A 144179-nucleotide genomic window follows, 5' to 3' on the forward strand; every position below is an offset into this window, starting at 1 on the left:
GTTTCCGAACTATTTGTTATTCACTGTTAATTTATACTGGAAATCTGCTACCCTTTGGACTGTGCACAGTCATTGGTCCCTAGTGAAATGCTCACATCCCCCAAGGGAGTATATCAGTGCTGGGAATTGGGGCTCTGAATTTCTGTGGGGGCTTTTGCCGATCTTCTGCCGTAACTTCGGCTGGAGATTGTCAGGAAGATCATTAGAAACGACGTATGTGGCCGTCTTTAACCGTTTGCAACATTTCTCTGGGGATTCTGCTGATTACCTGTTGGAAAACTCCTGCAGATGTTCCAGGTGTGGAACCCTTTTCACCTTTGAACCTAGTATTGTTTTACCCAGATAGCAACAGTGACTGTGCAAAAGTGATCGACTGACTGTAAAGAGTTTTAGGGTATCCTGGGGATGTGGTAAGGTGTGATTTAAATGGATGTTCTTTCTTTCTCCTTTAAGGACTCTTGGTAGACTCAATGACAAACATGTCCAACCAATGAAGACACCAATCAACGAAACCAATAGGATATTGAACAACAGAACCAAAGTACTAAGAAATAGGAACATAGGAACAGGAGTAGGCCATTCAGCCCCTCGTGCCTGCTCCGCCATTTGATAAGATCATGGCTGATCTGTGATCTAACTCCATATACCCGCCTTTGGCCCATATAAATCAGTGGCGATAATGATCAGACTGGTCAGACTGCACCTTGAATATTGCATCCTGTTCTGGTCACCACGAAACAAGAGATGTTTCTTAGAAATCTCCTAAAGGTAGCTGGTACCTGTTATTTGCTGAAAATAACAGTCTACTGTCTGCATGGAATCTGAACAGAGATCAGACATCGCACATGTAAAACACAGATGCAGGTCTCATCCCTATGTTTACACATTGATGAGTTATGTTAAAACATTGAAATAAAAGTTGCGCACTACTAAATCCCACATCTGCATGCCAGACCTCACCAATCTGCCGCTCTGAGTTGGTACCAGGCCTGCTCCAAGGATCTCTGCTGATGCACTAGAGCCCTTGGTGCAAGAGGTGGACAGAAGGAGGGACATCCTATATCCACAGTGGGGGGGCAAGAGGCCCTCCAGACATATACCCAAAAGGCAGTGGGAGGCAGTGGGGGTTGAAGTCAATGCCAGGCCCACAGCATCCTGAACATGGATGCAGTGCAGGAAGAAGCTCAATGCTTTGACATGAGTGGTCAAGGTGAGTGAGGTCAACTGTCAAGTGGCGTCTCCTACCAACTGCACCACACACTACACCCCCATCACCCACATACCAACAAACTCTTTCCATCAGTACTCAACTCTTCCAATCAGATGCTTCCTCTCACCCTTACACATTACCACTGTTTCAAGCCGCCTACCCACAATTCACAGGCCACACACACTGGCAGCTATTCAACCATGACAGGCACATCACCCAGGCACACGTCCCGCTTTCTTACAGGAGAAGGTGGCACATATCAAGAGGCAGCAAGTGGCCGTGGCATTTAGCCCCTCGAGCCTGTTCCGCCATTCAATGAGATCATGGTGGACCTGTGACCTAACTCCATATACCCGCCTTAGCCCCATATCCCTTAATACCCTTGGTTCACAGAAATCTCAGATTTAACATTCGCAAGTGAGCTAGCATCAACTGCCGTTTGCAGAAGAGCGTTCCAAACATCTCCCACCCTTTGCGTGTAGAAGCATTTCCTAACTTCACTCCTGCACGTCCTGGCTCTAAATGTTAGGCCATGTCCCCGTGTCCTAGTATTGAAGTCTAGGAGACCTCCAAAAACAGTTATAAATGTCTCGGCAGCCAGAAGCAATAATCCAGCCACTAACCTGTAAATCCTGCATGGTCCCTTTAAATAGCGCTGGTGGGGGGTCCTCCAGGCACTCTGAGACACGTTCAGATGGTCAGGGTTAAGACTGTGCGTTGAGTTGAACGTTAATCCCAAAATGGTGTCTATCACTTTAAATCAGCGTTGTACACTGATTAAAGCCATTTTCTCCCTACTTTACATGATCCCTGCGTTCGTTATCTGCGCCTGCGCAAACTCCTATACCAAGATGGCGCCTGGCGCACGTCACGCTGGAAACGTGCTTGCTCATCCAAAACGCCATCTTGGATGTCGGAGAGGCCGTGTAGCGCCGAAACAACGGGTGCTACACGGCCCAATTTAGTGCGCGGGCTTTTCAGCCTGGAAAGCAGGTGTCTGAGAAGTGATCTTATAGGGAGATATAAGATTGTAAAGGGAATAGACAAAGTTAACCGGGACTATTACAGTAAATTAAAACCGTGGGAGTAGAATTAGGGGGCTCAGGTTCAAACTAGAAGAAGGCAATTTTAGGACTGATGTCAAGAAATTCTTCTTCACAGAAACAGTGATCAACATGTGGAATAAACTCCCAGATAGAGGATTGGAGGCAAAGAACCTGGAATCATTTACAAAACAGCTGGATGCCACAATGAGAGCTGTTAAGATCCCTCTCTCTCTCTCTCGGGATGGATTAAGATGGGACAAATGGCCTTCTTCATCTGTAATGATTCTGTGATCTCAGCATCTCAGCATCAAGCATTCCCAGGCTGGATACGCCACAGGTTAGACGCAGAGTGAAGTTTCCTGTCTATCGACTCAACAATGTGCTGTACCATGGCACCAACCTCGGCACAATCTCACCTGCTGCTGTGAGACATCCCATTCCCCATGGCTGCTCTCCTTTGGCCTTCTGACCATAACTGTCAGTTAAGGCCAATTATAGACAGATTTGTGCTCCCAGCCTGAGTCTCCTCAAATGTCCCATAAAACGTTCACCCTATCAATAGAAGCTAGACTCACGCCCAAATTCAAACAAAAAATGGACAGGAAGAGATCCACTGGTCCGTCCAGCCTGGCCCACACAGTGTGATACTCTATGCATCACGACACAGACACTCCCCACTCCCCTCTGGAAACCATGTGATCTCCTGGGAGAGGTGAAAAAACAGGTAAAAACCCAGGCCAATTCGGGAATGAAAATCTGGAAAATTCCTCTCCCCTTTAGGCGATCGATCTAGTCCAGGAGATCACTCTGGCCCTGATTAATGTTATACATTACCTACCTTCTGTAAGAGGTGAACTCATTTATTTTTGGGGTCTTTTCTCCCACTTTCTCAAGTTGCTTTCCCTAATTCAAAACATTTACGTGCACCTCAGAACTTACCTATAGTCTCATTTTTACACCTTATTAGATTTAGACATATTTAGGTGAACAGATGAATCACTTTCACCGTGGTAAAAGGAAAAATTTGCAGGGCTATGGGGAAAGAGCAGGGGAATGGGACTAATTGGACAGCTCTTTGAAAGGGCCAGTACAGGCATGATGGGCCGAATGACCTCCTTCTGTGCTGTAAGATTCTGTGATTCTAAGGTAATCGAGACAGATTTTGTAGTGTTATTTTAACTCAATGCCGTTAAGTGTTTGCAGGCAGGTAAATTGTATTGCATCAGCTTAGTTTTCAATGTAATAACCACACGCGAGTTCAGTATGATTGCGTCCCTTTTGTGGATTGGCACAAGGGTATCCTGGTTTTCCCCTTGTACCTCCATAGTCAATCTTGTCTGACCCTGTGTCTCATTCCATGTATCTTCAAATACTCCTTCAGTAACAAGAAGAAACAAAAAAATATTGGCAAAGAGGTAACAAGAGAAAGAGAGAACAGAAAAACAAAGAAATCACAAAGAAAGATGGCGACAAAATGAGAGTAAAATTGGGAATAATTAAGAAAATACTAACAAAGAGGAGAAAACAAAAGTAAAGGAAAATAGAGCACGGTAAAGAAAAATTAAAGGGAACAGCAAACAAGTTAGAGTGTGTGAGAAGAAAGGAAATACATAATGATATAAAATAAAGAACAACAATTGAAGACAAATACACTGGGGTAGATTTTGACTTTGTGCGATTGTGTAAAGGAGGTGATAGTGAGTCAGCAGACCGACTTACATCTCTCCCCATTTTTATTTCCCTCAGGAGAAATGTAAAACAGGCCGTTGATTCGCTATTACCCGTTTTACACTATCGCACACAGTTAAGATCTACCCCATTGAGTGAAAGAAGAAAGAACTTGCATTTCTATAGCGCCTTTCACATCCTCAGAGTGTCCCAAAGTGCTTTACAGCCAATGAGGTACTTTTGAAGCGTAGTCACAGTTGTAATGTAGGAAACACAGCAGCCAATTTGCGCACAGCAAGATCCCACAAACACCAATGAGGTAAATGACCAGATAATCTGCTTTAGTGATGTTGTTTGAGGGATGAATATTGACCAGGACACCGGGGAGAACTCCCCTGCTCTTTAAATAGTGCCATGGGGTCTTTTATGTCCACTTGAGAGGGTAGACAGGGCCTCAATTTAATGTTGCATCCAAAAGACAGCACCTCCATGATTTGGACACTTAATCTAGGCTAACACAGCACTCCCTCAGTACTGCACTGAAGTGTCTACATAGCTTATTTACTCAAGTTTCTGGAGCAGGGCTTGAACCTTATGATCTTTTAACTCAGAGACAAGAGTGCTACCAACTGAGCCAAAGTCGGCACACAGCTGTAGTAGAAGATAAAGAGTGGAAAATGAAATGACAACAAACAGGATGTGGTGAGCTAAGTGAAATGATGTACAATACTTAAATGGTTTTTAATTAAAAAGAACCTGGACCATGCCAGCTCTACACTAAGTGTCAAGAGGTTGAGTCATGGACTTTGTTTTTGTGAACTGCCCCCCAGTTAGCTCATCAGATGCCGGTCGTTCACTTTATCGGCTATGACTAGTGGATCTCCTGCATGTAGTCAGCCCGAGGATATGCTGTGTTGTCAGGACAGGAGCGTTAGACCAAGTGTGAACATGCACCAAAAAAAAGGGACAGGGAAAAAGACCATCCATCCCATCGAGCCCACTCCAACCAGATGTGGTGAGGCCTCTCACACCAGGTACCCACCCCCTAGTCATGTAATCGCCTGGGAGAGGCACAAAAACCCACAGTGTGCCGCACAATGTATTATTCTGCTGCTAAGCTGATTGGCTTATGCCTTTAGGCCCCAAGAAAGAAAAATAGAAAGGCTTGCATTCATCAGGCACCTGTCATGTCCTCGGGATGTCCCAAAGCACTTTACAGCCAATGAAGTATTTTTGAAGTGTGGTCACTGTTGTAATGTAGGAAACATGGCAGTCAATTTGCGCACAGCAAGATCCCATAAACAGCAATGTGATAATGACCAGATCATGTTTTAATGATGTTGGTTGAGGGATAAATATTGGCTAGGACACCGGGGAGAACTCCTCTGCTCTTCTTCGAATAGTGTATGTGGGATCTTTTACATCCACCTGAGGGGGCAGACGAGGCCTTGGTTTAATGTCTCATCCAAACGACAAGTTCTAATTCCTGTAAAAAGGGACATTCTGAGGGAAATTAGAGGCTACTTTTTGTTGGGCAATTCCTTTTTGTTTAGTCTGACACAGAGGTTTCACGCGGGACAAAGATTGATATCTGAAATATCAGCAGAAGCAGCTCCAAGCTTACATTTAAGTGATAAAAATGAGATTGTTTATTTTCAAATCAGTATTTAAAATGTGCCACTTACTGACTTGAATGAACAGTTATTCCCGCACCATTTAACAGTCTCTGTAAGATGCACATACAGGAGACTTTCAGTCACTGGGTACGATATGATGGTAGTTATTATGAGCTACCCACTGAGCCAAGGCTGACTCCCATATGCAGTAGAAATATATAGAGTAGAAAATGAACTGTCAACATACAGGGTGTGGCGAAATCAAGTAAAAGATATAAAATACCAAGTAATAAAAATCAGAGAATAAAAAGGAATTCAGAAAAAGAATAGTGGTGAACATAGGAACATTAGAAACAGGAGGCCATTCAGCCCCTCAAGCCTGCTGCTCCATTCAATTAGATCATCACTGATTTGTAACTGAACTCCATTTTCCCGCCTTTGCTTGATATGCCTTGAAACCCTTACCCAACAAAAATCTATCCATCTTAGTCTTGCAAGCTCCAGTTATCCCAGCATTCGCATCCTTCTGGGAGAAAGAGTTTTAAATTTCTGCTACCCTTTGAACAAGTAAATTAAGATAAAGCAAAGTACATAAATGGGGTTTGACTAAAAACAACCGAGACCTTGCCAACTGTTCACTGAGTGGCAGTATATTACAAGGCTGACTTTTTAGTGTTGTTACAATGCATGAAGGCACGGCCGCCAATGGTGGTGTAATTAAAATCAGGGATGCGCACGACCCCAGTATTGGAGGAGCTCAGAGATCTCGGAGGGTTGTAGGGCTGGAGGAGGTTACAGAGATAGGGACATCTCTCAGCTGACATTCAGTCCCTTGGGTGTGATGCTTGATAGATTGGATTGAACTGCGACAATGAAGGAATTGAGTGCTGTGATTTTATTTTTGTCATTCTTAGAAATTTCAGTCAAATGTGTTTGAATGAAAATCCAGCCTCTGAAGATCCTGTTCAAAATGCTTGCGTTAAAAAGCACGACAGATTCTGCTGCTGCTGGTCAGAGTTAGCTGATTGGGAGAAGCTGTGGGTAATTTATAGGGTTCACTCACCTTACTGTACATATTACAAAGAGAATCCTGTTAACCTTCAGTGACCCACGGTGATTTTGTTTATTCGGGATGTGGGCGTCACTGGCAAGGCCAGCATTTATTGCCCATCCCTCGCTGTCCTTGAGAAAGTGGTGGTGCAGAGGTCTGAAAACTCATCTCAGCCTTTTAAAAGAGTGTAAAAGCCTTGAAACCTGTGAAATAAATCAGGGATTGTTCTTAATTTTTTTTTAAACTGCGGATGCTGGAAATCTGAAACAAAAAAAACAGGAAATGCTGGAAACACTCAACAGGTCAGTCAGTATCTGTGGAGAGAACGGGCAAGTTAACGTTTCGGGATTAGACTCTTCCTCAGATCTGCTGTGCACATTCAATATTTCCTATTTTGGTTATTTTTTATTTACTGTACATTGTATTTCAGTGCAGGCAAGGGATGTGAGTGGTTGAGGTGTATTTGGTGCTTGTGACTGTACAACACGGATAGTATATAAACGAGAGATGATGAGAGATGCTTTTTGTAGTGTTTAAGAAGGATACTCTCTATGTAACTTATATTATTCACTTATTTGTTTTCCTTGATGCTTTTTTGAGGTTAGAACGTTTCACATAAACTAAGTAAAGAAAGAATTTGCATTTGTATAGCACCGTTCACAACCTCAAGATGTCCCAAAGGGCTTTACAGCCAATTAAGTATTTTTGAAGTGTAGTCACTGTTGTAACATAGGAAACACAGCAGCCAATTTGCACACAGCAAGATCCCACAAACAGAAATGTGATGACGGCCAGATCATCTGTTTTAGTGATATTGGTTGAGGGACACTGGGGAAAATTCCCCTGCTCTTTTTCAATTAGTGCCATGGGATCTTTCATCTCTATTTAACATCTCATCCGAAAGACGGCACCTCCGACAATACAGCACTCCCTCAGTACTGCACAGAAGCGTCAGCCCAGATTATATGCTCAAGTCTATGGTATGGGATTATGAACCCTTTGACCTTCTAACTCAGAGGCGAGAGAGCTACCACTGAGCCACGGCTGACACGTAAGTAGTGAGTATCACAAAGCCACTCAGTGTTTGAGTGCACTAAAATGTTTCCCCCTCTTTAGACCGTTAGTACTGGGGTTAGTGGTGTCAATGATGACATTTTAGGGAGAAAGCGATAACATTTCTATACTGTCAGTTATCCAAGGTCCACACCCAGTAACAGCTGTCAGAGTTGTGGGGAAGGGTGTGGGCCATTTGAAAAAGAGATGCATGGGGTGCTAAGATCCAGACATCACAGAATTTATCCCTTGTCTTATTGATGATACGTGTTGGACACTCCCCATATAATTATCATATCCAATAAGTGCTCAACATATTTTCAATTAAACCACAACAGTAAAGAGAAGATCTTATGTGTTAATCAAGATAAAAGGGCCTGACCAATTTATTACAGAATGTGAAGTGATCTCTTTAAATTGCAAAGGAGGTTACAATTATTTTTGGCTGTGAGGTTGCCATGGGAACATTTGTGCACACATAATATTTCTGTAACTTGCTAAGTGTGTGGCAAATAATACCAATAATTTATATTTAGATCCAAGGCCCACACATAGACAGAATATTTTCATAAATGGTATCTCATTGAGGTGAGTTGCTTAACCGTAACTCAGTAAAGTTGGCTCAGTTCGGAGGGTAAAGGCTGACACAGGCTGGTCAGGCCAAGTGGCCTGTTTCTATGTTGTAACTTCTGTGTAACTTAGAGCCAGTCATGTTTATGACTACATCGAATTACATAAAAGTTACAACATGAGAACGGGCCATTCAGCCCAACCAGTCCATGCCAGCATTTACCCTCCACGCGAACAAATAGTCCCAATCACATTTACCGCCCTGTTCCCATATCCTTCCAGCCCCTTTTCCTTCATTCACCTATCCAATCTAATCCCACTGCCCCACTCTCTTCCCATAGCCTTGTATCTTCCTCTGCTTCAAATATTTTCCCATTTTTTCCTTAAGAGATTCACCATACCCTGAGGCAAAGCATCCCATGCTCCAACAACTCTCCGTGTAAAGAAATGTCTCCAAACCTCCCTCCTAGTCTCTCTTAGTGATTATTTTAAATGGTTAACCCTCATCACTACTCCCCAACCAGAGAAAATAGTCTTTCCCCATTTACCCTATCAAAAGTCTTCATGATTTTAAAAGCTTCCATTAAATCTCCACTTAGCCTTCTCTGCTCTGGCAGAAATAGCTCCAATGTTTGAGGTCTCCCTTTATAACTATAGTTTCCTATCCCTGGCACCATTCTCGTGGATCTATGTTGTACGCTCTCTGTGGCTTTACGATCATACATAAATGATAGGCATGAAAAGCCCAGCTGGTCTATGGGACCTCCCCCACATGGTCGCGATGCCTGAAACATCGTGATTCACAACACTCCTCACCCCCCACCCGCCGTGTAATCTCCTGGGAGTGACAAAAACGGATCGAAAAACCCACGGACAATTTAGGGGGATGATTCCTCTCCGACCCCCTTAGGTGATCATTACTAATCCAGGAGACTACATTGACCATGATTTACTTCATATTTCACTTATCGTGATCTCCACCCCAGCCAGTAACTCTTTTAAAGGTACACAATGAATCAGCACACACCGCATGAGTATCCTTTCTATAATGGGGCGTCCAATGCTGCACATCATACTCGCACTGTGTGTCCGCCGTGGCTCAGTGGTAGCACTCTCGCCTCTGAGTTAGAAGGTTGTGGGTTTGAGATGAGACTTGAGCCTATAATCCAGTGCGGTAATGAGGGAGTGCCGCACTGTTGGAGGTGCCGTCTTTTGGATGAGACATTAAACCGAAGCCCTGTCTGCTCTCTCAAATGGATGTAAAAGATCCCATGGCATTATTTTGAAGAAGAGCAGGGGAGTTCTCCCCAGTGTCTTGGCCAATATTTATCCCTCAACCAACATCACTAAAACAGATTATCTGATCATTATCACATTGCTGTTTGTGGGATCTTGCTGTCCGCAAATTGGCTGCTGTGTTTCCTACATTACAACAGTGACTACACTTCAAAAAAGTATTTCATTGGCTGTAAAGCGCTTTGGATCGCAGGAATGAGACCCTACTGTTTAAATTGTTCCCTTTCTGGGCCGGAGAGGTTGAGTGGCATTGCAGGAACAGAAATCTCCTCATTAAACAGGTACTTATGCTGTTAATTACCAGCTCTAACTGGCGATTTGCAATTCACGGGGTATCTCCTCCTCGCCACTAGTTGCTGGACAATTTACGCATTCATTATGGCAAGCAACGTTAAACTCGCCGCTATTTTGGCAGCAAAATCTGGGCCATTATCTCAGATATTCACTGACAACAGCTCCCTCTCTGACATTTCCGCCAGCAATTTCCTTGGGCCGTCTGCCAATCTGCCGGCGTAAAGATACACAAAGCCAACACACCCGGACGTCCCATCGTATCAGGCAACGGAACCCTGTGTGAGAACCTCTCTGGATACATCGAGGGCATCCTGAAACCCATCGTACAGGGAACCCCCAGCTTCTGTCGCGACACTACAGACTTCCTACAAAAACTCAGCACCCACGGACCAGTTGAACCAGGAACACTTCTCACCACGATGGACGTCTCGGCACTCTACACCAGTATCCCCTACGATGACGGCATCGCTGCGACAGCATCAATACTCAACACCAACAACAGCCAATCTCCAGACGCCATCCTACAACTCATCCGCTTCATCCTGGATCACAATATCTTCACCTTCGATAACCAGTTCTTTACCCAAACACACGGAACAGCCATGGGGACCAAATTCGCACCCCAATACGCCAACGTTTTCATGCACAAGTTCGAACAGGACTTCTTCACTGCACAGGACCTCCAACCAACGCTATACACCAGATACATCAACGACATTTTCTTCCTATGGACCCACGGCGAAGAATCACTAAAGAGACTACACGATAACATCAACAAGTTCCATCCCACCATCAAATTCACCATGGACTACTCCTCAGAATCAGTTTCTTTCTTGGACACACAAATCTCCATCAAAGACGGGCACCTCAGCACCTCACTCTACCGCAAGCCCACGGACAACCTCACGATGCTCCACTTTTCCAGCTTCCACCCTAACCACGTCAAAGAGGCCATCCCCTATGGACAGGCCCTGCGAATACACAGGATCTGCTCAGACGAGGAGGAACGCGATGGACACCCACAGACGCTGAAAGACGCCTTAGTAAGAACGGGATATGATGCTCGACTCATCGATCGACAGTTCCGACGGGCCACAGCAAAAAATCGCATAGACCTCCTCAGGAGACTAACACGGGACGCAACCAACAGAGTACCCTTTGTCGTCCAGTACTTCCCCGGAGCAGAGAAACTACGCCATGTTCTCCGCAGCCTTCAACATGTCATCGATGACGACGAACACCTCGCTAAGGCCATCCCCATGCCTTCACTACTCGCCTTCAAACAGCCACCCAACCTCAAACAGACCATCGTTCACAGCAAATTACCCAGCTTTCAGGAGAACAGCGTCCACGACACCACACAACCCTGCCACGGTAACCGCTGCAAGACATGCCAGATCATCGACACAGATACCACCATCACACGAGAGGACACCACCCACCAGGTACATGGTTCATACTCCTGTGACTCGGCCAACGTTGTCTACCTCATACGTTGCAGGAAAGGATGCCCCGGAGCATGGTACATTGGCGAGACCATGCAGACACTGCGACAACGGATGAACGGACACCGCGCAACAATCGCCAGACAGGAGGGTTCCCTCCCAGTCGAGGAACACTTCAGCAGTCAAGGACATTCAGCCACCGATCTTCGGGTAAGCGTTCTCCAAGGCGGCCTTCGAGACACACGACAACGCAAAATCGTCAAGCAGAAATTGATAGCCAAGTTCCGCACCCATGAGGACGGCCTCAACCGGGATCTTGGGTTCATGTCATGCTACACGTAACCCCACCAGCAGGAAAAAAAAGTTATCTGTTTTTAATACAACGGGTCATTCTCTCTCTTTCTCTTCCTTTCGGATGTTTCTCTCTCTCTCTGTCTTTGGTTCTGGCCGTTTGTATATTCAGTAGTCTTGTATCTAATGTCTCTCTGTCTGAACACTATTCAATTCCTTTGATTGCCTTGATAAGGGGCAGTTGGAAAGATTATCTGTAATCACCAGGCATTGTTCTCTGTCTATATATGCGATATATTTCAAGGAATCCCACACACACCTGACGAAGGAGATAATCTCTGAAAGCTTGTGATTTTCAAATAAAACTGTTGGACTATAACCTGGTGTTGTAAGATTCCTTACATTTGTCCACCCCAGTCCATCACCGGCATCTCCACATCATGGCGTAAAGTCAGCAAGAGATCAGCATAATCCCTGGATATACCGTGTAAACAGAGTCTCCGCTGATCTTCTGCTGATTTGGAGAGCGCGAGGAAATTCCCAGCGTTTGCCTCTGTTGGAAATCATTTTCAATCCTGTTAACTAAATTAGGATTCGCAGGATCTGGATCTAATCGCTTAATGTGCATATTTTGAAAAAAAGGAATGTAAAAACCCTGATCTTTGTGTTAAATACAATAAAAGCTTGGAAACCCATTCAGAGCCTAACTGAGAGGGAGAAGGACTATCTGAGCAATACTGCACGGGCACATTCTGTAGGACAGTGTGTGCAGGCTTGTCCCAGACACGATTTTTAAAGGGAGCCTCGGGCCATTGGGTTAGTTCGAGTCACACACGCCAGGATGGATGACACCTCGTGAATAGGAGCTCCACTCGGCTCAAAGTACAAGGCAATGGCACTGGCTGCCTCTCGGAGCTCCTACTCTGGTGAACAAGTCCATCATCTATCACAGACCCATCATCCAGCACAGCCCCTGCCTCCTCTCTGCAGACTCAAACTCTCTGCTCTATCAGCTCTTCCTCCATTAATTGTATGGTGCCTCTTTCCCTTTCTCTGTTGCTTTCCTCCTCAAGTTGTACAACATTTCATTTTCTTCTCCATGTCCCTTAATTTTTCCCTCTCCATCTGTAATCTCTGTCCCTCTGTGTCTGTCTCATTCCTCTCTCCCCTCTCTCTATCTCTCTCTCCTCTCTCTCTCTCTCACACTGAGTCTCACTCTCTCTCTCTCTCTCTGTCTCACTCTCCTCTCTGCCTCTCTTCTCTCTCCCCTTTGTCTCTTTCCCTCTCTCTCTGTCTTTCTCACCCTCTATCTTTTGCTTGCCTCCTGTTTTCATTCTTTTTGTCTGTCGCTCACTCTCCTCTCTCTCTCTCATCCTCTCTGTCTCTCCCCCTCTCTCCTCTTCTCTTCTCTTTCTTCTGACTTGGTCTCCTCATCTCTATCCTTTCCCCCCTCTGTCGTCCCACTGTCTTTCTCACGCTCTCTCTGTTTCTACACTGCTTGTCCTGCATCCAGTACTGGATGAGCAGAAATTTCCTCCAATTAAATATTAGGAAGACTGAAGCCATTGTCTTCAGTCCTAACCCACAAACTCCATTCCCTAGCCACCATCTCCATCCCTCTCCCTGGCCACTATCTGAGGCTGAACCAGACTTTTGCAACCTTGGTGTCTTATTTGACCCTGAGCTGAGCATCCAATCCCATATCCTCTCCATCATCAAGACCGCCTACTTCCACCTCTGTAACATTGCCCGTCTCTGCCCCTGCCTCAGCTCATCTGCTGCTGAAACCCTCATCCATGTCTTTGTTACCTCCAGACTCGACTATTCCAATGCTCTCCTGGTCGGCCTCCCACCTTCCACCCTCCATAAACTTGAGCTCGTCCAAAATTCTGCTGCCTGTATCCTAACTCACACCAAGTCCCGTTCACCCATCACCCCCGAGCTCATTGACCTACATTGGCTCCCGGTCTGGCAACACCTCGATTTTAAAATTCTCATCCTTGTTTTCAAATCCCTCCATGGCCTCGCCCCTCCCTATCTCTGTAACCTCCTACAACCCTCTGAGATCTCTGTGCACTGTTGGCGGCCGTGCCTTCAGCTGCCTAGACCCTAAGCACTGGAATTCCCTCCATAAACTTCTCTGCCTCTCTGTCTCTCTCTCTCCTCCTTTAAGACGCTCCTTAAAACCTACCTCTTTGACCAAGCTTTTGGTCACCTGTCCTAATATCTCCTTATGTGGCTCGATGTCAAATTTGGTCTGATAATCACTCCTATGAAGCAGTGCCGCACTAATAACTGAGTGTATCACCTTTAATAACGGGGAGGGGGTTTAAGGAGGCTCAGTTTGATCAGTTTCAGTCCTTTCATCTATTCCCAGCCCTTTGGGAAATGTCTCGGGAGGTGGGAACTCCCCCGGGACATTTTACTACATTAAAGGCACTATAGAAATGCAAGTTGTTGTTATTGTTGTTGTCTCTACCACCCCTCTCTCTCCCTGTCTGTCTCACTCTGTCTCTTTCTCTCTGTCTCTGTCTTACTCTCTGTCTCTGTCTCACTCTCTGCCTCTGTCTCTTTCTCCCTGTCTCTCTTTCTTTCTCTCTGTCTCTGTCTCTTTCTCCCTGTCTCTCTCTCTTTCTCTCTGTCTCTGTCTCTTTCTCCCTGTCTCTCTCTCTTTCTCTCTGTCTCTGTCTCTTTCTCCCTGTCTCTCTCTCTTTCTCTCTGTCTCTGTCTCTTTCTCCCTGTCTTTCTCTCCCTGTCTCTCTCTGTCTCTCCTCTCTCCCCAGTCCCACTATCTCCCCTCTCTCCCTGTCTCTCTCTGTCTCTCCTCTCTCCCCACTCCCACTATCTCCCCTCTCTGTCTGTCTCTCTCTGTCTCTCTCTCTCCACTCTCTCACTTTCTCTCTCCCTCTCCCCTCTTTGTTTCTCTCTCTCCTTCAATGTCTCTCTCTCCCCTCTCTGACTTTTTCTCTCTTCCTCTTGTATTCTCTCTTTTTGACTGTCTCTCACTCTCCCCTCTCATCTTCTCTGTCCCTCTTTCTTCTGACTTTCTCTCCTCATCGCTCTCCTTTCCCCTCTCTGATCTCCCTCTGTCTTTCTCACTCTCTCTGTCTCTACCTCCCCCTCGCTCTCTGTCTGTCTCACTCTCTCTACCTCTCTGTCTGTGTGTCTCTCTGTCTCTGTCTGTGTCTCTCTGCCTCTCTGTCTGTGTGTCTCTCTGTCTGTGCCTCTCTGCCTCTCTGTCTGTGTGTCTCTGTCTGTGTCTCTCTGTCTGTGTGTCTCTCTGTCTGTGTGTCTCTCTGCCTCTCTGTCTGTGTGTCTCTCTATCTGTGTCTCTCTGTCTGTGTGTCTCTCTGCCTCTCTGTCTGTGTGTCTCTCTGTCTGTGTGTCTCTCTGTCTGTGTGTGTGTCTCCGTCTGTGTGTCTCTCTGCCTCTCTGACTGTGTGTCTCTGTCTGTGTCTCTCTGTCTCTCTGTCTGTGTGTCTCTCTGTCTGTGTCTCTCTGTCTGTGTGTCTCTCTGTCTGTGTGTGTGTCTCTGTCTGTGTGTCTCTCTGCCTCTCTGTCTGTGTGTCTCTCTGTCTGTGTCTCTCTGCCTCTCTGACTGTGTGTCTCTGTCTGTGTCTCTCTGTCTCTCTGTCTGTGTGTCTCTCTGTCTGTGTGTCTCTGTCTGTGTGTCTCTCTGTCTGTGTGTGTGTCTCTGTCTGTGTGTCTCTCTGCCTCTCTGTCTGTGTGTCTCTCTGACTGTGTGTCTCTGTCTGTGTGTCTCTGCCTCTCTGTCTGTGTGTCTCTCTGCCTCTCTGTCTGTGTGTCTCTCTGTCTGTGTGTGTGTGTCTGTCTGTGTGTCTCTCTGCCTCTCTGTCTGTGAGTCTCTCTGTCTGTGTCTCTCTGCCTCTCTGTCTGTGTCTCTCTGTCTGTGTCTCTCTGACTCTGCCTCTCTGACTGTGTGTCTCTGTCTGTGTCTCTCTGTCTCTCTGTCTGTGTGTCTCTCTGTCTGTGTGTCTCTGTCTGTGTGTCTCTCTGTCTGTGTGTGTGTCTCTGTCTGTGTGTCTCTCTGCCTCTCTGTCTGTGTGTCTCTCTGACTGTGTGTCTCTGTCTGTGTGTCTCTGCCTCTCTGTCTGTGTGTCTCTCTGCCTCTCTGTCTGTGTGTCTCTCTGTCTGTGTGTGTGTGTCTGTCTGTGTGTCTCTCTGCCTCTCTGTCTGTGAGTCTCTCTGTCTGTGTCTCTCTGCCTCTCTGTCTGTGTCTCTCTGTCTGTGTGTCTCTGTCTCTGTCTCTCTGTCTGTGTGTCTCTGTCTCTCCTCCACAGTCCAGATTGTTTCGGTCAGCCTGGGTTATATTTCATTGTTTGACCGTACAGCTCTCACTAAGAAAAGTAACAGCCCGGAGCGGCGGGCTGGGGACCATCGGTCTCCTGGGATGCGGTTTGCGGCTCCCCGGCTGCGGGAAACAGATGAGATCAGGTCGGTAACTGACAGCCTGGGGTCGGGACTCCGCGAACCGGACCGGTGGGAAACACACTGAGGGGAGAGGGTGTGAAGGGGACAAGAAATAGAAGCGGGGGGAGGTGGGGGTTATTCGAGATTCCTGGGGAGTTCCCACCTCCTGAGACATTTCCCCAGGGGCTGGGAATAGATGAAAGGACTGGAGCTGATCAGACTGAGCTCCTTGAACCCCCTCCCCGTTATTAAAGGTGATGTCCCCAGTTATTAGGGTGTCGGTTAAAAAGAGCGGTCGGTGTCTCCGTCCCCACCGCGGAATCACCGACTGAAGCTCCCGGAGCCCGAGCTCAGCGCCGGCCGCTCCCGCACGGCCACGGGAACCGGAGTTAACGGAGTCTGGGCTCGGCCTGAGAGAGGGGGAGAGGGAAAAATATACATAGAAAGATGTACAGAGAGAGAGAGATAGAGAGAGGGGGACAGAGAGATACAGAGAGAGAGGTACAGGGAGGGGGAAAGATATACAGAGAGATACATAGAGAGATATAGAGAGAGAGATACAGAGAGGGAGATACAGGGAGAGAGGGAGAAAGATATAGAGAGAGGGGGAGAAAGAGATACAGAGAGAGATACATAGAGAGAGAGATACAGAGAGGGAGATACAGGGAGAGAGGGAGAAAGATATAGAGAGAGGGGGAGAAAGAGATACAGAGAGAGATACATAGAGAGAGAGAGATACAGAGAGGGAGATACAGGGAGAGAGGGGCAGAAAGATATACAGAGAGATACATGGAGAGAGATACAGGGAGGGGGGGAATATATACATAGAGAGAGATATAGGGAGAGAGATACAGGGAGAGAGATACAGAGGGGGGGAGATATACATAGAGAGAGATACAGAGAGGGAGATACAGGGAGAGAGGGAGAAAGATATACATTGAGAGAGATACAGAGAGAGGGGAGAAAGATATACATAGTGAGAGATACGGGTGGGGGGGGGGGAGATATACAGAGAGATACAGGCAGAGAGATACAGGGAAAGAGATACAGAGAGGGAGAAAGATACACATAGAGAGATAGAGGGAGGAGAGTGAGAAAGATATACATAGAGGGGAGAGATACAGAGAGGGAGAGAGAAAGGGAAATACAGAGAGAGAAAGTGAAAGATATACATGGAGGGAATGAAATAGAAGGGCAGAGAAAGAAATATAGAGAGGGAGGAAAATAAATATATAGAAAGATATATATAGAGAGGGAGGGAAAAAATACACAGAGAGGGAGAGAGAAAGAGACAAAAGGATGTATATACATATAGAGAGAAAGAGAGAGGGAGAGGGCAAGAAATGCAATTGGAAGAGAGAAATACATATATAAAGAGAGAAAAAGAGAGATAGGAGACATATGTTAGTCTCATAATTAGAGGGAGGGAACGATATATAAAGAGAGATTGAGAGGGGAGAGAGGGGGAGATATATAGAGAGAGAGAAAGGGAGGGGAGAGAGGGGGAGATATAGAGAGAGAGAGAAAGGGAGGGGAGAGAGGGGGAGATATATATATAGAGAGAGAAAGGGAGGGGAGAGAGGGGGAGATATAGAGAGAGAGAGAAAGGGAGGGGAGAGAGGGGGAGATATATATATAGAGAGAGAAAGGGAGGGGAGAGAGGGGGAGATATAGAGAGAAAGGGAGGGGAGAGAGGGGGAGATATATAGAGAAGGAGGAAGAGTGAGAGTCAGATATAGGAGACATAGACTAACAATTAGAGGGAGGGAAAGGTGTATATATAGAAAGAGAGAGAGAGAGATAAATATATGGAGAGATAGAGAAGGGCGAGTTATGTAGCGGGAGGAGGAGAGAAAGGGAGCGACAGAGAGGGAGGGGAAGCGACAGAGAGGGAGGGGAAGCGCTCCCTTACACCGCAGGAATGAGCAGTCGGTTCGGGGCACTGGGGACAGCGGCAGCTGCTTGCGGAGGACGGGCAGCCGACAGCCAGCACCGTGCGGGGTGATGCCGTTCGCCAGGAGATCGCGGGACGGAGCAGCCTGAGCCCCCCGCACCCCCCCGGGGTGTTGGGACATGCTGAGGGACCCTGCCCGGAGACCCTGACCCACCGATAGCCTCTGACTGCAGCACGGCTCGGGGGTTCTGCTGAAGACCGAAGATGAGCCGGTTGTGGGTGGCCGCCTGCGTCCTTCTGTCCCTGGGGTGCGAGCCCCGGCCTGTCGGTAGGTACCGGGACACCGGGACTTGTTGATTGAGTCAGAAGGGCAGCTCGGTCCGGGGGGGTGCCCGGGGAGGGTGGTGTGTAGACCGGCCAGGTCGGCATTGTGGTCACTCCTGCTCATGGCATGTTTGTGGTTATTTCTAGGTTGTTTCCCCCGCCCCCCCTAGTTTGTGCAAACAATGAATTAATAGTCAACAAACCGGGCACGTTAAATCCATCGGAGCGGCCGGTGATGGATCTCCCCACATGGCTGGGAACTTTGAAGCTGAGGATCCCCTTCTCTGAGCAACTCGGACTGAACACCAGCGACCATCACTAGTTCTGGTTCACCATGGAAACCAGGAAGCTGACCAATCTCAGGGAGACAGTAACTGGACCATAGTGTCATAGTATCATAGCAGGTACAGCACAGAAAGAGGCCATTCGGCCCATCGTGCCTGTGCCCGCTCTTTGAAAGAGCTATCCAATTAGCTCCATTCCCCTGCTCTTTCTCCACAGCCCTGTAAATTTTTTTCCCTTCAGGTATTTATCTGATTCTGTTTTGAAAGTTATTATTGAATCTGCTTTCAGGCAGCACATTCCAGATCATAACAACCCGCTGCATGAAAAAATGTTTCCTCATGTCGCCTCTGGTTCTTTTGCCGATCACTTTAAATCTGTATCCTCTGGTTACCGACCCTTCTGACATTGGAAACTGTTTCTCCTTATTTACTCTTTCAAAACCGTTCATGATTTTGAACACCTCTATTAAATCTCCCCTTAACCTTCTCTGCTCTAAAGAGAACAACCCCAGCTTCTCTAGTCTCTCCACATAACTGAAATCCCTCATCCCTGGTACCATTCTAGTAAATCTCCCCTGCACTCTCTCTGAGGCCTTGACATCCTTCCTAAAGTCTGGTGCCCAGAATTGAACACAATACTCCAGCTGAGGCCACACCAGTGTTTTATAAAGGTTTAGCATAACTTCCTTGCTTTTGTACTCTATGCCTCTATTAATAAAGCCCAAGATTGCTTATGTTTTTTTAACAGCCTTCTCAACTTGTCCTTCAAAGATTTGTGAACATACACCCCCAGGTCTCTCTGTTCCTGCACCCCCTTTAAAATTGGACCATTTAGTTTATATTGCCTCTCCTCATTCTTGCTTCCAAAATATATCACTTCACACTTCTCTGCATTAAATTTCATCTGCCGTGTGTCTGTCCATTTCACTAGTTTGTCTGTGTCTTCCTGAAGTCTGTTACTATCCTCCACATTATTACATTTCTGAGTTTTGTATCATCTGCAAACTTTGAAATTACACCGTGTATACACAAATCCAGGTTGTTAATATATATCAAAAAGAGCAGTGGTCCTAATACCGACCCCTGGGGAACACCACTGTATACTTCCCTCCAGTCTGAAAAACAACCGTTCACCACTACTCTCTGTTTCTGTCCCTTAGCCAATTTTGTATCCACACTGCCACTGACCCTTTAATCCCACGGGCTTTAATTTTGATAATCCGTCTATTATGTGGTACTTAATCAAATGCCTTTTGAAAGTCTATGTACACATCAACCACACTACCCTCATCAACCCTCTCCGTTACCTCATCAAAAAACTCAAGCAAGTTAGTCATACACGATTTTCCTTTAACAAATCCGTGCTGACTTTCATTTATTAGCCCATAATTTTCCAAGTGCCAATTAATTTTGGCCCGGATTATTGTCTCTAAAAGTTTCCCCACCATCGATGTTAGGCAGACTGGACAGTAATTGCTGGGTTTATCCCCCTCCCCTTTTTTGAACAGGGGTGTAACATTTACAATCCTGCAGTCCCCCGGCACCATCCCCACATCTAAGGAGGATTGTGGCCAGAGACTCCGCAATTTCCACCCGTACTTCCCTCAGTAAGCTAGGATGCATCCCATCTGGACCGGGTGACTTTTCTACTTTAAGTACTGACAGTTTTTAAAGTACCTCTTTATCTACTTTTATCCTATCCAATATCGTTACTACCTCCTGCTACAATGGCAGCATCCTCTTCTCTAGTGAAGACCAATGTGAAGTATTCATTTAGTACCTCAGCCATACTCTCTGCCTCCACAAGAAGATCTCATTTTTTGTCCCTAATCAGTCCCATGCTTCCTTTGACTGCCCTTTTACTATTTATATGTTTATAAAAGACTTCTGGATTCCCTTTTATGTTATCCGCTAATCTATTCTCATACTCTCTCTTTGCCCCTCTTATTCCATTTTTTAGATCTCCTCTGTACTTTCTGTATTCAGTCTGGCTCTCTACTGTATTATGTGCCTTACATTTGTCATGACCCTCCTTTTTCTGTTTCATTTTAATCTTTATATCTTTACTCATCCAGGGAGCTCTAGCTTTGGATGTCCTTCCTTTCCCCTCGTGGGAATGTGCCTACTCTGTACCCGAACCAGCTCGTCCTTGAAGGCCTCCTATTGACCGGTTACTGTTTTCCCTACTAATTTCTAATTCTAATCCACCTGGGTCAGATCCCTTTTTAACTCATTGAAATTTGCCCTTCTCCAGTTAAACATTTTCATATTTGATTGTTCCTTGTCCTTTTCCATGACTATTCTAAACCTAATGATATTATGATCACTGTTCCCCAAATGCTCCCCCACTGAAACATGCTCCACTTGCCCCAATTCATTCCCCAGAACTAGATCCAGCGCTGCTTCCTTCCTCGTTGGGCTGGAAACACACTGTTCAAGAAAGTTGTCTTGTACACATAGGAACATAGGAACAGGAGTAGGCCATTCAGCCCCTCGAGCCCACTCCGCCATTTGATAAGATCATGGCTGATCTGTGATCTAACTCCATTTACCTGCCTTTAGCCCATATCCCTTAATACCTTTCAGGAATTCCTCTCTCTCTTTGCCCTTTACACCATTACTGTCCCAGTCTATATTGGGATAATTGAAGCCCCCATTATGACTTATCTATAGTTCTTGCATCTTTCTGTAATTTGCCTGAAAATTTGCTCCTCTATCTCCTTCGCACTATTTGGTGGCCTATAGTATACACCCAGTCGCGTAATGGCTCCTCTATTGTTCCTTAATTCTAACCAAATAGATTCTTTCTTTGACCCCTCAACTACATCAACCCTTTCCAGTTTCTTTGATAAATACTGTCCCTCCCTTTCCTTCCCTATCTTTTCTGAATATCTTGTAGCCAGGAATATTAAGTACCCAATCCTCCCCTTCCTTGAGCCTGGTCTCTGTTACTGTCACTATATCATAGTCCCACGTGGCGATTTGAGCCTGCAGCTCACCAGCCTTATTTACCAGGCTACCTGTATTTACGCACATGCACTCCAATCTCAGCTTAGACTGCCTCGCATTTGCCTCTTCCTATTTCTGAACTATTCTTTATTCTAATGCTATTTGCCCCTCCCAATCCTCTGTACACCTTGTTTCTCCTCTCTACTGTTTCATCCTGGTGCCCATCCCCCAGCCAAATTAGTTTAAACTATCCCCCACAATATTAGTTAACCTTCTCGTGAGGACATTGGTCCCAGCTCTGTTGAACTGCACCCCATCCATCTTGCACAGGTCCCTCTTGCCCCAGAACTGGTCCCAATGCCCCAGGAATCTGATGCCCTCCCTCCTGCACCCCTGCTCCAGCCACGCATTAACCTGTCTTATCCTACTATTCCTATACTAACTAGTACGTGGCACTGGGAGTAATCCAGAGATTACTACCTTTTGAGGTCCTGCTTTTTAACTTCCTCCCTAGCTCCTGAAACTCTGACTGCAGGACCTCAACCATTTCCTTCCTATGTCACTGGTTCCCACATGGACCATGACTTCTGGCTGCTCCCCTTCCCTCCTCAAAATATTGGGACTAGCTTAGTGGTATAAACTGGGCGACATGGACATGTTGGGCCGAAGGGCCTGTTTCCATGTTGTAAACTTCTATGATTCTATGATCCTATATTCTGCACCCTTAGAACATTTGCCAGGGGCAACAAACTGACCAATCTCATAGAGACAATAATGGACATGGGGAACAAACTGACCAATCGCACGGAGACAGTAACTGGACCAAGGGGCATCAAACTGACCAATCGCACAGAGACAATAATGGACCAGGGGAACAAACTAACCAATCTCAGAGACAATAATGGACCATAGATCAAACTGACCAATCTCAGGGAGACAATAATGGACCAGAGATCAAACTGACCAATCTCAGGGAGACAATAATGGACCAGAGATCAAACTGACCAATCTCAGGGAGACAATAATGGACCAGAGATCAAACTGACCAATCTCAGGGAGACAATAATGGACCAGGGGAACAAACTGACCAATCTCAGGGAGACAATAATGGACCAGAGATCAAACTGACCAATCTCAGGGAGACAATAATGGACCAGGGGAACAAACTGACCAATCTCAGGGAGACAATAATGGACCAGGGGAACAAACTGACCAATCTCAGGGAGACAATAATGGACCAGGGGAACAAACTGACCAATCTCAGGGAGACAATAATGGACCAGAGATCAAACTGACCAATCTCAGGGAGACAATAATAGACCAGAGATCAAACTGACCAGTCTCAGGGAGACAATAATAGACCAGGGGAACATACTGACCAATCTCCAGCAGGGAGAATACAAAGGAGCATTGAGATTTGGAATAATTTCAGGAAGACCTATCCAATTAGTCCCACTCCCCCGCTCTTCCCCCGCAAATTTCTCCTTTTCAAGTATTTATCTAATTCCCTTTTGAAAGTTACTATTGAATCTGCTTCCACCACCCTTTCAGGCAGCGCATTCCAGATTATAACAACTCGCTGTGTAAAAAAAATTCTCCTCATTTCCTCACAAAAACTTCACTTTTCTACCAAAACCGGAATGGTATTTATTTGAGTATTACATAGATTGATTGTTTTTTTAGAACTAGTTTCACTTCTCTGTTTATGTGAGACCTGAGTGAATGTGGACTGAGAATGTCAGGAACTTTGATACCCATTTCGGGTCGTGCCCTTGGCTGGCGTGTAGATTGTGTGGGACAGGCATTGTGCTGCTTGTAATTTAGAATTGTGTTTGTGTCCTTTTCAGGATGGACAGACGTGCCTGGGGTGAGGCGGCACTGCGAGTCCGGAGCCTGTAATCCTCGGCTGGGCAACCTGGCAGCGGCCAGAGAACTACTGACCAGTACCACCTGCGGCCTTAACTCCACTGAGTTCTTCTGCTCCTACTCGAGGAGGGGCTGCGAGGAGTCGCCCGAATGCGAGAAGTGTAGCTCGGTCCAGGGCCATCGCCACTCACACCCGCCCACTGCGATGACCGATTCCTCGTTCCGTTTCCCAAACACCTGGTGGCAGTCGGCCCAGGGGAGGCACAGGGAGACCATCCAGCTGGATCTGGAGACCCATTTCTACTTCACCCACCTTATCATGATCTTTAAATCGCCCAGGCCCGCCGCGATGGTCCTCGAGCGATCCCAAGATTTTGGTTCCACCTGGAAACCTTACAAATATTTTGCCACGAACTGTACCGACACCTTTGGGCTGCCAGACGATCTGAACCAGGACGGGGCGATTTGCACTTCCAGATATTCAGACCCATTCCCTTGTACCCGAGGAGAGGTAAGAAAGTTAAGCACATTGATCAGATTGACACTGACTTAGTCTGTAAATGACCAGTGGCCAAATTCGTGGCCCAACACTTCACTCCTTGGTAAGACATCCATCGGTACCCTATTTAAGAAAGAAAGAACTTGCATCTATATAGCACCTTTCACATCCTCAGGACATCCCAAAGTACTTCACAGCCAATGAACTACTTCTGAAATCTAATCACAGGGAAACATGACGCATTTACGCACAGCAAGATCCCACAAACAGCAATGAGATAAATGAGTCAGCAGTTTTTTGATGGTGTTGGTTGAGGGATAAATATTGGCCAGGACACTGGGAATAGTGCAGTGGGAAATTTTACGTCCATCTGAGAAGGCAGACGGGCCTCGGTTTAATGTCTCATCCTAAAGATGGCACCTCTGACAATGCAGCACTTCCCTCAGTACTGCACTTGGAGTGTCCACCCAGATTATGTGCTCAAGTCTCTGGAGTGAGACCTGCACCCACAACCTCCTACCAGTGCTACCCACTGAGCCACAGCTGACACCTAAATTATCGAAATGATATGCTCATATATTCCAATCAATTACTTTACCAATAACAAGTCAACCATAAGTTCACTTGTTAAGTATATGAATACCTAATCACTAAAAATATTAACCCCATATATGTCCAGGCCCTCCATATTAAGGGTGGTACACTTTTATCATCTCTAAGTTCATTTGATTGAATGTGTGAGTTGTGATTAGAGATCCTGCTCTGGGAGGAGGGCAGACGTCAGGAGTTAGGTCGATTTACAGATTGACAAAATCTTCTTTGGGCCACTTTCACAATTCACGGCTGGAATAACGACCTGTTCATCGGTTCTCCCAGCTCAGTGCCAATGTAGGTGCTGGAGAAGTGAGAGAAACATCATTATTTCAGGTTGGCCAATACACTGATCAAATTTGCTTTTCACAAATTCAACTGGAGGAGAACAATCGGCATCTTGATTAGTGAGGGAAAGAAGACTTTTCTAACTAAAAGGGGAACTTATACCCCTCAAGTCTTCAAACTTCTTCTTAACAAACGTGATACTGATGTCCACTTATGGTAGAGGATGCTGAACCACGATAACTAGCCCTGGAATGTGCCATATCATGATCCTCTACAGTTTGTTTTCCCAGCGTAACAAATGAAGGATAAAATCGCCCATGTGGCAAAAATACATTCCCAGTAAGCGATATTCTGCCCATTGTCTTTAAAAGATGGAGAATCTTGAATTTTACCCCTAAAGACTAACATATACGCTGGGAATTTCCTCAAGCTTTCTTCCGATTGGCGGCCCAGAAGATCGGCGGTTCACACGTTGTATCTGGGGGGGAGAGGGGTCTCACCGATCTCACGCTGATATGATGGCAGCCCTGAGAAAATTCCCAGTTATAGTCTAGTACTGACTTAAGGGAAATAATTCTTTGGCTTTCTTGTGCTGCTCTCTGCAGTCCCTTTTCTATCCACATCCTACCCCTTCCAATACTCCATTTCAATATATCCAATTCATATTCATGAAGGGTTTTGATAGAGTAAATAGCGAGAAACTGTTTCCACTGGCAAGAGGGTTGATAACCAGAGGACACAGATTTAAGATAATTGGCAAAAGAACCAGAGGGGAGATGAGGAGAAATTTTTTTACACAGCGAGTAGCTCTGATCTGGAATGCACTGCCTGAAAGGGCGGTGGAAGCAGATTCAATAGTAACTTTCAAATTGGATAAATACTTGAAGGGGAGAAAATTTACCGTTCTGTGGGAAAAGAGAAGGGAAGTAGGACTAATTGGATAGCTCTTTCAAAGAGCCGGCAGGGGCATGATGGGCCGAATGGCCTCCTTCTGTGCTGTATCATTCTATGATTCTATAATTGGCATCACCATGTTTCCTGGCATCCATCTTTAATGTTTATTAAAAAAAAATTGAGTGTCACTTACGGGTGAGCTGATTGGGTCATGAGATAAAGATTAATCAAACCACAAATCAGGACTGGTTTCATTCATTGTTTATGAGGGAGATTTTCAGCACATGTTACCTTTTGTAAAGATAAGTACAAATGAAGCCACCAGAATATCATTATTCCCTCAGTCTAGAACGATTCCTGCTTCCAGTCAGCCTCTAGATCTTTTAAAGCTGCAATATTATTTGAAGTAGTTACCAGGAATGATGCCTTTCACTGTCTTACCTCAATTGGGATGTCACATTATATCAGGCAGTGTGGTATCCTAGCTACAGTAACAACTGAGAGGATAAGGAAGATTAGCATTGGTGGCTGTGGTCATTTAAAATAGTTTCTGACCTAAAATGGCAAATTGGAAAGCCAGACAAAAGAGAGAACTTCCCTTTATCAAGTGCCTTTGACCACCTCAGGATGTCCCAAAGTAAAACTTTTGAAGTGTAATCACTGTTATATTTGGCAGCCAATTTGCACACAGCAAGCTCCTAAAAAGAGCAATGAAATAAATGACCAGATAATCTGTTTTAGGTGTTGGCTGAGGGATAAATATTGGCCTGGACACCAGGGAGAACTCCCCTGCACTTCTTCAAAATAGTGGCGTTGAATCTTTTACGTCCGCCAGAGAGGGCAGACGAGGTCTTAGTTTAATATCTCATCCAAAATGCGGCACCTCCGACAGTGCAGCACTCCCTCACGGGGTGAGACACGGTGATTGTCCTTAGTATTGTGAATGTCTTGAATGTTGCATCTCCACGCTCAGACCAGATCTGGGTCTAGCCCAACTACTCCGATCCCAGCCCTCTACTCCTGGGCTGAATCTGTTTCCCAGTCCGCCTTTGGGCTGACTCTTGGGGTTCTTGCCATTTCCCACCTCCTCTTCGTGGACCCAGTCTACCTAAGGTCAGGCACATTCTCTTCCACCCTCCACGCTGGGCTCTCCCACTTGCCCAGCATCAACCCCCCGTGCTCCCCTCACCGGGGAAACAGAATCAGTGGGAGAGTCTTCACTGGGCTGCTCTCATATATCTCCTAGCAGCCAGTGATGGAGAGGAACTGGGAGATCAAGGAGTAGGTGCACTGGCCCATCCTCTCAACCGAGTGTGACCCCTGGTTCAGGGAGACCGGCGAAGGGGAGAAGGATGAAGTACTTTAAAAAGAGAGTGAGTCTCATTGTCAAAGAGAAGACTGCTATAAATTGTGTAAACTTTTTCAATGTAACTGAGCAACATTTTAACCAGTATAAACAAGTGACAGTTTCCAGGAATTTCGATCATTAATTTCTGCGAGGATAGGATTTGGGATTGAGTTATATCTAAGCGTTATGCTTTAAATCAAAGTGAACTCGCACACATTTTTTAAAAAACCGCAGGCTGCATCACTGAGACAGAGGGGTTGATGTGTTAGAATCATAGAATAATACAATGCAAGAGGCCATTCGGCCCATCGTGCCTGTGCCGGCTCTTTGAAAGAGCTATCCAATTAGTCCCACTCCCCTGCCCTTTCCCCATAGCCTTGAAAATTTTTCCTTTTCAAGTATTTATCCAGTTCCCTTTTGAAAGTTATTATTGAATCTGCTTCCACCGCCCTTTCAGGCAGCACGTTCCAGATCATAACAACTCGCTGCGTAAAAACATTTCTTCTCATCTCTCCTCATGTTCATGAGTGAGCTGTCCTTATTGTTGCCGATAACAGCCAGGGATATTAACCAAATCATTGTCTCATTACCGATAGTCCAACAAGGCATCCACACCTGTTATGGTAGGGATGACTCTATTCATGTGAGCCCAGCATGAGGTCTTTGCTGATAATATCATAGTATCATAGTAGGTACAGCGCAAGAGGCGGCCATTCGGCCCATTGTACCTGTGCTGGCTCTTTGAAAGAGCTATCCAATCCCCTGCTCTTTCTCCATAGCCCTGTAAATATGCTCATTTACACTGAAACTACTGGTCTCAGACCAGAAGCTGCTTATGGGTGTGAGCCTGTTTACACTGGCTGGCTGGAACTGCAACCCTTATGCCCAGAAGGGAGTTCTGCACATGTGCGATTACACATATGCACAGAGCTGCTCTCCCAGAAGTAAAGGCAGAGCACAGGGGACGGTGACCACACCGTCTGAACATTTAAATGAGCTCCAGGTAGGTTTACAATTGTCCAGGAGATCCGAGCGACCCCTGGGCACTTTGTAAGCCCAATTCATTATGGCATTGAAGTTACCGTCCATGCAATGTTAGTCCCAAGCAATGCGAGATTACCTCCTTCTCCGGGAGATCTCTCTTCCATCCGTCATTTATTTTTACGGCTCACTTAATCATAAAAATTACATAGAATTACATGGAATTTACAGCACAGAAACAGGCCATTCGGCCCAATTGGCCTATGCTGGTGTTTATGCTCCACACGAGCCTCCTCCCACCCCTCTTCATCTAACCCTATCAGCATATCCTACTATTCCTTTCTCCCTCATGTGTTTATCTAGCTTCCCCCTTAAATGCATCTATGTTCGTCGCCTCAACTACTCCTTGTGGTAGCGAGTTCCACATTCTCACCACTCTCTGGGTAAAGAAGTTTCTCCTGAATTCCCTATTGGATTTATTAGTGACTATCTTATATTTAAGATAGTTTGGACTTGCCTACAAGCAGAAACATCTTCTCTACATCGTCCCTATCGAACCCCATCATAATTTTAAAGATCTCTATCAGGACATCTCTCATTCTTCTCTTTTCGAGAGAAAAGAGCCCCAGCCTGTTCAGTCTTTCATGACTGAAAAATGACCTTTCTAGATCGAGATGCAGAGTTTGATGTGTTCTTCAATTGTTCGCTTGTTGCTTATATCATTGAAAGAAGCTGAAAGTTGAAATCCCTGGATGACAATCAACACAATTAACTCCCATAGAAAGGGATTTCTGTTATGAAGTATCCCTAGTGAAATACTTGGAACTCTGAGCAGTTGCTACTGAGTTTTGGCCAGATGAATAATGGATCAGTTGTCCAGCGATACCCCAGTCAATGACTGCGTCTGGGGGAGTTCAAACCTACTCCCCACTAAGACGGTTACTGTGAGCTCACAGGAGACCAAACAATGGAAGAAAAATCTATTATTTAATTCACTTAAATTCACAGTGATATCAGTCAACAAAAGCATATTTTACATGACTGTGAAAGCAGCGTTGTGAGTCAAGTACAACCAGATTGAAGTGACATTTATCAAAAGAAGAAGAATTAGAAGATTCCACCCATGGTTGTCTACTAGGCCCTCTCCCTCCATCTGAAGACTTTGGGCCCACTAGTCCATGCCCACTGCCATCTTCCACATGGTGGTCCCGGGGATTGGCGGTAACTGGGGTGGATGGGAGGGGAATGGGCCGGGAACCCAGGACCCCCCTCCCCCACCTCACCAGCATGCTAGGAACGAGCAGTCACCTGTGGTCCCAGTGGGAGTGGGGAAATCCAGATCAAAGATGGAGGTTGGGGGGGGGTACGTGAACAGCAGTAATCCATACAGCCCCGACTTCCCAACTGGTTCCCCCAAAATCCCACCCGGGATATCAGTTGAAAATCAGAGGAAAATCCAGCCTATTATGTCCAACTCTCGTTTTATTTCTCAAGGTGTTTCTTTCTCCACAGATGCTGCCTCACTTGCTGAGCTTTTCCAGCATTTTCTGTTTTTACCTCACTTTCTTTACTAACGTCGGCGGGGAACCCCAGATTGACGCATTTAAAAAGCATTTGGACAGTTACATGGGTAAGATGGGTATAGAGGGATATGGGCCAAGTGCAGGCAATTGGGACTAGCTTAGTGGTATAAACTGGGCGACATGGACATGTTGGGCCGAAGGGCCTGTTTCCATGTTGTAACTTCTATGATTCTATGATTCTATGATGCGTGAAGGGGGTTTCCGCGATCTTGCGCTGAAGTTACGGCGGCCGAGCGGGGAGAAACCCCTCCGCCCCCCCCCCGCCGCCGAGGAAATTCCCAGCAAGAAACTTCCCAACAAGGAAGGGTGGGATTCACATCTGATACTTGAGTTCTTGAAGACACTGAATGTGGTCCCAACTCAATAAAATTCCCTGAGTGTCGCAGATTCCTACTAGTATCATAGAATCATAGAAAGAGAGGACAGAAGGAGGCCATTCGGCCCATCATATCCGCGCCAGCCGAAAATGAGCCACCCAGCCGAATCCCATTTTCCAGCACTTGGTCCGTAGATCAGGGAATAGGAAGGAATGGGCTTGATAATCTGGATACCGTCTCTCACTTTGGACATTATATTCAGTTTGGCTCTGAATGTTATCACACCAGCTGATCAATTTTTTAGCAGCCAGATAACGTTTCTTTATATCACAAGATGATGTATCAAAGTGCCTGTTGTATACAAAACAAATCAAATCCTGCCTCTCCCTCTGGTGAGTAATTCCGTATTAATGTTTACACTTATGGTAAATTGTACAACCTGACAGGCCTGGATTCACCTGAGAGTAGTGTGTCTCAGGAATTCAGGTATGGGGTCAGCCAATCCCACACCATTTTCTGTCTCTTCATTTTAAAAACGTCCATGCTTAAATTACTGATGCATATTCCCAACTTCAGAGGAGGGATATGGAGCAAAGTCTGTGAACTGGGGGTAGTGAGAGGGCGAGAGATTGAGTCTGTGAATGGGGGGTAGGGAGAGTGAGTCTGTGAATGGGGGAGGGGGGAGAGTGAGTCTGTGAATGGGGGGTAGGGAGAGTGAGTCTGTGAATGGGGGAGGGGGAGAGTGAGTCTGTGAATGGGGGGTAGGGAGAGTGAGTCTGTGAATGGGGGAGGGGGAGAGTGAGTCTGTGAATGGGGGAGGGGGAGAGTGAGTCTGTGAATGGGGGAGGGGGGAGAGTGAGTCTGTGAATGGGGGAGGGGGGAGAGTGAGTCTGTGAATGGGGGAGGGGGGAGAGTGAGTCTGTGAATGGGGGAGGGGGGAGAGTGAGTCTGTGAATGGGGCGGGGGAGAGTGAGTCTGTGAATGGGGGAGGGGGGGAGAGTGAGTCTGTGAAGGGGGAGGGGGGAGAGTGAGTCTGTGAATGGGGGAGGGGGGAGAGTGAGTCTGTGAATGGGAGGGGGGGAGAGTGAGTCTGTGAATGGGGGGTAGGGAGAGTGAGTCTGTGAATGGGGGAGGGGGAGAGTGAGTCTGTGAATGGGGGAGGGGGGAGAGTGAGTCTGTGAATGGGGGAGGGGGGAGAGTGAGTCTGTGAATGGGGGAGGGGGGAGGGGGGAGAGTGAGTCTGTGAATGGGAGGGGGGGAGAGTGAGTCTGTGAATGGGGCGGGGGAGAGTGAGTCTGTGAATGGGGGAGGGGGGAGAGTGAGTCTGTGAATGGGGGAGGGGGAGATTGAGTCTGTGAATGGGGGAGGGGGGAGAGTGAGTCTGTGAATGGGGGAGGGGGGGAGAGTGAGTCTGTGAATGGGGGAGGGGGAGATTGAGTCTGTGAATGGGGGAGGGGGAGAGTGAGTCTGTGAAGGGGGAGGGGGGAGAGTGAGTCTGTGAATGGGGGAGGGGGGGAGAGTGAGTCTGTGAATGGGGGAGGGGGAGAGTGAGTCTGTGAAGGGGGAGGGGGGAGAGTGAGTCTGTGAATGGGGGAGGGGGAGAGTGAGTCTGTGAATGGGGGAGGGGGGAGATTGAGTCTGTGAATGGGGGAGGGGGAGAGTGAGTCTGTGAATGGGGGAGGGGGAGAGTGAGTCTGTGAATGGGGGAGGGGGAGAGTGAGTCTGTGAATGGGGCGGGGGAGAGTGAGTCTGTGAATGGGGGAGGGGGAGATTGAGTCTGTGAATGGGGGAGGGGGAGAGTGAGTCTGTGAATGGGGGAGGGGGAGAGTGAGTCTGTGAATGGGGGAGGGGGGGAGAGTGAGTCTGTGAATGGGAGGGGGGGAGAGTGAGTCTGTGAATGGGGGAGGGGGGAGAGTGAGTCTGTGAATGGGGGAGGGGGAGAGTGAGTCTGTGAATGGGGGAGGGGGGGAGAGTGAGTCTGTGAATGGGGGAGGGGGAGAGTGAGTCTGTGAATGGGGGAGGGGGGAGATTGAGTCTGTGAATGGGGGAGGGGGAGAGTGAGTCTGTGAATGGGGGAGGGGGAGAGTGAGTCTGTGAATGGGGGAGGGGGAGAGTGAGTCTGTGAATGGGGGAGGGGGAGAGTGAGTCTGTGAATGGGGGTGGGGGGAGATTGAGTCTGTGAATGGGGAGGGGGAGAGTGAGTCTGTGAATGGGGGAGGGGGAGAGTGAGTCTGTGAATGGGGGAGGGGGGAGATTGAGTCTGTGAATGGGGAGGGGGAGAGTGAGTCTGTGAATGGGGGAGGGGGGGAGAGTGAGTCTGTGAATGGGGGAGGGGGGGAGAGTGAGTCTGTGAATGGGGGAGGGGGAGAGTGAGTCTGTGAATGGGAGGGGGGGAGAGTGAGTCTGTGAATGGGGGAGGGGGAGAGTGAGTCTGTGAATGGGAGGGGGGGAGAGTGAGTCTGTGAATGGGGGAGGGGGAGAGTGAGTCTGTGAATGGGGGAGGGGGAGAGTGAGTCTGTGAATGGGGGGTAGGGAGAGTGAGTCTGTGAATGAGGGGGGAGAGTGAGTCTGTGAATGGGAGGGGGGGAGAGTGAGTCTGTGAATGGGGGAGGGGGAGATTGAGTCTGTGAATGGGGGAGGGGGAGAGTGAGTCTGTGAATGGGGGAGGGGGAGAGTGAGTCTGTGAATGGGGGAGGGGGAGATTGAGTCTGTGAATGGGGGAGGGGGAGAGTGAGTCTGTGAATGGGAGGGGGGGAGAGTGAGTCTGTGAATGGGGGAGGGGGAGAGTGAGTCTGTGAATGGGGGAGGGGGAGAGTGAGTCTGTGAATGGGGGAGGGGGAGAGTGAGTCTGTGAATGGGGGAGGGGGAGAGTGAGTCTGTGAATGGGGGAGGGGGGGAGAGTGAGTCTGTGAATGGGGGAGGGGGAGAGTGAGTCTGTGAATGGGGGAGGGGGAGAGTGAGTCTGTGAATGGGGGAGGGGGGGAGAGTGAGTCTGTGAATGGGGGAGGGGGAGAGTGAGTCTGTGAATGGGGGAGGGGGAGAGTGAGTCTGTGAATGGGGGAGGGGGGAGAGTGAGTCTGTGAATGGGGGAGGGGGGAGAGTGAGTCTGTGAATGGGGGAGGGGGGAGATTGAGTCTGTGAATGAGGGGGGAGAGTGAGTCTGTGAATGGGAGGGGGGGAGAGTGAGTCTGTGAATGGGGGAGGGGGAGATTGAGTCTGTGAATGGGGGAGGGGGAGAGTGAGTCTGTGAATGGGGGAGGGGGGGAGAGTGAGTCTGTGAATGGGGGAGAGTGAGTCTGTGAATGGGGGAGGGGGAGAGTGAGTCTGTGAATGGGGGAGGGGGAGAGTGAGTCTGTGAATGGGGGGTAGGGAGAGTGAGTCTGTGAATGGGGGGTAGGGAGAGTGAGTCTGTGAATGGGGGAGGGGGAGAGTGAGTCTGTGAAGGGGGAGGGGGGAGAGTGAGTCTGTGAATGGGGGAGGGGGGAGAGTGAGTCTGTGAATGAGGGGGGAGAGTGAGTCTGTGAATGGGGGAGGGGGGAGAGTGAGTCTGTGAATGGGAGGGGGGAAGAGTGAGTCGTGAATGGGGGAGGGGGAGATTGAGTCTGTGAATGGGGAGGGGAGAGTGAGTCTGTGAATGGGGAGGGGGGAGAGTGAGTCTGTGAATGGGGGAGGGGGAGATTGAGTCTGTGAATGGGGGAGGGGGGAGAGTGAGTCTGTGAATGGGGTGGGGGAGAGTGAGTCTGTGAATGAGGGAGGGGGGAGAGTGAGTCTGTGAATGGGGGAGGGGGAGAGTGAGTCTGTGAATGGGGAGGGGAGAGTGAGTCTGTGAATGGGGAGGGGGGAGAGTGAGTCTGTGAATGGGGGAGGGGGAGATTGAGTCTGTGAATGGGGGAGGGGGGAGAGTGAGTCTGTGAATGGGGGAGGGGAGAGAGTGAGTCTGTGAATGGGGGAGGGGGAGATTGAGTCTGTGAATGGGGGAGGGGGAGATTGAGTCTGTGAATGGGGGAGGGGGAGAGTGAGTCTGTGAATGGGGGAGGGGGGAGAGTGAGTCTGTGAATGGGGGAGGGGGAGAGTGAGTCTGTGAATGGGGGAGGGGGGAGAGTGAGTCTGTGAATGGGGGAGGGGAGAGAGTGAGTCTGTGAATGGGGGAGGGGGAGATTGAGTCTGTGAATGGGGGAGGGGGAGATTGAGTCTGTGAATGGGGGAGGGGGAGATTGAGTCTGTGAATGGGGGAGGGGGAGATTGAGTCTGTGAATGGGGGAGGGGGAGAGTGAGTCTGTGAATGGGGGAGGGGGAGATTGAGTCTGTGAATGGGGGAGGGGGAGATTGAGTCTGTGAATGGGGGAGGGGGGAGAGTGAGTCTGTGAATGGGGAGGGGGGAGAGTGAGTCTGTGAATGGGGGAGGGGGAGATTGAGTCTGTGAATGGGGGAGGGGGGAGAGTGAGTCTGTGAATGGGGTGGGGGAGAGTGAGTCTGTGAATGAGGGAGGGGGGAGAGTGAGTCTGTGAATGGGGGAGGGGGAGAGTGAGTCTGTGAATGGGGAGGGGAGAGTGAGTCTGTGAATGGGGAGGGGGGAGAGTGAGTCTGTGAATGGGGGAGGGGGAGATTGAGTCTGTGAATGGGGGAGGGGGGAGAGTGAGTCTGTGAATGGGGGAGGGGAGAGAGTGAGTCTGTGAATGGGGGAGGGGGAGATTGAGTCTGTGAATGGGGGAGGGGGAGATTGAGTCTGTGAATGGGGGAGGGGGAGAGTGAGTCTGTGAATGGGGGAGGGGGGAGAGTGAGTCTGTGAATGGGGGAGGGGGAGATTGAGTCTGTGAATGGGGGAGGGGGGAGAGTGAGTCTGTGAATGGGGGAGGGGAGAGAGTGAGTCTGTGAATGGGGGAGGGGGAGATTGAGTCTGTGAATGGGGGAGGGGGAGATTGAGTCTGTGAATGGGGGAGGGGGAGATTGAGTCTGTGAATGGGGGAGGGGGAGATTGAGTCTGTGAATGGGGGAGGGGGAGAGTGAGTCTGTGAATGGGGGAGGGGGAGATTGAGTCTGTGAATGGGGGAGGGGGAGATTGAGTCTGTGAATGGGGGAGGGGGGAGAGTGAGTCTGTGAATGGGGGAGGGGGGAGAGTGAGTCTGTGAATGGGAGGGGGGGAGAGTGAGTCTGTGAATGGGGGAGGGGGAGAGTGAGTCTGTGAATGGGGAGGGGAGAGTGAGTCTGTGAATGGGGAGGGGGGAGAGTGAGTCTGTGAATGGGGGAGGGGGAGATTGAGTCTGTGAATGGGGGAGGGGGGAGAGTGAGTCTGTGAATGGGGGAGGGGAGAGAGTGAGTCTGTGAATGGGGGAGGGGGAGATTGAGTCTGTGAATGGGGGAGGGGGGAGAGTGAGTCTGTGAATGGGGGAGGGGGGAGAGTGAGTCTGTGAATGGGGGAGGGGGGGAGAGTGAGTCTGTGAATGGGAGGGGGGAGAGTGAGTCGTGAATGGGGGAGGGGGAGAGTGAGTCTGTGAATGGGGGAGGGGGGAGAGTGAGTCTGTGAATGGGGGAGGGGGGAGAGTGAGTCTGTGAATGGGGGAGGGGTGGAGAGTGAGTCTGTGAATGGGAGGGGGGAGAGTGAGTCGTGAATGGGGGAGGGGGAGAGTGAGTCTGTGAATGGGGGAGGGGGGAGAGTGAGTCTGTGAATGGGGGAGGGGGGAGATTGAGACTGTGAATGGGGGGGGGGAGATTGGGTCTGTGAATGGGGGAGGGGTGGAGATTGGGTCTGTGAATGGGGGGGGGAGATTGAGTCTATGGATGGGGGAGGGGGGGAGATTGAGTCTGTGAATGGACCTGATGTACAGATCAGCCAGGATCTAATTGAATGATGGAACAGGCTCAAGGGGCTGAATGGCCTCCTCCTGTTCCTACGTAAAAAAGTAATGAATAATCCAAATTAAAACTTTGAAAATAGCAGGTCCATTCAATTTTGTTTTAAAGTCAGCAGCACCTCCACCACCTAGAAGGACAAGAGCAGCAGGCACATGGGAACACCACCACCTGCACGTTCCCCTCCAAGTCACACACCATCCCGACTTGGAAATATATCGCCGTTCCTTCATCATCGCTGGGTCAAAATCCTGGAACTCCCTTCCTAACAGCACTGTGGGAGAACCGTCACCACATGGACTGCAGCGGTTCAAGAAGGCGGCTCACCACCATCTTCTCAAGGGCAATTAGGGATGGGCAATAATTGCCGGCCTCGCCAGCGACGCCCACATCCTGGGGAAGAATAAACAAAGAAGTCGATGTTTATAAACTCATTGTGATATCGCACAGGGAGCTTGCTGGGCTCAGGTAATCTCCACCAGTCACCTCAAGTCACAAAACTTCAGATAGGAATTTTTTTTGAGCAATGTAGGCGAAGGGGCTGGAAAGTGTTTCGGTGACACCCAGCCTGTAAATTGCTGGAAGAAGCAAAGACTGAGGAAGATGAGTTCTTCAGTTCGAAGGTGCTGGGAGGAATGAGTCAAAGTAGGAAATAACCCAATGGACTGGGCACGACCGCCCAGCCCAGCCACGGGGTCATTCCCATATCGACACCCCGGCCTCCCCTGGGAAATCGTAACGGTCTGGGGCAGGCACCAGGCCTAATAACGGTCGGCAAGAGGCTGCTCGGCTCTGGAGCTGGACCCTCTGCTGCTCAGGCACTAAATCAGGAATTGCTACCTGAAGCACAGAGTCCGACACCAAGTGACAGCTTCATGGACAGGTGGCAGACACAGTCAGCACGATGAGGGTGGGGGAGAGTATCTGTGAATGGAGGGGTGTATCTGTGAATGGGGGGAGTATCTGTGAATGGGGGGAGTATCTGTGAATGGGGGGAGTATCTGTGAATGGGGGGAGTATCTGTGAATGGGGGAGAGTATCTGTGAATGGGGGAGAGCATCTGTGAATGGGGGGAGTATCTGTGAATGGGGGGAGTATCTGTGAATGGGGGGAGTATCTGTAAATGGGGGGAGTATCTCTGAATGGGGGAGAGTATCTGTAAATGGGGGGAGCATCTCTGAATGGGGGAGAGCATCTCTGAATGGGGAGAGTATCTGTAAATGGGGGGAGCATCTCTGAATGGGGAGAGTATCTGTGAATGGGGGGAGTATCTGTGAATGGGGGGAGTATCTCTGAATGGGGGAGAGTATCTGTGAATGGGGGAGACTTTCTGTGAATGGGGAGAGTATCTGTGAATGGGGGAGAGTATCTCTGAATGGGGGAGAGTATCTGTAAATGGGGGGAGCATCTGTGAATGGGGGGAGTATCTGTGAATGTGGGGAGAGTATCTGTGAATGGGGGGAGTATCTCTGAATGGGGGAGAGTATCTGTGAATGGGGGAGAGTATCTCTGAATGGGGGGAGTATCTGTAAATGGGGGGAGCATCTGTGAATGGGGGGAGTATCTGTGAATGTGGGGAGAGTATCTGTAAATGGGGGGAGCATCTGTGAATGGGGGGAGTATCTGTGAATGTGGGGAGAGTATCTGTGAATGGGGGGAGTATCTCTGAATGGGGGGAGTATCTGTAAATGGGGGGAGCATCTGTGAATGGGGGGAGTATCTGTGAATGTGGGGAGAGTATCTGTGAATGGGGGGAGTATCTCTGAATGGGGGGAGTATCTGTAAATGGGGGGAGTATCTGTGAATGGGGAGAGTATCTGTGAATGGGGAGAGTATCTGTGAATGGGGGGAGTATCTCTGAATGGGGGAGAGTATCTGTAAATGGGGGGAGTATCTGTAAATGGGGGGAGTATCTCTGAATGGGGGAGAGTATCTGTAAATGGGGGGAGCATCTCTGAATGGGGGAGAGCATCTCTGAATGGGGAGAGTATCTGTAAATGGGGGGAGCATCTCTGAATGGGGAGAGTATCTGTGAATGGGGGGAGTATCTGTGAATGGGGGGAGTATCTCTGAATGGGGGAGAGTATCTGTGAATGGGGGAGAGTATCTCTGAATGGGGGGAGTATCTGTGAATGGGGGGAGCATCTGTGAATGGGGGGAGTATCTGTGAATGTGGGGAGAGTATCTGTAAATGGGGGGAGCATCTGTGAATGGGGGGAGTATCTGTGAATGTGGGGAGAGTATCTGTGAATGGGGGGAGTATCTCTGAATGGGGGGAGTATCTGTAAATGGGGGGAGCATCTGTGAATGGGGGGAGTATCTGTGAATGTGGGGAGAGTATCTGTGAATGGGGGGAGTATCTTTGAATGGGGGAGAGTATCTGTGAATGGGGGAGAGTATCTCTGAATGGGGGGAGTATCTGTAAATGGGGGGAGCATCTGTGAATGGGGGGAGTATCTGTGAATGTGGGGAGAGTATCTGTGAATGGGGGGAGTATCTGTGAATGAGGGGGAGTATCTGTGAATGGGGGGAGTATCTCTGAATAGGGGGGAGTATCTGTGAATGGGGGAAGTATCTGTGAATAGGGGAGAGTATCTGTGAATGGGGGGAGTATCTGTGAATAGGGGGGTGTATCTGTGAATGAGGGGAGACTATCTGTGAATGAGGGAGGAGAATCTGTGAATGGGGACAGAGTGAGTACCTGTGAATGGGAGAGTCACTGTGAATGGGAGAGTATCTGTGAATGGGGGAGAGAGTGAGTATCTGTGAATGGGGAGAATATCTGTGAATGGAGGAGTATCAGTGAATGGGGGGAAGTATCTGTGAATGGGGAAGAGCGAGTATCTATGAATGGGGGGAGTATCTGTGAAGGGGGGAGAGTATCCGTGAATGGGGGGGTATGTTTGAATGGGGGGAGTATCTCTGAATGTGGGAAGTATCTGTGAATAGGGGGAGTATCTGTGAAGGGGATGTATCTGTGAATGGGGGGAGTATCTGTGAATGGGGGGAGAGAATCTGTGCATGGGGGAGTATCTGTGAATGGGGGAGAGAGTATCTGTGAATGAGAGGAGTATCTGTGAATGGGGGGAGTATCTGTGAATGGGGGGAGTATCTGTGAAGGAGGGAGTATCTGTGAATGGGGGGAGTATCTGTGAATGGGGGAGAGAGTATCTGTGAATGGGGGGTATGGTTGAATGGGGGGAGTATCTCTGAATGTGGGGAGTATCTGTGAATAGGGGGAGAGAGTGAGTATCTGTGAATGGGAGGAGTATCTGTGAATGGGGGGAGTATCTGTGAATGGGGGGAGTATCTGTGAATGGGGGGGAGGGAGAATATCTGTGAATAGGGGTGAGAATATCTGTGAATGGGGAGAGCATCTGTCAATGGGGGAGAGAGTGAGTATCTGTGAATGGGAGATGCGTGAGTATCTATGAATGGGGGGAGTATCTGTGAATGAAGGGGAGTATCTGTGAATGGGGGGGTAGTATCTGTGAATGGGGAGAGTATCTGTCAATGGGGGAGAGAGTGAATATCTGTGAATGGGAGGTGCGTGAGTATCTATGAATGGGGGGAGCATCTGTGAATGAAGGGGAGTATCTGTGAATGGGGAGAGTATCTGTGAATGGGAAGTGATTGAGTATCTATGAATGGGGAGAGTATCTGTGAATGAAGGGGAGTATCTGTGAATGGGGGGGAGTATCTGTGAATGGGGGGAGAATATCTGTGAATGGGGAGAGTATCTGTGAATGGGGCAGAGTATCTATGAATGGGGGGGAGTATCTGTGAATGAGCGGAGTATCTATGAATGGGGGGGAGTATCTGTGAATGGGGGAAGAGTATCTGTGAATGGGAGGATTATCTGTGAATGGGAGGAGTATCTGTGAATGGGGGAGAGTATCTGTGAATTGCGGGAGTATCTGTGAATTGGGGGAGTATCTGTGAATGGGGGAGAGTATCTCTGAATGGGGGTGAGTATCTGTGAAAGGGGAAGAGCGTGAATATCTGTGAATGGGGGGAATATCTGTGAATGGGGGAGAGTATCCATGAATGGGGGGGGTGTATCTGTGAAGGGGGGAGAGAGTATCTGTGAATGGGGGGAGTATCTGTGAATGGGGGGAATGGTTGAATGTGGGGAGTATCTCTGAATGTGGGGAGTATCTGTGAATGGGGAGAGTATCTGTCAATGGGGGAGAGAGTGAGTATCTGTGAATGGGAAGTGAGTGAGTATCTGTGAATGGGGGGAGTATCTGTGAATGGGGGGAGTATCTGTGATTGGGAAGTGAGTGAGTATCTGTGAATGGGGGGAGTATCTGTAAATGGGTGGAGTATCTGTGAATGGGGGAGAGTATCTGTGAATAGGGGTGAGAATATCTGTGAATGGGGAGAGTATCTGTGAATGGGGGAGAGAGTGAGTATCTGTGAATGGGAAGTGAGTGAGTATCTATGAATGGGGAGAGTATCTGTGAATCAAGGGGAGTATCTGTGAATGGGGGGGAGTATCTGTGAATGGGGAGAGTATCTGTCAATGGGGGAGAGAGTGAGTATCTGTGAATGGGAAGTGAGTGAGTATCTGTGAATGAAGGGGAGTATCTGTGAATGAGGGGAGTATCTGTGAATGGGTGGAGTATCTGTGAATGGTGGGGAGTACCTGTGAATGGGGGAAGAGTATCTGTGAATGGGAGGAGTATCTGTGAATGGGGGAGAGTATCTGTGAATTGCGGGAGTATCTGTGAATTGGGGGAGTATCTGTGAATGGGGGAGAGTATCTGTGAATGGGGGTGAGTATCTGTGAAGGGGGAAGAGCGTGCGTATCTGTGAATGTGGCAATATCTGTGAATGGGGGGAGTATCTGTGAATGCGGAGGTATGTTTGAATGGGGGGAGTATCTGTGAATGGGGGGAGTATCTGTGAATGCGGAGGTATGTTTGAATGGGGGGAGTATCTGTGAATGGGGGGAGCATCTGTGAATGGGGGGAGTATCTGTGAATGGGGGGAGTATCTGTGAATAGGGGTGAGAATATCTGTGAATGGGGGGGAGTATCACTGAATGGGGGAGTATTTGTGAATATGGGTGAGAACATCTGTGAATGGGGAGAGTATCTGTCAATGGGGGAGAGAGTGAGTATCTGTGAATGGGAAGTGAGTGAGTATCTATGAATGGGGGGAGTATCTGTGAATGAAGGGGAGTATCTGTGAATGGGGGGAGTATCTGTGAATGGGGGGAATATCTGTGAATGGGGGAGTATCTGTGAATGGGGGGAGTATCTGTGAATGGGGAGAGTATCTGTCAATGGGGGAGAGAGTGAGTATCTGTAAATGGGAAGTGAGTGAGTATCTGTGAATGGGGGGAGTATCTGTAAATGGGTGGAGTATCTGTGAATGGGGGAGAGTATCTGTGAATAGGGGTGAGAATATTTGTGAATGGGGAGAGTATCTGTCAATGGGGGAGAGAGTGAATATCTGTGAATGGGAAGTGAGTGAGTATCTATGAATGGGGGGAGTATCTGTGAATGAAGGGGAGTATCTGTGAATGGGGAGAGTATCTGTGAATGGGGGAGAGAGTGAGTATCTGTGAATGGGAAGTGAGTGAGTATCTATGAATGGGGAGAGTATCTGTGAATGAAGGGGAGTATCTGTGAATGAGGGAGGAGAATCTGTGAATGGGGACAGAGTGAGTACCTGTGAATGGGAGAGTCACTGTGAATGGGAGAGTATCTGTGAATGGGGGAGAGAGTGAGTATCTGTGAATGGGGAGAATATCTGTGAATGGAGGAGTATCAGTGAATGGGGGGAAGTATCTGTGAATGGGGAAGAGCGAGTATCTATGAATGGGGGGAGTATCTGTGAAGGGGGGAGAGTATCCGTGAATGGGGGGGTATGTTTGAATGGGGGGAGTATCTCTGAATGTGGGAAGTATCTGTGAATAGGGGGAGTATCTGTGAAGGGGATGTATCTGTGAATGTGGGGTGTATCTGTGAATGGGGGAGAGAATCTGTGCATGGGGGAGTATCTGTGAATGGGGGAGAGAGTATCTGTGAATGAGAGGAGTATCTGTGAATGGGGAGAGTATCTGTGAATGGGGGGAGTATCTGTGAATGGGGGGAGTATCTGTGAATGGGGGGAGTATCTGTGAAGGAGGGAGTATCTGTGAATGGGGGGAGTATCTGTGAATGGGGGAGAGAATCTGTGCATGGGGGAGTATCTGTGAATGGGGGGAGTATCTGTGAATGGGGGGAGTATCTGTGAATGGGGGGGAGAATATCTGTGAATAGGGGTGAGAATATCTGTGAATGGGGAGAGCATCTGTCAATGGGGGAGAGAGTGAGTATCTGTGAATGGGAGATGCGTGAGTATCTATGAATGGGGGGAGTATCTGTGAATGAAGGGGAGTATCTGTGAATGGGGGGGTAGTATCTGTGAATGGGGAGAGTATCTGTCAATGGGGGAGAGAGTGAATATCTGTGAATGGGAGGTGCGTGAGTATCTATGAATGGGGGGAGCATCTGTGAATGAAGGGGAGTATCTGTGAATGGGGAGAGTATCTGTGAATGGGAAGTGATTGAGTATCTATGAATGGGGAGAGTATCTGTGAATGAAGGGGAGTATCTGTGAATGGGGGGGAGTATCTGTGAATGGGGGGAGAATATCTGTGAATGGGGATGAGAATCCCTACGTGGTCAGTTTTCGGTAAAATATTAAAATGTCTACGTGGCAAAGAAGCAGAATGCAAAATGGTTAGAAAGGGTTAATTAGTTCGTAACTGAGATTGGTACAAGTGGCCTGGCCCTCCTGCTGGGCCATATGTTTGCTTAGTCAGCAGGCCTGCATTGTCTTATCAATGATAGGTCTTTGATGTGAGTCAAGGACTGGTCTGAATGTCTCCATGTTTATGGCAGATCAATATAGGGAACGAGCTTAGCCAAAGTTGAAAGACATTCCAGGTTGGGAGATAAGGAACAGAAGGGACAGGGAAGAACATTCTAAGTTGGAAAGTGAGGAAGTTATCCCCTTTGATGTCTAACAGCAGCATGATCAGCACATGGACGATTTATGATTGGCCGGAAATAATGTAACCTCGCATGGCAACCTATGCCCGGCTTATGATTGGTGTTGACCCTCGTTAAGTATGTTCCAACCCTATTGGTTTGTATAAAAACGTGTGGATTTCTGTATGTTTTTGTTCTTGCTCTGCCAGCATAGAGGGACTCTATCAGGAGTCCAAATCAATGCTGCAGACTAAGAACCCTGCTATTAAAGATGTGTTGGACTTTAAAATGTATTCGACTTCAGTTATTACTGAACCAGACTGAGGGGAAAGAATCCGGATCGTCAGGGAGAGTATCTGTGAATGGGGCAGAGTATCTATGAATGGGGGGGAGTATCTGTGAATGAGCGGAGTATCTATGAATGGGGGGGAGTATCTGTGAATGGGGGAAGAGTATCTGTGAATGGGAGGATTATCTGTGAATGGGAGGAGTATCTGTGAATGGGGGAGAGTATCTGTGAATTGCGGGAGTATCTGTGAATTGGGGGAGTATCTGTGAATGGGGGAGAGTATCTCTGAATGGGGGTGAGTATCTGTGAAAGGGGAAGAGCGTGAATATCTGTGAATGGGGGGAATATCTGTGAATGGGGGAGAGTATCCGTGAATGGGGGGGGTGTATCTGTGAAGGGGGGAGAGAGTATCTGTGAATGGGGGGAGTATCTGTGAATGGGGGGAATGGTTGAATGTGGGGAGTATCTCTGAATGTGGGGAGTATCTGTGAATGGGGAGAGTATCTGTCAATGGGGGAGAGAGTGAGTATCTGTGAATGGGAAGTGAGTGAGTATCTGTGAATGGGGGGAGTATCTGTGAATGGGGGGAGTATCTGTGATTGGGAAGTGAGTGAGTATCTGTGAATGGGGGGAGTATCTGTAAATGGGTGGAGTATCTGTGAATGGGGGAGAGTATCTGTGAATAGGGGTGAGAATATCTGTGAATGGGGAGAGTATCTGTGAATGGGGGAGAGAGTGAGTATCTGTGAATGGGAAGTGAGTGAGTATCTATGAATGGGGAGAGTATCTGTGAATGGGGGGGAGTATCTGTGAATGGGGGGAGTATCTGTGAATGGGGAGAGTATCTGTCAATGGGGGAGAGAGTGAGTATCTGTGAATGGGAAGTGAGTGAGTATCTGTGAATGAAGGGGAGTATCTGTGAATGAGGGGAGTATCTGTGAATGGGTGGAGTATCTGTGAATGGTGGGGAGTACCTGTGAATGGGGGAAGAGTATCTGTGAATGGGAGGAGTATCTGTGAATGGGGGAGAGTATCTGTGAATTGCGGGAGTATCTGTGAATTGGGGGAGTATCTGTGAATGGGGGAGAGTATCTGTGAATGGGGGTGAGTATCTGTGAAGGGGGAAGAGCGTGCGTATCTGTGAATGTGGCAATATCTGTGAATGGGGGGAGTATCTGTGAATGCGGAGGTATGTTTGAATGGGGGGAGTATCTGTGAATGGGGGGAGTATCTGTGAATGCGGAGGTATGTTTGAATGGGGGGAGTATCTGTGAATGGGGGGAGCATCTGTGAATGGGGGGAGTATCTGTGAATAGGGGTGAGAATATCTGTGAATGGGGAGAGTATCTGTCAATGGGGGAGAGAGTGAGTATCTGTGAATGGGAAGTGAGTGAGTATCTATGAATGGGGGGAGTATCTGTGAATGAAGGGGAGTATCTGTGAATGGGGGGAGTATCTGTGAATGGGGGGAATATCTGTGAATGGGGGAGTATCTGTGAATGGGGGGGAGTATCTGTGAATGGGGAGAGTATCTGTCAATGGGGGAGAGAGTGAGTATCTGTAAATGGGAAGTGAGTGAGTATCTGTGAATGGGGGGAGTATCTGTAAATGGGTGGAGTATCTGTGAATGGGGGAGAGTATCTGTGAATAGGGGTGAGAATATTTGTGAATGGGGAGAGTATCTGTCAATGGGTGAGAGAGTGAATATCTGTGAATGGGAAGTGAGTGAGTATCTATGAATGGGGGGAGTATCTGTGAATGAAGGGGAGTATCTGTGAATGGGGAGAGTATCTGTGAATGGGGGAGAGAGTGAGTATCTGTGAATGGGAAGTGAGTGAGTATCTATGAATGGGGAGAGTATCTGTGAATGAAGGGGAGTATCTGTGAATGGGGGGGGAGTATCTGTGAATGGGGAGCGTATCTGTCAATGGGGGAGAGAGTGAGTATCTGTGAATGGGAAGTGAGTGAGTATCTATGAATGGGGGGAGTATCTGTGAATGAAGGGGAGTATCTGTGAATGAGGGGAGTATCTGTGAATGGGCGGAGTATCTGTGAATGGTGGGGAGTATCTGTGAATGGGGGAAGAGTATCTGTGAATGGGAGGAGTATCTGTGAATGGGGGAGAGTATCTGTGAATTGCGGGAGTATCTGTGAATTGGGGGAGTATCTGTGAATGGGGGAGAGTATCTGTGAATGGGGGTGAGTATCTGTGAAGGGGGAAGAGCGTGCGTATCTGTGAATGTGGGAATATCTGTGAATGGGGCGAGTATCTGTGAATGGGGGGAGCATCTGTGAATGGGGGGAGTATCTGTGAATGCGGAGGTATGTTTGAATGGGGGGAGTATCTGTGAATGGGGGGAGCATCTGTGAATGGGGGGAGTATCTGTGAATGCGGAGGTATGTTTGAATGGGGGGAGTATCTGTGAATGGGGGGAGCATCTGTGAATGGGTGAGAGTATCTGTGAATAGGGGTGAGAATATCTGTGAATGGGGAGAGTATCTGTCAATGGGGGAGAGAGTGAGTATCTGTGAATGGGAAGTGAGTGAGTATCTATGAATGGGGGGAGTATCTGTGAATGAAGGGGAGTATCTGTGAATGGGGGGAGTATCTGTGAATGGGGGGAATATCTGTGAATGGGGGTGAGTATCTGTGAAGGGGGAAGAGCGTGCGTATCTGTGAATGGGGGGAATATCTGTGAATGGGGGTGAGTATCTGTGAAGGGGGAAGAGCGTGCATATCTGTGAATGGGGGGAATATCTGTGAATGGGGGGAGTATCTGTGAATGGGTGAGAGTATCTGTGAATAGGGGTGAGAATATCTGTGAATGGGGGGGAGTATCACTGAATGGGGAAGTATTTGTGAATATGGGTGAGAATATCTGTGAATGCGGAGGTATGTTTGAATGGGGGGAGTATCTGTGAATGGGGGGAGCATCTGTGAATGGGTGAGAGTATCTGTGAATAGGGGTGAGAATATCTGTGAATGGGGGGGAGTATCACTGAATGGGGAAGTATTTGTGAATATGGGTGAGAATATCTGTGAATGGGGAGAGTATCTGTCAATGGGGGAGAGAGTGAATATCTGTGAATGGGAAGTGAGTGAGTATCTATGAATGGGGAGAGTATCTGTGAATGGGGGGAGTATCTGTGAATGGGGGGGGAGTATCTGTGAATGGGGAGAGTATCTGTCAATGGGGGAGAGAGTGAGTATCTGTGAATGGGAAGTGAGTGAGTATCTATGAATGGGGGGAGTATCTGTGAATGAAGGGGAGTATCTGTGAATGAGGGGAGTATCTGTGAATGGGCGGAGTATCTGTGAATGGTGGGGAGTATCTGTGAATGGGGGAAGAGTATCTGTGAATGGGAGGAGTATCTGTGAATGGGGGAGAGTATCTGTGAATTGCAGGAGTATCTGAATTGGGGGAGTATCTGTGAATGGGGGAGAGTATCTGTGAATGGGGGTGAGTATCTGTGAAGGGGGAAGAGCGTGCGTATCTGTGAATGGGGGGAGTATCTGTGAATGCGGAGGTATGTTTGAATGGGGGGAGTATCTGTGAATGGGGGGAGCATCTGTGAATGGGGGGAGTATCTGTGAATGCGGAGGTATGTTTGAATGGGGGGAGTATCTGTGAATGGGGGGAGCATCTGTGAATGGGTGAGAGTATCACTGAATGGGGGAGTATTTGTGAATATGGGTGAGAATATCTGTGAATGGGGAGAGTATCTGTGAATGGGGGAGAGAGTGAGTATCTGTGAATGGGAAGTGAGTGAGTATCTATGAATGGGGAGAGTATCTGTGAATGAAGGGGAGTATCTGTGAATGGGGGGGGAGTATCTGTGAATGGGGAGAGTATCTGTCAATGGGGGAGAGAGTGAGTATCTGTGAATGGGAAGTGAGTGAGTATCTATGAATGGGGGGAGCATCTGTGAATGAAGGGGAGTATCTGTGAATGAGGGGAGTATCTGTGAATGGGCGGAGTATCTGTGAATGGTGGGGAGTATCTGTGAATGGGGGAAGAGTATCTGTGAATGGGAGGAGTATCTGTGAATGGGGGAGAGTATCTGTGAATTGCGGGAGTATCTGTGAATTGGGGGAGTATCTGTGAATGGGGGAGAGTATCTGTGAATGGGGGTGAGTATCTGTGAAGGGGGAAGAGCGTGCGTATCTGTGAATGGGGGGAGTATCTGTGAATGCGGAGGTATGTTTGAATGGGGGGAGTATCTGTGAATGGGGGGAGCATCTGTGAATGGGGGGAGTATCTGTGAATGCGGAGGTATGTTTGAATGGGGGGAGTATCTGTGAATGGGGGGAGCATCTGTGAATGGGTGAGAGTATCTGTGAATAGGGGTGAGAATATCTGTGAATGGGGGGGAGTATCACTGAATGGGGGAGTATTTGTGAATATGGGTGAGAATATCTGTGAATGGGGAGAGTATCTGTCAATGGGGGAGAGAGTGAGTATCTGTGAATGGGAAGTGAGTGAGTATCTATGAATGGGGGGAGTATCTGGGAATGGGGGGGAGAATATCTGTGAATGGGGAGAGTATCTGTGAATGGGGCAGAGTATCTATGAATGGGGGGAGTATCTGTGAATGGGGGAAGAGTATCTGTGAATGGGAGGAGTATCTGTGAATGGGGGAGAGTATCTGTGAATTGTGGGAGTGTCTGTGAATTGGGGGAGTTTCTGTGAATGGGGGGGAGTTTCTGTGAATGGGGCAGAGTTTCTGTGAATTGGGGGAGTTTCTGTGAATGGGGGAGAGTTTCTGTGAATTGGGGGAGTTTCTGTGAATGGGGGAGAGTTTCTGTGAATGGGGAGAGTATCTGTGAATGGGCGGGAGTATCTGTGAATGGAGGGGGGAGAGTATCTGTGAATGGAGGGGGGGAGTATCTGTGAATGGGGGGGAGTATCTGTGAATGGAGGGGGGAGAGTATCTGTGAATGGGGGGGAGTATCTGTGAATGGGGGGGAGTATCTGTGAATGGAGGGGGGAGTATCTGTGAATGGGGGTGAGTACCTGTGAATGGCGGGGGAGAATATCTGTGAATGGGGGGGAGTATCTGTGAATGGGGGGGAGTATCTGTGAATGGGGGGGAGTATCTGTGAATGGAGGGGGGAGTATCTGTGAATGGAGGGGGGAGTATCTGTGAATGGGGGGGGAGTATCTGTGAATGGAGGGGGGAGAGTATCTGTGAATGGAGGGGGGAGTATCTGTGAATGGGGGTGAGTACCTGTGAATGGCGGGGGAGAGTATCTGTGAATGGGGGGGAGTATCTGTGAATGGGGGGGAGTATCTGTGAATGGAGGGGGGAGTATCTGTGAATGGGGGGGGAGTATCTGTGAATGGAGGGGGGAGAGTATCTGTGAATGGAGGGGGGAGTATCTGTGAATGGGGGGGAGTATCTGTGAATGGAGGGGGGGAGTATCTGTGAATGGGGGGGGAGTATCTGTGAATGGAGGGGGGGAGTATCTGTGAATGTAATACCAACAAAATAGCGAGAGAAGTTCCCAATACTATACTTAGGTTAGAAAGGATCAGCCTTGGAACACCTCATATGCGATGGGTGCAGTGTGGTGTCTGTACAAGTGCTAATCCTTAAATATTGGGCTGTTCCGTGCAATAATTCTGTCATCATAAAAACACATTAATCTTCAGCGATTCATAAGTCGCACGGAAGATTCTGAAGGTGGGTGAAATTACTGGTCATTAGTTTGCACGCAGCTCTGAAATACACCACACGTGGTCATTTCAGTTGAAAGATCAACTGCAAATTTGCAGACACATCAAAGAATGAAACTGCTTCAGGCTTTGGGTCATTGAGGTATTGAAGAATTTGAAAAGAATTCTGAAACATGTTAACTCACGCACCCTGCACAGTAGGTGATTACACTCCATGATTGTACCGTGTTTGACAAAATTGAAAAATACTTAGCATTTATCATAGTCCGTGACTCGCTCCCTTGTTGTTGTGGAGACGGGGTTTCATAATAAGCTGCTGAATCCCGAATTGATTCCAGTCTGGGATCCCGCTGGATTCCCGACAGGTACCACGTCTATCAGGAGAAAGGATCCAGCGACTGTGACGACCGGCCCAGCCACACTCCTGGTGCAGGCCCATCACCTGGTGGGGCCTTGCGCCTGAAAGGTGGGGCAGGATACAGGAGTATAGCAGCAGGCTGAGAGGCCTCAGGGGGGCCGATAACTGCACTGGTATCAGGACACGGTCCCCAACTAATTCACAGAGGCACTCCACGCCCCCCTCCCCAGCTCACAGAAGTAATCTTCCCCGCACCTGCCAGCTCACGTACACTCCACTTCCCCCCCCCACCCAGTTCACAGATTCCTGCTCCTCCCCCCATCTCCACGAATAGTCCTCCACCGTGCCCCCCGCAGCTGGTACCTTCATATGCACGGTGGGTGCTGCTGAGCTGTTTGACTACAGGGGGCATCACATCTGAGCCCAAACCTGACCACCCAGCGGCCACGTTTTTCCAACAGGGGTTGCTGGATAGCGATCAGCGGTGTGACCCACCCTGATTCTCCCCTGCCTCGTCCAGGGATACTGATGCAAATTAATAGAAACAGGAGGAGGCCATTCAGCCCCTCGAGCCTATACCGCCATTCAATCAGATCATGGCTGATCTGTACCTCAACCCTACTAACCCATCTTTGCTCCATATCCTTTGATACCCTTACCCAACAAAAATCTATCGACCTCAGTTTTGAAAGCTCCAATTGTCCCTCAGCCTCAACAGCCTTTTGGGGAGAAAGTTCCAGATTTCCACTCCCCTTTGTGTGAAAAAGTGCTTTCCCATTTCACTCCTGAACAGCCTAGCTCTAATTTTAAGATTGTGCCCCCTTGTTCTGGATTCCCCCACCACAGGAAATAGTTTCTCTGTATCTACCCTATCGAATCTCTTTATTATTTTAAACACCTTGATCAGATCATCCCTCAATCTTCTACATTCAAGAGGATACAAGACAACCTTCCCTCATAATATAATCCTCAAGCCCCAGTATCATTCTGGTGAATCTGTGCTGCACCCCTTCCAAAGCCAATATATCCTTCCTGAGGTGCGGTGCCCCTGAACTGGAAGCAGAATTCCAGACGGACTCTGACCAAGGCTCTGTTCAACTGAAATATCACAAATTGTCGCACACCTAGAGCTGTCTCAGATTAGTCAACACCACAGGTCAAAATTGGGGCCCTCCTGATCTGGACGAGTTAGCTCCTTGCTCCCCTCGCCGGTTGACCTAGTGGGAGAGTTCTCTTCAACCTTTTAAAACATTTCTTTCACTTTCTTAAGCCATATCCTCCTTTTGCGTGACAGCAATTACACTCGGAAAATAAGGCTGGATTTTGCGAGACCTGTCGTCAGTGAAAGGGATCAAGAGCTTTGTTTCGCTCTCTGCCTTTTTGCTTGTTACAAAAAGAATTAAAAGAAAGGCTCGCATTTATATAGCGTCTTTCATGACCTCAGGACATCCCAAAATGCTTTACAGGCAATGAAGTTCTTTTGAAGTGTAGTCACTGTTGTAATATAGGAAATGCGGCAGTCAATTTGCGCACAGCAAGATCCCACAAATGTGATAACGACCAGATAATCTATTCTTAGTGATGTTGGTTGAGGAATAAATATTGGCCTGGACACCGGGGAGAACTCCCCTGCTCTTCTTTGAATAGTGGCCGTTGGATCTTTTACTCCCTCAGTACTGCACTGGAGTGTCAGCCTGGATTATAGGCTCAAATCTCTGGAGTGGGACTTAAACCCACCGACCTTACCAGTGGAAACAGAGCTGAGAGTGCTACCTTTTTTTTAGGGTGCCTCATTACAGTCATTACAGGCTACAGATACAGTACATTGCGTTACATCCATTTATTATTTTACATTCTGCCCGAGGGGGGGGGTTTCCCTGATTCCAGCTCCTCGCTATACAATGGCGGGAGGGCTTTAAACGGTGGTTGAGAGTGCGACCAGGGAACCAAGGCTGACATCGAGACTGCACTGTCCCTTTTCAACATTGAACCTATATGCTCTCCTTTGTTTGAGGAAACCTGCTCTTGAAGCAGTCTAACATGTAGCCAATGTTCACCTGCTGCTGACTTGGTAAACAGGAAACCCTTTAAATTCCAAGTATTTCATTTGTTTCTGCAAATCTCTTTTATCTGGGGTTATCTAGGGTTTTTTTTACTTTTTAATTTTACTTGGTGGACTTTGGCATAAATTTACATAGACTCTTAGAATCATACAGCACAGAAAGAGGCCATTCAGCCCATCGTGCCTGTGCCGGCTCTTTGAAAGAACTATCCAATCAGTCCCACTCCCCTGCTCTTTCCCCATAGCCCTGCAAATTTTTCCTTTTCAAGTATTTATCCAATTCCCTTTTGAAAGTTATTATTGAATCTGCTTCCTCCACCCTTTCAGGCAGTGCATTCCAGATCGTAACAACTCGCTGCGTAAAAATAATTCTCCTCATCTCCCCTCTGGTTCCTTTGCCAATTATCTTAAATCTGTGCCCTTCTGCCACTGGAAACAGTAACTCCTTATTCACTCTATCAAAACCCTTCATAATTTTGAACGCCTCTATTAAATCTCCCCTTAACCTTCTCTGTTCTAAGGAGAACAATCTCAGCTTTTCCAGTCTGTTCATATAACTGAAGACCCTCATCCCTGGTACCATTCTAGTAAATCTCCTCTGTACCCTCTCTAAGGCCTAGACATCCTTCCTAAAGTGTGGTGCCCAGAATTGGACACAATACTCCACAATACATGCCAGGTTCAATCAGTTTGCACAATGTTCACACAGCACAGATGGGTACAGAGTCTGCAGGCCTGGGCAGCATTGTGCAAGAGAAGGTCACTGTGCGTCCGTGGGGAACAGAAATGAACAAGTCCTACACTGGCTCATTCTCCCCTCCCACACCGACAATTTACAGGGTTTATATTTTACTAATCAATCTCCCATGGTCATGACCCAGTGCAGTCTTCAGGTGAAGTGGGGTTAGAGGAATGGGGATAATTGGACCCATCCAGTCCCCATTTTAAAGTCCTGTATTGTGTTCTTATTTTCATATTTCTATTGTACATTCCTCTGTCTACATTTATAATGGAAATTGCCTATGTAAACTTGTCACACTGTAATTACACCGTCCCGCCAGTGGTGGTGCCAGTTTCCATTATAAATGTGGACATAGAAATTTGTAACGGAAAGTTGACAGAAAACTTGCATTTAAGATTTCTAACAGATTATAGATATGACACATGCTGTTCTGATCTGTACAGTGATCTAATATTCTGTCACACTCAGCACTACCCGATGTGGATCATTCTCTACCTCAATGCTGCAGGAACTTAAACTGACCATGGCTGTGTCTTCTGTCTAAGTTAAAATCTTGTTGTTTTCATGACTTAAACAGCAATTAAACAGCTAGAGCAAGCCCTACTCTTAACAGAATGGATAAACACAGGAATTACAAGCCTGTAATCTAACTGAGGGATTCACCTCATAGTCAAATCATGATGTAAAGCTTCAGTGGTTTATATTCATTAACTGCAGTAACTGACTCTCAGACCTCTGTCAGCAGTTGTGATGAGCACATATCATTTTCTCTTCTTTTTCCCAATATTCTCCTCTTTCCTCTCCTGCTGCCCAGTGGGTTCTGTGCTAGGGGCACTGGTCACTGTCCGGTAACTTACCCGCGTTGGCCATTCGCCAAGTGTGAGCCTAGTTAGAGAAAGCTGCCAGGGGTCACAGCTGATGTTGTGATCAGTGGGCACCCACACACTCTGCCTTTTGTACTGGGCATCGCTGGATAACGAGGAGGAAGCAGGAAACAGGAGCAGGGAGCAGGGAGCAGCAATCAGGAAACAGGAGCAGGGAGCAGTAATCAGGAAACAGGAGCAGGGAGCAGTAATCAGGAAACAGGAGCAGGGAGCAGCAATCAGGAAACAGGAGCAGGGAGCAGTAATCAGGAAACAGGAGCAGGGAGCAGCAATCAGGAAACAGGAGCAGGGAGCAGTAATCAGGAAACAGGAGCAGGGAGCAGGGAGCAGCAATCAGGAAACAGGAACAGGGAGCAGTAATCAGGAGCAGGGAGCAGGGAGCAGCAATCAGGAAACAGGAGCAGGGAGCAGTAATCAGGAAACAGGAGCAGGGAGCAGGAAACAGGAGCAGGGAGCAGTAATCAGGAAACAGGAGCAGGGAGCAGGAAACAGGAACAGGGAGCAGTAATCAGGAGCAGGGAGCAGGGAGCAGCAATCAGGAAACAGGAGCAGGGAGCAGTAATCAGGAAACAGGAGCAGGGAGCAGGAAACAGGAACAGGGAGCAGTAATCAGGAGCAGGGAGCAGGGAGCAGCAATCAGGAAACAGGAGCAGGGAGCAGTAATCAGGAAACAGGAGCAGGGAGCAGGAAACAGGAGCAGGGAGCAGTAATCAGGAAACAGGAGCAGGGAGCAGGGAGCAGCAATCAGGAAACAGGAGCAGGGAGCAGTAATCAGGAGCAGGGAGCAGGGAGCAGCAATCAGGAAACAGGAGCAGGGAGCAGCAATCAGGAAACAGGAGCAGGGAGCAGGGAGCAGCAATCAGGAAACAGGAGCAGGGAGCAGCAATCAGGAAACAGGAGCAGGGAGCAGGAAACAGGAGCAGGGAGCAGTAATCAGGAAACAGGAGCAGGGATCAGGAAACAGGAGCAGGGAGCAGGAAACAGGAGCAGGGAGCAGGGAGCAGGAAACAGGAGCAGGGAGCAGGGAGCAGGAGCAGGGAGCAGGGAGCAGGAGCAGGGAGCAGTAATCAGGAAACAGAAGCAGGGAGCAGTAATCAGGAAACAGGAGCAGGGAGCAGTAATCAGGAAACAGGAGCAGGGAGCAGTAATCAGGAAACAGGAGCAGGGAGCAGTAATCAGGAAACAGGAGCAGGGAGCAGGAGCAGGGAGCAGTAATCAGGAAACAGGAGCAGGGAGCAGTAATCAGGGAGCAGTAATCAGGGAGCAGGAGCAGGGAGCAGTAATCAGGAAGCAGGAGCAGGGAGCAGTAATCAGGAAGCAGGAGCAGGAAGCGGGGATCCTCGGCTAATTGTTTCTTTTCCTGAGCGCTGAGGTTAAATATAACAGAGATCAAATAATTCAGAAAGAAATCTTTTTTATTCATTCATGGGATGTGGGTGTCGCTGGCGAGGCTGGCATTTATTGCCCATCCCTAATTGCCCTTGAGAAGGTGGTGGTGAGCCGCCTTCTTGAACCGCTGCAGTCCGTGTGTTGACGGTTCTCCCACAGTGCTGTTAGGAAGGGAGTTCCAGGATTTTGACCCAGCGATGATGAAGGAACGGCGATATATTTCCAAGTCGGGATGGTGTGTGACTTGGAGGGGAACGTGCAGGTGGTGTTGTTCCCATGTGCCTGCTGCCCTTGTCCTTCTAGGTGGTAGAGGTCGCGGGTTTGGGAGGTGCTGTCGAAGAAGCCTTGGCGAGTTGCTGCAGTGCATCCTGTGGATGGTGCACACTGCAGCCACGGTGCGCCGGTGGTGAAGGGAGTGAATGTATAGGGTGGTGGATGGGGTGCCAATCAAGCGGGCTGCTTTGTCCTGGATGGTGTCGAGCTTCTTGAGTGTTGGTGGAACTGCACTCATCCAGGCAAATGGAGAGTATTCCATCACACTCCTGACTTGTGCCTTCTTGCTTTCTGTGGCTCAGTGTCGTACTTAGATAGTCCGCTGCCAGTAACGGTTCCCTTTTGATAATAGATTGAGAAATATTCATTGCTTGATACTCATTTTACTTCAAAATGTTTTGATATGCTGCTCTGAATTGATATGAAAATTAAAATTCATCTATAATAATCTTCAAAAGGGAGCAACTTTCTCAGTAAAGTGTCGGGTGCAGTCAGGCTGTGTTCCTCACACCATCTGGACACCCGAGGGACCTAGGATTAAAGTTTTTACAAATATAAAGAAACATTAAGTAGTTGATATGAAAACAGTTCAGGAAAATGTTTACACAACAGCATCAACTGAACAGTCAGTGTGACGCCCTCTGCATCTTAACACACACACAGCAGATGTGAATGATTGAACGCACTTTGTGTGACTTTTTATTGGAAATACATTGATCCTCCATGTGAATCCTCAGTCTGCTGATTAAAACTTGCATTCATAATTCTCTTCCACATCTTCGAATCCCTCCATGACCTCACCCTTCCCTATCTCTGTAACCTCCTCCAGCCCTACAACCCTCTGAGATCTCTGCGTTCCTCCAACTCTGACCTCTTGTGCATCGTCCTTTTTCCCGTGCCTTCAGCTGTATAGGGCCTAAACTCTGGAAATCCCCCCTAAACCTCTCCACCCTCCACCTCTCTCTCCTCCTTTAAGACACTCCTTAAAACCTACCTCTTTGACCAAGCTTTTGGTCACCTCTCCTAATGTCTCCTTCTTTGGCTCGGTGTCAATTTTTGTCTGATTACGCTCCCGTGAATCACCTTGGGACGTTTTACTACATTAAAGGCGCTATATAAATGCAAGATATTGTTATAAAGCGCCATTAATGTAGAAACCATCCCCTGGTGCTTTGGAGCAGAAATAGGTGCCAGAAGACTTAGGGACAGTGACAAAAGCATAATTGGAGAGACGGGTTCTTAGAAGGGTTTTAAAGGCAGGATTAGAGAGATAACAAGGCAGAGAGGGCTCGGGGGGAGCTCCAGTGTGTAGGGTCGAGACGGCTGAAGGCTGTGCCACCGATACTGGAGTAAGGTTTGGGGGGTAGGGAATGGACATGAGCCCAGAGACAGAGGACAGGGTCTGGGATGTAATGATGGGGTTAGCGTGAGGCGGAGAAGGATCTGTAAATCAGGATGAGAATTCGATACATTGAGGGACAGGGAATTAACAGGATTGAAGGGTGAGCAGGGCAGGATGTGGGCAGGGGAGTTTTGACTGTGAAGGTCGCAAGGGAGGCGCTGGATAAGTGAGGCCAGGAGGTAACCGCAGCAACGATGGGCGCGAGGCAAGGGTGGGGGAGGCAAGGGTGGGGGTGGGGCAGGGTTGGGGGAGGCAAGGGTGGGGGTGGGGCAGGGGTGGGGGGGGCAAAGGTGGGGGCGGGGCAAGGGTGGGGAAAGGCAAAGGTGGGGGTGGGGCAAGAGTGGGGAAAGGCAAAGGTGGGGGTGGGGCAAGGGTGGGAGTGGGGCAGTGGTGGGGGTGGGGCAGGGGTGGGGCGGGGCAGGGGTGGGGGGGCAAGGGTGGGGGCGGGGCAGGGGTGGGGTGGGGCAGGGGTGGGGGCGAGTGATGATGCAGAAGAGGAAATGAACACCTTCAGCAAGTGTAAACAATTTTACAACAGCAAGTTATAGTCCAACAATTTTATTTGAAATTCACAAGCTTTCGGAGGCTTCCTCCTTCCTCAGGTGAATGTTGTGGAAATGAAATCCTCGAACCTCTCGCATTTATAAATCACAGAACAATGCCTGGTGATTACAGACAGTGTTTTCAACTGCCCGTTGCCAAGGCAATCAGTGTGCAGACAGACAGGTGTTACCTACAGATCCCCCGAATATACAAACCACCAAAAAAAAAGGAGAGAGAGGCAGAAACATCGAAAAGACAGCAAATGACCCGTTGTATTAAAAACAGATAACATTTGTTCGCTGGTGGGGTTACGTGTAGCGTGACATGAACCCAAGATCCCGGTTGAGGCCGTCCTCATGGGTGCGGAACTTGGCTATCAATTTCTGCTCGACGATTTTGCGTTGTCGTGTGTCTCGAAGGCCGCCTTGGAGAATGCTTACCCGAAGGTCGGTGGCTGAATGTCCTTGACTGCTGAAGTGTTCCCCGACTGGGAGGGAACCCTCCTGTCTGGCGATTGTTGCGCGGTGTCCGTTCATCCGTTGTCGCAGTGTCTGCATGGTCTCGCCAATGTACCATGCTCTGGGGCATCCTTTCCTGCAACGTATGAGGTAGACAACGTTGGCCGAGTCACAGGAGTATGAACCATGCACCTGGTGGGTGGTGTCCTCTCGTGTGATGGTGGTATCTGTGTCGATGATCTGGCATGTCTTGCAGAGGTTGCCGTGGCAGGGTTGTGTGGTGTCGTGGACGCTGTTCTCCTGAAAGCTGGGTAATTTGCTGCGAACGATGGTCTGTTTGAGGTTGGGTGGCTGTTTAAAGGCGAGTAGTGGAGGTGTGGGGATGGCCATAGCGAGGTGTTTGTCCTCATTGATGACATGTTGAAGGCTGCGGAGAACATGGCGTAGTTTCTCCGCTCCGGGGAAGTACTGGACGACGAAGGGTACTCTGTTGGTTGCGTCCCGTGTTAGTCTTCTGAGGAGGTCTATGCGATTTTTCGCTGTGGCCCGTCGGAACTGTCGATCGATGAGTCGAGCGTCATATCCCGTTCTTACTAGGGCGTCTTTCAGCGTCTGTAGGTGTCCATCGCGTTCCTCCTCGTCTGAGCAGTCCCTGTGTATTCGCAGGGCCTGTCCATAGGGGATGGCCTCTTTGACGTGGTTAGGGTGGAAGCTGGAAAAGTGGAGCATCGTGAGGTTGTCCGTGGGCTTGCGGTAGAGTGAGGTGCTGAGGTGCCCGTCTTTAATGGAGATTCGTGTGTCCAAGAAAGAAACTGATTCTGAGGAGTAGTCCATGGTGAGCTTGATGGTGGGATGGAACTTGTTAATGTTATCGTGTAGTCTCTTTACTGATTCTTCGCCGTGGGTCCATAGAAAGAAAATGTCGTCGATGTATCTGGTGTATAGCGTTGGTTGGAGGTCCTGTGCAGTGAAGAAGTCCTGCTCGAACTTGTGCATGAAAATGTTGGACACCGCGCAACAATCGCCAGACAGGAGGGTTCCCTCCCAGTCGGGGAACACTTCAGCAGTCAGGGACATTCAGCTACCGACCTTCGGGTAAGGATACTCCAAGGCGGCCTTCGAGACACACGACAACGCAAAATCGTCGAGCAGAAATTGATAGCCAAGTTCCGCACCCATGAGGACGGCCTCAACCGGGATCTTGGGTTCATGTCACGCTACACGTTACCCCACCAGCGAACAAATGTTATCTGTTTTTAATACAACGGGTCAATTGCTGTCTTTTCGATGTTTCTGCCTCTCTCTCTTTTTTTGGTGGTTTGTATATTCGGGGGATCTGTAGGTAACACCTGTCTGTCTGCACACTGATTGCCTTGGCAACGGGCAGTTGAAAACACTGTCTGTAATCACCAGGTATTGTTCTGTGATTTATAAATGCAAAGGGTTCGAGGATTTCATTTCCACAACATTCACCTGAGGAAGGAGGAAGCCTCCGAAAGCTTGTGAATTTCAAATAAAATTGTTGGACTATAACTTGGTGTTGTAAAATTGTTTACAATTGTCAACCCCAGTCCATCACCGGCATCTCCACACCTTTAGCAAGGGATAAGGTGTGTATTTGAAGCTCAAACAAGAGATTGAATTTACAGTGGGTGGGGTAGGGTGGTGGTCATGTAGTAATCCAGAGGCCTGGAACATGAATTTAAATCCCACCACAGCAGTTTGTGAATTTTGAATTTAATTTAATAAATCTGGAAATAAAAAGCTGATATCAGTAAAAGTGACCATGAAATGTCGGATTGTCGTCAGAACATTAGAAACAGGACTCGGCCGTCCAGCTCCGCGGACCCTCTCCACCTCTTAATTAAGCTTAAATTCTGATGACCCCACCCCCCCCGAGGCTACAGATCACAGCCCTCGAACCCCTTCCCGACTCAGAAACCAGGAGCCAGAACTCCCCCCAAGACATGAATTAGCAGCCACCACCTCCCCACCCAGCGGAGGGATAATCCCCCTTCTCCCTTTGCCTCTGCTCCCTCACTCCCATGCCCCTTCCTCTCTTTCCCTCCACTCCTTCCCTCCCTTCCCCATTCCTCCTTTCCTTCCCCTCCTCTCTCCCACTCACTGCTACTTTCCCCTCTTTTGCCCCCTCCCCCTCTTCTACTCTCCCATCCCCTTCCCACCTCTCCCCTACTCCTCCTCCTCTCTTCCTCTCTCCCTCTCCTCTTTCCTCCTCCCTTCCTCCACTCTGCTTCTCCTCTTCTCCCATCCCGATCCCCTCTCCTCCTCCTCCTCACTCCACCTTTCTTTTGCCTCTGATCCCTCCCTTCTCTCCCTCCTATCACCTCCTTTTCCCTCCCCTCCTTTCCTCCTCACCTCCTTTACTCATCTCCCCTCCTCCTCCCCTCCCTTCTCCTCTTCCCCTCTCCTCTCTCTCCTCCTCTTATCTTCTCTCCCTCTCCTTTCCTCTCTCTCCTCATCCAATCCCTCCGCCTGCTCCCCCTCTCCCTCTCCTTCCCTCCGCCACCTTGGTTCAATTATCTGCAACTTTGCTCACCCTGTAAAGTGCCCTTGATCTTAACTCCATGTGCAATGTCAAGGGAGATGGAATTGGCTTTATTTTGTGTGATGTTCTCCCCTCTTTCACCTGAGCATCCACTTTCATTTGGCTCTTCCCCATCAGAGAACAGGTCCAGCCCCACTCTCCGTTACGAAGTGTAGAACCAATTGGCTAAACCTGTTTGGGGATTCTGCCCCACCTAGCAAGGCGCAGGTTTTGAAAGTGCCCACAGAAAGACAAGGGCATGGAGTTGATCTTGTCTTCATGTTGTCATCTCGACGAAAGGAAATAAAATCTCGTCAGTTAAAAAGAAAATCACCGAGTTACCCCGAAAGGTGGAGGTAAATCCGAGGTGGAACCTCAGGCATTGACGATGCAAGGTGGAATTTCTGGTGCACACATGGTTCTTGCACCAGTGTTTGTCGAAAGAATTTCACACTCACTGAGCACCAACAGGTAAACTTTACCCAGAGTTTAGTGTCTTTGATCCAGATTTTAGAAGCTGCATTTTGGTGAGTCTTTGACACTGGCTGTTTCCGAGGCACTGGGTTGTTTAGCCTTAGGAGGTGGGTGATGGAGGGAGAATTATGGGTCAGTCAGTGTCTGCACCCCCGCAGTGTAAGAGCATCTAACGTGTGCCAATATCTACCAGTGAGTGACTGGATGGGGGCGAGTCTGTTGATCGGACTGCCCCTAAAATGTCGTGTAGTGAGCAGTTAAAGGGCAGCAGTGGGAGAGGCTCCACAGTGGTTTGGTTTCTCATTCTGTCAGTGGGACATAGAACATGGGACAGACCATGAAGGGAAGGAGCGAGGGGTGGAGAGGGGGGAGAGGGTGGAGAGGGGAGAGGAAAGAAGAGGAAAGGGGAGGGGGATAGAGGGGAAAGAGGGGGGAAGAAAATAATAAATACTTTACAAAAGCAAAGCAGAGTGTCAGCTTGACTTAAGATAGCAATCTACCCTCTGAGTTAGACGTTCGTGGGTTTAAGCCCTGATCCAGGATTTAAGCATATAATCCATGCTGACACTCCAGTGTAGTACTGAGGGAGTGTAGTACTGAGGGAGTGTAGTACTGAGGGACAGTACTGAGGGAGTGTAGTACTGAGGGACAGTACTGAGGGAGTGTAGGACTGAGGGAGTGTAGGACTGAGGGAGTGTAGTACTGAGGGAGTGTAGTACTGAGGGACAGTACTGAGGGACAGTACTGAGGGAGTGTAGTACTGAGGGAGTGTAGTACTGAGGGAGTGCAGGACTGAGGGAGTGTAGTACTGAGGGAGTGTAGTACTGAGGGAGTGTAGTACTGAGGGAGTGTGGTACTGAGGGAGTGTGGTACTGAGGGAGTGTGGTACTGAGGGAGTGTAGTACTGAGAGAGTGTAGTACTGAGGGAGTGTAGTACTGAGGGAGTGTAGGACTGAGGGAGTGCAATACTGAGGGAGTGTAGTACTGAGGGAGTGTAGTACTGAGGGAGTGTAGTACTGAGGGAGTGTGGTACTGAGGGAGTGTAGTACTGAGGGAGTGCAGTACTGAGGGACAGTACTGAGGGAGTGTAGTACTGAGGGACAGTACTGAGGGAGTGCAGGACTGAGGGAGTGTAGTACTGGGGGAGTGTAGGACTGAGGGAGTGTAGTACTGAGGGAGTGTAGGACTGAGGGAGTGTAGGACTGAGGGAGTGTAGTACTGGGGGAGTGTAGGACTGAGGGAGTGTAGTACTGAGGGAGTGTAGTACTGAGGGAGTGTAGTACTGGGGGAGTGTAGGACTGAGGGAGTGTAGTACTGAGGGAGTGTAGTACTGAGGGAGTGTAGGACTGAGGGAGTGTAGGACTGAGGGAGTGTAGTACTGAGGGAGTGTAGGACTGAGGGAGTGTAGGACTGAGTGAGTGTAGGACTGAGGGAGTGTAGGACTGAGGGAGTGTAGTACTGAGGGAGTGTAGGACTGAGGGAGTGTAGTACTGAGGGAGTGTAGGACTGAGGGAGTGTAGGACTGAGGGAGTGTAGTACTGAGGGAGTGTAGTACTGAGGGAGTGTAGGACTGAGGGAGTGTAGGACTGAGGGAGTGTAGGACTGAGGGAGTGTAGTACTGAGGGAGTGTAGGACTGAGGGAGTGTAGGACTGAGGGAGTGTAGTACTGAGGGAGTGTAGTACTGGGGGAGTGTAGGACTGAGGGAGTGTAGTACTGAGGGAGTGTAGGACTGAGGGAGTGTAGGACTGAGGGAGTGTAGTACTGAGGGAGTGTAGGACTGAGGGAGTGTAGGACTGAGGGAGTGTAGTACTGAGGGAGTGTAGTACTGAGGGAGTGTAGGACTGAGGGAGTGTAGTACTGAGGGAGTGTAGGACTGAGGGAGTGTAGGACTGAGGGAGTGTAGTACTGAGGGAGTGTAGTACTGAGGGAGTGTAGGACTGAGGGAGTGTAGGACTGAGGGAGTGTAGTACTGAGGGAGTGTAGGACTGAGGGAGTGTAGTACTGAGGGAGTGTAGTACTGAGGGAGTGTAGGACTGAGGGAGTGTAGTACTGAGGGAGTGTAGGACTGAGGGAGTGTAGTACTGAGGGAGTGTAGGACTGAGGGAGTGTAGGACTGAGGGAGTGTAGTACTGAGGGAGTGTAGTACTGAGGGAGTGTAGGACTGAGGGAGTGTAGTACTGAGGGAGTGTAGTACTGAGGGAGTGTAGGACTGAGGGAGTGTAGGACTGAGGGAGTGTAGTACTGAGGGAGTGTAGGACTGAGGGAGTGTAGTACTGAGGGAGTGTAGTACTGAGGGAGTGTAGGACTGAGGGAGTGTAGGACTGAGGGAGTGTAGTACTGAGGGAGTGTAGGACTGAGGGAGTGTAGTACTGAGGGAGTGTAGGACTGAGGGAGTGTAGTACTGAGGGAGTGTAGGACTGAGGGAGTGTAGTACTGAGGGAGTGTAGGACTGAGGGAGTGTAGGACTGAGGGAGTGTAGTACTGAGGGAGTGTAGTACTGAGGGAGTGTAGTACTGAGGGAGTGTAGTACTGAGGGAGTGTAGGACTGAGGGAGTGTAGTACTGAGGGAGTGTAGGACTGAGGGAGTGTAGTACTGAGGGAGTGTAGTACTGAGGGAGTGTAGTACTGAGGGAGTGTAGGACTGAGGGAGTGTAGTACTGAGGGAGTGTAGGACTGAGGGAGTGTAGTACTGAGGGAGTGTAGGACTGAGGGAGTGTAGGACTGAGGGAGTGTAGGACTGAGGGAGTGTAGTACTGAGGGAGTGTAGGACTGAGGGAGTGTAGTACTGAGGGAGTGTAGGACTGAGGGAGTGTAGTACTGAGGGAGTGTAGGACTGAGGGAGTGTAGGACTGAGGGAGTGTAGTACTGAGGGAGTGTAGGACTGAGGGAGTGTAGTACTGAGGGAGTGTAGTACTGAGGGAGTGTAGGACTGAGGGAGTGTAGGACTGAGGGAGTGTAGTACTGAGGGAGTGTAGGACTGAGGGAGTGTAGTACTGAGGGAGTGTAGTACTGAGGGAGTGTAGTACTGAGGGAGTGTAGTACTGAGGGAGTGTAGTACTGAGGGAGTGTAGTACTGAGGGAGTGTAGGACTGAGGGAGTGTAGGACTGAGGGAGTGTAGGACTGAGGGAGTGTAGGACTGAGGGAGTGTAGTACTGAGGGAGTGTAGGACTGAGGGAGTGTAGTACTGAGGGAGTGTAGTACTGAGGGAGTGTAGTACTGAGGGAGTGTAGGACTGAGGGAGTGTAGTACTGAGGGAGTGTAGGACTGAGGGAGTGTAGTACTGAGGGAGTGTAGTACTGAGGGAGTGCAGTACTGAGGGAGTGTAGGACTGAGGGAGTGTAGTACTGAGGGAGTGTAGTACTGAGGGAGTGTAGTACTGAGGGAGTGTGGTACTGAGGGAGTGTGGTACTGAGGGAGTGTAGTACTGAGAGAGTGTAGTACTGAGGGAGTGTAGTACTGAGGGAGTGTAGGACTGAGGGAGTGCAATGCTGAGGGAGTGTAGTACTGAGGGAGTGTAGTACTGAGGGAGTGTAGTACTGAGGGAGTGTGGTACTGAGGGAGTGTAGTACTGAGGGAGTGCAGTACTGAGGGACAGTACTGAGGGAGTGTAGTACTGAGGGACAGTACTGAGGGAGTGCAGGACTGAGGGAGTGCAGGACTGAGGGAGTGTAGTACTGAGGGAGTGTAGTACTGGGGGAGTGTAGGACTGAGGGAGTGTAGTACTGAGGGAGTGTAGTACTGAGGGAGTGTAGTACTGAGGGAGTGTAGGACTGAGGGAGTGTAGTACTGAGGGAGTGTAGTACTGAGGGAGTGTAGTACTGAGGGAGTGTAGGACTGAGGGAGTGTAGGACTGAGGGAGTGTAGGACTGAGGGAGTGTAGTACTGGGGGAGTGTAGGACTGAGGGAGTGTAGTACTGAGGGAGTGTAGTACTGAGGGAGTGTAGTACTGGGGGAGTGTAGGACTGAGGGAGTGTGGTACTGAGGGAGTGTAGGACTGAGGGAGTGTAGTACTGAGGGAGTGTAGGACTGAGGGAGTGTAGGACTGAGGGAGTGTAGTACTGAGGAAGTGTAGGACTGAGGGAGTGTAGGACTGAGTGAGTGTAGGACTGAGGGAGTATAGTACTGAGGGAGTGTAGGACTGAGGGAGTGTAGTACTGAGGGAGTGTAGGACTGAGGGAGTGTAGGACTGAGGGAGTGTAGTACTGAGGGAGTGTAGGACTGAGGGAGTGTAGGACTGAGGGAGTGTAGTACTGAGGGAGTGTAGGACTGAGGGAGTGTAGGACTGAGGGAGTGTAGTACTGAGGGAGTGTAGTACTGGGGGAGTGTAGGACTGAGGGAGTGTAGTACTGAGGGAGTGTAGGACTGAGGGAGTGTAGTACTGAGGGAGTGTAGTACTGAGGGAGTGTCGGACTGAGGGAGTGTAGGACTGAGGGAGTGTAGTACTGAGGGAGTGTAGGACTGAGGGAGTGTAGTACTGAGGGAGTGTAGTACTGAGGGAGTGTAGTACTGAGGGAGTGTAGGACTGAGGGAGTGTAGTACTGGGGGAGTGTAGGACTGAGGGAGTGTAGTACTGAGGGAGTGTAGGACTGAGGGAGTGTAGTACTGAGGGAGTGTAGTACTGAGGGAGTGTAGGACTGAGGGAGTGTAGTACTGAGGGAGTGTAGTACTGAGGGAGTGTAGGACTGAGGGAGTGTAGTACTGAGGGAGTGTAGGACTGAGGGAGTGTAGGACTGAGGGAGTGTAGTACTGAGGGAGTGTAGGACTGAGGGAGTGTAGTACTGAGGGAGTGTAGGACTGAGGGAGTGTAGTACTGAGGGAGTGTAGTACTGAGGGAGTGTAGGACTGAGGGAGTGTAGTACTGAGGGAGTGTAGGACTGAGGGAGTGTAGGACTGAGGGAGTGTGGTACTGAGGGAGTGTAGTACTGAGGGAGTGTAGTACTGAGGGAGTGTAGTACTGAGGGAGTGTAGGACTGAGGGAGTGTAGTACTGAGGGAGTGTAGTACTGAGGGAGTGTAGTACTGAGGGAGTGTAGGACTGAGGGAGTGTAGTACTGAGGGAGTGTAGGACTGAGGGAGTGTAGTACTGAGGGAGTGTAGGACTGAGGGAGTGTAGGACTGAGGGAGTGTAGGACTGAGGGAGTGTAGGACTGAGGGAGTGTAGGACTGAGGGAGTGTAGGACTGAGGGAGTGTAGGACTGAGGGAGTGTAGGACTGAGGGAGTGTAGTACTGAGGGAGTGTAGTACTGAGGGAGTGTAGTACTGAGGGAGTGTAGGACTGAGGGAGTGTAGTACTGAGGGAGTGTAGTACTGAGGGAGTGTAGGACTGAGGGAGTGTAGGACTGAGGGAGTGTAGTACTGAGGGAGTGTAGTACTGAGGGAGTGTAGTACTGAGGGAGTGTAGGACTGAGGGAGTGTAGTACTGAGGGAGTGTAGTACTGAGGGAGTGTAGGACTGAGGGAGTGTAGTACTGAGGGAGTGTAGTACTGAGGGAGTGTAGTACTGAGGGAGTGTAGTACTGAGGGAGTGCTGCAACTTCTGCCAGTGTCTCTGCCACTCTTCAGCTGGTTGCTAGGAGGCATCGAGAGTTGCAATGACTGAGTCAGTTCCCACTTTTATTCGCTCCCTCTGGAGAAGAGCCTCATCTCCATCCAGTGGCTCCCTGCAACAACCCACTTAAAATGTCGTGTTCAAATCCCTCCATGGCCTCCCCCTCCCTATCTCTGTAACCTCCTCCAGCCCTACAACCCTCCAAGAACTCTGCGCTCCTCCAACTCTGACCTCTTGCGCATCCCCCACTTCCTTCACTCCACCATTGGCGGCCGTGCCTTCAGCCACCTAGGCCTTAAGCTCCGGAATTCCCTCCCTAAACCTCTCGGCCTCTCCGCCTCTCCTCCTTTAAGACACTCCTTAGAACCTACCTCTTTGACCAAGTTTTTGGTCATCTGTCCATATATCTCCTTATGTGGTTCAGTGTCAATTTCTGTTTGAGTACATTGCAGAGAAGAGCCGTGGGTCGTTTTACTACATTAAAGCCGCAATATAAATGCAAATTGTTGTTCAACTCAGTGTTTGGGGAATGTGGAGTTTTCCAGGTCTTTGTTCAAAACTAACTCTCTTACTGATTTTAATATGTCTGCTTCATTCCAACCTGATCACCCTGGAATAATCTGACCTTTGACCAACAGGCTGCTGTGAGCTTGTATTCAGTTAAAAAGTGGACCTGATTTCAGTCCCTGTCATCTGACATTTTTTGTGCTTCTCCTCTTTGAACAGGTTATATTCCGTGCCCTCTCTCCGCCGCATTCTATAGACGACCCATACAGCGTTCAAGCTCAGGACCTGCTGAAAGTCACCAACATCCGCGTGGGACTGATTAAGCGGCAGCTGTGCCCCTGCCCGGGCCGAGCGGCCAGCCTCAAACCCCGGCGATTTGCGCACTACGGAGTCTACGATTTCATCGTGAAGGGGAGCTGCTTCTGTAATGGGCACGCGGAGCAGTGCGAGCCGGCCGAGGGATTCAGGCCAGCGAGGGGCGGGGCTCTGAATGTGGTATGTATGCTCACCGTTACACCGCAGAGAGTCTGTACACATCAGGTGACCATCTCGGGATCGGAGAGGTGGTAGTTACTAGTAATGTGGTTAACGCAGCAATTTCTGATGTGCTTTGATTTTCGTCCTGCCTACAGACTCACAATAGATCCCTTTATTCACCGTGCTGCTACAGGTTTAAAGAAAGAACTTGCATTTTATATAACACGTTTCATGCCCCCAGGACACCCCAAAGTACTTTACAGCCAATGAGTTACTTTTACATAGAATTTACAGCACAGAAACAGGCCATTTTTACCCAACTGGTCTACACCAGTGTTTATGCTCCAGACAAGCCTCCTTTCTCCCTCATGTACTTATCTAGCTTCCCCTTAAATGCATCCATGCTATTCACCACAACTACTCTTGTAGTAGCGAGTCCCACATTCTCACCACTCTCTGAGTAAAGAATTTCCTCCTGAATTCCTTTTTGGATCAATTAGTGACTATCTTATCTTTATGGCTCCTACTTTTGGTCCCCCCCACAAGTGGAAACATCTTCTCCAAGTCTATCCTATTGAACCTCTTCATAATTTTAAAGACCTCTATCAGGTCACCCCTCAGCCTTCTCTTTTCTAGAGAGAAGAGTCCCAGCATTTAGTCTTTCCTGATGGTTATAAACTCTCAGTTCTGATAGGGTAGATAGAGAGAAACTATTTCTGCTAATTGGGGTGTCTAGGACTAGGGGACATAGCCTAAAAATTAGAGCCAGGACTTTCAGGAGTGAAGTTAGGAAACACTTCTACACACAAAGGGTGGTGGAAGTTTGGAACTCTCCTCCGCAAATGGTAGTTGTTAATTTTAAATCTGAGATTGATAGATTTTTGTTAACCAAAGGTATTAAGGGATATGGGGATTAAGGGATATTGGACTAAGGTGGGTATATGGAGTTAGGTCACAGATCAGCCATGATTTCATTGGATGGAGGAACAGGCTCGATGGGCTAAATGGCCTTCTCCTGTTCCTATGTTCCGATGGTATCATCCTGGCAAACTAGTTGTTGTAATATCGGCAGCTAATTTGAGCACAGCAAGGTCCCACAACCAGTGAAAGAAATGACCTGTTAATGATTGTGGTGTTAGTTGGGGGAGGAATGTTGGCCAAGGTCCTGCTCATCTTTGGATAGTGCCACAGGATCTCTACCATCCTCAGGCCTCAGGTTAATACCTCCTGTGAAAGACGGCACCTCCGACAATGCAGCACTGCCTCAGTATTGCACTGGTGTGTCAGGCTCGATTATGGTAAGAATCATACTCCCACACACCAACACGGATCTGCCCCGCTAAATGTAATGTAAATACCCGTACTGAGAAGACCCAGGCTTATTTCATTGAAAGTTATTGCTGAAAGGCTTTCAGTAAAAAAAATCTCCAGCTTGCAGAAAATAATAATTCATGTCCTACCTTTCATCCGTTGTGTTTTGTTCATTTGTCAATTGATCCTCTTTTGAAAATCCCGCCTCGTCCCCACGCCCACCCCACCAACACCCCCACCCCACCTCGTCCCCACCCCCACCCCACCTCGTCCCCACCCCCACCCCACCTCGTCCCCACCCCCACCCCACCTCGTCCCCACCCCCACCCCACCTCGTCCCCACCCCCACCCCACCTCGTCCCCACCCCCACCCCACCTCGTCCCCACCCCCACCTCACCAACACCCCCATCCCACCCCCACCCCATCTCACCAACGCCCCCATCCCACCCCCACTCCACCTCATCCCCACCCCCATCCCACCCCCACCCCATCTCACCAACGCCCCCATCCCACCCCCACCCCACCTCATCCCCACCCCCATCCCACCCCCACCCCACCTCATCCCCACCCCCACCCCATCTCACCAACGCCCCCATCCCACCCCCACCCCATCTCATCCCCACCCCCACCCCATCTCATCCCCACCCCACCCCACCTCATCCCCACCCCCACCCCACCTTGTCCCCAACTCCACCCCACCTCGTCCCCACCCCCACGCCCATCTCACCAACACCCCCACCCCACCCCCAATCCACCTCGTCCCCACCTCGTCCCCACCTCATCCCCACCCCACCTCATCCCCACCCCCACCCCACCTCGTCCCCACCCCCACCCCATCTCATCCCCACCTCGTCCCCACCTCGTCCCCACCCCCACCCCACCTCGTCCCCACCCCCACCCCACCTCATCCCCACTCTCACCCCACCTCATCCCCACCCCCACCCCACCACGTCCCCACCCCCACCCCATCTCATCCCCACCTCGTCCCCACCTCATCCCCACCCCCACCCCATCTCATCCCCACCCCCAATCCACCTCGTCCCCACTCCCACCCCACCCCATCTCGTCCCCACTCCCACCCCATCTCGTCCCCACCCCCAATCCACCTCGTCCCCACCCCCACCCCATCTCATCCCCAACCCCAATCCACCTCATCCCCACCTCGTCCCCACCCCATCCTACCTCGTCCCCACCCCCCATCCCCACCCCATCCCACCTCGTCCCCTCCCCCACCCCACCTTGTCCCCACCCCCATCCCCACCCCATCCCACCTCATCCCCACCCCCACCCCACCTTGTCCCCACCCCCATCCCCATCCCATCCCACCTCATCCCCACCCCATCCTACCTCGTCCCCACCCCCACCCCACCTTGTCCCCAACTCCACCCCACCTCGCCCCCACCCCCACGCCCATCTCGCCAACACACCCATCACACCCCCACCCCACCTCGTTCCCATCCCCATCCCATCCCCACCCCCACCTTGCCCACCTTCCCCCCACATCTCCACTAATGGCCTCTCTCCACAGTCTCTCACAGTCACTAATGGCCCCTAGGAGAACACCTCAGAACCCCCCAGTACAGCACTTCATTGGATCATGGCTCAGTCAATTGGCAATGTGCCAGGATGAGCGGAACATTTGCGGCTTTAGAACTGGAAACGAAACAATTAGAGGGAAAATTCCACATCTGCGGTTACAGTGTCATCGGCAGTCAGAGCTCTGGTTTATAATGGGTGTGGAACAGAAACGGTTGAAAATTCCCCGCTGTGTGATATCAGGGGTGATGGGCTCAGGGAACAGGTCCAGAAGGAGACAAGGCAATGGCACACGGGACAACTGCCTGACTTGACCTTCCACAGATGGTGCAACCAGCACTGAAAGATTTTCATTTATGCAGCTTCTCCTGTCTCTCAAAAAAGGTTCTCAAAGTGCTTCACAGGATTACTTTGAAAGGCAATGGCTGTCGTTATGTAGGCAAATGTGGAAGCCATTGTGTGCACAGCAGGATCCCTCAAACAGCGACGAGATAAATGCTGTGTTAGTCCAATGGTGGTGGTGTTGGTTGAGGGGAGAAGTGTTGGCCAGGACACCAGGAGATCTCCGTAGTGCAGCGGGATCTTTAATGTTCATCTAAACCACCCCATCAGACAGCCGGGCTTGAGTTTACCATCTCATCTAACAATGGCGCACTCCCTCAGTACCTCACGGGCTGCCAGCTTAGACTACACACTCAAATTCTGGAGAGTACCACCAAGAGAGTCAAGTGGACGCAGGATGAGCCTAATCTAAGTTATCAACAGCATCTAACATCAACAACATTTTATATACATATAACTGGTACCATCCTCAAAACCAATGAGCTGCTTCAACACTGCCTTTCAATTAAATCCAGGACCAGTATTTAAATATTCCTAGGAGTTCATGGCATTGAGGTAGATTGCTGTCCTTTCACCTCTTGGACCAGCATTCAGAAAGAAAAGAAAGACTTGCATTTATATAGTGCCTTTCACAACCTCAAAACATCCCTAAGCGCTTTACAGCCAATGAAGTACTTTTGAAGTGTAGTCATTGTTGTAATGTAGGGAAACGGGGCAGCCAATTTGTGCACAGCAAGATCCCACAAACAGCAATGTGGTAATGACCAGATAATCTGTTTAAGTGATGTTGGTTGAGGGATAAATATTGACCAGGACACCGGGGAGAACTCCCCTGCTCTTCTTTGAATAGTGCAATGGGATCTTTTACACCCTCTTGAGAGGGCCGATGGGGCCTCGGTTTAATGTCTCATCTGAAAGACAGCACTTCAGACGGTGCAGCACTCCCTCAGTACTGCACTGAAGTGTCAGCCTGGATTATGTGCTCAAGTCTCAGGAGTGAAGCTTGAACCCATGATCTCCTGACTTAGAGGCGAGAGTGCTACCCCTGAGCCATGGCTGACTTCCATGCTCAGAATGACAGGATGAAAATGTCTTCTCTATCCCAGACTTAAAGGTCTTAGGTGAGGTGAGCTTGGGCCGTCTTAGCCAAGTTCATAGCATAGCTCATAAATCAGAGCTGTCCATAGTTTAACACAAGCTGCCTTTAAATTGTCAACTTCCCCTCATAGAGACCACAAAGTTGGCAAGTGTTGGCAGTAAAAGTCAGATTGATGCAGTGGGGAACCAGTTAAGGGTATGTTGCTGGGGAAGAGGAGAAGGAGCTTTACAATGCAGCTAACATATGCTACAACGACCTGGACATACATGAGGGTCCCAAAAGCTGAGACAAAATTCTAGTTCCAAGCAACAACTTCCCTCGCTGTGATGAGCGCAAAAATGAAAAATTTCTAATTTGCTCTCAGCTCTGGACAGGACCAAGATGGCTGCTCATTCACTTCTAAGTCAAGAAAAAGACACTCATTGGCAGACCCATTGCATGTATCAGCTGAATAGCTCTCTTCTGTCTTTGATACCCAACATGGAGGATAGGCAGCAGACCACCATCCAGGGGAGGAATTTAGAGATTTGTTTCATTCATTCCCAAGGTGTGGGCGTCACTGGCAAGGCCCGAATTTATTGTCCATTCATAGCTGCATTAAAAATCAACCATGTAGTGCGGGACTGGAGTCATATATAGGCCAGACAGGATAGAGGTAGCAGGATCCCTTCCCTAAAGGTCATTAGTGAACCAGTTGGGATTTTATGACTGTCCCATAACTTCATGGTCATTTTATCTGGTGCCAGCCTTCAGATTCCCAGATTTAATTAATTTTCCCAATTTGCCACAGTAAGATTTGAACTGCCAACGTCTGGGTTGTGATTTCAGTGACGTAACCAATAGGCAACTGTACCTTATTTCCCCAAAGAAGTAGGAGAACCATTAAGGATATTTCCCATCTCCAAACGGTATTTTGTGGGGAGCGGTGGGGGTACTTTGGACTGAAGCTCCTTCTTTGCCACAGTGGCATCTTCCTGTATTAGGGATGTTGGATAAAGAAAACATTTCTCTTTTGGAGAGCCCTATGAATACCGCAAAGAGGGAAAAATGTAAAATAAATGCAACAATATATTAAGTGTAATCAGAATGAGTGCAGATTACAGTTCTGTACACCCAAAAAACCTACCCTAGGGGCCGGTGCCATCTCAGAACGGATTCAGAACATTTGAACTGATGGATCTGACTGTGAATTAACTATTACATAGAATTACACAGAAATTACAACACAGATGGGGAATCAGGAAATGGCAGATGCGTTAAACAAATATTTTGTATCTGTCTTCACAGTGGAAGGCACAAAAAGGATACCAGAAATAGTGGGGAACCAAGGGGTAAATGAGAGTGAGGACCTTAAAACAATTACTATCACTAGAGAAAAAGTACTGGACAAACTAATGGGACTAAAAACCGACAAATCCCTGGACCTGATGGCCTACATCCTAGGGTTCTAAAAGATGTGGCTGCAGGGATAATGGATACATTGGTTATGATCTTCCAAAATTCCCTATATTTTGTACTGGTCGCAGTGCACTGGAAGGTAGCAAATGTAACCCCGCTATTCAAGAAGGGAGGGAGAGAGAAAACAGGGAACTACAGGCCAGTTAGCCTGACCTTGGTCGTCGGGAAAATGCTGGAATCCGTTATTAAGGAAGTGGTAACAGGGCACTTAGAACATCGTAATATGATTAGGCAGAGTCAACATGGTTTTATGAAAGGGAAATCATGTTTGACAAATTTATTAGAGTTTTTTGAGGATGTAACTAGCAGGGTAGATAAAGGGGAACCAGTGGATGTAGTATATTTGGATTTTCAAAAGGCATTCGATAAGGTGCCACATAAAAGGTTGTTAGACAAGATAAGGGCTCATGGGGTTGGGGGTAATATATTAGCATGGATAGAGGATTGGTTAACGGACAGAAAACAGAGAGTAGGGATAAATGGGTCATTCTCAGGTTGGCAGGCTGTAACTAGTGGGGTGCCGCAAGGATCGGTGCTTGGGCCTCAGCTATTTACATATATATTAATGACTTAGACGAAGGGACCGAGTGTAATGTATCCAAGTTTGCTGACAATACAAAGCTAGGTTGGAAAGTAAGTTGTGAGGAGGACACAGAAGGCGCTAAATTGGGCAGTGTAGCGCCCGTTGTTTTGGCGTGACACAGTTTCTCTGACATCCAAGATGGCGTCTTGGATGCGCACGCATGTTTCCAGCGTGACGTGCGCCGGACACCACCTTGGTATAGGAGTTAGCGCAGGCGCAGATAACGAACGCTGGAATCATGTAAAGTAGGGAGAAAATGGCTTCAATCAGTGTAAAACGCTGATTTAAAGTGATAGACACCATTTTGGGACTTAATGCTCAACTCAACGCACAGTCTTAACCCCGACCATCTGAACGTGTCTCAGAGTGCCTGGAGGACCCCCCACCAGCACTATTTAAAGGGACCATGCAGGATTTACAGGTTAGTGGCTGGATTATTGCTTCTGGCTGCCCAGACATTTGTAACTGTTTTTGGAGGTCTCCTAGACTTCAATACTAGGACACGGGGACATAGCCTAACATTTAGAGCCAGGACATGCAGGAGTGAAGTTAGGAAATTCTTCTACACGCAAAGGGTGGGAGACGTTTGGAACGCTCTTCTGCAGACGGCAGTTGATGCTAGCTCACTTGTGAATGTTAAATCTGAGATTGATAGATTTCTGTGAACCAAGGGTATTAAGGGATATGGGGCTAAGACGGGTACATGGAGTTAGGTCACAGGTCCACCCTGATCTCATTGAATGGCGGAACAGGCTCGAGGGGCGAAATGCCACTGCCACTTGCTGCCTCTTGATATGCGCCACCTTCTCCTGCAAGAAAGCGGGACGTGTGCCTGGGTGATGTGCCTGTCATGGTTGAATAGCTGCCAGTGTGTGTGGCCTGTCAGTTGTGGGTGGCTGGCTTGAAACAGTGGTAATGTGTGAGGGTGAGAGGAAGCATCTGATTGGAAGAGTTGAGTACTGATGGAAAGAGTTTGTTGGTATGTGGGTGATGGGGGTGTAGTGTGTGGTGCAGTTGGTAGGAGACACCACTTGACAGTTGACCTCACTCACCTTGACCACTCATGACAAAGCATTGAACTTCTTCCTGCACTGCATCCATGTTCATGATGCTGTGAGCCTGGCATTGACTTCAACCCCCACTGCCTCCCACTGCCTTTTGGGTATATGTCTGGAGGGCCTCTTGCCCCCCCACCCCCTCCCCCCGCTGCAGATATAGGATGTCCCTCCTTCTGTCCACCTCTTGCTCCAAGGTCTCTAGTGCACACACTCTCTCAGGCCTGGTACCAACTCAGACCGGCAGATTGGTGAGGTCTGGTGTGCAGATTGGAGGATGTGGGATTTAGTAGTGCGCAACCTTTATTCAATGTTTTAACATAACTCATCAGTGTGTAAACATAGTGACGGGACCTGTGTCTGTGTTTTACGTGTGCAATGTCTGATCTCCGTTCAGACTCCGTGCAGACAGTGGACTGTTATTTTCAGCAAATAACAGTTACCAGCTACCTTTAAGAAATTTCTAAGAAACACCCTCCCTTTAAGAGAATGGGCTCCCCCTGCTGGTGGAAGGTACGAATTGCATTGATTCCAAGTTCAAGGCCCAGAATGGAACGCTGATTGCAGGTTAGGCCACCCAAAACCCGCGCCCTGCCTGCGCAGGGGTCATTGGCGCAGGTTAATGGCGCATCACGCTACCCACGCCCAAAAATGGCCCTTATCCAATTTTTTTTTGTCCTCAGTGAGTCTGCAAAGGGATATAGACAGATTAAGTGAGTGGGCAAGAAGATGGCAGATGGAGTATAATGTGAGGAAATGTGAGGTCATTCACTTTGGTAGGAAGAATAGAAAAACAGAATATTTTTTAAATGGTGAGAAACTATTAAATGTTGGTGTTCAGAGAGATTTGGGTATCCTTGTACACAAAATACAAAAGATTAGCATACAGGTACAGCAAGCAATTAGGAAAGCAAATGGCATGTTGGCCTTTATTGCAAGGGGGTTGGAGTACAAGAGTAAGGAAGTTTTATTACAGTTGTACAGGGCTTTAGTGAGACCACATCTGTAGTACTGTGTACAGTTTTGGTCTCCTTATCTAAGGAAGGATATACTTGCCTTGGAGGCGGTGCAACAAAGGTTCACTAGATTGATTCCTGGGATGAGAGGGTTGTCCTATGGGGAGAGATTGAGTAGAATGGGCCTATACTCCCTGGAGTTTAGAAGAATGAGAGGTGATCTCATTGAAACATAAGATTCTGAGGGAGCTTGACAGAGTAGATGCTGAGAGATTGTTTCTCCTGGCTGGAGAGTCGCAGGATAAGGGTCAGCCATTCAAGACTGAAATGAGGAGTAATTTCTTCACTCAGAGGGTTGTGAATCTTTGGAATTCTCTACCCCAGAAGGCTGTGGATGCTGAGTCGTTGAGTATATTCAAGGCTGAGATCGATAGATTTTTGGACTCTAGGGGAATCAGGGATATGGGGATTGGGTGGGAAAGTGGAGTTGAGGTCGAAGATCAGTCATGATCTTATTGAATGATGGAACAGGCTCGAGGGGCCATATGGCCTACTCCTGCTCCTATTTCTTATGATCTTATATTCTTAGATACAGGCCATTCAGCCCATCCAGTCCATGCTGGTGTTTATCCACCAAACGAGCAGTAATCCTGATCCCGTGTGCTCACTCCATTATCACCCGTAACTCCTCCTTGTTAACATGTACTACCTTCCAACATCAGCCTTCTTCTTTACAATGTGATGGAAAAACAACTATAAAATGACAAGAAACCACTTGCTTTACCTCCCTGATAATCACTGGAGTTTAGTAATCTACTTATTAAAATGTATTTGACTGCTTTAATGAGCGGTTTGAAGCGAATGTTCCTTTGAACACAGTTGAGCTCCTTTCCCTGTGCCGATGAAGGTGATGGCACCCATACTAAGGACACTGGCACCATTGCCCATTCAGTGACCCCATTAACCACTTTCAGCTCATGTGATGGAGCCTCCTGTGGAATCAACAGATGAATCATAGAATCACAGCACAGAAGGAGGCCATTTGGCCCATCGTGCCTGCTCATTGAAAGAGCTATCCAATTAGTCCCACTCCACTGCTCTTCCCCCATAGCCCTGCAAATTTCTCCTTTTCCAGTATTTATCCAATTCTCTTTTGAAAGTTATTATTGAATCTGCTTCCACCGCCCTTCCAGGCAGTGAATCCAGATCGTAACAACTCGCTGCGTAAAAAGAATTCTCCTCATCTTTTGCCTCAGTCTCAGTTGTTGTGGGTGAGCTGGTGGGAGAGGAGCCCGATCCTGGACACATGTATTGATCTGGGAGCCGGGTGAGCCGGTGGCGGGGGGGGGAGATGATTTGTCTTGTGAGCCGGGCGCTTGGCAACCAGACCTGGTAACCTCAAATTCACTCATTCCGACTGGGCAGACATGCTGCCATCGTGGTCGTTCGGTGACCATCTCCCCAGTATCGGGGATAATATGCCAAGATTTTAAGGTGGTCTTTAGAGTGTCTTCATGACGTTACATCTGCCCACCTCTCTGGCGATATCCGGACTGCAGCTCACCATAGAAGAGGGATTTGGGAATTCTATAATCAGATCATGTGACTGCATGTCCAGACCCACACTGGACCTTTCTAATCGAGGCCTCGATTCCAGTTATAATGCAGCGCTCGAGGACATCAGTGTCAGGCCCCCCCTGTCCTGCCACTTGGGGCCAGTGATACATCGTACAAATGGTCAAGTGGCCTGATGTGACAGATGCAGGACTCTGATCCATGTAGTAGGGTGTTGAGGACAACAGCTCGCTCTATACCACCTATTCTTGGCAGACTGGCCCCTCGTTCCTGCCAGAGTCTCAGCTCGAGTTTGCCAAAGGCAGAGCTGACCCTGCCAGTCCGGTGGGTGGCACCATCCTCGATTGGGCCGATCGTGGGGGATCGCTACCGAGGGAGCAGAATTTGTCCGTGACCTTAAGTGGTACTTTATGGATCGTAACCACAGGGGGCGTGACTGGATCACCAGGTCCTTCATTGGCTGTAAAGCACTTTGGGACGTCCTGAGGCCTGACCAACGAAGTACTTTTTTTGAAGTGTAGTCACTGTTGTAATGTAGGAAACGCGGCAGCCAATTTGTGCACAGCAAGATCCCACAGGCGGCTAAGTGATAATGACCAGATAATCTGTTTTTAGTGATGTTGGTTGAGGGATGAATATTGTCCCGGACACTGGAGGCATCGAATCGTGCTGTCGGTACCTGTCTCTGTATAAGTGGACCTCGTGTGACCATTGAACAGTGTTCCAGAGTGACTCTGAGTAACTGGGTAAAGAATAAATCATGGTAATAAGGGAAATCTGGGAGATAGCAGTAATCATATATTATCCCCTTTAATACCATTTAGAATCATGTGGATACACTTTCCCTGTAAGCTTTAAGATATTTAATCGGCTTATAGGGATTAGCTTCACCTCTCTTATTTGTAAGGGATGAGATTTTGTGTTTACATTTCTTTGTTCAACAAGGCACTTCTAAACCGAAAGCAGTGTTCATCAAATCATTCTTTCAATCTATTGTTTAAGAGCCTTCTTAAAGAGGCTGGGAGCTGTTTAGAATAAAATACAATTATATTTTGGAAGTGCGGAGGAAAAACATAATGACGCCATGAAACGGTGAGATTAACTTTTTACCTCCAGTCATTACCTGAGCGGAAAATCAAAGGTAATTGTATCGGAGTAACATGGAAACGTGCAATGGTTCATAACGTGGGAGTGACGGGCGAGTGCGTTAGTGATGCCTGTTCCGTACTGTGCCTGGGTGGGTGGGTGAGCTGCCCCCTCCCACTCTGGTTGGGTCCTGATTTGTACCCCGCAGTTAAGAGGAGGTCATGAGCAAAGATTCCCACAAGACAGAAAATCGGAGGGAATTCACCCTGGGATGCGTTCACTCCACCCCCACCCCCCACTGTCCTGTAATGGTCGGTTGCTTAGCAACATCGGTAGTGGTCTGAGAGCAGATTACAGGAAAGATCTTTCATCGTTCAGGAATAAAAGAGTACATTGTGTGTGTAAATGTTGGCAGAGGGAATGTTGGTTATGGTTTGGTGTCTCGAGAAGTATGGAGCTTGTAACTGGAACACTGAGCAAGCCTAATAGCCAGTGATGGAGAGGTCGTGACCCCACTGACTGTTGGTATTGAATTAAAGAAGGCTTAAATTAGGGGTAGATCAGAATATTGACAATCCACTCCTCTATCAATTGGCTGATCCTTTCCCTGAGCCTCACTGTGCTGAGTGTCTGCCCATTGATACAACCCCCAGCAGGCAGCAAATGGGCTCTGGGGTTATACTGTGAACGGGGAAGCAGAGTCTGCCGGGTGAGTGAAGGGACCAGCCCCTCGCGCTCTGTGGTGGGATATCACGCAGCAAGACACGTGTCAGCACATGGGAGGTGTCATAATCGCACAGGGTGCGGTGCTGGGGCCCACTACGGGCAGGGCACTGCCACAACACTCAGGAGACCGCCCTTTGGGGGAGTGGGTCTCACTGATAATATCGTCTTCGATATTGGGCACAGCACCAGCAGCAGAAATGGAGGAGAACAAAGACATGGGGGACAATTTTAACCCCCACCAGGTTTTGGGCGGATGAGGGGATCACTGTTTGAGTGCTAAGCACACTCGCAGGCCTAAGTTTGAGGACTGGGTGTATTTTCACACCTGGGCCTCACCTGCAGGCTGCTAATCAGCCGCCCACCCCAAACGAGCGTAAAATGGCAGCTGGTGGGCAGGAGAGAAAGTTCAGGCGGCTGACACTAAAAGGATGGCTCAACGGCATGTTGTGGGGAGAGGGCTTCAAAGGGGGTCTCGTGGGAGGAAAGCTGGGGAGGGTGGTGAGTCCGGAGCAGGGGAGGCCCCACAGGAAGGCCGCTCCATCCTTCCGACCTGGCTTTACCTGGCGGGCAGCTTCCCCGCTCAGGCCCTGGGTTAAAATTCGATCGGGGTCCCATTGCTGTCACGGGAACCCCGGTTTGCGTTAATTCCAGAGGTTGCTGCCTGAGCCTGACCGGAGTCTCTCCCATCGCCAAACCAACGGCCTTTAAATCGGAAATCGGTGGGAGCGGAGCGGGAAATGGAGCCACTCCATTTGACCTGCTCCCCCATTCTGTTCCCTGCTGAGTGGGAGAGTTAAAACTACCTCCCCCACCCCATGAATTAGCAGCAGGGTCAATCCCATTCCTGCCAAGTCCCAGTAGGACGTTAGTGGCTTCATCAGAACTACCAGTGACTCCAAGGTACTCAGCACAAAGTCGCTCCAACCAAGTCACGGCAGCTCCGCTTGCTGAAGTTAATGATCTTCAAGTCTAAACCTGTGGAGTAGAGTCAGGGCTGTGAACATAATAACCAGCACAGAGTGATGTTTAACTACAGCTTCTGGCGCTAAATGTTTTGTCGTCAAAGGCAACAAGGAACAAAGGCAGATACCAGCAAGCATTGGGTGTCCTCGTGACATAGAATCATAGAATCATGGAGAGGTTACAGCACGGAAGGAGGCCATTCAGCCCATCGAGTCCATGCCGGCTCCATGCAATAACAATCCAGCTAGTCCCACTCCCCCGCCCTATCCCCATAGCCTTGCAAATTTTTTCCCTTTCAAGTACTTATCCAGTTCCCTTTTGAAGGCCATGATTGAATCTGCCTCCACCACCCCCTCGGGCAGTGCATTCCAGATCATAACCACTCGCTGTGTAAAAAAGTTTTTCCTCATGTCGCCTTTGCCAATCACCTTAAATCTATGCCCTCTGGTTCTTTACCCTTCCGCCAATGGGAACAGTTTCTCTCTATCTAATCTGTCTAGACCCTTCATGATTTTGGATACCTCTATCAAATCTCCTCGCAACTATCTCTGTTCCAAGGAGAACAACCCCAGCTTCTCCAGTCTATCCACGTAACTAAAGTCCCTCATTCCTGGAATCATTCTAGTAAATCTCTTCTGCACCCTCTCTAAGGCCTTCACATCTTTCCTAAAGTGCGGTGCCCAGAACTGGACACAATACTCCAGTTGTGGCCGAACCAGTGTTTTATAAAAGTTCATCATGACTTCCATACTTTTGTACTCTACGCCTCTATTTATAAAGCCCAGGATCCCGTATGCTTTTTTTAACCACTTTCTCAACCTGCCCTGCCATCTTCAACGATTTGTGCACATATACCCCCAGATCCCTCTGTTCCTATATCCCATGTAGAGTTGTGCCCTCTAGTTTATATTGCCTCTCCTCATTCTTCCTACCGAAATGTATCACTTTGCACTTTTCTGTGTTAAATTTCATCTACCACGTGTCCGCCCATTCCACCAGCCTGTCTATATCCTCTTGAAGTCTATCACTATCCTCCTCACTGTTTATTACCCTTCCAAGTTTCGTGTCAACTGCAAATTATGAAATTGTGCTCTGTGCACCCAAGTCCAAGTCCAAGTCATTAATATATATCGAGAAAAACAGTGGTCCTAGTACTGACCCCTGGGGAACACCACTGTACATCTCCCTCCAGTCCGAAAAACAACCGTTCACCACTACTCTCTGCTTCCTGTCACTTAGCCAATTCTGTATCCATGTTGCTACTGCCCCCTTAGTTCCATGGGCCGCAATCTTGATGACAAGTCTAACATGCGGCACTTTATCAAATGCCTTTTCAAAGTCCATAAAGACCACATCAACTGCATTGCCCTCATCTACCCTCTCTGTTACCTCATCAAAAAACTCTGTCAGGCTAGTTAAACACGAATTGCCTTTAACAAATCTGTGCTGGCTTTCCCTAATCAATCCACACTCGTCCACGTGACTGTTAATTACGTCCCGGATTATCGTTTCTAAAAGTTTCCCCATCACCGAGGTAAAACTGACTGGCCTGTAGTTGCTGGGTTTATCCTTACACCCTTTTTTGAACAAGAGTGTAACATTTGCAATTCTCCAGTCCTCTGGCACCACCCCTGTATCTATGGATGTTTGGAAGATTATGACCAGTACCTCCGCAATTTCCACCCTTACTTCCCTCAGCAACCTAGGATGCATCCCATCTGGACCGGGTGACTTATCCACTTTAAGTACAGCTAGCCTTTCTAATGCCTTCACTTTATCAATTTTTAGCCCATCCAGTATCTCAACTACATCTTCCTTTACTGAGACTTTGGCAGCATCTTCTTCTTTGGTAAAGACAGATGCAAAGTACTCATTTAGTACCTCGGCCATCCCTTCTGCCTCCATCAGTAGATCTCCTTTTTGGTCCCTAATCGGCCCCACCCCTCCTCTTACTACCTGTTTACCATTTACATGCCCGTAGAAGACTTTTGGATTCCCTTTTATGTTAGCTGCCAGTTTATTCCGATACCCTCTCTTTGCCCCTCTTGATTGCTTGAACTCTTTGTACTAATATACAAAAGATCGGTGAATGGATCCTCTTGCTTTTGGAGCAATGTGTCCTTCAGACGTTCAGCATTTTCCATCTCTCTGAACATACCTCACAATCCTTCATCATCACTGGGTCAAAATCCTGGAACTCCCTTCCTAACAGCACTGTGGGAGTACCTTCACCACACGGACTGCAGCGGTTCAAGAAGGCGGCTCACCACCACCTTCTCAAGGGCAATTAGGGATGGGCAATAAATGCCGGCCTTGCCAGAGACGCCCACATCCCGAGAATGAATAATAAAAAAGAAAAATATGAACTTGGACATTCTGAAAGTAAGGTTAGAGAAAGGAAATACACCTTAAATGGTGAGATTTTAAATGGGGTAAACCACAGGTCATTAAAGGTAGCCATAAAGGGGCAAACAGAATCTTTGGCTTTGTATCTAGAGTCAAGTCTACAAGAGAAAGGAGATAATGTTTAACGTGCGAGGACCTTAATTAAGATGCATATGGATTATTGTGTACAATTTTGGGCCCCACTGTAGGAAGGATATAAGAGCACTGGGAAAGGTGCAATGCAGATTGACTAGGGAGGGTACCAGGGATGAGCAGTTACAGTTATGAAGAGAGTCTGAGAAAGTTAAGGGGTGATCGGATAGAGATTATAAAGGGTTATGATAAAGTAGGTAGTGATAGATTGTTTCCATTGGTTGGTTTGATGGTAACGAGAGAGGCACAAATTGATAATCACAAAAAAAATTAGAGGGGAAATTAGAAAAAAAATCTTTCCACAAAATCCTCTGCCACCATTGAAATAGCATCTATAAATATTTTTAAAAGGCAATTAGTTGCTTGAAAAACAGGAATATTAAAGTTTATGGGGAGTGAGCAGGAGAGTGGTGTTAGTCTGGGTGGGATATTAATGGGTATGAGGGGAGAGCCAGATTGGTATTAGACCAGGTGTGATGTTAAAGTATATGGGGAGATAGCAGGAGAGTGGGATTAGACTGGGTGGGATATTAAAAGGTAGGGATTGAGCAGGAGAGTGGTATTAGACTGGGTGGGATATTAATGGGTGTGGGGAGTGAGCAGGAGTGTGGAATTAGACTGGGTGGAATATTAAAAGGTACGGGGAATGAGCAGGAGAGTGGGATTAGATGTTGGGATATTAAAGAACATGTGGAGTGAGCAGGCGATTGGGATTAGACTGGGTGGGATATTAAAGGGTATGGGGAGTGAGCAGGAGAGTGGGATTAGAGTGGATGGGATATTAAAGGGTATGGGGAGTGAGGGGGAGAGTGGGATTAGAGTGGATGGGATATTAAAGGGTATGGGGAGTGAGGGGGAGAGTGGGATTAGAGTGGATGGGATATTAAAGGGTATGGGGAGTGAGGGGGAGAGTGGGATTAGAGTGGATGGGATATTAAAGGGTATGGGGAGTGAGGGGGAGAGTGGGATTAGAATGGGTGGGATATTGAAGGGTATGAGGAGTGAGCAGGAGAGTGGGATTAGACTGGGTGGGATATTAAAGGGTGTGGGGATTGAGCAGTGTATGGGGATTGAGCAGTGTATGGGGATCGAGCAGTGTATGGGGAGTGAGCAGTGTATGGGGATTGAGCAGTGTATGGGGATTGAGCAGTGTATGGGGATCGAGCAGTGTATGGGGATTGAGCAGTGTATGGGGATCGAGCAGTGTATGGGGATTGAGCAGGAGAGTGGGATTAGACTGAGTGGGGTATTACAGTGTATGGGGAGAACTGAATATCAGTGGAGCGTATAACAGGCGGCCCGTGAGATGCCGTCCGTTTAGCACAGCCTCCCAAGGCAAATTTCCATCCCATTATCTGGTCATTATCACATTTCTGTTTGTGGGAGCTTGCCGTCTGCAAATTGGCTGCTGTGTTTCCTAGATTACAACAGTGACTAAATTTCAAAAGTACTTCATTGGCTGTAAAGCACTTTGGGACATCCTGAGGACCTGAAAGTCCCTATATAAATACAAATTCTTTCTTTCTTTCTGGGTGTCACTGGCCGGCCATCTCCTTCCCTAGTTGACTGTGTTCTCCGTTCATTTCTTTGACAGGTCCATGGGAAGTGTATCTGTAAGCACCATACTGTGGGTGAGCACTGTGAAAGATGTGCTCCTCTGTATAACGACCAACCGTGGCGGCCCGCAGATGGGAAGAGTGGAGCCGCAAACCAGTGCCGAAGTAAGTAACGAGATAGCTACAGTTCTCTGGGATCTTCTTGGAAAAGGTGCAGAGGAGTTTTACTAGAATGGTTCCAGGGATGAGGGACTTCAGTCATGTGGAGATACTGGAGAATCCGGGGTTGTTCTCCTTAGAACAGAGAAGGTTAAGGGGAGATTTAACAGAGGTGTTCAAAATTATGAGGGGTTTTGATAGAATAAATAAGGAGAAACTGTTTCCACTGGCAGGAAGGTTGATATCCAAAGGAAACAGATTTAAGATAATCGGCAAAAGAACCAGAGGGGAAATGAGAATTTTTTTTTAGTTGAGTTGTTCTGATCTGAAACCCGCTGCCTGAAAGGGCGGTGGAAGCAGCTTCAATAATAACTTTCAAAAAGGAATTGAGTATATACGGGGCTATGGGGAAAGAGCAGGGGGAGTGGGACTAATTGGATAGCCCATTCAAAGAGCCAGCACAGGCATGATGGGCTGAATGGCCGCCTTCTGTGCTGTGTCATTCTATGATTCTATCAATTGTAAACAATTTTACAACACCAAGTTATAGTCCAACAAATTTATTTTAAATTCCACAAGCTTTCGGAGGCTTCCTCCTTCCTCAGGTGACGTTCAACTGAGGAAGGAGGAAGCCTCCGAAAGCTTGTGGAATTTAAAATAAATTTGTTGGACTATAACTTGGTGTTGTAAAATTGTTTACAATTGTTAACCCCAGTCCATCACCGGCATCTCCACATTATGATTCGATCAAACAGTGTCAGAGCAGGAACATGCGTAGAGACGGATAGAAGAAAACTCCAAGCTCTGGCTTGTGAAATAAATCAGTGAGCACAGTGTTGAGGTCATCGTTGAGTAAAGGTGGGGGGGGGGAGGTCTCCTCCCACTGGAAATTGTTGAGGAGTCAGGCAAATTCGGGCAGTGAGGCCCACTGCCACCTCACCGCCCCTCCCCCACTGCCACCTCACCGCCCCTCCCCCACTGCCACCTCACCGCCCCTCCCCCACTGCCACCTCACCGCCCCTCCCCCACTGCCACCTCACCGCCCCTCCCCCACTGCCACCTCACCGCCCCTCCCCCACTGCCACCTCACCGCCCCTCCCCCACTGCCACCTCACCGCCCCTCCCCCACTGCCACCTCACCGCCCCTCCCCCACTGCCACCTCACCGCCCCGCCCCCACTGCCACCTCACCGCCCCGCCCCCACTGCCACCTCACCGCCCCTCCCCCACTGCCACCTCACCGCCCCTCCCCCACTGCCACCTCACCGCCCCTCCCCCACTGCCACCTCACCGCCCCGCCCCCACTGCCACCTCACCGCCCCGCCCCCACTGCCACCTCACCGCCCCGCCCCCACTGCGATCACCGCAGGCCGCTCCTTGCCTGCTCATCACTGCAAATGGTGGTGGGTGTGGTGGTGTTGGGGGGACATGGGTGGGTCCAGGTCTTTGGTGGATTTACCCCCTTTACGCCCCACTAACTGCCATTTCCCGGGGTTGCCATGCAGAGGCTGGCGGTAGGCCCCATGGGAGCAGCGGTAAAGTTCGCTGGTTCCCCCACTGTGGAGGGAGAGGGCCTCTCAGCTCCCTCTCCACCTTCCAAGCACTCACCTGCTGAAGGCCTCTGTCTTGGCGCCCCGGCAAAGGGTCGCACTTGTTACCTCACTGAGCCCTCAGAGAGCTTCTGAAACATTTTTATAATTTTCAAAAGCTCCCTTGTGTAATTTTGAAAAGTTAAGTGTGAATCGTGCACCAGCTAAAGTGATGGATGTAAACACCATGGAACGAAACACGTTTCAACCTAGCGATGTGCTTTTTTTTATTCATTCATGGGATGTGGGCATCGCTGGCGAGGCCGGCATTTATTGCCCATCCCTAATTGCCCTTGAGAAGGTGGTGGTGAGCCACCTTCTTGAACCGCTGCAGTCCGTGTGGTGAAGGTTCTCCCACAGTGCTGTTAGGAAGGGAGTTCCAGGATTTTGACCCAGCGACGATGAAGGAACAGCGATATTTCCAAGTCGGGATGGTGTGTGATTTGGAGGGGAACGTGCAGGTGGTGTTGTTCCCATGCGCCTGCTGCCCTTGTCCTTCCAGGTAGTAGAGGTCGCGGGTTTGGGAGGTGCTGTCGAAGAAGCCTTGGCGAGTTGCTGCAGTGCATCCTCTGGATGGTGCACACTGCAGCCACGGTGCACCGGTGGTGAAGGGAGTGAATGTTAAGGGTGGTGGATGGGGTGCCAATCAAGTGGGCTGCTTGTCCTGGATGGTGTCGAGCTTCTTGAGTGTTGTGGGAGCTGCACTCATCCAGGCAAGTGGGGAGTATTCCATCACACTCCTGACTTGTGCCTTGTAGATGGTGGAAAAGCTTTGGGGAGTCAGGAGGTGAGTCACTCACCGCAGAATACCCAGCCTCTGACCTGTTCTTGTAGCCACAGTATTTAGGTGGTTGGTCCAGTTAAGTTTCTGGTCAATGGTGACCCTCAGGATGTTGATGGTGGGGGATTTGGCGATGGTAATGCCAGGGCTTCATCGCTGACACCCCTTCACCTTCCTGAGGATTTCCATTACCCGCACCACCCATCCCATGGACTCTCTCAAAGGTTGTTTTGTGCACTGAGTCCCCTATCCACTGGGATCTGGACTGAGACAGGCCATTCTCATTTTCAATAGTCCCCTAACAGCCAATAAACAGAGAAGACTATCATCTCATCAGTCTGGGCTGGATTGGAAATCAGGCTCCAGAGACAAAGGGCCAACATCTAACCCACTGCTCCACCCAGTCCCTCTCCTGTAATCATTTTAAAATCCACCTCTTTCATATTACTCCCAACTGAACCAAGTCACTGAAAATTATAAGAATCCTTCCCCATTTTCCTGTTCGAATACACCACGGCTGTTCTCACTGGATCAGAGGAGATTACAGAGCGATTTGATAGAGCTGTTTAAAATTATGAAGGGATAGGACAGAGTTGATAGAAACAGTGGTCGAAGGGTCTAGAACGAGGGGACATAGATATAAGATTAAATGTAAGAGATTTCAGACAGAGAAAGTGCTTTTACACAGAGAGTTGTGAGAGCGTGGAGTGCACTCCCGGAGTTAATGATTGGAGCAGAGATCAAGGAGTCCTGATTTTAACCTGGGATGAGAGGGGGGCATGGGGCCGGAGGGGAGGGTGGGCGAGAGGGGAGGGTGGGGCGAGAGGGGAGGGTGGGGCGAGAGGGGAGGGTGGAGTCCGAGGGGAGGGTGGGGCGAGAGGGGAGGGTGGGGTGAGAGGGGAGGGTGGGGTGAGGGGGGAGGGTGGGGCGAGAGGGGAGGGTGGGGTGAGAGGGGAGGGTGGGGCGAGAGGGGAAGGTGGGGCGAGAGGGGAGGGTGAGGCGAGGGGGGGAGGGTGGCGTGAGAGGGGAGGGTGGGGTCCGAGGGGAGGGTGGGGCGAGAGGGGAGGGTGAGGCGAGGGGGGGAGGGTGGCGTGAGAGGGGAGGATGGGGTCCGAGGGGAGGGTGGGGCCGGAAGGGAGAGTGTCAGACTCGCTCTGATTCGCAGTTGTGAGGCCCTGGCCATTTTAACTCCCAGTTCTCTTTAGCATAGTCCAGGCCCGACTCCCGCTCGAATCCGACGGGAATGACATGGAGCTAGAGGGCGGGTGGGGCGAGCAGCTTTGGAGGGCGAGTGGGAGGAGGGCGACCGGGGCAGGAGGGCGAGAGGGGAACGGTCCCCAGCAGTCAGTTACGTGGTGTGTTGGGGTGGAGGGGGAGAGGAGGTGATTGTGGACGGTGGATGTGGGGGTGGGGGGAGGCGATGCCCCGGGGCAGAGGAGGCCCTCGGATTCCGAGTGGGGCCCGGAGGAACTTTAAAAATTTTTTAAGAACTTACCTTCTGGACCCTGTTCTGGGGTCTGCTCCTCCTCGGCACAAGGTTCCCCTGGCGATGCCCATAGTTACCGCCAAACGCTCAATGTCCGGTTAAATTTGCATTGGGGTTCGACTTGTGTCACTGGCCCCCAACTCCTGCGGCCAGGGCCTCACACCCTGCCCCAGACCTGCCTGTAAAAATGGTGTGGGGCGTGAGTGCACTGGGCCTCAGGAGGGAAGGACACTGTCTCTAGTCTCACCCCCCCCGAACGCCCCACTCTCATCGGGCGCGAGGGGTTAACATCGGGCCCATGTCCACATTTAAGAGTAGGTTAGATTGATGGTTGAAGGAAAGGGGGGATAAAGGGTTAGGGGAACAGGGCGGGTACATGGGATTAGGATGCTGCTCATGTGGAGGATAAACTCCAACACGGACTAGGTGGGCCGAATGGCCTGTTTCTGTGTTGGAATTTCTGTGTAATTCTAAATTACTTGAGTGCAGGTGAATAAACGACTAATCGTTTAGTTCTTTCTAATGAGGTTGCTTGCGTGAAAGGATTTTAACCCCAATATCTTTCCCCTTGTGACAGAATGCAAGTGTAACGACCACGCTGACAGCTGCCATTTTGACCTCAGCGCGTGGTTGGCATCAGGCAACCGTAGTGGCGGAGTGTGCGACAACTGCGAGCACAACACAGAGGGGCAGCACTGCCAACGGTGCCAGCCAGGCTTCTACAGGAACCTCAGGGTCCCGCTCTCTGCCCCAGGCGCCTGCCTGGGTAAGATCATTTCTGCTTTAACATTCAGTACAAATGTAACTGTAAACCTTCGAATTACTCCTGAAATGGTTCCTATTTTCTCCGGTTGTGGCTTTGGTCTTTGAGAGTGCCGATATGAAGGAGCGTTCCTGTATTGCATTCACAAGGCTATTTGTCCAGCTAATCCCCTTGCTTTTTTTTCTACAATTAATACCTGAGCAGGTGGAAGCTGATTGTTGGAGAATATTTGAATAATGGTCATTATCGACTTACGGGGGGTGGAACGAGGAACCATACAGGTTTCAAGGAGGAACTAGACAGGTTCTTAGCAACAAATTGGATTCAGGGTTAGTAGAAATTCACCATGGGAGTTCTGTGGATAGGTGGGCTAGATGGGCCAAAGGGAGGATGGGTGAAATTGCTCTTTGCCAGGAGCCCGTTTTGAAATCGATGGAAAAAAATTGAGCGCAGTATAAACGGAGCTGCTGATTCCCGAGCGCCCACTTCACTCTACCTCCATGGGCCTTGACATTGTCCCCATGGTCTTCTCCTGCCTGAAGCTGTTACTATGTGATTACATTTGTTCACTCGCGTGCATATACCTGAGAGCAACATAGAAATTTCTAGACGAAGAAGACCACTGTCCATCTAGTTCACCTTCCACCATCCTGATAGTCATATCATACAATAATGGAGTTGTTGACTAATCACAGCAATCAATCTCTATCAGTGAGCCTACAACAGACCCAGACATGAGGTGAGGAAAACCCCCAGTGGTGGAGAACTTGGGAACCAGAGGTCCAAAGTCACCTGTTCCTCCCGAGCCTCCTACACTTGCCTCGTGTCATATCATGTATACTGTATCCCAAAATATTATTGTCTGATGGAAATAAATTCCATTTCTGATGGTCCCAGAGCCTCATGAGTGGAAATAATTTTCCCACTGTGATTTTTGCTGTGGGTTTGTCATGTTCTACAGGGGAATATGACACCTACGGCCTGCTGTGTGGAAGCGATGCAGCAACTGCAGCATTCCCCTCTGCCCAACAGCCAACAGCAAATTGTTCAAAATTATTAAATCATACCGACAGTCGGAGCTAAGAGCACCCACCTGGCCTGGACTATGGTCACATCCAAAAACTAACACTTCCTGCTCAGGGATTTCGGTAAATGTAATATTCCCATTTCAAAGGGAGTTTTCAAGTCGGTTTGTCTTATCTGGACTGAGGTGATGCACAGGTCACGAGGTCTATTGAAGTACTCTTCCTCCTTGCAATGACCCTCATCTAAATAAGTAGATTTAGCGGAAAGGATAAATAGTGCAATGGATAAGGCTTTAAACTAGCAAGGTCGGGGTAGGAGGGAGGGATCTGGGAGCAATAACAAAAGCTTAAAGATAAAAGAGACAGGAGATGAGTGTAAAGGTCAGACCAGAGTAAGGAATAAAGATAACATAAACGGTCAAGGAACAAATACAGTTATAAAACAGAAGTATAAAAGGATTGTTAAAAATAAAGTAAAAGGAACAACTATTAAAGATGAATTAAACTCCCTGTACAGCAATGAACACAACATCCGAAATAAAACGGGGGAACTGGAGGCAATAATCCATGGCGAGGAACCAGATGTAGTAGGAATAACTGAAACATGGCTACATAAAGGGCAGGACTGGCAACTAAATATTGCAGGCTATAATATAATCAGAAAGGATAGGGAAGGAAGGGGGGTGGAGTAGCTGTACTAATTAGAGATAATGGCAGTAGGAAAAAGGGACATCACTGACAGAAGGATAGAAACAGAATCCATAAGTTTTTGGTCACCTGACCTAATATCTCCTTATGTTGCTTGGTGTCAAATTTTGTTTGATAATCGCTCCTGGGAAGCGCCTTGGGACGTTTTATTATGTTAAAGGCATCATATAAATGCAAGTTGTTGCTATTGTATTTGAAGAAGAGCAGGGGAGTTCTCCCCAGTGTCCTGGCCAATATTTATCCCTCAATCAACATCACTAAAACAGATTATCTGGTTATTATCTCATTGCTGTTTGTGGGACCTTGCTGTGTGCAAATTGGTTGCTGCGTTTCCTACAGTACAACAGTGACTACACTTCAAAAGTACTTCATTAGCTGTAAAGTGCTTTAGGATATCCTGAGGTTGTGAAAGGCCCGATAGAAACCTTTCTTTCTAAACTGCGAAGCACCAAGGCTGAAAGAGCAAAGTGAACCCAGTCATTTCCTGAGCCTGAGGCCTTGACACTACAAGCAGGAAAGAATGGAGACATCGCCACTGTATTCTGCCCAGTCACCTGCTGGTTTCCTGGCAAGTGTTTGCTCTCAGTCCTTTAATTATTCTACTGTCATTAGCATGCAGTTATTAACAGATGAAATAAGCTCACAAGTATTTCCAGGTTATGGTTTAAAGCTCAGGAACCTGCTAATTTCTCAAACGCAATAAGTGATGATCTGCTATTCAGACAGACAGGGGTGGTGCTGGGATGGTGCAACTCATCCAGACAAGGATCCTGAGCAGAACCATTGATGAGTTTGTCTCGTAAAGTGTAGGAACCCCAAACCCAACCTTTGCCCGGGGACCCCCCAACACAAACTCTGTCCCCTGCAGATAAATCTCTTTAGACCAATCACAAAATCCAACTTGTGTCCCACAAAATTAATCATGGATGAAACATATAGAAATATAGAAAATAAGAGCAGGAGGAGGCCATTCGGCCCTTCGAGCCATTCAATATGATCATGGCTGATCCTCTATCTCAATACCATATTCCCGCTCTCTCCCCATACCCCTTGATGCCTTTTGTGTCTAGAAATCTATCTAGCTCCTTCTTAAATATATTCAGTGACTTGGCCTCCACAGCCTTCTGTGGTAGAGAATTCCACAGGTTCACCACACCTCCCAGTCCTAAATAACCTACCCCGTATCCTGAGACTGTGACCCCTCGTTCCAGACCCTCCAGCCAGGGGAAACATCCTCCCTACATCCAGTCTGTCTAGCCCTGTCAGAATTTTATATGTTTCAATGCGATCCCCTCTCATTCTTCTAAACTCGAGTGAATACAGGCCGAGTCGACCCAATCTCTCCACATATGACAGTCCTGCCATCCCAGGAATCAGTCTGGTGAACTTTCGCTCCAATCCCTCTATGGCAAGTATATCCTCTCTTAGGTAAGGAGACCAAAACTGCACACAATACTCCAGGTGTGGTCTCACCAAGGCCCTGTATAACTGCAGTAAAACATCCTTGCTCCTGTACTCAAATCCTCTTGCAATGAAGGCCAACATACCATTTGCCTTCCTAACTGCTTGCTGCACCTGCATGTTTGCTTTCAGTGACTGGTGTAGAAGGACACCCAGGTCCCTTTGTACATCAACATTTCCCAATCTATCACCATTTAAATAATACTCTGCCTTTCTGTTTTTCCATCCGAAGTGGATAACTTCACATTTATCCACATTATACTGCATCTGCCATGTATTTGCCCACTCACTCAACTTGTCTAAATCGCTTTGAAGCCTCTTTGCATCCTCGTGGGGTGAAGGGGGGAGAGGATCTTAAGGTAACGCCTGGGAGTGAGATTTCCCATTGTAACTAGGTACCCCCTTTCATCCATCGGCGAGACTCGAAGCTGTGCCTAAAAGCAAAATGTGGGTGTGCCGGAAAGAGATGGAACATTTGTTGCTCAATGGTGACGGTTGTGGGAGTTGTGACACTTGGTTCCCTGAGTCAGCACAACCATGATTTCATCCTGCTGCCCTCAGGGGCATAAGTCCCCAATCACACATGGTCAAAGCTACTGAAATTTTAAAAAAATTCCAGGGTAACAAACTGACATCGTAGCCAGTATCACCCACTTGTCAATGCTCATGTTTTCCCTGACACCAGCCAAAGAGGGTGGCATAAAAATGTACTTGTTCGCTATTTGGATTTCTTTTTCTTTGTGAAGGTAACTCTTTGATTGGCAAAGTCCATCTCCAAACAGTTGGTGTGTTCCTCTGTATCCCAGCATGCTCTATTTTTACCCACAGAGTTAACCCATTTATTTCCAAGCTACTTACTCTTTCTGGTCCCTGCATTAGTGACTGAGAGGAAACATGGACAACCCACAGCCAGGATTCTGTCAGTGCTTCTCTAGACCAGTGTTGTCCAAAACGTTAGCCATTTATCCACGTGACTAATTGGGATTCCAGATGTGGCTACTTGCATTTCTGATTAGTAAATAAAAAATGAGGAATAGACACGGTCATTGGGTCTGTGATCTCAATACTCATTCATAGGGCGTATGCACGTGAACTTTAACCTTTTTGTGCGTTTGTTTGTAAAATGGTAAAACAGAAAGCAGAGTGTGGGAGTGTTCTTTTGATCGTTGTGAGTGCTTTACATCCTTGGTTCCTGAATGGTGGGAGATGTTTGTTCACTAAATATACACGAGTGACGTACATTTACCTGGAGTGTGTGAGTGTGTGTCAGGGATTTTCTAATAAAACTGTGTCGCCATGGCCTCACCTGTGGATAGTCAGCAATTTCTACTGGACAACACTGGTCTAAACATTGTCTCCCTCCAGTTTCTCATCCTTTTAATGTTTGCACTTCCCCGTGCTAATGGGACTGAGATCAGACACTTAGTGGCCTGAAGGGGAAACAGGTGAAAACTGACACAGCAGCACATCGTAGCAGTGTGCCCTGTTACGTCACAACACAGCAGCACATCGTAGCAGCGTGCCCTGTTACGTCACAACACAGCAGCACATCGTAGCAGCGTGCCCTGTTACGTCACAACACAGCAGCACATCGTAGAAGCGTGCCCTGTTACGTCACAACACAGCAGCACATCGTAGCAGCGTGCCCTGTTACGTCACAACACAGCAGCACATCGTAGCAGCGTGCCCTGTTACGTCACAACACAGCAACACATCGTAGCAGCGTGCCCTGTTACGTCACAACACAGCAGCACATCGTAGCAGCGTGCCCTGTTACGTCACAACACGGCAGCACATCGTAGCAGCGTGCCCTGTTACGTCACAACACAGCAACACATCGTAGCAGTCACACTAAGAGGGACACTAGCACATTGATGTTTTGACTCTCTAGTCGGGGAGTCACAATATAGCTTTAGGCTAAAAGCTGATTTACTGCTAGCACAAGGTACTGTACGTTTGGGGACAGTAGTGTAATGGTTATCTTATTGGATTAGTAAGCTAATGGAATGTTAATTCAAATCCCACCATGGCAGTTTGAGAATATGAGTTCAGTTTCTTCTTAAAAATCTCAAAATAACAAGATGGAATCAGTAAAAGTGACCATGAAGCTATCGGATTGTTGTAAAAACCCAAGGGAAGGAAACCTGCCGTCCTTACCCGGTCTGGTCTATATGTGACTCCAGTCCCACATCGATGTGGTTAACTCTCAACTGCCCTCTGAAGTAACCCAGAACGCCATTAAGTTGTATCAGACTTTCTCAGGGCACCCAAGGATGGGCAAGAAATGCTGGCCTTGCCAGCGACACCCACATCCCGAAAATTAATATAAAAAATAATCCATTACCAATTACCGTGTGAGGGGGAATCCCACAACAGACACTGTCCAGTGTGTCACATGGTGTATGTGACAATTTCCCACAACACGTATCCAAGTTGCAATTGTTTTGTGCTGGAAATATATCTGAACTAGGTGCCCAGCTGGTAACTGTGCCCTGTTGTCAATAATTAACCAATATTGTTGCGAGAAGGGAATTAAGCAGCGACACAGCAATGTGAAGAGCTCTCCCTCTCCTGCTCGTTGTTATTCAGTCATCAGGCGCTGAAAGTCTTTTCTTCGTTTGTTTCTCTCCAGCCTGCTCGTGCCACCCCGTTGGCTCTGCCACCTTGCCCTCACGACCCTGCCACCCCGGCACCGGCGACTGTTTGTGTAAGCCCGGCGTGGCTGGGCCCCGCTGTGACAGGTGCATGCTGGGATACTGGGGTCTCGGAGAATATGGCTGCCGACCGTGCGACTGCGCGAGAAGCTGTGACCCTTATACCGGGGACTGCACCAGCAGGTGGGTAACACGGTCAGCTCTGGCAGGGCACAACTCAGCTTGGCCCAGTAGGAAGAAAGGGATGCACCAGTTTAGAAGATTTAATTGCCGTATATTTGAATAGCTATGGTATGGGTGTAGGACGAACAACCCAGATGTCATGAGTTCAAATCTCACCGTGGCAAGTGGAATTGAATTCAATAAATCCTTGAATCTGTGGGCTGGCACCAGGAAAAAAGGACCATCAAAAGCTGCCGGATTGTCATAAAAACACAACTGGTTCGCGAATGCTCTTTAGGGACGAGAACCTGACACCCCTACACTGTCTGGACCTACACATGACTCTTAATACCCTTTGAAGTGACCTGGCTTACTGTAAAATGCATGCTGCTGTATGGATCACAGGAACTTGGGAATAGGAGTAGGCCATTCAGCCCCTCGAGCCTGTTCTGCCATTCTATTAGATCATGGCTGATCTGTATCTTAACTCCATTTACCCGCCTCTGCTCCATATCCCTCGATACCCTTACCCAACAAAAATCTATCAATCTCAGTCTTGAAAGCTCCAATTGACCCCCAGCATCCACAGCCTTTTAGAGGAGAGAGTTCCAGATTCCCACTCCCCTTTGTGAGAAAAAGTACATCCTGGTTTCACTCCTCAACGACCCAGCTCTAATTTTAAGATTGTGCCCCCTTGTTCTGGATTCCCCCATCGGAGGAAATAGTTTCCCTGTATCTACCCTATCGAATCCCTTTATCATTTTAAACACCTCGATCAGATCACCCTTCAACCTGCTAAACTCAAAGGAATGTAAACCAAGTTTATATAACTTGTCCTCATAAATTAACCCTTAAAGTCCCAGTATCATTCTGGTGAATCTGCGCTGCAGATATATCCAAGGCCAATATATCCTTCCCGAGGTGCGGTGTCCAGAACTGAACACAGTCTCCAGATGTAGTCTGATCAAGGATCCAAAGTGGATGACCTCACACTTCCCCACATTAAACTCCATCTGCAACAGTTTTACCCACTCACTTAATCTGTTAATTATGTCCCTTTGCAACTTTCTGCTCCCATCTACACTACTTACTGTGCCACCTAACTTAGTGTCATCTGCAAACTTGGATATACAGCTCTCTATTCCTTCATCTAAGTCATTAATAAATATAATGAAAAGCTGAGACCCCAGTACAGATCCCTGGGGGACACCACTAGTCACATCCTGCCAATCAGAGTACATACCCTTTATCCCTACTCTCTGCCTCCTACCTCCTAACCCATTTCCAAACCAAGTCACAAGGTTACCTCCAATTCCGTGCGGCTTTCATTTTTACTAATAATCTCTTGTGTGGAACCTTATGGAAAGCCTTCTGATTATGTTACTGCACTAGTAATCCAGAGGCCTAGACTAATGATCCAGAAGTACGTGAGTTCATATCCCACCATGGGCAGTTTGAGAATTTGAATTCAGTTTTTAAAAATCTGGAAAGAAAAAGTTGGAATCAGTAAAAGTGACCATGAAGCCGTCGGATTGTCGTAAAAATCCAGCTGATTCACCAATGTCCTTTAGGGAAGGAAACCTGCCGTCCTTACCCGGTCTGGTCTAAATGTGACTCCAGTCCCACACAATGGGGGTGATTTTTAAACCCCAAGTACGGGTGGGTTGGGGGCGGGTGGGAGTTGAAAATAGTCATTTTTTTGGTCACAACCGCAAAATGTTCGGACTTGGCGTTCCCAGTGGGAAGCCTGGACCTTTCCGCACCGACGTTAAACCCGGAAATAAAGCCGGGTTGCGGTCGCGACCCAAAAAACAACTGTTTTAAACTCCCACCCACCCCCAACCCACCCGTCCTTGGAGTTTAAAATCACCCCCGATGTGATTGACTCTTTACTGCCCTCTGAAGTAGACTAGCAAGTGACTCAGTTGTACCAAAACTCAGGGCAATTAGGGACAGGCAATAAATGCCGGCCTCACCAGCGACGCCCACATCCTGAGAATGAATTAAATTAAACTCTAGATGTAAACTAAACAGGTCAATGGCTCTGTTCAGCAGCAGAGAAATTTAGTACACACATAATTTACAGGATCTACTGCCTTCCATGGTCTACAGGGTGTGAACATGGTCTATTTCTCCTAACTATTACAGTGTAAGGATGGTTCAGTGAGACTGCTTGGGTTCCGAGAGGGAAGGGGCTGCCCTCCTCCCTAACAGTTACACGGAGGTGTGACCTCAAACAGAGTCACCTTGAGACGTGCCACTTGGAGCCCAGACACAGCCCCACCTCCCGGCCCCTACCCCCCACACAGGGGAGAGATCCCCCCACTCAAACCGTGTCCCCGGCATTGGCGGAGATCTAGCAAGAGCAGAAAGTGGAGTGAGAGGGGGAGAAAATAGCTCCAAATACATTTTTTAAAGTGTACTAATTAAGAGAGCCCCAGGCAAGCAGGAGATGAGAGGTCCGGCCTCTGACATCCAGCAGGGTGCTCGTGTCCGATGGGAGTAGAGTGCCCCCACCCCCCCATCGCGTCTAGCCTGTTCTCCTGGTAGGGGGCTGGGTGTCAGGCTGATGACCTATCTACGTAATGAGAGACTCTGTTACAGAGACAACCCAGAGCGCAATCTGGTTGGCCCTCATGGCCCACTAGGCATTGAAGAGAAGAACAATTAAGAGAAAAATATTTGAATTTCTGTCACCCTGTTGATGTGTCTCCATTGAATCTGATAGCCCTGCAGATATAGGCTGGAACCATGGATTTGAAGGCACGGGACTGATCCAGGGCCTATCTTCTGCACTCACTGGAAGTGAACACACCTGGAACTGGGAGGACGAGCAAGGTTTCTCCGCTCTCAGACATTCAGGTGAGAAATCTCAATCCTCACACTTCACATCAAAATCCTTGCCAAAGTTTCCCGTTTCATGGTTCACTATTATTGACTCAAATACAGGTTTGTGCTACTTGTGAGCTTTCAATGGGGTAGATCTTGACTTTATGGGACAGTGTAAAACAGGTGATAGTGAGTCAGCAGCCTGATTTACATCTCTCCCCATTTTTATTTCAATTGAAGACGACGGGGAGCGATGTAAAACGGGCTGCTGATTCGGACCAAGTCAAGATCTACCCCGAAGAGTACAGGGAGTGTGTGCATGGCACCAAAATAATAAACAACAGCATCAAATAACTTCAAACAGGCACATACGATCATACGAAAAGACAGACAGGAAGAGATGGGCTGGTCCATCGAGCCTGTTCCAGACGGTCATGGCGTAACTAAGCACCGTGACTCCCTCCCACCACTAACCATGTAATCTCCTGTCAGAGCCAAAGAACCAGATAAAAAAACCCTACGACAATAAAACGAGTTCCATGAGATCACAGTGACGGTGAGGTACATACCCAACGCCTCACCTACCTTCTGTACACAGTGAGATTGGCCACAGCGAGGAACTCACCCAGTTCTCTCTTCAACCATTGCAATGAATCCACACTCACCGCATCAGCCAATAACTTGTTCCAAGCATCAATAACCCCCCCTTGTGAAGAAAAGCCTCTAAAAACCTCTAACCTAGTCCCATGCTTGCGCAGTTTATATGCACGACCCCCTTGTTTTCCCTAAACTATCTAGTTTAAATAGTCTGTCCACACAGACACAGTCTGGTGATGGTTATTTGTGGACAGACTGGGTCCAAGTGACGGTGAGCTGGGCGTTTGAGAACTGCAGTGAGTTGATGCCTGCCCGTATTTCAGTTCTAATCGCGGGCAATTTGGGCACAAACATGAGCTCCTCACAAGGACCAGGTTTCCAGCTGTGATGAGATCAACACCAGCTTCCTGGTTGTTGGTCATTTTAACCTAACCCGCCCGGTGTGAAACTGACGGCACTGGGTCAGACACTCCTTTTACACCCCTCTCCATTTTACTCTCCAATGAAGTTATCGGAGGTTAAAATGGGGCGGGGTATAAAACGGGCGACCAATCCGATCCAGTCAGTCCGGGCGGGTTAGGTTAAAATGAGCCCTTTTGAGTCTAAAGGATGTTGATTGTTATTCAATGTGACCAGAAAGTATTCTTGGGAGTGAAGTGAAGTTGTTTTGAAAGATAACAATGATGTCGGTGATATTTTTTATTCCTAGTTTTGTTTAGTCTCCATCGAGACCTGCTCAGACACACAGATACATCTGATGCTTTGCCTCTGACCCCATGTTTTAACCGTTCCTTTCAGGGAAGTGTGAGTGCAGAAACCAGGTCCTAAGAAATCCCAAAGTATTCTGCAACATGATGTATACATTTGGTGAGTTGCACTCTGCTCGGAGACAGTCGTGTAATTATTGAGAATTTGGAGGACTGAACACTGAACATTGAACCCAGTCCCACCAGAGTCACACCCCATTTTTCTAGGCAGGGGTGGGGGTTTGAGAAATCTGCCCACTCCCTCCATGTCAAAGGGGGCATGTCGCGGGAAGCTCCCCCCAACCCCAGTACGTCCTTGTGAAGCCGCAGCAGAGCTCTCACCAGCTGAGAGCGGGCCTGAGTTCCACTGAGGCCCATCGAAAGGTCCCAAACTTTAGAAAGGGAAGGGCCTCGGTCCCAGGTGTGATGAATTACTTATCCGAGATACCAGAGTGGCTCCCTTTTGAGCTGAAGACTATCGGGATTCCTCCAGCACGAGACAGGGCCATGGGCACCTCAGCGTGGGGGGGCAGTTTTGGGCTGCTCGGCTTGTCTAGAACAGATCAGGGCGGAGAACAATGAGGCAATGCCGGCCCACCATGGCCATGCGAGTGACCCCCATCTCCACAGTTTGGGGACAGCATCTCCGGGCTTGAGCGCACTTAAGTCCCACTCCATCCCACTTCTGCTGGCAGAGCAAGGCCATCGAAATTCAGGGAGACCAGAGAGTACAGTGACAGAGCACTGCGATTCAGGGAGACCAGAGAGTACAGTGACAGAGCACTGCGATTCAGGGAGACCGGAGAATACAGTGACAGAGCACTGCGATTCAGGGAGACCGGAGAGTACAGTGACAGAGCACTGCGATTCAGGGAGACCAGAGAGTACAGTGACAGAGCACTGTGATTCAGGGAGACCAGAGAGTACAGTGACAGAGCACTGTGATTCAGGGAGTCTGGAGAGTACAGTGACAGAGCACTGTGATTCAGGGAGACCGGAGAGTACAGTGACAGAGCACTGTGATTCAGGGAGACCAGAGAGTACAGTGACAGAGCACTGTGATTCAGGGAGTCTGGAGAGTACAGTGACAGAGCACTGCGATTCAGGGAGACCGGAGAGTACAGTGACAGAGCACTGCGATTCAGGGAGTCTGGAGAGTACAGTGACAGAGCACCGCGATTCAGGGAGACCAGAGAGTACAGTGACAGAGCACTGTGATTCAGGGAGTCTGGAGAGTACAGTGACAGAGCACTGCGATTCAGGGAGACCAGAGAGTACAGTGACAGAGCACCGCGATTCAGGGAGACCAGAGAGTACAGTGACAGAGCACTGCGATTCAGGGAGACCAGAGAGTACAGTGACAGAGCACTGTGATTCAGGGAGTCTGGAGAGTACAGTGACAGAGCACTGCGATTCAGGGAGACTGAAGAGTACAGTGACAGAGCACTGCGATTCAGGGAGACCAGAGAGTACAGTGACAGAGCACTGCGATTCAGGGAGACCAGAGAGTACAGTGACAGAGCACTGCGATTCAGGGAGACCAGAGAGTACAGTGACAGAGCACTGCGATTCAGGGAGACCAGAGAGTACAGTGACAGAGCACTGCGATTCAGGGAGACTGAAGAGTACAGTGACAGAGCACTGTGATTCAGGGAGACCAGAGAGTACAGTGACAGAGCACTGCGATTCAGGGAGACCAGAGAGTACCGTGACAGAGCACTGCGATTCAGGGAGTCTGGAGAGTACAGTGACAGAGCACTGCGATTCAGGGAGACCAGAGAGTACAGTGACAGAGCACTGTGATTCAGGGAGACCAGAGAGTACCGTGACAGAGCACTGCGATTCAGGGAGACCAGAGAGTACAGTGACAGAGCACTGTGATTCAGGGAGACCAGAGAGTACAGTGACAGAGCACTGCGATTCAGAGAGACCAGAGAGTACAGTGACAGAGCACTGCGATTCAGGGAGACCGGAGAGTACAGTGACAGAGCACTGTGATTCAGGGAGACCAGAGAGTACAGTGACAGAGCACTGCGATTCAGGGAGACCAGAGAGTACCGTGACAGAGCACAGTGATTCAGGGAGACCAGAGAGTACAGTGACAGAGCACTGCGATTCAGAGAGACCAGAGAGTACAGTGACAGAGCACTGCGATTCAGGGAGACTGGAGAGTACAGTGACAGAGCACAGTGATTCAGGGAGACCAGAGAGTACAGTGACAGAGCACTGTGATTCAGGGAGTCTGGAGAGTACAGTGACAGAGCACTGTGATTCAGGGAGTCTGGAGAGTACAGTGACAGAGCACTGTGATTCAGGGAGACCAGAGAGTACAGTGACAGAGCACTGTGATTCAGGGAGACCAGAGAGTACAGTGACAGAGCACTGCGATTCAGGGAGTCTGGAGAGTACAGTGACAGAGCACTGCGATTCAGGGAGTCTGGAGAGTACAGTGACAGAGCACAGTGATTCAGGGAGACCGGAGAGTACAGTGACAGAGCACTGCGATTCAGGGAGTCTGGAGAGTACAGTGACAGAGCACAGTGATTCAGGGAGACCAGAGAGTACAGTGACAGAGCACTGCGATTCAGGGAGTCTGGAGAGTACAGTGACAGAGCACTGCGATTCAGGGAGACCAGAGATTACAGTGACAGAGCACTGCGATTCAGGGGGACTGGTGAATACAGTGACAGAGCACTGTGATTCAGGGAGACCAGAGAGTACAGTGACAGAGCACTGCGATTCAGGGAGTCTGGAGAGTACAGTGACAGAGCACTGCGATTCAGGGAGTCTGGAGAGTACAGTGACAGAGCACTGCGATTCAGGGACACCAGAGAGTACAGTGACAGAGCACTGCGATTCAGGGAGTCTGGAGAGTACAGTGACAGAGCACTGCGATTCAGGGACACCAGAGAGTACAGTGACAGAGCACTGTGATTCAGGGAGACCAGAGAGTACAGTGACAGAGCACTGCGATTCAGGGAGTCTGGAGAGTACAGTGACAGAGCACTGCGATTCAGGGACACCAGAGAGTACAGTGACAGAGCACTGCGATTCAGGGAGTCTGGAGAGTACAGTGACAGAGCACTGCGATTCAGGGACACCAGAGAGTACAGTGACAGAGCACTGCGATTCAGGGACACCAGAGAGTACAGTGACAGAGCACTGCGATTCAGGGATTCTGGAGAGTACAGTGACAGAGCACTGCGATTCAGGGAGTCTGGAGAGTACAGTGACAGAGCACTGCGATTCAGGGAGACCAGAGAGTACAGTGACAGAGCACTGTGATTCAGGGAGACCAGAGAGTACAGTGACAGAGCACTGCGATTCAGGGACACCAGAGAGTACAGTGACAGAGCACTGCGATTCAGGGATTCTGGAGAGTACAGTGACAGAGCACTGCGATTCAGGGAGTCTGGAGAGTACAGTGACAGAGCACTGCGATTCAGGGAGACCAGAGAGTACAGTGACAGAGCACTGTGATTCAGGGAGACCAGAGAGTACAGTGACAGAGCACTGCGATTCAGGGACACCAGAGAGTACAGTGACAGAGCACTGCACTCCACACTGGCTGATCCAGAATTGAGTTCCAGTCTCCACTGATCTTCACTATCGGGTTTACCCCATGGACTGATGTTTGCCAATCTCAGGACTGTTAAATGGGGGCTCGAGAATCGATACCCTGGGGGAGGGCTTCATGGCTACCTGCTCAGAGCAGTCTCTGTGGAGACACCTCTGGAGCAGGTTATCCCACCCTGGTGATGATGAAGATCAATCTGGGTGTGACGGAGGGACTAAGTGAGTGGTGGCAGCAAAGAAATGAGGCGAATGCACAAGTTGTACTGTTCGTTTCAATGCTGAAAGCCTACCACAGTACTCGAGATTCGAGAGCAACAGCTTGCATTTATATAGCACCTTTAATTTAGAAAAACGTCCCAAGGCACTTCACAATGACGTGATCGGAGAAAAAATGGATTTCAAGCCAAAGGAGGTAATAGGAGAGGTGACTAAAAGGTTGGTCAAAGAGATGGGTTTTAAGGAGGGTCTTAAAGGAGGGGAGGGAGGTGGCGAGGAAGATGGAGAGGCAGAGGGGATTCCAGAGTGTGGGACCTAGACTGCTAATGGACAAGAGGCCAGAGTTGGAGGAACGTAGAGCTCACAGAGGGTTGTAGGGCTGGAGGAGGTTTCAGAGATAGGATGGGGCGAGGCCATGGGGGAATTTAAATACATGGATAAGAATTTTAAGTTTGAGACATTAGGAGATCGTGAGCCAATGTAGCTTAGCAAGGACGGGGGTGATTAGTGAGCAGGACTTGGTGCGGGATAGGATACGGGCAGCAGACTCAAGCCTGTGCCCTCAATCTTAATAGACAGAAAATTCCAGCTGGCAATTCTTAAAATTTCATTGCACATTTGCTAGGAAACAGCATCCTTGACTAGAACAACACAGAATTACTTTTTTTATGGAATTCAAAGTAATATGTGTTTTATGTTCTTGGAGGGTACTCAGTGAGACTAAAACATTTCCTGATTCAGATTTTCCCATCAGTTCCAATTAATGAAACACCAAATGTTTCCTCGAGAACATCGTGACAGAATTTGATATATCCTTCAGTTCCATGTTTAGAACATTTCTGTAGACAGTTGAGCAATTTTTAGTACATTCTCGCCTTGAATGCTGTATCCTCGCAAACTTAACATTGTACATTGTTCCCATGAGACAGATGGTGATTCATTAAAGTCCTTGCTGTAGAACATATAATCCAAGAGCAAATAGCCACAAGTGTCAGCCGTGGCTTAGTGGTAGCACTGTGGCCTCTGAGGAAGAAGGTCACTGCAGAGTCCCACTCCAGAGACTCAAGCACATAATCCAGGTTGATATCCCAGCGCAGTACTGAGGGAGTGCTGCACTGTAGGAGGTGCCGTCTTTTAGATGAGATGTTAAACCGAGGCCCGGTCTTCCCGATCAGGTGGATGTAAAAGATCCCATGGCACTATTTGAAGAAGAGCAGGGGAATTCTTCTGGTACCCTGGCTAATAGTTATCCCTCAACCAAAGCAGGCTATCTGTTTTGGTTGAATGTGGAACCTTGCTGTCATATTTACCTACATTACAACAGTGATTACACTTCAAAAGTACTTCATTATCTGTAAAGCGCTTTAGGACACCCTGAGGTTGTAAAAGGCGCTATATAAATGCAAGTCTTTTCTTATATAGCGTACATGGCAAGTCTATTATTGTGCTCACTCTCCTTGCCTTTCTCGCTCATAAATAACATGAATTACGGACAGAATGATCGATACCCAGAAGTCATTAGATTGCGGAATTTAATCGAATGCCTTCATAAATTATTCTCCAAACCTTGTGCTGCCCTGAAATTACTCCTGTGTTTCCATTTTAGAACTAATATCGATACTTTGCAGAACTTGTTATTCTAAAGCACTCCAGATACTGTCCTGGTCGTGTAATGCTGAGTGTGATTTGGTTGGCTGATTGTCTATTCATTCTCCTTCATTGCCACAGTCCTGAAGGTAAGGATTCTCTCAGCTCATGACAAAGGGTCACATGCAGAGGTCAACGTGAAGGTCAAGAAGGTGTTGAAACTGACTAAGTTAAAGATTCAGCGGGGAAAACGAGTCCTGTACCCAGAATCCTGGACAGACAGAGGCTGTACATGTCCACTTCTAAACCCTGGTAAGAGGAGATGGCAGAGATGCTTTTAACAATAGAACGTGAAGGATAAGCATATTCACTGCCCAACATACACCAAATGAGGCCATTTTCCCATCGATGCTGCACTAGCGGCAAAGGCCAACCATCCGTTCAGGGGCGACTGTGATCGCCCATCCCTTTCGGAATCAATAATGAACAGAAATAGAGGAAGGTCTTCTCACTGCACCAGCAACTGTTAGTGTTATTTTCATAATGTTGAGAGACTAGGAGATGTGGGGGAGTAAAGGGATTTGGATCTCCAGGTACACAAATCACTAAAAGCTATTGCACACATACAAAAAGTAATTAAAAAGGCTAATGGAATGTTGGCCTTTATCTCAAGGGGGCTGGAATTCAAAAGTGAGGAAGTGATGCTTCAGTTGTACAGACCCTTGGTCAGACCCCTCTGGAGACTGTGTTCCGTTTTGGGCACTGCACCTCAGGAAGGATATATTGGCCTTGGAGGGGGTACAGCACAGACACACCAGAATGATACCAGGGCTTAGAGGGTTAAATTATGATGATAGGTTGCATAAACTTGGCTTGTATTCCCGAGTTTAGAATGTCAAGGGGTGATCTAATCGAGGTGTTTAAAATGATTAAGGGATTCGACACATTTCACACATAGAAACTATTTCCTCTGGTGGGGGAATCCAGAACAAGAGGGCACAATCTTAAAATTAGAGCTGGGCCATTCAGGGGTGAAATCAGGAAGCAGTTTTTCACACAAAGGGTAGTGGAAATCTGAAATTCTCTTCACCAAAAGGCTGTGGATGCTGGGGGTCAATTGAAGCTTTCAAGACTGAGATCGATAGATTTTTGTTGGGTAAGGGTATCAAGGGATACGGAGCAAAGGCAGGTAAATGGAATTCAGGTACAGATCAGCCATGATCTGATAGAATGGCGGAGAATGCTCAAGGGGCTGAATGGCCTCCTTCTGTTCCTATAATATTATTCTTAAATGGTCCTCCCCGGACTGGAACCATTCTCTGACTGGATGCAGGGCTCCAGTTTATATGAGAGTCACTGAGATGGGTTCAAAAATAGTTACCAACCCGGCCTTCGCTTTATTACTGAGCTGGGTATCCCTGTGAGCATCCCTTTCCTCCAACATTAGAAAAACAGCTGAGCGTTTAATGGTTTTAAATATAGGGTTAGCAGGGCCAGTGCAAGATATCTGTCTCCAGGGACCTCACTGCTTACAGGCAACAGTTGGCCCTTACTATCTACAGTTAGCCCACCGGAAAGTCTAGAGGGTCAATGTTAATTCCGGGCGGGTACCAGCCCCCACCCTGGCCCGAGGAGCGTGTTAACGAGGCGCGGGAGATTTTGACTCCCGCGCCTCGTTAACGCATTCCGACGCTGACTCCCGCCCAAAGCCGGCAGGAATGATGGCACCCCCGGTGGGCGGGAGTCAAAAATCGGGGTGGGAGGGGGGAAGCCTGGTGCGGGGAAGCCCAAGTGATCCTTGTGGGGCCAGGAGGAACACTCCTGCTGCTCCTGACCTACAAGGAACCTTTAAAAAGTAAAAACAAACACTTACCTGGGCCTCCTGCAGCCTGGGTCCAGCTTTCATTGGCGGATCTGAGACCATGTGGCCCTTAGTCGGCTCGCGGTTAAAATGGAGTCATCGGGACGTGACTTTGCCATTTAAATTAGGCCCCCGCTCCTCTAGGGCAGGCGTCCTTCTTGTGCCTGTAATGAGGCAAGTTAAAGTGGTGGGGGGGTCGGGAATGCGGCACCGCCCCTCCCCCACCAGCATCTTAACCCCTCCCCCGTTCTCACCGAGCAGGAGTTAAAATTGGCCCTTAGGTATCAAAGGCTACTTAGTACTTCAAGTTGGAGGCAGAGTGTCACAGCACTTTAGGGTGATGTGGCATGTTTATTCTTTTAACCTCAATATCAGGCACGTCATTGTCGGGAAGCAACATGCAGAAGGCATGGAGGGAGGGGGAACTAGAGGGAATGTCATCACTAGGCTGCTCTCATGCCTAGTGCTTATGTTACTAGAGCAGTAATCCAGAAATTGTGAGTTTAAAACCCACCATGGGTGTTTGAGAATTTGGATTCGACCTCCTCTCATCCCCGCTCCCCTTCTCCTTACCTGGAGGCCACTGCCAGCGTGGAAATGGACGAGCATCCTCTGCGGCCCACCCAAGTATTGTTAATGAGGCCCGAGGCCCAATTTGGGGCCAGCCTTGGGCCTTCCGGTTCAGGTGGGCAGTTGGTTACGTGCTTAAAATGGACCATAACCAATCATCTACCCCTTGAACTCTTTTTGTTTGTTTCGTGACTTTGAGCTGGCACTGAGCTGAGCTTTTATTGAACCTGACTGCTGGTGCTGGGAATTGCACCTCGATCGAGTCTGAACCAGTTCAAGCTCCTAGATGAAATCGGACTGGACCGAACTCAACTGAGCTGTGCTAACCCACCACTCCTGGGCGGCTCCCTCATTACCCATTAGAGACCTCGCTGTGCCGTAAGACGTAGAAACAATTGAAGGAAATTGGTGTAATTTCTTCAATCATTGTGCCCCTCACAGGGTTAATCCTTTCCCAGTGCTGATATGACGAGCACTGTGTTGACCCTTGTCTTTCACTCTTCACAGGTACAGAGTACCTGGTGGCAGGGCATGAGGACGTTCACACTGGCCGGCTGATAGTCAACATGAAGAGCTTCGTACAGGCCTGGAAGCCAGATCTAGGCCGGAGAGTGGTGCACATCTTGAGAGCAGAGTGTTAGTAGTGCCCGGTGTTTTGTACAAGGATGATGTTTCCCGATATGTCGAGCAGGTCTCCGTCCTAAGGGAAACTTTGAGCCGAGGATTGTTACGTTAAAGCTCTAAAGCAGAACGGTTGCACATCGAAGCATTTGCTGAGCTGATTGTGAACCAAAGTTGGCCTTGAATTCTTTTCTTCCCAAAAGAAAACTCTTGCTTTTTTATGTAATGACGCACTTTATTAGCTGACGAGTCACAGTGAGAAAGACATTATTAGATAGGCGATTTGAACAGTAAATGAGATATGGGTGACAGGAGATCTAGTAGTGCTAATCCAGCTAAACCCCCTTCCTCCATCTGTAACATTGACATGGACTTTGGCTCAGAAGGACCACAGAGGGACTTCACTTTGAGAGAGCTTTGTGTGCTCCCAGACAACGGAACAAAGTCTTTTGGAACGTTTTGATCCGATAACTGACCATTGGCTTCTTTCACGCTGATATCAAGGACTGATCCCTCTGAGCAAGAATAAATGAAACTGGTCACTTCAGGTTGTTAAACATCACGCAAGACGCTTTCCCCACTCCTACCCATGAGAGACAGTTGCCTTTTGTGGCCAGAAAATGTCCTTAAACAGAATGCGTGGTGTGTCGTGTTTCTGATTTTCTGATGAGTCTCCACATACCACTGGACTCAACGTCTAACATTAAAGGTTTCGTGTAAATGAATGATAGTTTTATGTAGACTTACACCTTATGCACTGGACTTAAAAGGGAAAACTGCAGTGTTACATGATGATATGATGCGTAGACTTTGAACGATAATGTATAGGTATGTGTATGCACTTAGCAGTCCTATGGATTTGCAAAAATTGACATTTTGCCATTTATTTTTTACTTAATTTCCATAATAAAATTGGCACAAATGGACAGTCACTGTATCCTTTCTCCTTTCCTCATCACTCTTTAATAAAACAATGGGCCCGAAATTCCACTCTTGCACCGGGCCTATCCTGGGCGCAGCAATTGGTGGGGGAGAAAATGGGGCCCGTGGAGAGGAGGCCGGGATTTTATGGAGTGGGGTAATTGATCTACCACCAGCTCCCCCTGCCCACGACGTGAAGGAGATGTGGCTCAGGAAATTCCCAGGCTTCCCGGGGAAATCCCATCAACTGATAGGCTCAGTGGAACCTGTTGAAAGGGTTTTGGGCCTAACAAAGGCCTCAGTACTCTGGAGGGAGCAGGCCAGCGATCCTGGAGGGGATTAATCGCCTTGCTGGGGTGGCCCAAAAGCTTCTTTGAGGCGGTCCAGAGTTGGGGGCCAGCCCGTTCCTGTGAGGCTCCTTCCTGGGTCGGGCCAGGCTGGGCCTGCGACGTCGGAGTGATCTGGGAGTCACCCCAACATTCCTGCCCTCGATCGGAAGAGGCGACCCTGAGATGCGATGCACCTGTCCCAACCGTACTAATGAGCTCTGGCCTCTGCGATCTGGGTCTGGATCGAGGACCCTCACCTCGGGCGGCCCTGGGTTCCGTTCCATCCCGCTAGTGACGGGGGAGCAGGGCGGTTGGGATTTCGACCCCAGCGTTTTTAATGTGACAAATAATAAGGAACAGAACGCAACATCCCAGTAAAACAACTAAGATACCCCCTGCAGTTAGGCAAAGTATTAAAGACTTGCACTGTTTAAGAGTAGAAAGAAGGGCGAGGTGCTCTGTTACCTCAGTGGGTTCCTTCACCAAGAGTGGAATGAACATTGTCCACCCACCTCCTGGAGAACAGGGGCTGGGAGTTCAACCTTTTTAACTTTTCCTGAATTCCTTCTCAACTCACACTGGGAGTGTACACTGGAGCTACATATTTTCCAAATTGGTGAACATACAAGGCCATCAATAATACTTCATGATGCACGAGAAAAATTACCTGACATTTTAATCAAATAAAGTGAAGACGTGCGGCCTGCTCACAATTCTTCTCTGGCACCAAATGGTCTTATCAGATTTAGAAACATCCCTCGTAAAAGTATTATTTTATGTCTCCAATGAGAGCCGAGCTCAAGGCGATGCACTCAGTAGCAGCCTGTGGCTCAGTGGGTAGCACTCTGGCCTCTAACTCAGAAGGTTGTGGGTTTGAATCCCACTCCAGAGACTTGAGCCTGTAATCTAGACCGATACTTCAATTCTGTACTGAGGGAGTGCGGTGCTGCCTTTTGGATGAGACATGAAATTGAGGCCTTGTCTGCCCTCTCAGGTGGGCGTAAAAGATCCCACAGTACTATTTGAAGAAGAGCAGGGGAGTTCTCCCAGTGTCCTGCCCAATATTTATCTCTCAACCAACATCACTAAAACAGATTATCTGGCCATTATCACATTGCTGTTTATGGGATCTTGCTGTGTGCAAACTGGCTGCTGCATTTCCTACATTACTTCAAAACAAAATTGGCTGTAAGGTGCTTTGGAATGTCCTGAGGTTATGAAAAGCACTATATAAATGCAAGTTCTTTCATCTATTCATTCTCAGGGTGTTGGCATCACTGACAAGGGCAGCATTTATTACCCATCCTAAGTTGCCCTGAGAGGTGGCAATAAAATTGAGTAGCTTGTTAGGCTACTTCAGAGGGCAGTTAAGAGTCAACCACACTGGTGTGGGGACTGGAGTCACACTAGGCCAGACCGGGTAAGGACGGCCGGTTTTCTTCCCCAAAGGACATGAGTGAACCAGTTGGGTTTTTACAACAATCCAATAGCTTCATGGTCAGTCTTACTGATACCAGCTTTTTATTTTTGAACTTAATTCAAATTTTTAAACTACCCTGGGGGGGATTTAAACTCATATTCTATTAGATTATCAGTCCAGGTCTTGGTATTACTGGTCCACATAACATAACCACTGCACTATTGCAGCCTTCTGCCGTAGTTTTGGCTATACTTTACTTTCAAATAAGACCTGGATGAGCAGGACAATAACCTGGCTTAATCTTCAATAAGTGTATGATTATTGGTAGCCATTGATCTGGTGCTTTGGGGCCCCATATATTCTAGTAGCATAACCACTACACTGCCATACCCGCCTTAACCCTCTAGTAATGACAGACCTGCACCCTAATCCTGGTGGACTCCATCATAGGTGAGCACAAACTGCAACAGAATTGGGGAAAGAGGGAGCTGTTCCATTGGGACGGGCTTCACCTGAACCGTGCTGGGACCAGTGTTCTGGCAAACTGAATAACTAGGGTGGTAGAGAAGGCTTTAAACTAAATAGTGGGGGGGGGAAAACTCAGGTGGGGCGAAGTTTAGATTGATAAAGAGAAAAGACAAGGAAGTAGTGCAGGAAAGTGAAGGGGGTAATGATAAACAGAGTGTGTCAGGAAGGGACGGAGCGTACAAACATATGAGTGCACTAACAAATGGGGCCGGGGTAGGAAAGAATGGTAAAAAGACAAAATTAAAGGTTCTTTATCTGAATGCGCACAGCATTCTTAATGAGATTGATGAATTGACGGCACAAATAGAAACAAATGGGTATGATCTCGTGGCCATTACAGAGACCTGGTTGTAAGGTGACCAATGTTGGGAGTTAAATATTCAGGGTTATTTAACATTTCGGAAGGATAGGACAAAAGGCAAAGGTGGTGGGGTAGCTCTGTTAATAAAGGATGAAATTGGTATCATAGTGAGAAATGATCTTGGCTCAGAAGATCAAGATGTCGAATCAATTTGGGTGGAGGTAAGAAATAGCAAGGGAAAGAAATCACTGGTGGGAGTAGTATATGGGTCCCCTAACAGTAGCTACACTGTAGGACAAAATATTAATCAGGAAATGAGGGGGGCTTGTAAAAAAGATAATGCAATAATCATGGGCGATTTTAACTTTCACATAGATTGGACAAATCAAATTGGCAAAAATAGCCATGAGGAGGAGTTCATAGAGTGTATTAGGGACTGTTTCCTAGACCAATACGTCAGGGAACCAACCAGGGAACAGACCATTTTGGATCTGGTAATGGGTGACGAAACAGGATTAATTAATGATCTCAAAGTAAAGGATCCCTTGGGAAGCAGTGATCATAACATGATAGAATTTCACATCCAGTTTGAGAGCAAGGATCTTGGGTCTGAAACTGCTGTATTAAACTTAAATAAGGGCAATTATAAAGGAATGAGGGCGGAATTGGCTAAAGTGGACGAGGTAAACAGATTAGATGGTATGATGGTGGATAAACAGAGGCAAACATTTAAAAAGATATTTTATGACTCACAACAAAAATATATCCCTGGGAGGAGAAAAGACTCCACAAAAACAGTGAACCAACCATGGCCTAACTAAAGAAGTAAACGTTGGTATCAGGTTAAAAGAAAAAGCAGACAACATGGCAAAGATTACTGGTAATCCCGAAGACTGGGAAAACTTTAAAAACCAGCAAAAGATGACGAAAAGAATAATAAAGAGGGAGAAAATAAATTATAAGAGTAAACTAACAAGAAATAGAAAAACTGACAGTAAAAGCTTCTACAAGTATAGAAAATGGAAGAGGGTAGCTAAAGTAAACATTGGTCCCTTAGAGGATGAGACTGGGGAAATAATAATGGAAAACAAGGAAATGGCAGAGGAATTGAACAGATATTTTGTATCTGTCGTCACAGTAGAAGACACTAATAATATACCAATAATAGTAGAAAATCAAGGGGCAAAGGGGAGGGAGGAACTAAAAACAATCACGATCACTAGAGAAAAAGTACGAGGTAAACTAATGGGTCTAAAGGCTGACAAGTCCCCTGGACCTGATGGCTTACATCCGAGGGTCTTTAAGGAAGTGGCTACAGAGATAGTGGATGCATTGGTTGTAATCTTCCAGAATTCACTAGATTCTGGAAAGGTCCCAGCGGATTGGAAAACCGCAAACGTAACAGCCCTATTCAAGAAGGGAATGAGACAGAAAGCAGGTAACTATAGACCAGTTAGCCTAACATCTGTCATTGGGAAAATGCTAGAATCCATTATTAAGGAAGTAGTAGCAGGACATTTGGAGACTCATAATACAATCAAGGAGAGTCAACATGGTTTTATGAAGGGGAAATCGTGTCTGACAAATTTATTAGCATTCTTTGAGGAAGTAACGGGCAGGGTGAATAAAGGGGAAACCAAAGGATGCAGTATATTTGGATTTCCAAAAGGCATTCCTTAAGGTGCCACATAAAAGATTACTGCACAAGATAAGAGCTCATGGTGTTGGGGGTAATATACTGGCATGGATAGAGGATTGGCTAACTAACAGAAAACAAAGAGTCGGGATAAAAGGGTCATTTTCAAAATGGCAATCTGTAACTAGTGGGGTGCCACAGGGCTCAGTGCTGGGGCCTCAACTATTTACAATATATATCAATGACTTGGATGAAGGAACAGAGTGTCTTGTGGCCAAATTTGCTGATGATACAAAGATAGGTGGAAAAGCAAGTTGTGATGAGGACACAAAGTGTCTGCAAAGGGATATTGACAGGTTAAGTGAAAGGGCAAAAATTTGGCAGATGGAATATAATGTGGGAAAATGTGAAGTCATCCACTTTGGGAGGAAAAATAAAAAAGCAAAATATTATTCGAATGGAGAAATACTACAAAATGCTGCGGTACAGAGGGATCTGGGTGTCCTCGTACATCAAACACAAAAAGTCAACATACAGGAGCAGCAGGTAATCTGGAAGGAAAATGGAATATTGGCCTTTATTCCTAGGGGGATGGAGTATAAAAGCAGGGAAGTCATGCTACAACTGTACAGGGTGCTGGTGAGACCACATCTGGAGTACTGCGTACAATTCTGGTGCCCTTATTTAAGGAAGGACATACTTGCATTGGAGGCAGTACAGAGAAGGTTCACTAGGTTGATTCCGGGTATGGAAGGGTTGTCTTATGAGGAAAGATTGAACAGGTTGGGTCTATACTCATTGGAGTTTAGAAGAATGAGAGGAGATCTTATTGAAACATACAAGATTCTGAGGGGACTCGATAGGGTAGATGCTGAGAGGATGTTACCCCTCATGGGGGAATCTAAAACTAGGGGTCATAGTCTCAGAATAAGGGGTCGCCCGTTTAAGATGGAAATGAGGAGGAATTTCTTCTCCCAGAGGGTCGTGAATCTTTGGAATTCTTTACCCTAAAAAGCTGTGGAAGCTGAGTCATTGAATACATTCAAGGCTGAGTTAGACAAATTTCTGATCAGCAAGGGAGTCAAAGGATATGGGGAAAGGGCGGGAAAGTGGAGTTGAGGTAAAAATCAGATCAGCCATGATTTCATTAAATGGCGGAGCAGGCTCAAAGGGCCGAATGGCCTACTCCTGCTCCTATCTCTTATGGTCTTATGGTCTTAACAGGAGCATGTTACTGGCTCCCATGAGTCTGCAAGGAGGACGTACGTGGACACACGGTTACACTGTATATTTATTCAGAAAGAAGGGCACAAGACTTAACATCTTAACAAAGAGAGTTATGTGAACATCCAGCCAAGTCGGTGAAGGAGGTATCGATGTAACAGCCTTCTTGCGTGACAGAAACGGTGTCCTTGACTTTGATTTCTAGACTTTGAAACTATGGAAGTACTGAAAACCCTGGAAAATACAGCTGCTTCAACAGATTTTAGATATAAATACTAAAAATAGCTCAGTATTTGTTATGTTACAGGGTGTAATTCACTGCGAAACATTTTATATCTTGTACCAAGATATAATTTCCTATTTTGTATTTCTTCCTATCAAAGTCGATAGAGAAAAAATGCATTTTAAAATAAATTGCAGAATTGAAACAAAAACAGGGTGTCTTTGTCATTGAACTTGTCAGCGAGTCGAATATCCTATCAAATAAATTGAGACTGAGGTGATGTGCAACTGACTGATGGTCCAGAGATCTGCAATGATCACATGGAGAATTGGTGATTCTGGATAAACAGCAGGGAGCAAGTGTGTGCTCAGAGGGTTGGATACTTGTGTATCGATTTGCCGCAGCTAGATGACCCCAAGACTTGACCCTTGCCAGTCTGGGGCGAAACATCTGTCCACTACCATTGGATAGTGTCTGGGGTGGGATTCCCCTCACCCAGAGTGGTCTCATAAAATCTTACACCACAGTAGGAGGCCATTCGGCCCATCATGCCTGTGCTAGCTCTTTGGAAGAGCTATCCAATTAGTCCCAGCTCCCACCCACCGACCACACCCTGCTCATTCCCCATAGCCCTGCAAATGTTTTCCCTTCAAGTATTTATCCAATTCCCTTTTGAAAGTTACTACTGAATCTGCTTCCACCGCCCTTTCAGACAGTGCATTCCAGATCATAACAACTTGCTGCGTACAAAACAATTCTCTTCATCGCCCCTCTGGTTCTTCTGCCAATTACCTTAACTCTGTGTCCTCTGGATATCGATCCTCCTGCCAGTGGAAACAGTTTCTCCCCATCTACTCTATCAAAACACATCATAATTTTGAACACCTCTATTAAATTCCCCCTTAACCTTCTCTGCACTATGGAGAACAACCCCAGCTTCTCCAGTCTCTTCACATAACTGAAGTCCCTCATCCCTGGTACCATTCTAGTAAATCTCTTCTGCACTCTCTCCAAGACCTTGACATCCTTCCTAAAGTGTGGTGCCCAGAATTGAACACAATACTCCAGCTGTGGCCTTACGAGTGTTTTATAAAGGTTCGATGGTAGCCATGATGTGGAGATGCCGGTGATGGACTGGGGTTGACAATTGTAAACGATTTTACAACACCAAGTTATAGTCCAACAATTTTATTTTAAAATCCACAAGCTTTCGGAGGCTTCCTCCTTCCTCAGGTGAATGTGGAAATGAAATCCTCGAACCTCTCGCATTTATAAATCACAGAACAATGCCTGGTGATTACAGATAGTCTTTTCAACTGCCCGTTGCCAAGGCAACCAAAGTGTTCAGACAAATAGGTGTTACCTACAGGGCCACCGAATATACAAACGGCCAGAACTAAAAAAACAGATGATGTGGAGATGCCAATTAAAAAAAACAGAGCGAGAGAGGCAGAAACATAGAAACATAGAAACATGTCTTTTCCTTCCAGATGTTTCTATGTTTCTGCCTCTCTCGCTCTGTTTTTTTTAATTGGCATCTCCACATCATCTGTTTTTTTAGTTCTGGCCGTTTGTATATCCGGTGGCCCTGTAGGTAACACCTATCTGTCTGAACACTTTGGTTGCCTTGGCAACGGGCAGTTGAAAAGACTGTCTGTAATCACCAGGCATTGTTCTGTGATTTATAAATGCGAAAGGTTCGAGGATTTCATTTCCACATTCACCTGAGGAAGGAGGAAGCCTCCGAAAGCTTGTGGATTTTAAAATAAAATTGTTGGACTATAACTTGGTGTTGTAAAATCATTTACAATTATAAAGGTTCAGCATAACTTTCTTGCTTTTGTACTCTATGCCTCTATCAATAAAGCCAAGGATCCCATATGCTTTTTTAGCAGCCTTCTCAACTTGTCCTGCCACCTTTAAACACTTGTGTAGGTATACCCCCTGGTCTCTCTGTTCCTGCACCCCTTTAAAATTGTACCATTTAGTTTATATTGCCTCTCTTCATTCTTCCTACCAAAATACATCACTTCAGTGAAAATATTTCCCATGAAAATATTGACTTTGTTGCTCAATCTCTCCATGGAACAACAGTCCTGAACATCTGGCCTCAAAGCAAAAAGCAAAATAGGAGTCCTTCGGAATGTTAATGTTGAGTACAGAAAACGATTGCATTTTCGTGGCAAAATTTGCCTTTGTGTTTGGTTAAATGAACTTCACACATACTCCTGTGGACAATGGACTGGTATTCTGCTGTGATTATTCCCTGTCAGCCACCAGCACCAGTAATGTGTCGAATTACACCTCAGGACAAAAGGTTTTGATAAGTGTAATGCAAACTATAGTTATTCTATGTTGTTAAAAAATGAAACATTAGACAGACCCAGACTGAATAGACTATTGAGAAATGGTAACGAGATCTGCTGGAATGTTACTTCAGCCTTTCAATCACTTTCTTCTTGCTAAAGCATTTCATATATAAATGTGTAATTTTTTTTAACTGTTGAACCTTTTATTAGAACGCGTGAAATGAACGACTGTGAAGAAAAACACAAAGTCTCTCATGGGATCTGACTGCAATGCTAGAAAGGAACTGAGACTCCATTTTTGATATGATCTGCCATTATATCTGGGGGTGAAAGCTCCAAATGGGACTACTGGTGTACAGATTATTACATTGACAAAGAAAGAAAGAACTTATTTAGTGCCTTCCACATCCTCAGGACATCCCAAAGCGCTTTACAGCCAATTAAACACTTTTGAAGTGTAGCCACTGTTGTAATGATGTGGAGATGCCGGTGATGGACTGAGGTGGACAAATGTAAAGAATCTTACAACACCAGGTTATAGTCCAACAGTTTTATTTGAAAATCACAAGCTTTCGGAGATTATCTCCTTCGTCAGGTGAGTGAGTGAATGAGGTTCTCAAATCGCATATCTTATATTAGGCTGGGACACGATCACACCAATCAAAGGTGTCATTGGTGTTCAGACAGGTTAGCCACGGAAAACAGTACATCCCAGTATACTGAATACACAATGGGTCAGATTACAAAGCCAGAGAGAGAAAGAGACTCGAAAGGCAGAGAGAGAGAGAGAGAGAGAGAATGTCCAGTTGTATTAAAAACAGATAACTTTTTTTTTCCTGCTGGTGGGGTTACGTGTAGCGTGACATGAACCCAAGATCCCGGTTGAGGCCGTCCTCATGGGTGCGGAACTTGGCTATCGATTTCTGCTCGACGATTTTGCGTTGTCGTGTGTCTCGAAGGCCGCCTTGGAGAACGCTTACCCGAAGATCGGTGGCTGAATGTCCTTGACTGCTTAAGTGTTCCCCAACTGGGAGGGAGCCCTCCTGTCTGGCGATTGTTGCGCGGTGTCCGTTCATCCATTGTCGCAGTGTCTGCATGGTCTCACCAATGTACCATGCTCCGGGGCATCCTTTCCTGCAACGTATGAGGTAGACAACGTTGGCCGAGTCACAGGAGTATGAACCATGTACCTGGTGGGTGGTGTCCACTCGTGTGATGGTGGTATCTGTGTCGATGATCTGGCATGTCTTGCGGAGGTTGCCGTGGCAGGGTTGTGTGGTGTCGTGGACGCTGTTCTCCTGAAAGCTGGGTAATTTGCTGCGAATGTAGGTTCGCAGCAAATAACCTCGCTATGGCCATCCCCACGCCTCCACTACTCGCCTTCAAACAGCCACCCAACCTCAAACAGACCATCGTTCGCAGCAAATTACCTAGCTTTCAGGAGAACAGCGTCCACGACACCACACAACCCTGCCACGGCAACCTCCGCAAGACATGCCAGATCATCGACACAGATACCACCATCACACGAGAGGACACCACCCACCAGGTGCATGGTTCATACTCCTGTGACTCGGCCAACGTTGTCTACCTCATACGTTGTAGGAAAGGATGCCCCAGAGCATGGCACATTGGCGAGACCATGCAGACGCTGCGACAACGGATGAACGGACACCGTGCAACAATCGCCAGACAGGAGGGCTCCCTCCCAGTCGGGGAACACTTTAGCAGTCAAGGACATTCAGCCACCGATCTTCGGGTAAGCGTTCTCCAAGGCGGCCTTCGAGACACACGACAACGCAAAATCGTCGAGCAGAAATTGATAGCCAAGTTCCGCACCCATGAGGACGACCTCAACCGGGATCTTGGGTTCATGTCACGCTACACGTAACCCCACCAGCAGGAAAAAAAAGTTATCTGTTTTTAATACAACTGGACATTCTCTCTCTCTCTCTCTCTCTGCCTTTCGAGTCTCTTTCTCTCTCTGGCTTTGTAATCTGACCCTTGTGTATTCAGTATACTGGGATGTATTGTTTTCCGTGGCTAACCTGTCTAAACATCAACGACACCTTTGATTGGTGTGATCGTGTCCCAGCCTAATATAAGATATGCGATTTGAGAAGCTTTCACTCACTCACCTGACGAAGGAGATAATCTCCGAAAGCTTGTGATTTTCAAACTATAACCTGGTGTTGTAAGATTCCTTACTGTCGTAATGTAGGAAATGCGGCAGCCAATCTGCTCACAGCAAGATCCCACAAACAGCAGTGAACTAAATGACCAGATAATCTGTGGTAGGGGTTGATTGAGGAATAAATGTTGGCCAGAATACCACCCCTGCTCTTCTTATATTCAAAATAATGCCATGGAATCATTTACATCCACCTGAGAGAGCAGACAGAACCTCAGTCACTGGAGTGAGACTAGAACCTACAACCGTCTGATTCAGGAGGTGAGCGTGCTGACATTTTACCAGGCTCTCTGGACTAGCTCTGTCAAGGAGACACTAAAATTGATGTGTGGCTCCCTCTCACTGAATTACTCTGGCTCTTGGGAATACATGTTAGTGATTATTTCAACCAAAGGCTGTAAACAGGTTTATTATAATCATAACCCTGGCATGACATTTAAACTAAAAGAATGTGTCACTGTTTGCTACTCTGTTGCTACAATAAGCCAAAAAGTGACCTTGACGGATTAAACCCAGACAATACAGCATTTGTGTGTTAAACAATTACATTATTGCTTTTGTTAAACTCACATTCCTGTGTTTAAACTGCCCTTTGTTGCACAAGGAATCAATGCTCAGGAATCCCCGTGCCTGAGCTGAATTTAATCGGCTGCCATAAGAAAGTTGGGAGAGTTTTGCTAAAAAAATTAAACTTGTAAGTAAAGTTCTGACAAACATCTCGAGTCTTTATATAAAAGTAACTGAAACAGAGAACACACCACACTGGACATTACCCCCTGACAGGCCAGCGTACGAAGCCTTGAATGGGTTAATGCCTCTGCTACAGTAGCAGAGAGGAATTTCAGACAAATGTGTTAAGCACTTGTATCCTGCGGGGTAACTAGAGGGCCAGCCAGAAGTGTCAGCTGTGGGTCAGCGGTAGCATGCCTGCCTCTGAGTCAGAGCGTTGTGGGTTTAAGCCCCATGCCAGAGACTTGAGCATATAATCTAGGCTGACACTCCAGTGCAGTACTGAGGGAGTGCTGCACTGTCAGAGATGCCGTCTTTCAAATTAGACATTAAACTGAGTCTGCCCTCTCAGGTGTATGTAAAAGACCCTGTGGCACTATTCGAAGAGGAGCAGTGGAGTTCTCCCCAGTGTCCTGGCCAATGTTTATCCTTCAACCAACATCACTAAAACTGATTATCTGGTCATTTATCTCATTTGTGGGATCTTGCTGTGCGCAAATTGGCTGTTGTGTTTTCCACATTACAACAGTGACTACACTTCAAAAGCACTTCATCAGCTGTAAAGCGCTTTGGGATGTCCTGAGGTAGTGAAAGGTGCTAAATAAATGCAAATTCTTTCTTTTCCTTTCCACAGTAAATGAGACACGATGACAAGTGTAATATTCACTTTCACAGCTTGAGATAGTCGCCTCACTCTCCTCACAAGTGAGGCAAAACCGATCACAATTATCATCATCCTTTAATCTAATGAACAGACGGTGGCAAGGCAGGACACCACAAACAGGGGGCACACGGGAAGACATAGAGGGTGATTTTCAACTGAGGGCTGCCTGCTTCTTGCCTGAATAAAACGGCCGGCTGACAATTGAAAATTTGGGGGGGTACCTCAACCACCCCTTTAGCGCAATGACGCAATTTCAGGTGGGTTTGTAAATGGGCGAGCAGCACAACCGTCCGTTTTGAGTAGGAGAAAAGATAAAGAAAATCTTGCAATGTGATAATGACCGGATACTCTGCTCATGGTGGTAATTGGTTGTGTGATAAATGTGGGCCAGGACACTGGGAGAACTCCCCTGCTCTTCTTCAAAACAGGGCCATGGGATCTTTTACATCCACCTGGGAAGGCAGACAGGGTCTTAGTTTTGATTTGAAAGACAGTACCTCCTGATGGTGCAGCACTCCCACAGTCCTGGTACCAAGGTGTCAGCCTCGCCTTTAAGTCTCGTGGAGTGGGACTTATGAACCCACAGCCTTCAGGACTCGGAGGGAAGAGTGCTGCCCACTGAGCCACAGCAGACACAGGCCAACAGCTGAAGATCCATTGTGCAGAGGCAAAAAAACAGAAGAAAACAAAATACATTAAAAGAGAGGAAATCACATTTGATGTACACTAGCAATGAAATCATAGCTACTTGATTAAAAGATGCTATAGGTTTTAAATGCAAAAGTAATGCAACCCATTTGGGTGTTGTTTAGACCATGTGAACCAGCTCAGTCTGGAAGTTGTAATATTCAGCTCCAAGTAAACACAGATCAGGCTGGACAAACAGTGCGTGTGCACACAGGCAGATCCAGTGATTACCACACCCCCCCAGAGGGGAAATCTTTGACGAGCCGGGATGACCCTTTGAGAGCTGCAGCAGGACTTCAAAGTAATAAAAGAGAATTCAAAAGATTTTTCAGGCACGATTTAAATTCCAACTCATAATATTCTGCTTTGGAATGTAGAGCTGTTCACTTCTTTAGATCTGATGCCATAGAAAGACAGCGAGAGTTCCAAAGGACGCTAAGTACTGAGAGGGTTAAGATCTGTTGCATCTTGCACAGAGTGCTATAAAAACACAATGCTGAAGTTTTCAAAGATGAAAATGGGTGTCACTTTCCTGACTGCACGCAAGGATTTTAACAGGTTTCATTTGATAAGCCTGCAGGGTTGGAAGTACTGGAGGCAAGTTTAATAGAATGATTGCTCTCCCACCTTAACATAATTATCTGGTATTTTTACGTGTTTTGTCTAACTTAAATACACAAGTTACTCACTGCTCCCACCCAGCAGAACGTAGGCATGCACTGAACTCCGCTTCAATACACCAGAGAATATGATACTGTACCTGGTCAAACAGTTTTCTGACGTAGCAAAGTGTAAGTCTTACGTTAGCCATCTTAATCTATCATAAATATCAGACAAGATCCCACTGGATCCAGTTAAGCAAATGCAGTTCACAAGAGTGAGTAATCGTTGTTTTTTATTTTGCATCAAAACATAATCACTGCACTTTTCCTTCCAGTTTTCTGCAAGCATATGATTAACTCAAACTTTCACTCACCAAAACTGCAAGCAAATTCGTTGCCAACATGCAATTAAATGTATCTTTAGTATAAGAGCAGAAGAAAGCCTGGAGCATTTAGCCCAGCAGGCCGGCTGCATCCAGAGTCTAGGAATGATCGATCGACCACAGAGCCACCCTCCCATACCACCACACACCACACACACCACACAGACCACAAACCGCACCACACACCACCACACCCTCCCATACCACCACACCACACAACACACCACACAACACACCACACACCCTCCCATACCACCACACCACACAACACACCACACAACACACCACACACCCTCCCATACCACCACACCTCACACCTCACACCCTCCCATACCACCACACCACACAACACACCACACAGACCACAAACCGCACCACACACCACACACCCTCCCATACCACCACACCACACAACACACACCTCACACCTCACACCCTCCCATACCACCACACCTCACACCTCACACCCTCCCATACCACCACACACTACACCACCTGTTGATACCTTGTTTTAAGGGCATGAAATTCCTTCCTCTACCTCCCTAAAAAAATCAAGAGGTGCTGTTAAATTCTGTGTAATCTTCATTCCCAATAAAAGCTTTTTTTTCGACTCTTTAACTCTGCTGAAGGTTTCTGAATGTGGTCCTTGTACAGACAAGGACTGGTAGCCAATGATGTCATGAAATGCTGTAATGGATCATAAAAACGTGTTGTGGAGCAAATTCTGCAGAAGAAACAGTCACAGATTTGGGAATGTGTGGAGCAAACAACAGCCTTACTCATCATGGAATCATAGAATCATACAGCACAGGAGGAGGCCATTCGGCCCATCGTGCCTGTGCGACTCTTTGAAAGAGCTTTAGAATTAGTCCCACTCCCCTGCTCTTCCCCCATGGCCCTGCACATTTTTCCTTATCAAAGAAAGTAAAAGAACATGGGGTAGGTTTGACGTTGTGCGAGAGTGTAAACCAGGTGATAGCAACTCGGGAGCACATTTCACATCGTTCCTGATTTTTATTTCCATTGACTTCATTATCACCTTATCTGAAATACAGCACCTGCAACAATGCAGCACCTGCAACAATGCAGCACTCCTTCAGTACTGCACTGGAGCGTCAGCCTAGATTTTAGCCTCAAGGTTCTGGAGTGGGGAGTGATTGAGTGATGTATTCACATCAATAAACCACATGTTGGAATCCATCTGCCACAGTTTTGCACACTCACTTAATCTATCAATGTCCCTTTGTAACTTTATGCTCCTTTCTACACTACATATTATGCCACCAATCTTTGTGTCATCAGCATGTCATGGATATTTGGCTCTCTATTGTGTTATCTAAGTCATTAATAAATATAGTGAATAGTTGAGGCCCCAGCACAGATCCTTGTGGGACATCACTAATCACTTCCTTCCATTTCGAGTATATACCCATTATCCCTACTCTCTCTTCTACCGCCGAACCAATCTCCTAACCAGGTCAATAATTCGCCTTCAATTCCATGAGCTTTAACCTGAGCAAACCTGTCATACCTTTCAGCCAACGTCCCAGACTCTTCCATCACCATCCCTGGGTGTGTCCTGTCCCACCGGCAGGACAGTCCCACCAGAGGTGGCGGTACAGTGATATACAGTCAGGAGGGAGTGGCCCTGGGAGTCCTCAACATTGACTCTGGACCCCATGAAATCTCATGGCATCAGGTCAAACATGGGCAAGGAAACCTCCTGCTGATTACCACCTACCGTCCTCCCTCAGCTGATGAATCAGTCCTCCTCCATGTTGAACACCACTTGGAGGAAGCACTGAGGGTAGCAAGGGCACAGAATATACTCTGGGTGGGGGACTTCAATGTCCATCACCAAGAGTGGCTCGGTAGCACCACTACTGACCGAGCTGAAGGACATAGCTGCCAGACTGGGCCTGCGGCGGGTGGTGAGCGAACCAATACGAGGGAAAAACTTACTTGACCTCGTCCTCACCAATCTACCTGTCGCAAATGCATCTGTCCATGACAGTATTGGTAGGAGTGACCACCGCACAGTCCTCATGGAGACAAAGTTCGGTCTTCGCACTGAGGACACCATCCAACGTGTTCTGTGGCACTACCACCGTGCTAAATGGGATAGATTCAGAACAGATCTAGCAGCTCAAAACTGGGCATCCATGAGGCGCTGTGGGCCATCAGCAGCAGCAGAATTGTATTCCAGCACAATCTGTAACCTCATGGCCCAGCATATTCCTCTACCATTACCAACAAGCCAGGAGATCAATCCTGGTTCAATGAGGAGTGGAGAAGAGCATGCCAGGAGCAGCACCAGGCGTACCGAAAAATGAGGTGCCAACCTGGTGAAGCTACAACTCAGGACTACATGCATGTTAAACAGCAGAATCAACATGCTATAGACAGAGCTAAGCGATTCCACAACCAACGGATCAGATCAAAGCTCTGCAGTCCTGCCACATCCAGTCGTGAATGGTGGTAGACAATTAAACAACTAACGGGAGGAGGAGGAGGAGGCTCTGTAAACATCCCCATCCTCTATCATGGTGGAGTCCAGCACGTGAGTGCAAAAGACAAGGCTGAAGCGTTTGCAACCATCTTCAGCCAGAAGTGCTGAGTGGATAATCCATCTCGGCCTCCTCCCGATATCCCCACCATCACAGAAGCCAGTCTTCAGCCAATTCGATTCACTCCACGTGATATCAAGAAACGGCTGAGTGCACTGGATACAGCAAAGGCTATGGGCCCCGACAACATCCCAGCTGTAGTGCTGAAGACTTGTGCTCCAGAACTAGCCGCGCCTCTAGCCAAACTGTTCCGGTACAGCTACAACACTGGCATCTACCCGACAAAGCGGAAAATTGCCCAGGTATGTCCTGTCCACAAAAAACAGGACAAATCCAATCCGGCCAATTACCGCCCCATCAGTCTACTCTCAATCATCAGCAAAGTGATGGAAGGTGTTGTCGACAGTGCTATCAAGCGGCACTTACTCACCAATAACCTGCTCACCGATGCTCAGTTTGGGTTCCGCCAGGACCACTCAGCTCCAGACTTCATTACAGCCTTGGTCCAAACATGGACAAAAGAGCTGAATTCCAGAGGTGAGGTGAGAGTGACTGCCCTTGACATCAAGGCAGCATTTGACCGAGTGTGGCACCAAGGAGCCCTAGTAAAATTGAAGTCAAAGGGAATCAGGGGGAAAACTCTCCAGTGGCTGGAGTCATACCTAGCACAAAGAAAGGTGGTAGTGGTTGTTGGAGGCCAATCATCTCATCCCCAGGACATTGCTGCAGGAGTTCCTCAGGGCAGTGTCCTAGGCCCAACCATCTTCAGCTGCTTCATCAATGACCTTCCCTCCATCATAAGGTCGGAAATGGGGATGTTCGCTGATGATTGCACAGTGTTCAGTTCCATTCACAACCCCTCAGATAATGAAGCAGTCTGTGCCCACATGCAGCAAGACCTGGACAACATCCAGGCTTGGGCTGATAAGTGGCAAGTAACATTCGCGCCAGACAAGTGCCAGGTAATGACCATCTCCAACAAGAGATAGTCCAACCACCTCCCCTTGACATTCAACGACATTACCATCACTGAATTCCCCCACCATCAACATCCTGGGGGTCACCATTGACCAGAAGCTGAACTGGACCAGCCATATAAATGCTGTGGCTACAAGAACAGGTCAGAGGCTGGGTATTCTGCGGCGAGTGACTCACCTCCTGACTGCCCAAAGCCTTTTCACCATCTACAAGGCACAAGTCAGGAGTGTGATGGAATACTCTCCACTTGCCTGGATGAGCGCAGCTCCAACAAGACTCAAGAAGCTCGACACCGTCCAGGACAAAGCAGCCCGCTTGATTGGCATCCCATCCACCACCCTCAACATTCACTCCCTTCACCACCGGTGCACCGTGACTGCAGTGTGTACCATCCACAGGATGCCCTGCTGCAACTCACCAAGGCTTCTTCGACAGTACCTCCCAAACCCGCGACCTCTACCACGTAGATGGACAAGGGTAGCAGGCACATGGGAACAACACCACCAGCATGTTTCCCTCCAAGTCACACACCATCCCGAATTGGAAATATATCGCCGTTCCTTCATCGTCGCTGGGTCAAAATCCTGGAACTCCCTTCCGAACAGCACTGTGGGAGAACCTTCACCACACGGACTGCAGCTGTTCAAGAAGGCGGCTCACCACCACCTTCTCAAGGGCAATTAGGGATGGGCAATAAATGCTGGCCTCATCAGCGATGCCCACATCCCATGAACGAATAAATAAAAACACACCAGTACTGTATCAGTGTGTGAATATACACCGGTACTGTATCAGTGTGTGAATATACACCAGTACTGTATCAGTGTGTGAATATACACCAGTACTGTATCAGTGTGTGAATATACACCAGTACTGTATCAGTGTGTGAATATACACCAGTACTGTATCAGTGTGTGAATTTACACCGGTACTGTAAAAGTGTGTGAGTATACACCGGTACCATATCATTCTGTGAATATACACCAGTACTGTATCAATTTGTGAATATACACCAGCAACATATAAGCGTGAGAATAGCCACCAGCACTGACAGGTTGAGAATATACACCAGTACTGTAACAGTGTGAGAATATACACCAGAATGTATCACTGTGAGAATATACACCTGTACTGTATTCGTGTGTGAATATACACCAGTACTGTATCAGTGTGTTGGTACACACCAGTACTGTATCTGAATGTGAATACACACCAGTACTGTATCTGTATGTGGATACAGCAAAGGCTATGGGCCCCGACAACATCCCAGCTGTAGTGCTGAAGACTTGTGCTCCAGAACTAGCTGCCCCTCTAGCCAAGCTGTTCCAGTACAGCTACAACACTGGCATCTACCCGACAATGTGGAAAATTGCCCAGGTATGTCCTGTCCACAAAAAGCAGGACAAATCCAATCCGGCCAATTACCGCCCCATCAGTCTACTCTCAATCATCAGCAAAGTGATGGAAGGTGTCGTCGACAGTGCTATCAAGCGGCACTTACTCACCAATAACCTGCTCACCGATGCTCAGTTTGGGTTCCGCCAGGACCACTCGGCTCCAGACCTCATTACAGCCTTGGTCCAAACATGAACAAAAGAGCTGAATTCCAGCGGTGAGTTGAGAGTGACTGCCCTTGACATCAAGGCAGCATTTGACTGAGTGTGGCACCAAGGAGCCCTAGTAAAATTGAAGTCAATGGGAATCAGGGGGAAAACTCTCCAGTGGCTGGAGTAATGCCTAGCACAAAGGAAGATGGTAGTGGTTGTTGGAGGCCAATCATCTCAGCCCCAGGATATCACTGCAGGAGTGCCTCAGGGCAGTGTCCTAGGCCCAACCATCTTCAGCTGCTTCGTCAATGACCTTCCCTCCAACATAAGGTCAGAAATGGGGATGTTTGCTGATGATTGCACAGTGTTCAGTTCCATTCACAACCCCTCAGATAATGAAGCAGTCTGTGCCCGCATGCAGCAAGACCTGGACAACATCCAGGCTTGGGCTGATGAGTGGCAAGTAACATTCGCGCCAGACAAATGCCAGGCAATGACCATCTCCAACAAGAGAGAGTCTAACCACCTCCCCTTGACATTCAACAGCATTACCATCGCTGAATTCCCCACCATTAACATCCTGGGGGTCACCATTGACCAGAACCCTAACTGGACCAGCCACATAAATACTGTGGCTACAAGAGCAGGTCAGAGGCTGGGTATTCTGCAGTGAGTATCTCACCTCCTGATTCCCCAAAGCCTTTCCACCATCTACAAGGCACAAGTCAGGAGTGTGATGGAATACTTTCTACTTGCCTGGATGAGTACAGTTCCAACAACACTCAAGAAGCTCGACACCATTCAGGACAAAGCAGCCTGCTTGATTGGCACCCCATCTACCACCCTAAACATTCACTCCCTTCACCACCGGCGCACTGTGGTTGCAGTGTGTACCATCCACAGGATGCACTGCAGCAACTTGCCAAGGCTTCTTCGACAGCACCTCCCAAACCCACTACCTCTATCACTGAGAAGGACAAGAGCAGCAGGCACATGGGAACACCACCACCTGCACGTTCCCCTCCAAGTCACACACCATCCCGAATTGGAAATATATCGCCGTTCCTTCATCGTCGCTGGGTCAAAATCCTGGAACTCCCTTCCTAACAGCACTGTGGGAGAACCGTCACCACATGGACTGCAGCTGTTCAAGAAGGCGGCTCACCACCACCTTCTCAAGGGCAATTAGGGATGGGCAATAAATGCCGGCCTCGCCAGTGACGCCCACATCCCATGAACGAATAAAAAAAACACACCAGTACAGTATCAGTGTGTGAATATACACCCTAAACATTCACTCCCTTCATCACCAGCGCACCGTGGCTACAGTGTGTACCATCCACAGGATGCACTGCAGCAACTTGCCAAAGCTTCTTCGACAGCACCTCCCAAACCACCTTCTTGAACAGCTGCAGTCCATGTGGTGAAGGTTCTCCCACAGTGCTGTTAGGAAGGGAGTTCCAGGATTTTGACCCAGCGACGATGAAGGAACGGCGATATATTTCCAAGTCGGGATGGTGTGTGACTTGGAGGGGAACGTGCAGGTGGTGGTGTTCCCATGTGCCTGCTGCTCTTGTCCTTCTCGGTGATAGTACTGCATCAATATGAGAACATACACCAGAACTGTATCAGTGTGTGCATACATCAATGTGAGAATATATACAAGTACTATATCAATATGAGAATGTACACCAGAGCTGTTTCAATTTGTGAAAATACACCAGCAACATATCAGTCTGAGAATAGCCGCCAGCACTGTCAGGTTGAGAATATACACCAGTACTGTATCAGTGTGTGAGTATACACCAGTACTGTATCAGTGTGTGAGTATACACCAGTACTGTATCAGTGTGTGAGTATACACCAGTACTGTATCAGTGTGAGAATATACACCGGTACTGTATCAGTGTGAGAATATACACCAGTACTGTATCAGTGTGAGAATATACACCGGTACTGTATCAATTTGTGAATATACACCAGTACTGTATCAATGTGTGAATATACACCAGTACTGTATCAGTGTGTGAATATACACCAGTACTGTATCAATGTGTGTGAATATACACCAGTACTGTATCAATGTGTGTGAGTATACACCAGTACTGTATCAGTGTGAGAATATACACCAGTACTGTATCAATGTGTGAATATACACCAGTACTGTATCAATGTGTGTGAATATACACCAGTACTGTATCAATGTGTGTGAGTATACACCAGTACTGTATCAATGTGTGTGAATATACACCAGTACTGTATCAATGTGTGTGAGTATACACCAGTACTGTATCAATGTGTGTGAATATACACCAGTACTGTATCAATGTGTGAATATACACCAGAACTGTATCAATTTTTTCTTGTTGCATCTTGCTGTCTGTTTTCATGTTTGTAATGTTTGCCTTGTTTAATCAAAATGTTAAATAAGCAGAAATGATGTTTTGTTGACTTTAAGAATGCTGATGCTTTGGTCTGAAACTACTCTGCTGCTTTTGTTGAAATTCTAATCCATTTACTTCAAACAGCCTGATATCGTCACTAAAATAGCAGAATGAGCAACTTCAGGCCAGTATTCTTACATTAGAATCACAATGTAATTCCAAGGCCCTACTAACAAAATGGGATCTTGATGTTCCATAATGGCCCTCCCTCTCTGTCTCCGTTTCTCACTCTCTCTGTCTCTCTCACTCTCCATCTTTCCCTCTCTCTCTCTCTGTGTCTCTCTCTCTCTCTCTCTGTCTGTCTCTCTCTCTCTCTCTGCTGCCCTCTCGCTCGTCCTCTCTTCCACTCTACATCTCTCTCCCCTCCCTCCCTCCCTCGCCCTCTCTTTCTCCCTCCCTATCTCTCCCTGTCTCACTTTCTCTCCTTCCCTCTGTATCGCTCCTGTCTCTCACACACATTGGGCATGATTTTGACCCTGAGCTGACCGTTGGGCGGGGGGAAAATTGCCGACGGGAAACCCCGAAGTACGGAAGTCTTTTGTTTTTTTTTGTCAGTTTGCCGTCCGACTGACCGGTGATTGTCAGGCTGGCCTTAGTCGGACGGGAGAGCAGCCAGGGAGAGGACGTGTTCAGGTAAGTCTTTGATTGTATGGATTGGGGGGGGGGGGGAGCATGAGGGGCATGGGTGGGCACGGGGGCCCGGTGGGCATGGGGCTCACAGGGAGAGTCAGCCATGGGGGTAGGGATCAAGGGTCAGTCAAGGGAGATGTTGGGATCAGGGGTCATTGCGGGGGTCTGTGATCGTTGGGGGGGTGGGGATTGGGGGGGTCCACGATCGTTGGGGATGGGGTCGGAGATCAGAGGGGTCCGCAATCGTTGCGGGGGTCGGAGATCGGAGGGGGTCCGCGATCGTTGGGGGGGGTCGGAGTTCGGGGGGGGGGAGGTCCGCGATCGTTGTGGGGGTCGGAGATCGGGGGGAGGTATCTGTGATAGTTGTGGGGTCACTGCAGGTAGGCTTGTTGGGCCTGGGAGAAGCACTCCTGCTCCTCCGGGCCCAGAAGCTGTGCTATAAAGGCACTTACCTGCAGTTTCGGGCCTTCTCGCCTCGTCTCACGTGGCAGGAAGGAGAAGGCCCCAGAATCCCGGCCCCCAGGGGTTGAAATTGCAAAATCTGCAAAAATGGAGGCCCACAGCCTCCTTGAAAGGTTTTAGTCACCAACCCGCCTCCTGGGAGTGGGTTGGTCGCCTGTCTCTCATCCAGCCCCGGTGAGTGGGTTTGGGGGCAGGTTGGGGGCGGGTCTGAAATGGGTGCGATTTTGAATGCCCCCCACTGCCCCCAACGCACCCCGTTTTTCAATGTTAAAATCGTGCCCATTTTATATAAATAGAAAAGCAATGCTGCCACCTGCTGCCTGAACGTAAAGCAATCCCTCCTCAGAAAGACATGCTCAAAACGATGAAGAGGTCAGGGGAGAAATGGGCCTCATTGTGGTCGTTTTCCGGGTCCTTACTGCGGGATACTGCTGGCTCTGCTCTCGACCCCCTCCCATTCTCCTTCCCTCCCCCACCCCCCCCCAGGACTTACTGGCAATAATTGCAGGGCACCAGAGCAGCCAGCAGCCTCTGGCCTGAATTATTAGTATGAGGCCTGAGGACCAATTTCAGGTGGTCCTTGGGCTGGATTGTTGGATGTTGCATGCACGCCATCCGGTTTTCGGGCACGAAGGAATTTACTGCCTGCAGATTTTCTGAGGGGTTGTCAGTGTGAGTGTCCAGACTGGTGGAGGGACACATGCTCTTTGCATTGCAAAAGTATTTTCTCCTAACTCAGGGAGAAGTGAGGGGGCAAACGAGGGGAGAGAGAAGATACAATAATCTCCTTTAAGGGTGCATTCACACTGTAACTGTAGATCCGTCTGCCCTCTCAGGTGGACGTAGACGATCCCATGGCATTATTTCGAAGAAGAGCAGGGGAGTTCCTTCCAGTGTCTTGGCCAATATTTATCCCTCAACCAACATCACTAGAACAGATTAGGGACCACTCCCTCCGCGACACTCTGGTCCACTCTTCCATCACCCCCAACACGTGCTCTCCTCCCCACGGTACCTTCCCGTGCGAGCGCAGGAGATGCAACCCCTGCCCTTTCACCTCCTCCCTCCTCACCGTCCAGGGCCCCAAACACTCCTTCCAGGTGAAACAGCGATTTACTTGTACTTCTTTGAACTTAGTACACTGTATTCACTGCTCATGGGGTGGTCTCCTCGACAATAGGGAGACCAAACGCAGATTGGGTGATCACTTTGCTGAACACCTCCACTCAGTCCACAAACGTGACCCTGCCCTGCCGGTCACTCGCCATTTTAATTCTCCGTCCCACTCCCACTCTGACCTCTCTGTCCTCGGTCTCTAACACTGTTCTAATGAAGCTCAACAGAAGCTTGAGGAACAGCACCTCATCTTTCGATTAGGCACTTTACAACCTTCTGGACTCAACACTGATTTCAATAACTTCAGATCAGAACCACTGTTCCCATTTTTTCGGACAGTAACTGCTGGTAATGGTTCTGCTGTTGCCATTTACAGCTCCTCTAGACCCATCTTTTGTTTCTTTACTTGTCCAGTTGTGCTCCAGAACTAGCCGCGCTTCTAGCCAAACTGTTCCAGTACAGCTACAACACTGGCATCTACCCGACAATGTGGAAAATTGCCCAGGTATGTCCTGTCCACAAAAAGCAGGACAAATCCAATCCGGCCAAATACCGCCCCATCAGTCTACTCTCAATCATCAGCAAAGTGATGGAAGGTGTCGTCGACAGTGCTATCAAGCGGCACTTACTCACCGATAACCTGCTCACCGATGCTCAGTTTGGGTTCCGCCAGGACCACTCGGCTCCAGACCTCATTACAGCCTTGGTCCAAACATGGACAAAAGAGCTGAATTCCAGAGGTGAGGTGAGAGTGACATCAAGGCAGCATTTGACCGAGTGTGGCACCAAGGAGCCCTAGTAAAATTGAAGTCAATGGGAATCAGGGGGAAAACTCTCCAGTGGCTGGAGTCATACGTAGCACAAAGGAAGATGGTAGTGGTTGTTGGAGGCCAATCATCTCAGCCCCAGGACATTGCTGCAGGAGTTCCTCAGGGCAGTGTCCTAGGCCCAACCGTCTTCAGCTGCTTCATCAATGACCTTCCCTCCACCATAAGGTCGGAAATGGGAATGTTCGCTGATGATTGCACAGTGTTCAGTTCCATTCGCAACCCCTCAGATAATGAAACAGTCCATGCCCGCATGCAGCAAGACCTGGACAACATCCAGGCTTGGGCTCATAAGTGGCAAGTAACATTCGCTCCAGACAAGTGCCAGGCAATGACCATCTCCAACAAAAGAGAGTCTAACCACCTCCCCTTGACATTCAACGGCATTACCATCGCCGAATCCCCCACCATCAACATCCTGGGGGTCACCATTGACCAGAAACTTAACTGGACCAGCCATATAATTACTGTGGTTGCAAGAGCAGGTCAGAGGCTGGGTATTCTGTGGCGAGTGACTCACCTCCTGACTCCCCAAAGCCTTTCCACCATCTACAAGGCACAAGTCAGGAGTGTGATGGAATACTTTCCACTTGCCTGGATGAGTGCAGCTCAAACAACACTCAAGAACCTCGACACCATCCAGGACAAAGCAACCTGCTTGATTGGCACCCCATCCAACACCCTAAACATTCACTCCCTTCACCACCGGCGCACTGTGGCTGCAGTGTGTACCATCCACAGGATGCACTGCAGCAACTCGCCAAGGCTTCTTCGACAGCACCTCCCAAACCCGCGACCTCTACCACCTAGAAGGACAAGAGCAGCAGGCACATGGGAACAACACCACCTGCACGTTCCCCTCCAAGTCACACACCATCCCGACTTGGAAATATCGCCGTTCCTTCATCGTCGCTGGGTCAAAATCCTGGAACTCCCTTCCTAACAGCACTGTGGGAGAACCTTCACCACACGGATTGCAGCGGTTCAAGAAGGCGGCTCACCACCACCTTCTCAAGGGCAATTAGGGATGGGCAATAAATGCCAGCGGCGCCCACATCCCATGAATAAATTTTTAAAAATTACCAACCTCCTTGCCTTGAACCATTATCCCTTCTGTCATTTAATCACTCGTGCCCTCTACCCTATCACAGACCTTCCCTTTTGTTCTTTCCTCCCCTCTCCCCCTTTCCCTGACTCTGTACTTGCTCAAAAACTTTACCTCTTTTAACATCTTCCAGTTCTGACGAAAGGTCTTTGACCTGGAACGTTAACTCTGTTTCTTTCTCCACAGATGCTGCCTCACTTGCTGACCTTCTCCAGCATTTTCTGTTTTTATTTCAGATTTCCAGCATCCACAGTATTTTGCTTTTGAAACCAGATAATCTGTTCATTTATCACATTGCTGTTTGTGGGATCTTGCTGTGCCCAAATTGTCTGGTGCATTTCCTACATTACAACAGTGACTTCACTTCAAAAGTACTTCATTGGTTGTAAAGTAATTTGGGACGTCCTGAGGTCATGAAAGGTGCTGTAGAAATGGGAGTTCTTTCATCTTTGATTGACGTGAAGTGGTCTCACTCCACACTGCCTAGATACAGACTGCACACAGCTTGAATCTGGAGTCAGGTCTCAGAGCAGAGCAAGACTACATGGAGGAGAGAGTCTAACTCTCTTTGGTGCAAAGCCCACTGACAGTAAACGTGGGAATGGTCTGTGGATCAAATCACAAATGTTCATTCTTTTGCTGCCTTTTTAAAAACAAACTTTATGTTAATATACTTAGATGTTACTATTAATAGCTATACGCCCTTATTTGCATATTATGCAAAATACGTGGGGCTATTCATTCAAACTCAAGGTAATCAGGACAGTGCGGCAAAACTATATGTCAAAGAATCATGGTCGGCCACCAGTGCAAGAGGAGCAGAGACAGTGACTGCGGGTGACCGCCCGGAACACCTACAAAAAGGGCCCCATAAGTTCGCTTTGCACCCCTTTTACACCTGAAAAATGGGTGCAACAGATACCAATTTCTGCCCCTAACTAACTAACTGTTTTGCAGTTGAAACACAGTATGTCGGGGGCACAAGAGATGGAGCGAATCCTGGTGGGTGAGGCCATCTTAGGGTCTCGTCTCCATTTAATACGTCAGGCTGCAAGAGGGCCAACCCCTGTCCCTGTGCCACGACCCGCTCCAGATTACACCCCCTGCCACCACCCCAAATCCTGTCCCCTGACCCCACACCACAACCACCCCTTCCCCACCACCATACCTTCGGCCCATCGTGTCCGCCGGCGTGGACACGATGGGCCGAAGGGCCTCTATCCATGCTGTATAACTCTATGACTCTGTATAACTCTATGACCTTCACACATCCCCACTCCCATCACCACTCAACGTCATTGCCTGTCACGAGTGCAGCCCCCCAAGAAAATCCCCGTAAGTTCACAGACTTTCAGGGCTGGGAGTCCGTCCCTGCTCACAACAGAATCAAATAGAGAGAGGAATCAGTGCTAAATGGAACACACTTTAAGCCTTCAATAATTCAGCTTTCACAGCGGATGACCTGAAATGACACAGATCATCACAAGAGGGAGCAGTCACCACACATTCACACTGGCCTCTAATTCCAATCAACATTTGGATTTTGTGGCAGGAATGAGAGGCCAGATTTGGATGAGAGAGAAAGAGAAGAATTTAAATAGTTCCTTATCACACCCTCAGGACATCGTAAAGCACTTCCACATTCAATAAATTACCTTTGAGGTGCAGTCACTGTTGTGAGCAAAGGAACATAGGAATTTCTAGAGGAAAAAGACCAAGGTCCATCTAGTTCGCCGTCTACCATCCTGGTAGTCACCTGATACGATGATAATGGAGTTGTTGACTAATCACAGAAAATCCACCTCTATCAATGAGTCTACAACAGACCCAGACATGAGGTGAAGAAAATGCCCAGTGGTGGAGAGCTTTGGGAACCAGAGGTCCATGTCATGTCTCAGATTACTCATATACTCTATCCCAAAATATTATTTTCTGAAAGAAATCTATCCATAATGATGAGGGGACTAGCCATGCAGATGGACTATTTAAACTAGATAGGTTAGGGAAGATCTGGGGACATGCGTTGTTATATAGGCATAGAGCTAGGTTAGAAGGTTTGAACTAATTTGGCAAGGGCAGGGGAACCAGGATGAAGCATCAGAGAGAAGAAGCAAGGTACACAGAGGACGGGGAGAGACAAACAGCATTAGAAACACGGCACAGAATGAGACCATTCGGCCCATCGTGTCTGCCAGTCAAAAAAGAGCAATCCAGCCTACTCCCACTTTCCAGCACTTGGTCCGTAGCCCTGTAGTTTACGGCACTTCAAGTGCACATCCAGGTACTTTTAAATGTGATGTGGGTTTCTGCCTCTACCACCCTTTCAGGCAGTGAGTTCCAGACCCCCACCATCCTCTGGGAGAAAAACAATTTTTCCTCAGCTCCCCTCTAATCCTTCTATCAATCACTTTAAACCTACGCCCCCTGGTCACTGACCCCTCTGCTAAAGGAAATAGGTCCTCCCTATCCACTCTATCTAGGCCCCTCATAATTTTATACACCTCAATTAAATCTCCCCTCAGCCTCCTCTATTCTAAAGAAAACAACCCCAGCCTATCCAATCTTTTCTCATAGCAAAAATTCTCCAGTCCTGGCAACATCCTCGTAAATCTCCTCTGCACCCTCTCTAGTGCAATCACATCTTTCCTGCAATGTGGAGACCAGAACTGTGCACAGTACTCAAGCTGTGGCCTAACTAGTGTTTTATACAGTTCTAGCATAACCTCCCTGCTCTTATATTCTATGCTTCGGCTAATAAAGGAAAGTATCCCGTATGCCTTTTTAACCACCTTATCTACCTGTCCTGCTACCTTCAGGGATCTGTGGACATGCACTCCAAGGTCCCTCTGTTCCTCTACACCTCTCAGTATCCTCCCATTTATTGTGTATTCCCTTGCCTTGTTTGCCCTCCCCAAATGCATTACCTCACACTTCTCTGGATTGAATTCCATTTGCCACTTTTCTGCCCACCTGACCAGTCCATTGATATCTTCCTGCAGTCTACAGTTTTCCTCCTCACTATCAACCACACGGCCAATTTTTGTATCACCTGCAAACTTCTTAATTGTGCCCCCTACATTTAAGTCCAAATCATTAATATATTCCACAAAAAGCAAGGGACCCAGTACTGAGCCTTGCGGAACCCCACTGGAAACAGCCTTCCAGTCACAAAAACACCCGTCAACCATTACCCTTTGCTTCCTGCCACTGAGCCAATTTTGGATCCAACTTGCCACTTTCCCTTGGATCCCATGGGCTTTTACCTTTTTGACTATTCTGCCATGTGGGACCTTGTCAAAAGCCTTGCTAAAATCCACGTACACTATATCAAACGCGTTACCCCCATCGACCCTCCTTGTTACCTGCTCAAAAAATTCAATCAAATTAGTCAGACACGACCTTCCCTTAACAAATCCGTGCTGACTGTCCTTGATTACACTGTGCCTTTCTAAATGACGATTTATCCTGTCCCTCAGAATCAATTCCAATAATTTGCCCAACACCGAGGTTAGACTGACTGGCCTATAATTATTCAGTCTATCCCTTGCTCCCTTTTTAAACAATGGTAAAACGTTGGCAGTCCTCCAATCCTCCGGCACCTGCCTGTATCTAGGGAGAATCGGAAAATGATGGTCAGAGCCCCTGCTATTTCCTTCCTTGCTTCTTTTAACAGCCTGGGATACGTTTCTTCCGGGCCTGGCGATTTATCTACTTTCAAAGATGCAAGGATTCAAAGATTAGAATAAAGAGAAGGGATCAGACAAGGCAGACTAAGATGAGTTTGGAGTGCATCTGCATAAATGGATGGAGTGAGGTGAATAAGGCTGATGAGCTGCAGGCACAAGGTACCACATGGGATTATGATATGATGGCAATAACAGAGACCTGGCTCAAACAGTGGGAGGATTGGGTACTTAACATTCCTGGCTAATATGTATTCAGGAGAAATAGGGAAGGAAAAAAAGGAGAGGGTGGGGGTGGTAGTATTGATCAAAGATACTGTTACAGCACTGGAAAGAGATTATGTGCTTGAGGGTTCAGACAGAATCTATTTGGTTAGAATTTAGGAGCAGAGCAGAAGCTGCTACGCTGCTGGGTGTATACAATAGGCCAAACAGTGGGAAGGAGAGGGAGGAAAGATGTAAAACCAACAGAGTAGTGATAATGGGGGACTTCTATTATCCCAGTATAGACTGGTTCAGTAAAAGTGTAAAGGGCAAAGAAGGGGGGAATTCCTGAAATGTGTACAGCAGAACTTTCTTGATCAGTGTGTTTCCAGCCCAACGAGGAAGGAAAGTGCTGGATCGAGATCTGGGGAATGAAGTGGGGCAGGTGGAGCATGTTTCAATGGGGGAGCATTTGGGGAACAGTGATCATAATATCATTAGATTCAGAGAGGTTATGGAAAAGGAAAAGGAAAAATCAAGTGTAAAAATAGTCAACTGGAGAAGGGTTGATTTCAGTGAGTTGATAGGGGTTCTGGCCCAGGTGGATTGGAATCAAAGATCGGCAGATAAAACAGTAAATGGGAGGCCTTCAAGGAAGAGATACTTCAGATACAGAGGAGACACATTCCCATAAGGGGGAAAGGAAGGGCATCCAAACCTAGAGCTCCCTGGATGACTAAAGATATTGAGATTAACATGAAACAAAAAGGAGGCTTATGACAAATGCTAGGTTCATTATACAGTAAAGAACCAGGCTGAACACAGAAAGTGCAGAGGAGAGTCACAATCTCACACTCTCAACACTGACTCACAGTCTCACTCTCTCAATACTGACTCACAGTCTCACTCTCTCAACACTGACTCACAGTCTCACTCTCTCAATACTGACTCAGTCTCACTCTCTCAATACTGACTCACAGTCTCACTCTCTCAATACTGATTCACAGTCTCACTCTCTCAACACTGACTCACAGTCTCACTCTCTCAATACTGACTCACAGTCTCACTCTCTCAATACTGACTCACAGTCTCACTCTCTCAATACTGACTCACAGTCTCACTCTCTCAATACTGACTCACAGTCTCACTCTCTCAATACTGATTCACAGTCTCACTATCTCAACACTGACTCACAGTCTCACTCTCTCCATACTGACTCACAGTCTCACTCTCTCAATACTGACTCACAGTCTCACTCTCTCAATACTGACTCACAGTCTCACTCAATACTGACTCACAGTCTCACTCTCTCAATACTGATTCACAGTCTCACTCTCTCAACACTGACTCACAGTCTCACTCTCTCAATACTGACTCACAGTGTCACTCTCTCAATACTGACTCACAGTCTCACTCTCTCAATACTGACTCACAGTCTCACTCTCTCAATACTGACTCACAGTCTCACTCTCTCAATACTGATTCACAGTCTCACTCTCTCAACACTGACTCACAGTCTCACTCTCTCAATACTGACTCACAGTCTCACTCTCTCAATACTGACTCACAGTCTCACTCTCTCAATACTGACACACAGTCTCACTCTCTCAATACTGACTCGCAGTCTCACTCTCTCAATACTGACTCACAGTCTCACTCTCTCAATACTGACTCACAGTCTCACTCTCTCAATACTGATTCACAGTCTCACTCTCTCAACACTGACTCACAGTCTCACTCTCTCAATACTGACTCACAGTCTCACTCTCTCAATACTGACTCACAGTCTAACTCTCTCAACACTGACTCACAGTCTCACTCTCTCAATACTGATTCACAGTCTCACTCTCTCAATACTGACTCACAGTCTCACTCTCTCAACACTGACTCACAGTCTCACTCTCTCAACACTGACTCACAGTCTCACTCTCACAATACTGACTCACAGTCTCACTCTCTCAATACTGACTCACAGTCTCACTCTCTCAACACTGATTCACAGTCTCACTCTCTCAATACTGACTCACAGTCTCACTCACTCAACACTGATTCACAGTCTCACTCTCTCAATACTGACTCACAGTCTCACTCTCTCAACACTGATTCACAGTCTCACTCTCTCAATACTGACTCACAGTCTCACTCTCTCAATACTGACTGACAGTCTTACTCTCTCAATACTGATTCACAGTCTCACTCTCTCAATACTGACTCACAGTCTCACTCTCTCAATACTGACTCACAGTCTCACTCTCTCAATACTGACTCACAGTCTCACTCTCAACACTGATTCACAGTCTCACTCTCTCAATACTGACTCACAGTCTCACTCTCTCAACACTGACTCACAGTCTCACTCTCTCAATACTGACTCACAGTCTCACTCTCTCAATACTGATTCACAGTCTCACTCTCTCAACACTGACTCACAGTCTCACTCTCTCAATACTGACTCACAGTGTCACTCTCTCAATACTGACTCACAGTCTCACTCTCTCAATACTGACTCACAGTCTCACTCTCTCAATACTGACTCACAGTCTCACTCTCTCAATACTGATTCACAGTCTCACTCTCTTAACACTGACTCACAGTCTCACTCTCTCAATACTGACTCACAGTCTCACTCTCTCAATACTGACTCACAGTCTCACTCTCTCAATACTGACACACAGTCTCACTCTCTCAATACTGACTCACAGTCTCACTCTCTCAATACTGACTCACAGTCTCACTCTCTCAATACTGACTCACAGTCTCACTCTCTCAACACTGACTCACAGTCTCACTCTCTCAATACTGACTCACAGTCTCACTCTCTCAATACTGACTCACAGTCTAACTCTCTCAACACTGACTCACAGTCTCACTCTCTCAATACTGATTCACAGTCTCACTCTCTCAATACCGACTCACAGTCTCACTCTCTCAACACTGACTCACAGTCTCACTCTCTCAACACTGACTCACAGTCTCACTCTCAACACTGATTCACAGTCTCACTCTCTCAATACTGACTCACAGTCTCACTCTCACAATACTGATTCACAGTCTCACTCTCTCAATACTGACTCACAGTCTCACTCTCTCAATACTGACTCACAGTCTCTCTCTCAATACTGATTCACAGTCTCACTCTCTCAATACTGACTCACAGTCTCACTCTCTCAATACTGACTCACAGTCTCACTCTCTCAACACTGACTCACAGTCTCACTCTCTCAATACTGACTCACAGTCTCACTCTCTCAATACTGACTCACAGTCTCACTCTCTCAATACTGATTCACAGTCTCACTCTCTCAATACTGACTCACAGTCTCACTCTCTCAATACTGACTCACAGTCTCACTCTCTCAATACTGATTCACAATCTCACTCTCTCAATACTGACTCACAGTCTCACTCTCTCAATACTGACTCACAGTCTCACTCTCTCAACACTGACTCAGTCTCACTCTCTCAATACTGACTCACAGTCTCACTCTCTCAATACTGATTCACAGTCTCACTCTCTCAATACTGACTCACAGTCTAACTCTCTCAACACTGACTCACAGTCTCACTCTCTCAATACTGATTCACAGTCTCACTCTCTCAATACTGACTCACAGTCTCACTCTCTCAACACTGACTCACAGTCTCACTCTCTCAACACTGACTCACAGTCTCACTCTCTCAATACTGACTCACAGTCTCACTCTCACAATATTGACTCACAGTCTCACTCTCTCAATACTGACTCACAGTCTCACTCTCTCAACATTGATTCACAGTCTCACTCTCTCAATACTGACTCACAGTCTCACTCACTCAACACTGATTCACAGTCTCACTCTCTCAATACTGACTCACAGTCTCACTCTCTCAACACTGATTCACAGTCTCACTCTCTCAATACTGACTCACAGTCTCACTCTCTCAATACTGACTGACAGTCTCACTCTCTCAATACTGATTCACAGTCTCACTCTCTCAATACTGACTCACAGTCTCACTCTCTCAATACTGACTCACAGTCTCACTCTCTCAATACTGACTCACAGTCTCACTCTCACAATACTGACTCACAGTCTCACTCTCTCAATACTGACTCACAGTCTCACTCTCTCAATACTGACTCACAGTCTCACTCTCTCAAAACTGACTCACAGTCTCACTCTCTCAATACTGACTCACAGTCTCACTCTCAATGCTGATTCACAGTCTCACTCTCTCAATACTGACTCACAGTCTCACTCTCACAATACTGATTCACAGTCTCACTCTCTCAATACTGACTCACAGTCTCACTCTCTCAATACTGACTCACAGTCTCTCTCTCAATACTGATTCACAGTCTCACTCTCTCAATACTGACTCACAGTCTCACTCTCTCAATACTGACTCACAGTCTCACTCTCTCAACACTGACTCACAGTCTCACTCTCTCAATACTGACTCACAGTCTCACTCTCTCAATACTGACTCACAGTCTCACTCTCTCAATACTGATTCACAGTCTCACTCTCTCAATACTGATTCACAGTCTCACTCTCTCAATACTGACTCACAGTCTCACTCTCTCAATACTGACTCACAGTCTCACTCTCTCAATACTGATTCACAATCTCACTCTCTCAATACTGACTCACAGTCTCACTCTCTCAATACTGACTCACAGTCTCACTCTCTCAACACTGACTCAGTCTCACTCTCTCAATACTGACTCACAGTCTCACTCTCTCAATACTGATTCACAGTCTCACTCTCTCAATACTGATTCACAGTCTCACTCTCTCAATACTGACTCACAGTCTCACTCTCTCAATACTGACTCACAGTCTCACTCTCTCAATACTGACTCACAGTCTCACTCTCTCAACACTGATTCACAGTCTCACTCTCTCAATACTGACTCACAGTCTCACTCTCACAATACTGATTCACAGTCTCACTCTCTCAATACTGACTCACAGTCTCACTCTCTCAACACTGACTCACAGTCTCACTCTCTCAACACTGACTCACAGTCTCACTCTCTCAACACTGATTCACAGTCTCACTCTCTCAACACTGATTCACAGTCTCACTCTCTCAATACTGATTCACAGTCTCACTCTCTCAATACTGATTCACAGTCTCACTCTCTCAATACTGATTCACAGTGTCACTCTCTCAATACTGACTCACAGTCTCACTCTCACAATACTGATTCACAGTCTCACTCTCTCAATACTGACTCACAGTCTCACTCTCTCAATACTGACTCACAGTCTCACTCTCTCAATACTGACTCACAGTCTCACTCTCTCAATACTGACTCACAGTCTCACTCTCTCAATACTGACTCACAGTCTCACTCTCTCAACACTGACTCACAGTCTCACTCTCTCAATACTGATTCACAGTGTCACTCTCTCAATACTGACTCACAGTCTCACTCTCTCAATACTGACTCACAGTCTCACTCTCTCAATATGACTCACAGTCTCTCTCTCTCAACACTGACTCACAGTCTCACTCTCTCAATACTGATTCACAGTGTCACTCTCTCAATACTGACTCACAGTCTCACTCTCTCAATACTGATTCACAGTCTCACTCTCTCAATACTGACTCACAGTCTCACTCTCTCAACACTGATTCACAGTCTCACTCTCTCAATACTGATTCACAGTCTCACTCTCTCAATACTGATTCACAGTCTCACTCTCTCAATACTGACTCACAGTCTCACTCTCTCAACACTGACTCACAGTCTCACTCTCTCAATACTGACTCACAGTCTCACCCTCTCAATACTGACTCACAGTCTCACTCTCACAATACTGACTCACAGTCTCACTCTCTCAATACTGACTCACAGTCTCACTCTCTCAACACTGACTCACAGTCTCACTCTCTCAATACTGATTCACTGTCTCACTCTCTCAATACTGACTCACAGTCTCACTCTCACAATACTGATTCACAGTCTCACTCTCTCAATACTGACTCACAGTCTCACTCTCTCAATACTGACTCACAGTCTCTCTCTCAATACTGATTCACAGTCTCACTCTCTCAATACTGACTCACAGTCTCACTCTCTCAATACTGACTCACAGTCTCACTCTCTCAATACTGACTCACAGTCTCACTCTCTCAATACTGATTCACAGTCTCACTCTCTCAATACTGACTCACAGTCTCACTCTCTCAATACTGACTCACAGTCTCACTCTCTCAATACTGATTCACAGTCTCACTCTCTCAATACTGACTCACAGTCTCACTCTCTCAATACTGACTCACAGTCTCACTCTCTCAACACTGACTCAGTCTCACTCTCTCAATACTGACTCACAGTCTCACTCTCTCAATACTGACTCACAGTCTCACTCTCTCAATACTGATTCACAGTCTCACTCTCTCAATACTGACTCACAGTCTCACTCTCTCAATACTGACTCACAGTCTCACTCTCTCAATACTGACTCACAGTCTCACTCTCTCAACACTGATTCACAGTCTCACTCTCTCAATACTGACTCACAGTCTCACTCTCTCAATACTGATTCACAGTCTCACTCTCTCAATACTGACTCACAGTCTCACTCTCTCAACACTGACTCACAGTCTCACTCTCTCAACACTGACTCACAGTCTCACTCTCTCAACACTGATTCACAGTCTCACTCTCTCAACACTGATTCACAGTCTCACTCTCTCAATACTGATTCACAGTCTCACTCTCTCAATACTGATTCACAGTCTCACTCTCTCAATACTGATTCACAGTGTAACTCTCTCAATACTGACTCACAGTCTCACTCTCTCAATACTGATTCACAGTCTCACTCTCTCAACACTGACTCACAGTCTCACTCTCTCAATACTGATTCACAGTGTCACTCTCTCAATACTGACTCACAGTCTCACTCTCTCAATACTGACTCACAGTCTCACTCTCTCAATACTGACTCACAGTCTCTCTCTCTCAACACTGACTCACAGTCTCACTCTCTCAATACTGATTCACAGTGTCACTCTCTCAATACTGACTCACAGTCTCACTCTCTCAATACTGATTCACAGTCTCACTCTCTCAATACTGACTCACAGTCTCACTCTCTCAACACTGATTCACAGTCTCACTCTCTCAATACTGATTCACAGTCTCACTCTCTCAATACTGATTCACAGTCTCACTCTCTCAATACTGACTCACAGTCTCACTCTCTCAACACTGACTCACAGTCTCACTCTCTCAATACTGACTCACAGTCTCACCCTCTCAATACTGACTCACAGTCTCACTCTCACAATACTGACTCACAGTCTCACTCTCTCAATACTGACTCACAGTCTCACTCTCTCAACACTGACTCACAGTCTCACTCTCTCAATACTGATTCACAGTCTCACTCTCTCAATACTGACTCACAGTCTCACTCTCACAATACTGATTCACAGTCTCACTCTCTCAATACTGACTCACAGTCTCACTCTCTCAATACTGACTCACAGTCTCTCTCTCAATACTGATTCACAGTCTCACTCTCTCAATACTGACTCACAGTCTCACTCTCTCAATACTGACTCACAGTCTCACTCTCTCAACACTGACTCACAGTCTCACTCTCTCAATACTGACTCACAGTCTCACTCTCTCAATACTGACTCACAGTCTCACTCTCTCAATACTGATTCACAGTCTCACTCTCTCAATACTGATTCACAGTCTCACTCTCTCAATACTGACTCACAGTCTCACTCTCTCAATACTGACTCACAGTCTCACTCTCTCAATACTGATTCACAGTCTCACTCTCTCAATACTGACTCACAGTCTCACTCTCTCAATACTGACTCACAGTCTCACTCTCTCAACACTGACTCAGTCTCACTCTCTCAATACTGACTCACAGTCTCACTCTCTCAATACTGACTCACAGTCTCACTCTCTCAATACTGATTCACAGTCTCACTCTCTCAATACTGACTCACAGTCTCACTCTCTCAATACTGACTCACAGTCTCACTCTCTCAATACTGACTCACAGTCTCACTCTCTCA

At 48.0% G+C, this 144179-nt stretch overlaps 1 protein-coding gene across 2 annotated transcripts; it reads left to right on the forward strand.

The window, feature by feature from the left end:
- The first annotated feature begins 15915 nt into the window (after positions 1–15915).
- On the forward strand, positions 15916–107357 carry ntn4 (netrin 4). Of its 2 annotated transcripts, none has more exons than XM_068004631.1 (10): positions 15916–15995; positions 23270–23799; positions 65997–66272; positions 83078–83204; positions 87631–87819; positions 93643–93847; positions 96555–96688; positions 98051–98119; positions 103519–103689; positions 106316–107357. In XM_068004631.1, exons 1-10 carry the CDS (start codon positions 15986–15988, stop codon positions 106447–106449), a joined length of 1845 nt encoding a protein of 614 aa, XP_067860732.1. In that variant the 5' UTR covers positions 15916–15985; the 3' UTR covers positions 106450–107357. The 2 variants fall into 2 exon arrangements, with proteins under 2 accessions (XP_067860732.1, XP_067860731.1); XM_068004630.1 differs by lacking the exon at positions 15916–15995 and adding an exon at positions 17729–18193.
- The last annotated feature ends 36822 nt before the right edge of the window (positions 107358–144179 follow it).

Source organism: Heptranchias perlo, chromosome 24 (assembly GCF_035084215.1).
Source record: "Heptranchias perlo isolate sHepPer1 chromosome 24, sHepPer1.hap1, whole genome shotgun sequence".
NCBI classification, from domain to species: Eukaryota; Metazoa; Chordata; class Chondrichthyes; order Hexanchiformes; family Hexanchidae; genus Heptranchias; species Heptranchias perlo.

Excerpts from the sequence above, each read along its gene's own strand:
- ntn4 (XM_068004630.1), top strand. The coding sequence starts at position 18,130 with ATGAGCCGGTTGTGGGTGGCCGCCTGCGTCCTTCTGTCCCTGGGGTGC. Across the intron at positions 66,273-83,077 it reads GGGGCGGGGCTCTGAATGTG|GTCCATGGGAAGTGTATCTG; the intron begins GTATGTATGCTC and ends TTTCTTTGACAG. Across the intron at positions 98,120-103,518 it reads CAACATGATGTATACATTTG|TCCTGAAGGTAAGGATTCTC; the intron begins GTGAGTTGCACT and ends TCATTGCCACAG.